Genomic DNA, 144,179 nt, shown 5'->3' with positions numbered 1-144,179 from the left:
TTATAGCATGAGCTTACAAGCAATCAAAACAGTCCTTTCTTCTGGCACAGATGCAGCGTGGGTAAGGATTGCAATCAATCAAACCTCTCTGAACATTGTTTTCAGCAGTGTTTTATCGTGTGTATACTTGGAAGTATATGCTATGCTCATGCTTTGTATGGTTTCTACAGGCCTATATGATTGACTGATGGCTATGGTTAAGTCCCTCTGCATCAAAATGGTGAGTTCCTCCCTGCTAACGCTAACAATGAGATTTTGCACAGTCCTAAGTAGCAGGAAACACACATCTAAAATGTACCCATGTAGTTTCAAAAACTGTCAAGTTCATCCCTAAGGCACACCACCAGCAATCTTAATAACAAATGTTTGTGTTGTTGTCAGTTTATTATTGTCATAAGGGTTTTAACACCCACAAAAAGAAAGAAAAAACTGTGAGTGTGTTTGTAAGTGGATTGTGACAGGACTGATTAGAATGAGTCACTCAGTTGTTCATAGTAAAGTTCACAAGTATGTTCTCTCATTGGATATTTGGAGTGGAGGTTAAATGAATTCTGATTGCACTTCACTGACCGGCAGGAAAATGCCCTCGTCTGTGGGTAAAGTGAAGAAGAGAGATCGTTCAGAATAGATCCACAGAAATCATACGCTGCTGTCACTCAGTGAGAGCTCTTCAGAAGCACCAGGGGAATGTGTTTTGTGCCCTCCTTGTCACTTAGAGTGGATGCTTCTCTACAGCCCATTTACCTCTCATCTTGGTGTGACGGCTTTGAATGCAGACCTAGTTTCAGCAGCAACATCAATTGCTTAGGTTACTCGTGCTGAAGGGTCGATGCTGACTCATATTTGTACTGTCAAAGCTGACGTTGGTAGCGACATACGGACATGTGAAAAAGTAAATACATTCCACAGATGCTGTTGACTTTTTCAACAGATCTGAGAAAACTTTGTCCTCTTGAAATCACTTGAACCTCTTTGAAACAACGCCCAGAGATAAAGGTGGTATCCCTGGTTTGAAAGGCTCAACAGCAGCTTTACTTCCTAAGGACATTGAGGAAAACCAAACATACCTGTGTGGCAGCTTGTGCCCTTTCACTACTGCTCTATGGAGATTGTACTGAAGTACTGTATTACAATGTGGTATGGCAACTGTTCAGCGGCAGACAGGAGAGCTCTCCAGAGAGTCATCAGCACAGCCCAGAAAATAATTGGACTCCCCCTACCCTCTCTGGAAGACACCTTCAGATCACGCTCCCTCCGCAGAGCCAGCAACATTGTTAAGGACGTAATTCTTCCCGATTATCGTCTCTTCTCTCTGCTATTATTTGGAAAGCACTTAAAGACCCCCACGCCCAGGCTCAAAAACAAACAAACAAACAACTAAAGCATGTTGAAACTCCCTCCTGTGTATACTGCATATGTACGTAGTCCATCAATGTCTAGCATGGAGAAAAAATTACATTTTCTCAACGTTTCCATAACATTAACATCAGATGAGTCACACGAATAAGATAAAATAAGAACATTCATCACACCTCCATCAGAATCATGGACTCCAGATTAGATGACATAGATTAGCTCTCTTATCCCTACAGCAAAGGATGTCTGGCCAGGGACTTTTACTAATTAACAATATATATATACGGAATATATCATTGCTCTCTAAGACATATCATCAGCAGTACAAGAAGTGTAGATTTTATTGCAAAAAGAAGTTTCAAAGTCTCAGTTTCACAGAGGATCAAATGTGTGCTTGTACTTATCCTTGTGAGTTGTGTTTGTTGGCCATTGAGCTTTATCTGCCTTAAATTTAAAGTTTCATGTTAAATGTCTCAGCATCATCAGTACTATGTGACAGTTAATTTCCATCTTAATATAATCCAAAACCACTGATTTAAACTGATTGAATGGACAGTAGTGATATTCTTCTCAGATTACTCATTAGTAATGTACTAATTTTAGTCATTAGTAATCTGAGACACCAGTGTCTGTCCACCACTTCATTTTGCTTTTCGCTGTTATTGTTTGTGGGCTGGTGTTAATTTACTTTACTCGCCTGATGGATCCCCTGTGCTTTCCCTAACAATTAGTGAAACCCTTTGGTCCAATCTTCCAGTAAACCAGCACTGACAAATATTGAGTGAGAGATCAATAATGATGATTGTTTGTGAGTGTTCTTCTCTCCATGACATTTCTTTCGTTTGCTTCATTTCATGTATTAGTACTACGGAAGCTTAACTAGGGGACATATTTTGAATCTGCAGCACATTCTTGATGTTCTGTAAAAATGACTATACTACAACTAAGAAATATTCTCAACATTACAACCCTCCACCACTGATTGAACACTTTCTATTGTTAATAAACAAAATCGCTTTAAGGTTTTGGATGATATAATTTCTGAATAAAATTTTTGACTTCATGTGGGTTAAGGTTTGAATGTGGAAACATGCAGCATGCTTCAAACAAAATGTCTTGTATTTCTTGTCTGTCTGTCTTGTGTTTTTCAATTCATTGATAGCTGCATCAGGGGATCCATGACATATGACTGATATCAAAAATATGCCTAATAACCTCTGTATTATGTTTCTCGCTGTTGTAACCTTTCTCTGTAGGTTCCCACTGTGTAACTTTCCATCACAGCGACTCATACGCAAACATTTTCACAGACTTTCCGAGTAGTTGTGTGCATGAAATGTCCCAGTATGAAACTCAGTTTTTGGATTAATAAACCATAATCATTTTTTTGTGGTTCATGCTTAGGTTGAAAACACAGGTATCATTTTGGAATGGGACCTGCCCATCTGTCTCAGTCAAAACTGAATATAATCATTAGGGCCGGGACTTTAACGCGTTAATTAAGATTAATTAATTACACAAAAATAACGCGTTAATTGTTTTTAACGCATTTTAATCACACTTATTTTTGCACCGCGGAACGTTTCTCACTGGATGAGTTTCGGCGGACCGATTATACTGGAGCACCAACTAGCGTTCATTACCAGTGTCCTCAACAAGCAGCGGGTGCTGCCGTGAGCCCCTCTCCCGTCCCAAAGCACTCACAGGCGGTCAGTCTCACAGTAGCCCCGCGCAGCAGCGGTCAGAGCAGAGAGGGAGAACCACGCCACCGCGTCCAGACTGCAAACGAATGACGCATGCGCAAAGCTGCCGCTGATCGCGCCCTGGTTTACAGAGCGGGATGTAAATGTTTCTTCACTGTCACACTAAAATAAATAATAAAATAATAATCCATTTAGATTGTTAATTTTGTCAAGTAAAAACCGTTTATACAAAAAATGTTAAAAATATTCTAGTTATGGCAAAAAATGCTCATGTTCTTCTGTGCCTGTGACTTGTAGGCTAGAAACTAAACCAAACTTAAGAAAACTAAAAAAAAACCAAAAAAAAAAAACTACTGTGCCAGAGTGTCTCTTTAGAGTCATTTTGCCAATACCAAGCCCGGATAAAGGAGGCGCGTTAATAATACAGCGTCCATTACAATTACATCCAAAAGGCAAATTATGCAAATTAGCCGATGACGTCATTTAGCGACTTCTAGCGACTTTTAGGACAGCCAATAGCTACTTTCCTTTCCTGAGGAGTTGGCAACACTGTTCATTACTTCAGACAACAAACCACAGTGAACATCAAAGAAGAAGCTGATGAGACCGCTTTGGTTGGCCCCGTGGATGGGAAATTTAGTCATTATTCAATGGTATACTAAAAATCCATATGAAAAAAATTACTTCTCACCGTTCTCAGGTCAGATATTTATATGCGATTAAAATGCGATTAATTTCGATTAATTAATTACAAAGCCTCTAATTAATTAGATTAATTTTTTTAATCGAGTCCCGGCCCTAATAATCATAGTGAAGGACTGGACTTGTGTTCTACCTGAAATATATATATATCTTCATCTCTATTCTTCAGATTGTAAGCAAACTTTTTCTATTTGTTTTAAGTCTTGTTAGAATTATAAAACTACTTATAAGTAGATATTGACTAGACAATTGATATGTTTAGTTGGATTAAATTTCTTTGCAAAGTGGGCATCATATTAGTGGATAGTAAAAGTTTGTACAACCCATGATTGTGATAAATGACCCAGGGGCTACCCCACCCCCACTTTTCTATTTGAGAATGTTGGTCATGTGTAGTTTAAGGCACAGCTGCTTGGGAAAGGCAAGAACTGCTGATTACAGAATGATTTTATGATTTTATGATTTTCTACTAACTACTAATACTGTTGTTCCAGAGCAAACTAATTAATTAGTTGACAAAGCTGTTTTGATCTCACCCAGCGTATCTGATAAACATACACTAGACATGGTCATCTCAACCAATTTCCAGTGACATCTGTGTTTGGTGTAAGATTATATGTGAAGTGTTTTGCATATTTGGGTCAGTTTGTTGTCACAGGGATATTTTTCTGATTCTCATGTGTAAATATTGACTGATATTTTTTAATCCGAGGGACTTTAGTTCATGATGCACTGCTCAAAAAAATTAAAGGAACTCTTTGAAAACACATCGCGGGAAATCATGCTGGATATCTATACTGATATGGACTGGGATGTGTTAGGGATGAAAGGATGCCACATCATTTGATGGAAATTAAAGTGATCAACCTACAGAGGGCTGAATTCAAAGACAATCTGAAAATCTAATTGAAAAAATGATGCAGCAGGCTAGTCCGTTTTGTTGAAAATTCACTCCAGCAACTCAAACACACCAGTGGCCTGCTGGAGGTCATGGTGTAGGGCTCTGGCAGTGCTCATCCTGTTCCTCCATGCACAAAGGGTTGAGGACCTTCTATGGCTCTGTCCAGCTATCCGAGAGTAACTGCCTGTCTCCTGGAATCACCTCCATGCTCTTGAGACTGGGCTGGGAGACACAGCAAACCTTCTGGCAGTGGCCAACCTGGAGGAGTTGGACTGCCTGTGCAACCTCTGTAGGGTCCAGGTATCACCTCATGCTACCAGTAGTGACACTGACTCTCGCCAAATGGGGTTGTCTCATTGTTGCCCCTCTCGTTCACCTGTTGTTAATTTCATTAACACCAAAGCAGCGGACACTGATTAACAGCCACCTCTGCTACTTAACTAACGAGATCAATATCCCAGAGGTTTGACTGACTTGATGCTATACTCTGATTGATGATAGTAGTAATAGCTTGCATGATAAAATCATAGACGAAAGGACATTTATAAACGTACTGCATCAGTGTTGCAGGCATCAATGAAATCCATTGTAGAATGGAAGGAGATGCCTCCAGAATAAAATGCTTCCACAAGACATTTCAAATAAATAACGTTTTCCAATCTCCAACTCCTTGCTTTCCTCATCTAAAGCAGTCATAAGAAGACCGCAATACCGGATCTGAAAAAGTTAATCTGTGTTTTGCTGATTGTTGGTTATGTGTGACCAGTAATCATTTCCAGAAAATCTCCTCCTGGTGGCTTTATTGGTTTGATTTGCTCACTATAGATGTTGGGGCAAAGCAGTCAAGTCAATGAATCCCTAACAGCATTGCTGATGTCTTCCTGCTGTAAATTTTCTGCTGTTAGTTGCTTGGTGACAGTTTGTCTTTCCACTTTCTACTCGGCTTCACTGTGCTGCAGACACACAAATGGTTCTGTGGACAAAGATACTAGATGATGGAGGTCAGAGTCAGGCTGGACTAAACAGATCGACTGATTCACACTTTGTTAATGTTAATGTAGATTCCCAAGGCAGCTTTCACAGAAGGGAATGTCTCTTCCTTAAATATGAACTTAAAACATGGAGCATTATTTTTGGCAACCCAGATATGGTCTATTGTCCAATAACTTACTAGAGTGGACATACATTGTGGCCAAAAAGAGAAACAAGTCTACTAGGTAAACCATTGTGATCACAAAACTTTGCATGTCAGTAATCAGGGATTAAATGTTTTAAAAATATATATATTTTTTTCTGCTGGGGTCTTTCTTTATGGAGTTTGCATGTTCTCCCTGTGCCTGTCTAGGCTTTCTCCAGATGCTCCCTGGACTTCCTCCAAAAGTCCAAACACATGCTTGTTTGGTTAATTGGTGATTCTAAATTTTCTAAAGCCAAACAGTCATCCATACTCACATGCCATAGACAGGTGACTAGTCCAGGGTAATTTTTTTAAATTCATTCAGTATAAAAACTGAATGAGCTTTTGTTGTATCAGTGAAAACCCTTTACAAAGCTGAATAATTTAGATCATATATATATAGCTAATATACCCGTGTATTCTTGCCTCTGAATATGTATGCTTGAAGGAAAGAAAAGCTCATGGATGAACCAAGGCAACACATTATGTATGATGTAAACCATCTACATCAGTAACAACACTGAATAGAACTGATCAGTACACGTTGGTTCATCTCTAAATACAATGACTGTACAACGTGTAGAATACATTAAATCTTTCTTAAATTAGATATTTATATGTCGACCTTCAATTAATCACTGATAGTAAACTCTGTCCATATGCCTTGATACCAAGAGTGAGGCTATACACTTGTTAGCTTTTTAATCGTGCTCCTTGTCAATTAATTAGTTGTGAGTAGTTTTGACCCTCACGCCTCAAACGATTGATGCAAGACCATAAAGAGGGAGACAACTGTCTCTAGGTATGCGCCCTCGAAAGATGGAGATGCCAGAGGTTGGAACATTACATTGCTTGACTCGATGGTCAAACACTTTGAATTTGAATTGATTGTACGTATTGTATGTAGCACTCGATTGATTCTCACTTGTTCTGAGAGTTACTTTGAAGAAAGGAGAAGCATTGAAATTGCTGAGCTTGAATGAAGCTGTCTGTTAACTCCTGGACTGCAGCTATACACTGCACTGAGTCAGCTGCAATTAAATGGCTGTCTGCCTACAGTAGTCTGCTTAGTGGGGTTTAAACTGATCTGTGAAATAACTGCACAATTCAAAGTTATTGAAATAAGACAATAAAGTGTCAGCAGATTTGTTATTTCCTATTGCTTTTATACATTTCCACTGTGGAACTGCTCAGATGCTGTTAGATGGCAAAAGATGCCAGTTTGCTCTTGTTGAATTAAACGTGCGCTCTGCTCTACCTCCACCAGTTACAAGGAAATGTTGGATTACAGACTTATTATTTTTTTTAACAATTCTCGCGCTCCCACGGGACCACTTTATGGAGCGGTTGGCAGGGCAACTGGTGGTCGCCATTATGTCACATCCTGTTTATATAGCGTTGAATACCTAACTAAAATGAAACTTGTCCAAAAAATTGACACTTGTACATTTTAGTTTGGCCCGAGTCCCATCCACTACCATGGAGGAGGTGGAGCTTATGACCTATACTGCAGTCAGTCATCAGGGGGAGCTCTACTTGCTTTGGCTTCACTTTTGAGGAGCAGTTCTGCCATCCATATTTATACAGTCCATGGCTGTTACACACAGTTAATGTGTTCTGACTCCAATTCTGTCAGGAGAATGTCCATGAATGTCCAGAATGTCCAACGTCCATCCCTCATCTGGATGATCTGATTTAGTAAATTAACTTTCTCATGGAATAATCCCTTTTCTTTTTTATAAATGTAATGTATTATAGAGGGAAAACTTGCCCTAGCTGTTGATGTTTGATATAATGTTAACACAGTAGATTCTGAAGAGAAATTGCTCCAGACATCCCTGGTAGTAGACATGAAAAGATTTACGTTTCTGTAATCCCAAACAAAGTTACTGCATTCTTGGTAATGCTAGTCAAGATTTCTTCTTTTTGTGTTTTATAAACGACTATCTTGTTTTACCATGTTAATTCCCACTACTCAATGCAAGATAAATGTGCTGTTATGGAGAAGTGCCAAAAAACAAACAAAATAAATCAAATTAAACACATTTCCTTTCCTCGGCATTAAATCAAATAGTCCCTCCTCAGTGGAGGATAGGAAAGAGCTGCCTCTCAAAATATAGTAATGGGAAGAATAAATGCTGAGGAGGGCAGAGAGTTCAGTCAGTGATGGTTTCTGTGATTCACGGCTCTAGACTATAAACCTTGGAAGGCCTTACAAAGTAAACATACCTGAGAGAAAAGTAACAATGTTTAACACTGTCAGAACCACAGTAGGCAGGATAAAAAAATGTAGAAAAGCCCTGTTTAAGTGCTTGTCTCAAACATGGCATTTATATTATGACGAGAGCTCAGTGTTGATGGGCTGAAATATTGATTACAGGTGAACTTTGAGCTTAGGTTTTATTTAGAGCTTCACAGTAATGACGCAGCCACTTAACTGCTTGGATTGATTTGATCGACAATGAGTCTATATCATCAGCTTCCTAAAATAACGGCCTTTTTGACAAAATATTTTTGTTTTGATAAAATCATCAATCCACATAATGCTTTCCAACCCAGGTAAAATCCTCATGACATTCTACCCCTGTAGTATGATGTGTTAAATATCATTAATCATATTCAACATTCGGTTCATTTGTTTGTATTTTCTAAAAAAAAAAAAATAAATGAAAAAAAGACCTGGGCCATTATTTTAATAGCGTGTAATATCACCTAGACCAAACCAGGCACCTCCACTCCATTCCATTGACACTCCTTGATGGCAGTGCAAGGTGTTGATCAGTTTGGGATCTAGTGAATTTGGAGGCCAGGTCAAGTATCTGTGGGATGCACTGCAACAAGCCTGATCCACAGAGGTCCCTCCCCTCAACCCAGAGGACACAAAGACCTCTACTAACAACATTCTGTTGCCGGACACCACACGACACCCTCAGAAGGCCCATGTCCATTCTCTGATGAGTCAAAACTGTTTTGGCGGTACAAGGGAGACCTACACAATGTTAGGAAGGTGGTCATAATTTAATGCCGATGTACATCATGTGAAAGACTGCATGGGCAGTTCAATATTTAACACAACATTTCTCAAATAACCTTGCAAAGAATTTTGGGATCCTTTTAGCATTAAAAACAGTTGTGATTCCCTTTGTCGCTGATTCAGGAACACTTGTAATAAACCACTGATGTGAACACAGGTTGTTGCTGCATCCAACTTAAAACTCATGCAAGTTTGAGAAACCCTGTCGTCTTCCCCGGAGCCTGAGCTCATTTAAGATGACAAGGTGAAGTCGAAAACTGTCCTGTTGTCTGACACATTAATATTTTGAGTACTTTTTAAAAGAGGTGATGCAGCACAGTGGTAAACATCCCTGTCCCACTGTTTTTGAAACATGTACGGTTATATTTATTTATTTAGTAAAACAATGTATTATGTTAATAGACAAAGTGTATACCTTGCTATACATGTTAGACTTCATTCAACCTATGAACAAAGACACAGTATGTGATATCAACTGAGCTTTCAAATAATTCAGAACTTATGCAGAGTTCCTCTCAAAGTAAAGTGGTAGCACGTGTAATTTCTAGCTGTGCAAACATGTTGTATTCCCAGTCTGACAGATATTTTCTGTTCTATCAGCTGAACTCTTAAGTACCCTACATACATAATTCAAATTCGGCGTAATGACACACATGAATTAACTATCACTCTCTTACATTACTGCTGCAGACACAGTATATGAGTACAACACAGTAGTTCATGAGCAGACCTTTAGCAAGGTCTTTGGTCTTATGACTTTCTGTGGCACTGGCTTCATAAGGCAGATCTAACGACTTGTTCGTGTTGATCAAAGTGGTGCACTGTTGAGCTCATTTAAGATGCTTATTTAATAGGCAATTTGGCATGGCCTACTTATATGTGTTTTGCTGCTGAATGCAATAAAGGGTAGGGTGATTAAAAACTTTAAACCTCAAAGCAAAAATCCTATTTTGTGTTATGCAATGTGTTTACAGGTCCCACATATGATATAGCTCTGTGGCCCCAGTGGTTTTGCTGTTATCACTGTTATTTTTAGGAAGCTAGAAGGTAGCCTGTTTTCTTCTCATCATTATAATCATCATTATAATATAAGAGTGACTCAATATTGGGGCGGCACAGTGGCGCACTGATGCCTCACAGCGAGAAGGTCCTGGGTTTGAATCCATGCTCCGACTGGGCCCTTCTGTGTGGAGCTTGCATGTGTCTGCGTGGGTACTCTGGCTTCCTCCCACTGTATTAGGTTAATTACAATACACTGTCTAATATATATATATTTCTGTTTCTATTTGTAGAGCTTCCGTTGCAATGTGATATTCAATATCAAATCAAGTGCAGGAAGTCCTCCTGTGTGTTTTTCTAAATAGATAGATTTACAGAGACCTGGAGCAGATGGTTTATAGCTAAACAGAAATGTCACAGCATAAATATACAACCATTTTATTGGGACTGCAGAAATTATATCCAGGTAGATGTGAGCTGCATTGTTCACCCACATAGGCCAGAGGAGTGGAAGTCCAGCGAGCCAGTTTTTCATCCTGTCTCGTGGCACTGTGCACCAGCAGGTTCATAATAGCTCTGCTTAATGAGGGCTATGATATACCTCTGTCACTTTATTTGGCAGAACCTGGATTCTTTCCCTGTGCAGAAAACCATTATTCACTATAAAAGAAGCCTGGCTCCAAACAAGCCTAATGCACTGCCTCTGTAAGGACAAAAAAATAAATAAATAAAAATGTACATGGAAATAGAACCACAGAATTACATTACCTGCCCCTGCTTATATACTGTACAAAGAATGAGGACTTGTACTATGAAATACGTTATGAGTGAGTTACTTGGCTCAGTAGAAGTACTAAGTGTAAATTTTGTAGTAAAATGCGAATTAGCAGCAAAATGGAGAATGGCTACATGTGCCTGACAAACATTATCTTTTCCTACAATTCACTCAAGCTCTAGCTTATAATTTAATCTTTTTAACTGAAAAATAAACAAAGGTCATTTGTAATCAAATACGCAGGAATCAATTAACGCCACAGACAATAAGCAATTAAAATTTTATTTTAGATTAATGTGTTAGATTGTGATCACTCCAATTAGCTATGTTTATCAAGATACAAGTCTATTATCTTCAGATTTTGCAGTGGATCTTCTGTTCCTGTATATTTAGCTTTAGGCGGCATGAGTGTCTCAATTTCTTTGCGGTGCTGTCTTATGCCCAAGTGGGAATTCTCTTGTTTGCCATTGTGGGTTGTATTTGATTTTGCAACATGTGGTGAGACATTTCATCTTCTCATCTTTCCTGGAGTTCGTGGCCAAGACAGGCTTTGCAAACACACGCTAATCCACCACCAGCTACACAATGGAGTCCAAAGCTTCCTGATCCCTCGTATATCCTTTTGAACAACAACAAATATATATATATATATATATATATATTTCTGTATGAGACACGGACTTCTGGAAAAGACTGTAACCCACTCTCTAATTGTTTTTCACTTTCTTTTTCTTTAAAATGAGTTCAGTGCTAATTAACATGACATCTGAGTTGAGGCAACAAAACTTCTCTCTCCTCATTACTGTTACATAATGGATTTAAGGTGACAAAATATCTGCTGCGTGGATAATAAAGATTTAATATTTTGTCGCATTAAATATAACTTGCTTTACATAAGAAATGAAAATCACAGGTCCAAATAAATTTGTGAAATGAAATACAGAAAAATGCAACAATACTTTTATAACCTGTGGCCGCCCCCGGTATTAGAGTGGTGGTATTAGGAGGCTAAGATAACGCATTCGGTTTCACATGGATTAATTACATGGATATTACCCTCTAATTAAACTGTGCAATATCTTTATCTTACATTTTAAGTTTTTTATATGTATATTTATTCTATTTTTGTATATACTGTTTCTGTCAGTATTCCTCCTGTGCTCTGAGCCTTTGCACCGAAACTTCATTTTGATGTAATTCTAAATGACAAAGTCTAAGTAATGAAACAATACTGACTTTTTAATCTGGGTGGACTTGGGAATGAGGATGTGTAAGGTTGATTAGTAGTTTGCATTAAGATGTAGTAGCTTGAAGAATTAAAAAAGAGTTGTGTGTCAATTATTGAGAGACATAGATAGATAGATAGATAGATAGATAGATACTTTATTTATCCCGTGGGAAATTCAGTGTCCAGTAGTATTACATAGACACAGATATGAAAGATATTTAAGTTGTATAATAATACAAATCAGTAATGCTGTGTAAAAAAATATACGGTAGTGCCAGCAGTAGGGACCACAGTCCAGTTGGTTCCTCACAGGGAGGCGTTGTAGAGCCTTATGGCCTGAGAGACAAATGACCTCCTCAACCTGTCCATGGAGCAGGACAGAGACAGCAGCCTGTCACTGTATGTGCAAATTTATTGCAATTTTGTTTATTTGAACAACTTGAATGTCTCATTTTCTGTACATGCAGTAGGTTATGATGCTGTGAGCAATAATTTCCTCTGCTTCTAACAACTGTTTAAAAGGATTAGGTAGTAGCGTATCAGTCTGAAATTGGAGATAGAATCAGATCTGTTTCTCAAGGTTCGCTTTTGTCACTGTGTATAATTTCACTGCACAGAGTTACCACACATTACTCTCTGGCAGACTGTATCATGCTGAGAAGCATCAGAATATTGTCACTTTCTCCCTCCTGCTGGTAAATCCTGTGGAGAAGGTGACTATTTTCAAATGCCTCTAATAGATGCACTAAAAATAAATGCATCATCATCACATCCTGTAGGTTTTCTTTGTCAGTGAACAGTACCTACTTTGAAGCTACTCTTGACTGACACGAACCTGGTAATTCTACAGTGGTTCTTTGTCACTAAAAGAACTCCACACTGCTTCAGCATCTCTTAAAATAATCAAAGAACAACCGGCAGCAAAGGTGTCTGGAAAAAAAAAAGTTCCTCTTGAGCACACTGCAAAGACAACAGCCTAAGGGCCAGCTGGCACATGTGTTCTGCACCTGCCTGAAAGAAAATGCATGAAAAATACTTTGTACCTGCAGGTGGCAATATGAAAATATTTGTGCATTTTAATGTTCAGATGAGGGGCAGATGAAAAACGAGAAAAGCCACGTCATTTTACTTTCTTTCGTCATCTCCGTTTCTCTTTTCATTAGAATGATCTCTTTCACAAGTCAACATGGTGAAACTTCTGAAAAGCTGCCAACGGGGATCCAAGTAGTCTCAACAATTTGGAACATATCAGTGGCTTTTTGTGTCATGGCTTTAATTATGCTGAATAACTGGTATGTACGTGGTCCAAGGTTTTTCTCATACACCTCTACTTCAGAGGTGTTGCTCTAGACACAATGTCAGTGATCTGTGACAAATGTCTCCTCTTTTAGTCTTTTGAAGATTTGTAATTGTGTCTGGAATTACTTTCTAGAGGATACCAGAGGTGCTTGGTCTGTGGAAATGATTTCCATTTATTGAAAGTGAAGATTGCCTCATTACATTTTTTTCAGAGCTGTAAATCTAATGAAGCACCATACAAAAAAAGGTCACGACTGAATGATTTGCAGGAGCAATATCAAAACCTATTAAAGAATAATAAATAAAGCAAAATATTTTCACCAGAATATGGGCCTATCACAATGAACTGTATACCTACACGCTTTGCTCATCAAAGCACCTCTTTAGAAGCTGAACACAGTATCATTAATTTATTATACCTCCCCAAACGTGATGTTTTTTTGATGACCTAGCTTATTTATGTGTTAGGGAAAATGACCTTTGACAGAACGAGCCATGGTGATCGTTAAACGTACAGGGCCATTTTAAATTGTGTAACCCTGGTACACCTGGTTTATTGTGCCAAATTACACCAGTGTCATCTTTAACATTTCACAAAATCTTTTTAACCATTTTAAAGTGACAAGATCCGCAATTAGAAAATGTTTCTTGATGACATTCTGATCAAATGTGGCTTACACTGATCAGCCACAACATTCTGACCACCTTCCTAATATTGTGTAGACCTTCCTTGTGCCTCGGAAACATTTGTGACTCATTAGAGAATGGACATGGGCCTTCTGAGGGTGTCCTGTGGTGTCTGGCAACAAAATGTTGTTAGTGGGGGCCTTTGGATCCTATGGGTTGAGGAGAGAGGCCTCTGTGGATCAGACTTGTCCCAGTGCATCCCACAGATACTTGATCAGTTTGGGATCTAATGTATCTGGAGGCCAGGTCAACACCTTGTGCTGTTTTCCATGTTTTTTTAGTTGTTCCTAAACCGTTTTTGTGTGTGTGTCTGTGTCAGGCTGCATCCTGCTGGGGACGGCTGCTGCCATCAAGGAGTGTCATTGCTATGGGGTGGGGGTGCCTGGTCTGGTATAGGTGGGTGGTACATGTCTAAGAAACATCCACATGAATACCAGGTCCAAAAGTTTCCCAGCAGAACTTTGCATTGTCAGTTTTATTCACTTCACCTATAATGTTGTAATGTCCCTTTTAATGTTGTGGCTGATTGGTGTATTTTGCCAATCCAGTCCACTGAGATTCTAGTCATGGTCGTTTTTGTCTGCTGAAAAAAGACCAGTCAGTGCATTGTCTGAGTTGACACAGCATGGGAATCACTGCAGTTTCACTCTGACTACAGATGGCAAAATGCATCGAGGAATAATCTTAGGGGCAAACTCATATTCTTCTAATAGACATGTCAGCATAGCACTGACAGGACAGGTGGTAGACAGGAATGCAAACTGTTCCACTGGATGGTGGCCACACACACTACTTACATGCAAGCTGTTGCATGCTGACAGTGAATAACTGCTCCATACACAAAATCATCATTGTGGCATACAGCAACACTCCATGAGGAATTTATTGTGGTTGGCCATAAGGAGATTTTATTTATTTATTTTTGTTTGTTTCATTTTTATTTCTTGGCTCATTCATTTCTTGTGTTCATTTCATTTACTCTCAAATGAAAAACCACACTCCTGCTGATGAGACTTTCGGTTGTACACCTATCCCTTCGGTAAGTGAATTACTAACCAAAAAGACAAATGACCAGCTGTGGCAGCAGATGCTCTGCTGAGGAATGGCATAGTATTATTGGATGTTTATTGGAACAAGAGAAAGAGAAGGGGAGATTGAAAGGGCAGGGCAGTTTAGAGTAATTCTGCACAGTACTGCTCTTTAATCTTCATTTCAAAGCAATTCACCAACCGGTGGTGATCAATAGATGATTTCCCTCTACAATGGCTTCATACCAAAGCTTTGTTTGAAGCTGACACATCATAAAGGCATCAATGGGGGAAATCTGCTGTTCCTTCAGCAGTATTTCACAGCCAATAATAAAATTGATTTAACAGCAACAACTGAAAACCTCAACAGAGAATTCTGTGATGGTTACGCTTAGGCAAGAAGAAGATGGGAGAGGACATAGATCTAAAGAAATGTGAGTTTGTGTTTGCCTCTATTAAAAGCTTTGTTACATTTATGTAGTATTGTTTTTTCAGTTTATTTCTGCAAACTCCAAACTACCAGAGAAAAGGAGGAATGATAAATATCCAGTAATACTTTAATCTACTTTCCTGTTACTGTATAGCTAGTGATAAATGTATGTATGTGTTTAGTTTTTCCAGATCAAGCGGTGGAAGCAAGAAAAGTGAGGTAGCTAAGTATTTAGACAGATAAGAGAGGAAGCTAATTCCACACTAGTCTCATCTCATGAAAAATATCATCTACTTTCCAGAAGTAATTACTTGGATCTGAATCTGCTTGAACAAAACAGGCCTCATATTTATAGATCCTCAGTATTCGTACCATCCCTCGACTGTTGCAGAATTGATGGCGCTGGACGTGCACATTAGTTATACAAATGAAATCAAACTCATTTCTGCTCTGTGGAGGAAAACGGCAGACATCCCACCTCTCATAAACGATTCAAAGTGAGTACAGATAAAAAGTAAATTGATCTCTGAGTGCAGTTAACTTCCTGCCACTTGACTGTGACTGAACAATTCAGTGGGCAGGGGGGCTCTTTGTGCTTCACAAGTTTGACAAGTTACAAATGTTTCAGCAGATTTCAGCAGAAGATGAGCTCTGCATCTAAGAACAACTGTTGAGGACATAGTGTGCTGTTTTGCAAACCAAAAGAGGCAGCGTGTCAATAAACTATTTAATATTTGGGACAATGTCAGGAAGTCCATGTAATAAAATGACAACATTGGACACAGTTTTTATGTTCACTAAAGTTCAGCAGTTGTATTTTCTAAACCAAGGAGACAAGTGATCACCACTTCCAATAAATTAGGTCCAGCTATGATGCTCAGATCAGGAAATGCGTCATCAATTATTTATTTATTAATTTTTTTTGGGGGGGCAACAAACTAATAGGTGCTCAGTTACTGCAGATTTTCCCACATAGTTGTGACAGTAAACTAAACTTTTATTCAGGCCGTTCACAAACCGGATAGCAATAAACCCTTTATATGAAGGATAGATTGTATAGGAGAAGATCTGTAACATCAGATGAAAGCAGAAGATGCTGAAGTGATTTCCACTTTAAACAGACTAATTTTCACACTCTATCCATCTTTCACATACTCTGCTTGAGCTTGTTTGGTGAAGGCGGCCTTTCTACGACACCTCAAGCATGATGGAGGGACCGCAGCCTTCACGCGGTGATCCAAATGGTCGGAGGCTGCTCATTAATATAGATGGGGTTTTTATAGGAATGGCTGTTAGGCTAAATTATTCAGAGGGTTCAGGGAGACGTATGGGCCGGCCTCTTCAGTATCACAGTTAACTGAACACGTAAATACCTACTGTGGGGCGGGTAAAGCCGAGGAACGAGCGGAGAAACTGGTGCGTATGAGAAGAGGAATGGCAGAGAGTCATGACAGCCCTAAATCACCAGCTGTAATAGTGTCACCAGTGTAGCAGCATCCATATACAAAAACACACACGCCAGGGTAGTCGCATTTGTAATTTAAAGAAGACAGGCAGCGTATGTATATGTACATGTCACACACTAATAATTTTAGTGCTGAATGTGCATTGTTTGGCCTAATTCTAATTTATGTGCATGATCCAGTTAGATTTTGATTACGTGAAACGGGACAGAGAGAGAGAGAGCGAGAGAGCACAACCAGCTGTGGAGCCTGGGTAAAAATAGCAGTGAGAATATTACTAAATTCCTGTCTGGGCATGTACAAGTTTGACTGACATCTCCTCATCGTCGACAGACTGCTGCGGCTCTGCAGACACAGACCCAACAGTGTCGTTAAATCAGGGCTTTTTTTATCCACCTGGCACGAACAAAAGTTACTTTTCCAAAGATTTAAATAAAAATGTGTGAATGAGGAGACTCATTCTTTGATCTGGTCGATTAATTCATCCTTCTAGTGTGGACATGCTGCCATTATTGTGCATAAATGATGGTAATATACACGTGTTTTGTCCATTGTAGTAAACAGGGATGTTTTACTGTGGTGTTATATGGTTTTATGGTTACATAACAACTGTATAGGAAAATCTGCAAAATATATCTAAATTATGAGAAGTAAAAGTACTCATCAGAGTTGTACTATATATCATTTAATTTTGTAATAGGTTGAAGTAGTTTGACCTTTCATCTGAAGAACAGATGAGCTTTTTTTTTTTGTTGTTGTTGTTTGATGGATCAACTTGTGTGCAGTGTCTGTCTGCTCTTTTCAAAGAGGGAACCAAGTGTGTAGCTGATGGAATATTTGTCTTTCTTCAATAGGGCTCCATTATGCTGTCATGCAGTTTAAGATTATTTGAGGTCCAGGAAAAGGCCTCTATTATGCATAATGGGTTTCTTCCTGGGTGATTTAAATGTTTGTTGTAGATATGTGCTCATTTGAATTTCAATTATCAGATTCCAGTGTAGAGACTTTCTCCATCTGAATATTTGATGGAGTATGTCTATAAACTGCTCAACTTGTAATCACAGTAAAGTTGTGGATGCACACCGCACGCTAAAATACTGCATGTCTTCTTAAGATACACAAGCCCTTTAATCATTTATGAAGAAGCAGACGGATGCTCTGGTTCACACAAATTGAACAAGAGATTGCGTGCTACACGATGACTCCCTGTAATGAGTCTAGCACGGTGCCGATTACAGATCTAGCTACTGATCTGTCACATGTAGTGTTGTGTGTGTCCTTTTGCCTTCAGGTGCCTATAGCAATTTAAATACAAGAACTGTGCACATATATATGACATCATTATTCTATATGTTGAAGCATAGAAGAGAGTGTAATACTATGGTTCTTTTACAATCACAACAAATATTTGTTCGATTATGATCGACAGTGAATGCATCAAATCAGTTTTTCATTTTTACAGAATTACTCAGATGTCAGAAAACAAACCCCTTGGCTGACCCCCAGGTCCCACAGAATCATTTAAGACCAATTCATGCTTTCCATCACTGCATGTCCACAAGGGTCTGCGTGACATAAATTTTATCATTTGCCAAAGTCCTCATAGGTCCTTGGAGCCGAAGATTTCTGACCGTGCAGACTGTGCACATTGCCCATACGCATATTGTTTTCAGGAGAGTCTGTGAGGAGATATGCTGTCTGCATTCATATCCTCAGTGGTTCAAGCATGCAGATGTGGAAGACATAAATTGGAGTGCTGGCTTTATGGTGAGGTATAATTATGCAGCAAGGTTAGGGTTAACTTGTTATAAATCCTGTTAAATCTCACAATTCAACACTTCTTTCCCATCAGAAAATTGTCACCCTTACTGTTGAGAGGCCATTCATGCATCAAAATAAATAAACTAGAGAAACATTATTTCATAGTAATTATTAAATCTTTTGGACTCAAATCAAGGTAGGTTCAAATTAAATCCCTGCTACAGACTTGCTGTAATAAGCCACAAACCAGTGTATAGGTTGTCATTATGATTTATTGTACAACTCAGGAAATGTCCCTCCTTCCTTATTTTTCCTTTTGTAAAAAAAAAAAATGGTAAATACGGGTTCCAGCTGGATATGTGCAGTTGCATTAACATTTCAGAATTCAATTACATTTTATTTATATAGCAACGCAAACAGCAAAGATTGTCTCAAGATACTTTACAGAACCAAGTTTCTGAAAGTGTGGACCCATCTGAGTGAGCCCAGCCAGGCAGAGAGACAGAAAAGAAGGGAGGAGAAGCAGATCCATGCATCAAAATAAAGTATATTCACTTACATGCTGCATAAATACAGTACATCATTCATATATGATTACATGACCCATGATTATGTAAAAGAAATACAAAACAGTTTTTTTATGTCAGAATACAGGCATTATATATTATTCATGTCATGATAAAATATAGTCTCACATAGCAAGGAGGTAGCTCCAAGTGGCCTAGTTCATTCCCATTGTCATTAGAGCTTCGCTGCTTTCTAGCTTCATCACTCACAGTAAACCCCTGTCTAGTGCCAGCATTAGTTGACAGAAGCTGCATCAGTCACACAGAGTGAGACACATGTGCACGGAGTTAAGATTAATGGAACACCACATACAGCTATGGGGGCAGCCCGAGAATATTTGAGCAAAAAGGGGGGCAGCCATAAAGTGTCTGTCCACAAAGAGACATGAAAAAAGTGTTTCTGACCTAATTCATTCAGCACTGCGCCAGAATACAGCAAGGGTGAACGTGGCCTAGACTTACCACAGCCTTCCCATCTGGCTTTGTGTCTTCACCACATTCAGCGAGTAACAAGCACCTTAGACACATTTAATGCTTTTCTCCTGGGGATAAAATAGAATACCCACTAGCTGGTCAGAGCAGCAGAGTGGAAATATTAAAGTGATATTTCAAATGAAGAAAACCTTTTTACTTCCAGCATGTGTTCCCTAAATGATCTCATGAGCAGTACTTATTAACGTACGCAATGGGGAATTGGAAGTGCAAATATTCAAAAGAGGATGCTTTGTTGGTAATATGCAGGAAATGTGAAAGGAATATGGAGGACAATGCATCCTTGGCTGATACAGCATTCAAGAAGAATTCATCGGAAGAATCCAGTTCAGCATCTCATAGCTTACTTTGTGACAGCTATGATGAAAAGATTTCAGCAGCGCCTAGCATTTAAGATAGAATTATATTACATATAACAAGAAAACACACGTCTTACTAAGCCCTGACATTTAGGGCTTAGTAAGACGTGTGTTTTCTTTCATTACTATCAAACAATGATCACATTGCAACCAGCCTGTTTTGTCTTCAATTAATTATTATTATTGTCAATGCAGTTTAACATCTAACAAAAAGTTCAAATAGCAGCAAGTGCAAATAGGGTTTAGCCTATAACTGTTGTACAGACTTTGACTGTTATACAACCTGTAGTTATTGTAGAAGTATTTTACAACAATAATTTGGTCACTGCTAGCATGAAAGCACCATTAGTCCCACAGTCATGGAGCATAGTGATCCCTTCTTTCTTTAAGGTCGGTGTCTTGGACCAAGTGGTACACAGCAGCGATTATCATTGTCAAAATGGCAACCACTGAGTTCCTTCATCTTGAATGTAGCAGCCCACCCACTTCTTCACCATGCTGTAACGAGGGGCACCCTCTACCGGTGTCGCCACCATGTCCTCATAAACCTCCTTGAGTGACAAAGTCCAGGGCGGCAGGTAACAAACCTGGGTTTTGTTCCCAGGATTTGACTTTGAATTTTCAATAACTCAGAGATACCACAGAAGTTATTCATTTTAAAGTCTCTTCATAATTGCACAGACAAGAGGTATTTCATCAGTTTTCATCCCATTTGTTTTATTTTTTCATATTCTTTCCCATTATTGATCATTTTAGTCCATTTTAAATGTTCAAACTCATCTTAGTGTTTTGTACACATGAGTCACAGTCACAAGTAAGACAAGAAAGTCAATGAGACTGTTGGCAGCAAACACGTACTGGTTGTTTGCCTGATTCATCATATTCAGAGCTCCCCAATGTTAAGAGAATAATGTCAGAACGGTGAGTCAGAATGAGGAAGTTTCAGCAGAGGAGTCAGTACACAACCTTGATTTCTGTGGGCGTCTGGTTTTAAGCATTTTCTGATGCCATTAATATTAGTGTCTGTATTCTATGCCAAAGCTGTCTGGGAGGAACAAACTTCCCACTGTAGCATCAAAGAACATCAGGTTATGCCACTCATGCGTGTACTCATTTGTTTAATTTGTTATGACTGATGACAAATTATGTCATAGCAGTTCCTAATAGATGTGCAGTGTGTCTCCAAAGGCAAGTGGTTATCAGGCCGCATGCAGAAGAGCTAAGAGTTGCATTCACATTGTGGGCTACCTCTTTCTAAGCCTGTCTTGCATCATCAACCCTTGGGGGTGGGCGCTTCTTGCATTCACAGTAACTCTGCACCTGCTTGACAAGTAAATCAGTTTCCTGTGGTGCGAATTTTCTACGGTGAAGCTGTTCATGCTCAGCCATGACAAACATGACAATATGCTGCGGCTATGATGTAGGTTATTAAGCTGGCTGGACATGGCGTGGCGAATTTTGGCCCACATTAACCAAATATGGTTCTACAACAAAAATGTTCACAGCAGACATTCTGTCTGAACTGTCATATGAGGGAAATCACTGGTGTATTTAACAACATTAATTAAAGCAGCATTACTCTCAGGAGTTTAAGTGTCAGGTCCTCAGTGTTGTACATGCATGCCATGTCTCATCGCTTATTGGGACACCTACACAGAGTGAAGGCATCAAATAATATATCCTGTGGGTTTTCAGCTATGACAAAATGTCTAGTGAAAGAAACGAACATCTTTTTAGTTATAGTTTGACATTTAACTCATTTTAACAAAGTTATTAGATTTCATGTGGATTCATAAAATGACAGCTTGTGGTAAAACCTATTGTGGTTGTAGTGGGGTTTCATATTACCTTTATTTCTATATTTAAGTGTTCCTAGTTTTCTACAGAGAAGCTGCCTTAACTAATCTGCTAATCTACAAATGAATGCTATTTATTTGATTATTAAATAGTTAATTAAAAAATGTTAGCATTGTAGTTAACAGCTGGAACCGATTGATTACCTCCAGCAGATGCCAAAGGGGCAACTGAACAGCTGTTAATATTGGCTGTTGGTATGAATGTGTGGCTAAGGCAGCGCAAATTCAAAAACTGAAACCAAATTCACTGCAGATTTAGGAGTTGTGTAGTTGTTATGTAGTTGTGTTTTTCATTAATCTTTTCTCATATTAGTAAAACAGATTTGCTTGCAAGACGAGTGAGTAAGAACATTCACCATTTTGCCTCCACCGACTAAAACAGCAACAACTCAGAAATACTTTGCAGCAGTCTGGAGACTACAGCAGCAGGAAGGAGACAACTTGAAAAATGTACATTTCCTCCTTGGGCAGTCTGCTATATATCAAAGAAAAATAGAATACACTTTTTTTGTATATACCGCTGTTACGCTAATCGTGCAGGGCAGGGGGATTCACTTAGAACACAGAGGGCTAATGATAGTGACATATCGGTGATCACAGGTATCAGGTAGCAATTTCAGCCCTGCAATAAATCTACTATAAATATAGTTTCGCTAGGTCTATTCTTCATTCAGAAGGGCTCATAATTCTGTCAGCTTTTATAGATACTATGATATTTTCTCAATTTGTTCAAGGCTCATGCTCCAGGTGTAGCTGACCATATTGATCCATCATTAAACCGAGGTTAAGGCTGTGGCTTGCCTGATTTCTGATGAAGCACACACAAAAAATAAAAAATAAACATGGCACATTGTAATTATATGCTGTGTGAGACCCGTGTTCATGTTTTGTGACAGTTTCTGCAAAGCTGACTACATATATATTGATACTGGAGCATACCAGAGAAGAAGCTCAGCCTTGAGATCTTCTCTCATTTGTTACTTTCTAACTTAGTATTTTTGACTGATGGTGAAACATATTTTTCTTTCCAGCCCCTGGTCAGCTCCTCCAGGTAAATCATCTGACTTTAAGATTTAGTAGTTCAAATTATGGAGCTGAAAATCCTGACTCTTTCATACGAGTACCAGCCTTAGCTGTGGGCCATGCCGTGTATGAGATACTGTGTGTGATCAGATTTGTCTGGTTTGTCTTGATACATTTGTATATGAATATTGTTTGCATATGTCATGCAACTACACAGCTATAGTTGTCATGGTTGATTGTTCCTGTTGTTCTCTTGATCAAGTGATTACCTATCCATCTATTTTCTTCCGCATGTCCGAGGTTGGGTTGTGGTGGCAGCAGTCTGAGCATAATATTTCGGACGTCCCGCTCCCTAGCAACACATTCTAGTTCCCCATGAGGAATCTTAAGGCTTGCTCAGGCCAGTCAAGATGTACAATCCCTCCAGCCAATTTTGGGTTTACCCTGTGGTCTCCTCCCAGCTTGCTGTGCCCAGTAAATCTCTAAGGTAAAGCGCCCTAGAAGCATCCTTACCGGATGCCTGAACCACCTCAGTTGGCCCCTTTCAAAGTGAAGCAGCCACAGCTCTACTCAGAGCTCCCTCCGGATGTCCGGGCTCCACACCTTCTCTAAGGCTGTGCCCTACCACCCTATGGGGGGATCTAATTTCACCCACTTATATCCATGATGCCATCCTTTCAGTCACAACTCAAAGTTCCTGGCCATAGGTGAAGATTGGAATATAGATCGATGTACGACTCAGCAGCTCAGCAGTGAGGCCAATTTACCGTCACTTGTGAACAACACGGCTCGATACTTTTTTTTCCCTTCGCTTGAGGTAGAAACTAACCCCAATCTTGGAGAGAGCAATCCACAGTTTTTCAGTGGTTATTTATTCTATACAATACAGAAAAAATATAAGTTTCATAAACTGACATACTTAAATGTTTTATTTGCTCAAATATTGTTTCCAGGTTTAATATCACAACCCGAAAATATTCAGTTTACAGTGATTATAAAACCAAGGCCCAGTGGGAGGCTTGATAAACAAATTAGAAACAATTAGCTGCTTATCAGAACTGTTGTTTTCCATTGATCGACTAATTGGTTCAGCTCTATACATGTTTTTTAAAATCCATGAATGAATTTAGGATGGGTTTGAAGAATACCTTAATAAAGATTGTTGGTAATGATGATAATGTTTGTCCACTGAAACACTTTTCTTCTTTCCACTAATACACGTGAAATATAGCTTACTATTTCATTTGTGATTTAAGACGATCTAACCAAAAAAGAAGCAGCAACACAGCATTAGCAAAACAGTCTTTTATTAGAAATATCTTGTATAAAAATGAACATGCTCTACACATTTGTATTTTTTCTATCGATAATTCATAAATATCCAGGCACTGTAACTCTTTTTTAATCTTTCTTTTTTTTTTTTTTAAATAATTCAGTACATAAAGCAGACATGATCAATCCATTTTAATAACGTACATTAACTTGCCATTTAATTTCAGTCAGCACTTACATAGTCTATCTTGTAACACGGACAAAGTGTTTTAGAAAAATAAAAGGGGGAGAGGGGACTTGTGACAAAAAAACAAACAAGAAATTTTCATATTCACAAACACAAACAATCCCACAAACAATACTTTATCAAATGATGAAAAAACAACATTTGCGGCAACACCTTCGTTGAAGCTGAGAGAATCATTGATAAAACCAAAATATTTATTTATAACCCTCTGCAGTAGTTTTCCCTCTGGACATTATGCCTTTCTCTCAAATAGTTCACGTGACTTGTTGTGGGTTCTGACATGCAACATACAGATTTTTGCATCGCTGAGGATAACATTTAATGAGACAAATACTTCAGAGACTGGAGACAGAAATGGAGTTAACACTTAATTATAAAATGTACATTGAGTCCTTACTTTGTAATATCTGAACAAAATGCACTGGGTAGATAATGGATGCAACGCAAACAACATGAAGGATCCATGGAGAGGATGGCAGGAGTAGTTTAATAGGTATGAGGCACAGAATGAAGGCGCTGGCCCTTATTTATCAAGCAGCTATTCTTTTTTGATCTAAAAACGAATATTGATGTGAAAATCAATGTATGTGTGGAGCATTATCAGCTCTGAAACAAACACAAACGCAAACCTGAGATGCCATGGGCTGATCAACATGTAAAAAGCTGCTGGTTAAATTGGCTTTCAGCTCAGTTTTTGTGTCAGACTACTTTTTTTTATATATATATATATATATTGTTTTAGCCAAGTTTAACTTGGCAATGTTCAATTAGTCATTATTTCCTTCCAGAAGGTGGGGTGCAGTCACTGGGTACATTTACAAGGACACTAGTATTCTGCCAATAATCAAAATAATAGCATAGTCAGAACAAAAATACCTTATGTAACCACAGAACCGGTTGGAAAGAACGTTCATATTGATTGAGAAAACCACTGATGATACGCTGAGTACGGAAATATTAGCACTTGATCACCAGCACTTGAGCCTATCGTCTCTTTTTGAGGTGAAATAATTCGCTTCTTTCTGCACGTGTGCCTCCATGCGGGGTGAATTTATTTAAAGTTATTCAGTGGTTTGGAAAGATTGAGCAAGATGCAATCAATGTGGGCAATGCAAAAAAAAAAACTTATCCCTCTTGGTTGTGTTTCTCTATTGAATGAATTGAGTGTTGTTAATAATAAAGTTACATTTCTATGAGATTCAACTCTCCACAGCGGGTAGAGCCTCACTGCACAGTCTGAAGAGTTTGATCATTTTATTTAGAGTTGGAATCTCTCATCAGAATGATTTCAGTCAGGTTGAAGAAATATTGCACACGTAGCCAGTGAGTTTGCTAGAATGTAGTTAAATTCAGTGTTTAAATGTAATCTAACAAAACGCAGGGGACTCCAGAAAGATAACCTAACCTTATTATTCTCATTCTTATTCTTTACTTTTCGGCCATTTATTGGGACTTATAAGCGGTTTAGCCCTCTGTGTCAATTTGACGCCGTAACTACGGTGACAACACAGAGTATATGCAGACCCTAACACCGTAGCCTGATGTGTACCTTCCCAGAAATGTGCCGCGGCTATGCAGACCACAAGAGCTGTGATTGGTCCGCTTGGTAGTAGCGTGTTTTTGCTTTAGTATTTCTGGCTGCTTCTCCATCTCCGCAATTTTCAAATTGATTGTTTTGGATTCATAAAGATGGAGCACATTATGGAAAGGTAAACTGAGGAGATTCAGAGATACAGACATTTGTATGACTCATCTTCGTCAGTCGCCATTGTTGAAAGTGAAGCAGGAAATGGAAGGCAAGTATAAATGTCTAACACCGGCGTACGCTATGTGCGTTTCGGCGTCTATGTCCCACAGTAGCTAGATGAGCTTCATTTTGCATCAAAAAATAGTATTAAAACCCATATTTATCATTGCAGCCTCAAAATCCATGACCCAGAAGAAGAAAAAAAATGAGAACCATAAATCTCCTGCAGGAAACAGATTATCCAAGCATCTACCACATACTATGTAATTGGGGTGAAATGCATAGCTGCTGTCCTATTTATCATATACCATGAGGCTCTCATCATAATGTGTCTGCCATAACAACAGGCTGATAAGTTTTTTTTGTTTTTTTTAACTGCCTTCTTAAATACTGAGCATTTCATCAACTGCATTTACTGTCTCAACTGAATTACTCGCCCCGCAGCTAACATTAAGTATGTCTTCTTAAATGCTGGGCCAAATTCAAACATAGAATTACACAAAATAACCACGAGAAATTTCAACAATTATATGACTACCCTACTTTACAGAGACTTTAACAAGTGCGTGATAAATAAGGGCCAGTGAATCTGGGATGTTTAAAGTATCCATTGTCAAGTCTCCAAGTCCTGTCTGATATACACATATGGAGTGAGATGTAAACCATAAAGTTATTCCAAAGCGGTTTGTGTCAAGCTTGGCTCCTTTTGAGTTTGATTACTCTTTATTCAGCAGAGGGTAACCCAGCGGGTAGTGGTCCAAAATGACATCTCCACTGTGAATGACAACCATGACAAATGTTGCATTCCATAGACGTCGACAACACAGCACAGTACACGTGATGCTCCCATAAGCATGCTCTGGGACTGTACACTAGGTTTGCCAAGATGACGGTGTCATCATCATTATTATGAAACATTTAGAAACAACTGGGGTGACCCACTGCTTTATTTTTCAGGTGTTTCAGATATGGTTAGTTCACATAGGAATACTGAATGTACGGTAGTAAGGCATGTACAGTTTGAAGAGTACTGCAGCTTTCGACTCCAATGATACCTGTAACCAAAAATAATTACTATATTTTTATACTGTTTCATCTCGTCAACTGCATTTGACAAAAACCGAACACTTTTTCCCTGTTTTTTTTTTTTGTTGAAATGAGACGAACAGTTCAGCCTCAGAGAGGACTGCAGTTATGTGCTATACACTTCAGAGAAAAAGAAAAAAAAACACACTGTAGGCTCCAGGTGGTTCACTCAGCCTGCATCTGGACACGTCACTGATCAAGACTCATACATGTCTCAGAAAGGGTGGGAAGAGGAAAATTAACTGTCCAAGCTCCTTTACATCTCCCATCTCTACTGCAATCTATTAGTTCCCCATAAATTTGGCATCCAAGCCTTTACCTGATTCCCTAGAAAAATATGACATCCTTAAGAGTGACAAATTCCCATCTTTCCACCCCAGTCCTCTCTGCTGCTGCAGCTTGACAGTTCTCCAGTATTTTCCCAGTATGCCCCAGAATCAGGTGATTTCTCCTCAGCCGGGCCTTTGCTCCCCCTTCCACGGTTCATCTCTGTCTTAGATGGCATGGTTACTGTAGCTTATGTATGTTTGCTTGGAGGCCAACGCTGCAAGTGAAGGTGTAGGAGAAAGAAGAAAAGGGTTTAAAATGAGTGACATTCAAATAGACACAGAATGGTAATCTTTAAGAGCCCAGATTGTTGGTAAGTCCTATTTATGGGGGACGTCATTAAACTGGCACAGGTGGAACTGATCATAATAGTAAGGCGCTGGTGTAAAAGTCTATTTACAGGAATCTCATTCCGTTGCACTCAAATTGCAGTGTGCCAGCGGTGAAGGTGAAGACAGCTCAAATGGGACTAAAATTCAGTTTATACAATTAAGAAATGTGTGGAGTGTTTTAATAATGTAAAACTCTACGCTCTTTTCAAAGGGTCAATGCGTATATCTTTGTGTTTCTCAGTTTGTCTTTCAGAGTTCAAGTTTGCTCAAGAAATTGTCAATTTTTCTCTGTGTTGCTCTTTCAAAGAGATGGAGAGGGTGTTTTGGTTTCTGAAGAGAAAGTCCCATTCATGTTTCTCATAGATACGTTTACGAGACTCACAATTGGAGTCTTCTGGGCCTGATTCAGCATTATACTCTCCCGATTCAGTCAGTAGTCCAAATGCTCAACAACTGCCTTACACAATTCCTGGTTCTCTGATAAAATGTGGAAGGTGTGTCAAAGTACAGGTGGGAAAATCGGCTGTGACTTCCAAGACAAAATTCTGTCACAGCTGACACAGTTTCCCACAATGTAACATGAAAAAATAGATTTTTGTAAAAAATGTAATATATTTAAGGGTTAGGTTTTGATTTGTTTTGTCAAATATCTTAATCTATTCAGATCTAACTATCCCTGGGTGACTGAGAACCTTCACAGTCATATTTAGATCTAAGATAAATGTCTGCTGCTGTAAATGAATCACTGCTTTTTATAGTATATGATAGGACCGCAGATATTTTGACAACATAGCACCATGACATTTTGACAGTTATAGTCCAATCAGTCTTGTTGTTTTTTCTCACAGCCTACATTAAATTTGATCCTAAATGCATTAGAGTCACCAAGCAGATCATAACAGGGTCTTAAAATGCAGTAGTAACCATTCGCATGCAAAGACCTGAGAACTTCTCTGTGCACAAGCAAAACATGCAACAGTCAGTGTGATACGGTTTGGATCGTAAATTGTGTTTGCTGTAAATTACTTTTAAGGCAATATGACTTGGCATTGTAAGTGTTGTCATCAATATTTGATAATACTTCTCATTTTTCTTTCACATTCTTTTCATGTTTCATGGAATTTTATATTAGCTGTGAATAAAACATATAAGACAGATGACCAGAGGGCAGACCACGGTGACCATAACAAGCCCAAACTGCTGGTTAGATGTGGCTGTCATCCATTCAGTGTCCGTGTGCATGTGTGCCACCATGCTTGTGTGCACACACACGGTGCGTCTGTGTGCAGGTGTCAGCGCATGTGTAATTTTTCTTTAAATAAAACTGTCCTCAGCGAGCATGCTCGTGGTGGTAATCAAACTACCAATCTGCCAATCTGCCCACTGCAGCCTTGGCTGATTGAATATGTCAGAGGGGATGAATCCAATCAGAAGACAGCTGAAAGCCACAGTCGGGGCAAAAGTGCTGCAGCGGAGAGATGTGTAATGGTAAACGCTTCTGTAGATTTGTCAGTGCCATGTTGGGTGTGTGAATGAGGGCGGTATTCTTGCCATTTCATCCAAAGCATCTCTTCCAAGAGAAGCATTGATAAATGAACCTTATTTGAATATTTATGTGCTGCGAGGCCCAGATAAAGAATAGATGGTCCAGAAAGAATTGGAGCTGGCAGACCCATCTGTCTTTTCCTGTTCACTCTTATTGTTGTTGTTGTCCCATTACCACAAATTCCTTCTTTTGTCAACAGGGAAACAAATTACAGGGGACACATGGCTATCGCTTGTCTCCTGCACTCAGGCAGAGTGGTGTCATCTTCCCACATTAACGGGCCTTTCCATGCTGATTGGTCATTTTACAGCACCGCGCACCAATATCGTCTATCCAAAGAAATTTCTGTTGGTCAAGAGTGGGTTTGTCCGTGCGTCTTTACTCCTTTGTGTCATTCAGGGTGCTGTGTTCTAGCCAGGGGCAGCCGGGATGCTTTGTGCATGGTATAGGCAGGCACAGGGGTTGTGGTGAACATTAGCATTCATTAACAGGAAGAATGTGGTCACAGATAATAAAAGGGCAAAGCCATTTTCTAGTCAGGTTACCTGAGTGTCTAAAGTCCCTCACAAGGCTCCCCTCCCTCAACACAGTCTGATATATAAGCACAAAGAGCAGTTGTTAGATTCACAGTTCAAACCAGAGGGTGAGAATAAGCACCTATAAATGGGCTCTATAATTGGATAAGATATAACAACTCCATTCAAAGGCACAAAAAAAGGCTTACATGCAAGTGTGGGTGCAGCTTTTTACTCCTAATACGCATCGTTGTATACTGTTCAGCTTGTCAGGGTATAAAATCAGAACCTTCAGTAATCAGAGCATGTGGGGTTGCCTGATTGGATTTAAGCCTGCCCCCACACAGGGACTGCCTACTCATACACTTTATCTTGGTGATTGAAATATCCTCTTTTCCATCCCTGAGCTACCCTCCTTTCAGTCACTTTCAAAATCAGAATAGTGTGGGCACCCTGTCACACCTCCTGATTCACAAATCCAGTGTGCTGAGAGTGAGTGAGAATAGAACTATTTTGCTGCTCCACGTGTCCCAAATGCAAGATATTCCTGCTAAATCAGAAAACTTTCTACCTTTGTCCAACATTTTTTGTGTTTCTTCTATTCCTCTAAGCACAGCCTGTTATCAGTGCAGCTCTCTGGAGTGTGGAATATACAAAACTTGCTTGTTATTCTATAAACATCTTATTCTGTCTTGTCTAGCAAGTAATCAACTAAAACCTGTTTGCATTACTACAGCATTATTATGTATTCAAAAAGAAGCCACGGTATAATTCTGCTTGAAATAACAACCTAATTTCTTGAATCCTCATGCAATGCTTTCTAATTTCCCAAACTGCTGAAGTACAAAATCAATTATGTTCACCTAAAAGGAGTTCATTATTTCAAGTAGACACATGTATTCCATAACTGCCATACTTGTACAAGTGTATCCACTCCTGGTTGCCTCTCTTTTAGTATTTTCATCCTCTTTATTGTGACATCAGATGAGACACCAACCTTGTGTTTCGAGGCTTTCGCAGAGTTCAGACTTGGCCTCTCCATTGGGCCTTAAGCCGCCTTTGGGGTTGAACTTGTTGGACATGGTGGCTGCGGTGACCACAGCCTTCAGGCTGCGCTTGCGCTTGGGTACGTTCTGCTCTGGATGGAAGAGAACCACGTAGACCTTAGGCATGTAGAGCATTCCCAGGGAGACGGATGCGCTGAGACTGACAGAGATGGTCAGGGTTGTTGTCTGGATGTACATCTGTATTATGGAAGAGACAGGGGGAACAAAAGAAAGTTAGATTGAATAAATAATGATTAGATTGTGTCACTCAGGGCCTGCAAAACTACAAAACACAGTGGGTCAGCATTAGATGCAGAAAAAGTTTGCCCAATAGAAGTTTTCCATTCAATACACTGATTACCTTACTGTGTGCTTATATAAGACTTTTATTTAAATCATATGTGGGAAAAAAATAATAAAAATCAACAGCACATTTCTATTTTTCTGCTGCATATTTGACACTTTGGACATGGTTATGGCATACTGTATTTACTTGTATTCTTCTAAATCTCATCCCTTAACGTCTGTGTTTGTTTATTTATGATATAGATCTAATAGAAATACCCCCCTAATGGGTGTCTGTGAGGTCTGTGTATCAGCATTTTTACTCCAAGGTTTTAGACGACAACATATGGATTGTGTGTTCTCTGAAGCCTGTGACAGCTGCACCTCACAGCTGGGTTGTAGATATATAGCCAGAGGCAACAACCAGGGAGCGGAGAGAAACATACTACAGCATGTTAAAAGAGCTTGCAAGTGATTTTTCATTTTTGATAATCATCCTCCCAGAATTCATACACAGTCCACCTCTGGTTTGTGTCTGTAGAGAGTGTGACGAGTCAGGACAAGGAGTGTAAAAACATAATAGGTATCTCAGATTAGACACTAACACATGTATATGTAACGCTTAGCTTATCACAAAATCAAGTGCAGGCAAAAAAAAACATGAAAATGTGCTTTGGTGAATTTAAAATTGTTGTTTCATGAATAAACAAAACTCAAAGGAACTTAAAGGCTTGATTCACTGTGATCACACTCCATCTTTCTACCACACTGCGGTGTGAAAAACATTTATAAAACAAATAGGGATGAGAAGAGAACAGCTGACTTTGCCTCTTCTCTGAAGTTTGATGAATACAGGGGGGGTAAAGTAAAACACAGCAGAGAAACATCCTTCAAACTGATTTGCCTGAGGTTTTGTCCTGACATTAAATTTGCAGGCATTGCCAATGAATGAGTTGTTTGACATGGGAATAGCCAACAGGGCTCTGAGCCACATGTCAGCGGTTATAGATGGGTTTTCCAACATGTAGTTACAACATACAGTATGTTGTCCGCATGTGGGCTTGAACAACATTTGTACAACATTGTCAGTGTATTTTTTTTTGTTACATCATGGCATTCAGTAAGTACAGGTGGGAAAGCAAAGGTGAAATGAATACTGTGACCTATGTCCATGTAAAACAACTCCAGAAGCTACAAAGAAGCTGATGCAGAAATGAAGCCCCCTAAAGCCATGTCAATGTAAGGGGGGGAAAAAGATGTCAGTAGAAAATGTCAGTAGACGAGCCGTGCTCCATCATACTGGAAATGGCACATGAGCCTTCCCTGGTGATAGAGGGGGAGTGGTGTAATCCCCTGAGAAGATTACACATGGCCTGGGGTGAGTTCTGAACAATATTGCTAGCCCTCTGGAGTACAGAGTGGAGTCACTCTGTGAGAGGAGCCAAGACCCTTGTCCACTTGCATCGGCCTTGGTGACATAAATTTTCCCTGACATGTCGAAATGATTGCCAATCTGCTCCATCGGCAGAGTGAAGGAACAGGACTGGGTACAGAAACCATCGTGAAGTTTCTTTAAAGCGGGATTGCTCCCCTTTGGTATTCCTTGTTCAGAGAGGGTTGTTTCTACTTAAACACGCTTCCAAAGAGCTTCCAAGATCTTGTATGTTGTACGATTTTAGATGTTTGAAATAATCTGACAAAATATTTTTGCATATATTGAGGCTGGGTTTGTACTATGACAAGGTCTACATTGAGGGAAAAAAAAGCACAAATGAAAGGCTCTAATCATACAACATATACAGCCATGCTTTGAATTATTAATAAGAATAAGAATAAGAAAAACCTTTATTTGTCCCACAATGGGGAAATAAAACAAATACTGATAAGAATGTATTAATATTTAATGGTGTATATCAGATAGTAATTAATAAATAAACTGGACATCAGGGGAAATAAAAATGAATTGCTTTTATAAAAACATTTTTTTAGGGTGTTATCAGCCTGATAGTTTGTGATGGTTTAAATTAACATGACTTTCTGTCTGTCCTAACAGCGTAACAAGTCAATGATTAGTGTAAGTGTCTGTAATACGAAGAATGATTTACAAGAGTTAAAATGAAGGAGAGAACTTATTATTATTTTTTTTTTTTATCTTGGCTGGCTCTCACAGGCCTGTTGTTAAAGGGCTGCCATCAAAAAAAGTAAACTGTAGTTTCGAAAAATGATAGGGTCCTGAAAACATTAGTATCACTGTATTACTACAAAGGTATTTATTTCAAACTGGAGAGAACAAAGAGTGAGTCCCTCTCTAAAAGCTTTTGCATTATGTCCACAAAATGTACATCTGTCATCATCCACTGCCTTCGTTTTAACACACTCCTTTGTGTTGTTGACCATCTAAAGACTGCATTTAAGTTTGTTATTGTGCAGCGCCGTAGCGTTCCCATACTGATGCTTCTATTGAAATTGCTACTTTTTCACTCTCTGCGTTTTTTATTTTTTTATTTTTTTATTTTAAATGTAGGACTGTGTTGTGTAGCCTCAGAAGTAGCACTTGTGTCGGGTAATTTGTGATTCGCTTTCAACTGACAAGAAACATCAACAGCCGCAGTAATTCTATGCTACTTCACAAACACACATTATCTATTTTTGTGTGCATGAATGTGCAGTGATTGACTACTCGGTATTCCCTCCTAGTGAAGTTGAATTAAACACACACACACATACATGGAAACACAATTAAAGAAAACACATCCGAGCAAAGTTGAGGTGAATGATTCATCCTCACGAGCCGACTCTAAGAGCCTTGTAATCCCCACAGCGGAGCACGAAACCCATCAGCTCATGATGAATAGTGGCAGCATCCACAAACACAAGTGGTTGAGGCTACACAACACACATAATTTGAGTGGCCATTTTCTTAACAATGAGACGCACAGGAAATATAAAAGGACTCTAAATGGAAAACCGACATCTGACGTACACAAGTGAATTTAATTGACTTGCTGCCATTGTAGTCTTTGTCAATACAGAACAATTGGTGTAAGCTTAGAGACTGCATTGGCACCTGTGTGTGTGACTGTGTATAAATATAAGTGGAGCAAACTGGATCATCACTTCGTAATTCCACCACATGTCAAATGGAATTTACCTTTTCTGCTGACTGTGAGGTCCCGAAGAAGATGGGGATGAAGGCCAGCCATACAATGCAGGTGGTGTACATGGTGAAGCCGATGGGCTTGGCCTCGTTGAACGTCTCGGGAACCCCTCTAGTCTTGATGGCGTAAACTGTGCAGGTGACCATCAGCAGCATGCTGTAGCCCAGCAGACAGATAAGAGACAGGTCTGATATATCGCATTTCAAAACACCACGGGCCGTTACAGGATTTGCTGTGCGCTGGTCCACATAGTCGATGATGGCTTGTGATGGGTCAACACCAAACCAGATGCACACTCCGAGGAGCTGCACTGATATCAGGCTGAACGTGATCACCAGCTGGGAGGCAGGGGAGATGAATCGAGGGGCGCTGACTGACATCTTTCCTTGCTCAAAAATCCTGTAGATCCGATTTGTCTTGGTAAGCAGGGCCGCATAGCTTATACTCATACCCAGGCCCAGGAAAATCCTTCGCAGTGAGCATATGACCACATCAGGAGTGGAGATCATTAGGAACGTTGTAGCGTAGCACAGAAAGATGCCCGTCAGCAACACGTAACTCAGTTCTCGACCCGATGCCTTAACAATGGGTGTGTCATTGTAGCGAACAAAGGTGGCAACCACTAACAGAGTGGCCATGATGCCGAAGACAGCAATGAGGACAGGGATGACTGCCCAAGGGGAGCTCCACTCCAGCTTGACAATAGGAATGGGAACACAGCCAGTGTGGTTCACATTGGGGCGCAAATCAAAGCGGCACATCTTGCAGGTGTACGTGTCTGCCTGATACTGGTAGCCATCACAGTTCTCGCAGTGCCAACAACATGGAATTCCCTTCACTGTCTTCTTGCGCTGCCCAGGACGGCATGGTTGGCTGCATATAGAGGAGGGGACCTCTTGTGATCCACCAGGCCACTGCATCTCATCGGTCTAGGGGGAAAAGTATAAGAAAGAAGTTTATTCTGTGGCTGTGTCTGCACAGAAAGTTTGTATGCCTCATGACTAATATTTTTATCCTTGAAGACTTTTTTCCTGAATGTGAACAGCTCTTTTAAAACGCAGTTGACCTACAGCTTAAGACTGCGCCCAGACACTTGAGGAGACAAAGATGTTGTTATGCTACTCATGCTACGCCTTCTTTATTGACATAATAAATCCTATTTACAAAATTTTATTCTCATGTTCACATCTACTGTGTACTTCTTTAACATGTTACATTTGGGCAGTGTCATAATGCGAATTAAAGAGCCTATTTAAAATAGGATTATACCAGAATTCAAGGGTTCAATTCAAGCGATAACATTTACCTAGCTAACTAAATATTGTTTCACTAATTAGACACTAAACAACACGCTATATTATGCACGAGAATACAATTCAATTAACACTTGGTAGATTAGTTTACATATACAGAAGTGCATGATAGGATGAACAAACAGTAAATAAGATATTCATTACAAGTCATTGCATTTAAACTTAACTAGAAATTAATTTGCCGCTTAATTATTCCCAAGGGATGTTGCACTGAACACGTAATAAGAGTCGAGCTGCTTGGTGCTGCAGTCTTAGCAGAGAGCTGTGCAGCATCCTGTCCCTGTGTCACTGCATTGACATTATTTATTTTTAGCACAAGAGTTCTTATTAAGTGAAGTAGGGTTCAGAAATGGATAGGCAAAATTTGATTATTCGAGTAAACATCTGGATAGTTTACATGATTGGTTTTGAGCACAAAAAAAAAAAAAAAAAAAATCCATATGGTACTCCTGATTTTCCTCTGAGGTCTCTCCCACGCAAGCAATGCTGGTAAATGTCTGCGTGCAGCAGTAACTCAGGTCCTTGATGTCTACAATAATCCAATACCATACCTGCTCCTGAAACTGAGAACACCTGGGGCTCCTGTATGATGCATAACAACGCATTTATTTCTCTACCTAAGTTTGGCATTTAAAACAAAGCAGTTTTGATGTTAATGTATGCCACTCAGCAGACTCTGTGCCCCATGCATATGTTGTGTAAGTTGAAACTGGTATTAAAAGGATTAAAAATGATGCAAATGTCAAAATAAGTTCACAACGAAAATATACTTTTTGCTCTATTATAAACCGAGTGGAAATGTTGTGTGCTCCACACTGTGTATTGACCTACAACATCTGTCTGCCTCCATTTCTATAAATTCTGTATCCAACCAGGAAATGGATGATTTATTATTAATATTATTCTGTTGACAATTGCCCTATTAAGTCCGACATAAGCGAGATGCATTCAACATAATATTTAATAACACTCGGCTATGTGTGGCGATATCGGAGTTGCTGTAAATGTAAATTAACGTTTCTTCTGCGCTTGATTTACTTCGTTACGGTTATTTTTTCTTCTAAATAATTGTCATAATTATTCCCTTGTCCAGTTCCTCCATTCAGTATCTTTCTACTCTGCTCAGCAACAACATTTATGTAGTTTATGTAGTTTGTTTTTATGGTTAAACCCAAACCAAAAAGTAATAAATTTCTAAATACTGGATCTCTGATGAAGTGTTCTGGCTTTTTGTCAATCTCTAATTTCTCACTCTTATTATTATAAAACTCTAGCATACACATATGTCTTATCTAATATTAAAAATATTCCTACGTCTAAGTGGAGCTGATCTGTCCAGTGACCAATGATCTTGTATTCCGTGGTGTTATTTGTGATCTGATATTGGTAGATTTCGTAGCGACCAGGAGCATCTCCATTCACGTTGAAGATCACCGGAGTGCCAGCAATTCCTAGGGAAGATAAAGGAGAAAAAAAACCTTGTTACTTTGTTTTGAGGGTAGATTGCAACTTGATTCGAAACTCCAGTGTTGAGCGGTGCAGTGAAAAACCCTTGGACTTATTCTCATGCTCACAGGAGATGAAATGAGGTTGCGAGGGGCCTTCAAGTCAGTACTGTTATAGTGTTAATGATGGGAGCAGAATAGATTTTGACAGGCGTGTTGTCCTGGTCCTTTGAGGAGGGCCAGGGCTGCTGTCTGTTCATGTTCCCATATCATTTCACACTCCTCCCTTCTGCTTATTGCCCCATTGCCTGTTATCCACGAGGTCCCCACTCAGAGTGCTAACGAACGACAGCACTGATTTTGATTACCACTCTGAGGTCTCTCTCGTGTCTCTGCTTCCTGTTTCTGCCTGTTTCTGCGCCAGCCTACAATCCCCTCTCGAGCTTTCACAACTCGTGATAAAATTGTGCTGCGAGGGAACGAATATTCACAGATTTAGAGATGAGAAGCGTCTCTGAGGAAGAACACCCCAATCTCTGTTTATTTGGTCTTGCAGAATTTGCTTTCCGACTTTTGATGCTAATCTCCTAATACTCAGCAGTTCTGTAGCGTGTTGAAATGGGGGCGGTAATCTTGTTGATTTGCAGCGTTTTGGACTGTACTTGCAACTTTTTGCAGGAAAAAAAGGGATGTATTTTATTTTCCAGTTTTTGGGGAAGGAGTTGACTATGTTCCACACTTATTGGTCATACTGTCTTCTGTCTTAAAAAGGGAATTGTTTATTCGAGTGGTTTAATAGGTCACTGTATTGATTGTTGAATGTTTTTTGACCCTGCGAGTCAGAGAAGAAAACCTGTAAGCTTTGAGTTGTGATATTTTTATTCCTCCTACAGATTTGTGTTTGTCAGAAGTCTCATCAAAACCCATAGGATTTAATTGCATTAGTATCATCCTGCTGCATTAACCAGAGGGCATGTCTAAGACAACAGGAGGCAGTCATTGCAATTATGAAGATTTTCTTGCCCATCTCAGCAAGAGAAGGAATCGAGTGGGATGTACGTTCCTACTAATTTGATTGCCTGAATCGATTAGTTTCACCTCTTAACTTGGAAAAAGACACTGCAGTTTTCATGCGCAGCCAGCAAATATAAGCAAACAGCTTGTTTAATAACCATTTCAGATTTTATATTTTTTTTTGGCAAATGGAAGACTTAATACCAATGCTTTGAGAGCTAAATTAACACCACTCTGTGCAATACCACAGGAGGTGTATGCAGGGCAATGTAGACACTGTTGCAGTTTCAAATCAGATGTCTATAAATACATAGATTACTGAAATTTAAATTAGATTATACCTGATCCACATATATATTCATTTGAAATCTTTTTATAAGTTGTTTTTTAAGTTTTAGCTCAAATGTCCACGCTCCATTCTCACACATATCCACAGCATAACCTTTATAACAGTGCTTAATTGCTGTTAGTAATATCTGAGCAATTCACTGTACCATATAGTGATATATGATCTTGTAACCGACCTCAAATCGACCTCAAATCGAAAACAAATTAACTTAGTAATAAGCCTTCATGAAATCAGGCAGCATTAAATGACTGCGTTGAAACCCTGAAGTAATAGCCAATCTTTAATCACAGCGTGTTTAACACCTCTTTACTCTCAGGTTTATGTCTCGCAGAGTTGCTTTGTAAAACAAGATGTCCTCAGGAAAAATAGCGCCTCAGAGCGAGGAGTTATTCCTGAAAGTAACTGACAGCGGTTTCCTTCAGTGCTGTAGTGATTTCAGTCTTAATACGATGCATCAATAAGTATCAACTTCTACAATATCTTTAATGCTTGGGTTTCCTCTTTCATTTAGTCAGCAGGGATGCCTATAGATAATTCCCAGAATACACTGGGATCATATGGACATCCCTGTTGTTTTCCTACAGACCTTTTAAATTCCCTGTTCCTGTGTGCAAAAGACTCTTAAAAGCAAAGCAAGCCAGGCAATATTCCGGTAATGTGTAACATTGATTTTCTGGCCATGCTTGTTGTAAACCCAATGGCTTCAGTGCTGACAAGCCTTCCAGTAATGTAACACCATGAATGAAGGGATTCATAAAGAACTGAAGTTTAATTCTATAGCTCATGCCTGTTAAACTGCACTTTAGATTAAAGCTTTACTCCAGTGCTGTGAGAATTGATCTATTCTGTAGAACTAAACAAATATGACTTAAGGATACCAACCCACACAATTTGTTTTTTTCTTTTTCTTTCACACAAATGAGGACTTGACCTGCTTACATAGTAATAAGCACACTCAGGAACAGGTGAACAGTGCTTTGACTTTGAAGATGCGGCCTATGGTAAAACATTGCTGAGTGCTGCAGAGTTTCCTTTCAGTATCCATTAGGGGAGAAAACTAAATGCTACATGGATCCGTGCCGAGTTTAACTTTCTTATCCCTCGCAATAAAGGTTATGTTGACTACATTATTGCGAAAAAATATCCACCCACACTCAATTCCTATTCTTGTTCTTATATACTTTATAACTCCTCTATAAATCAAGCCACCTTTGAGGAAGTAAATGCCACAGTTTAGTCATGCATTTTGCCCAGTTCGCTTTTAATTTAGCTATTTATTCACTGACTGCCTAAACTTGCAGTTATCCTGGTTGTAGGCCAACATGTAGATTGAATAAATAACATAATCAGCTATCTTTATCAGATGGAAAATGTGACTATACTTTTGCATATTGTGACGGTCTGCCACAAATGAGACCCTGGCATTTTTTTTGTTTGTTTTGTTTTTCTTTTGGGGAGGATACATCTTAATAAAAAACCCTAATTATGTTGCTATCCCAACTATTAAAAACTATTTATACACTGTATAGCGTGCTTTTTTTATCGGTCTGTTTTTAAATTACCGTTATAACGCATTTAACGACAAATAGCAGCCTGCGCAGTTCATGTCCATTAATGCTAAACATTAGCTGTTGAAACATGTTATTCTATGGACAAATGTATCTAAGATTAAATAAAGTATGAGCGAATAAAACGTATTTTAAGAAAACTGTCGGACTTTGCTATCTTGCTCAGTCTTCAGATGAAGCTGAAGTAAAAACATCATTTTCAAAACTCACACTTGCCTGGTGATAAGGATTTCGAGACTTACTGTACGCCACAGAGGCGAATGCTGTTTGTTTTGACCTAAAAGTTAGCAGCTGAATGTAGGAGTCTTCATTTTTTTTTTTTTTTTTTTTTTTTTTTTTTTTTTAAAAACAGCCTATATGTCAAGAACAGGGATCCCTGTTGTGTTTAAAAATTACTAGAAGGTTTAGATTAAGAAAAGACTATAGTTAAAAGAAGCTGCTGGTTCTCGGTAGGAAATGGGAAACAAAGGTTTCCAGTGTTGCCCTAATTCTGCCTTTGTTCCTCACAGACAAGAGTCACGATGGTGACTGTAAGCATTCCTTGTGAGAGGAATTCTAGCAAGTAACAGATAGTGTCATTTTTTTTTTAGGACAACAGTCTCTGGAGTCACTGCTGGCTTAACTTGTCTGACAGTGACAACTTTCTCCAGGAGAGGTTCGTTAAGGTTTATTTTTAAAAAGTAAGGGTGTGACTTCCTGGTGCAGGACATCGTCTCTCGCCTCCCACATGCGAACACTGACAGTTGTGTTCTTTGGAGTGCCTGGCCAAGCTGTAGCCATGCCAGCAACGAGACTCTGAAGTGTTTTCTTTTCTGTCCATTCCTTTATCATTGTAATTTAAACTGTAAATTATTCCTGTCACGTACTTGGCTGGGAAATAACTACCCTTTGCCCAAAGATCCTACTCTGTAATTGTCTTAGAAATAAACGTATCCGTTACTCTATAATCATCCGTGAGGGTGGAGCAGCTTTGAAGTGGTGTCAGACCACTCATCTCGCATTCTTCTTGATTGCATGACCCTCTACTCATCTGTCGTATAATTAACTTAAGCTGTTATAACTACTAATGCTGACCTAACTTGGACCTAATTTTGAATACATTTTTATTGTAGCTTCACAAGTCAGCAGGTTATATTCATACACGCTCTGATTATGTATGTACATTTTTTTGTACATCATTCTATAATTAATTGTTAAAGCACATCTTACTTGTTACTACATACATTATACTATAAGTGTACTTTTATAGAATTTGAATGCAAACTTTCTAACTTCTGATTAGTACACTCAACATATTGTGTTCATCCTCTTTGATCCTATAGTCCTATAATAATTTCCAAGGCCAGTTATTGGGAATAAAAGCTGAATAGCTCAAGACAGACTATGAGGGTTTTTGAAACATTATGTAAATCATGTAGGAACTTTATGCATGTACTGAAAAAGAGTTAAAAAAAAAAAAATTAACCAGCAAATGCAGTTCTTGGTCAACTGGTGACTGGTCCAAGTAGAAGTATTACTGTTTAATAAGTCAAAGTGAAGCAGAAATTCTGGATACTAAAACTGCCTCCTCAATATCTGTGTTTTTGGCAACCTTTAAGAAACACTTTTTCCCATAAGCCTTAGGCTATCACAGCTCAAAAAAAAAAAAAAAAAAATAGACGTACACCCGCAGGAGATTGAGGTAACAATAGCAGGACTAAGATGACTGAACAGCGTATTTTTGTGATTTAAGCAGTGGCTTAAAAATGATCAGTGTGGGATTAGCTCAAGTTGCAGAACAAGAGGATAAACAGAACTTTGATTCCCTGTTACACTGAGGTTGTTCATCTAATTGTTGTATATTTTTAGTGTTGGTGGGTTTTTGTCATTTTTGCCTTTTATTCATTGGTGATAGACAGGAAATGTGGGTTGAACTGGAGCATTTTAGTCCATGTGGTCTGCACCCTAACTATTCAGATATCGATACCCGAAGGTTAAATGAGGAGAAAGAATTCCCATAAGCCATCAATAAAGGAACATTTTTAAGTAATAATTAAATAATAACACTTTTACGTGTGTTTAACTCATACATCCTGTCTGAAGTCTGTCTCCATTGATAGCTGCATGCTCTATTTGACAGGAACATTAAAAACCTGAATTTAAATTTGCATAGGACAACCTCTGTGAAATTCGTGATCTCTGTTTCTGTTGTGCTATCTGTTAACTGTCTTCCCACTCTCATTTATGAACAATTGTAACTCAGCAGCCAGTGCACTTCCATTCAAGCAGATCTCTTGCGTGGGTAATTCAGTGCTGACAAGATAAGGCAGGAAATCACACAAAGCACAGTTCCTGTGCATCACCAACTATGATAAAACATGCTGTTCTTCGGGTGATTGTCAGCCCTCCTACAGATCTCTGCCTCTTATACTTGCTGGGAATAAATTACATTCAGTATCCTGATAATTGGAGACCACTGCACACCGACAAAGACTCTGCATGAGCATGTTGGCGAACCCAAAAATAGGACATAGAATTCACTTTAGCTGCCACCACACAAATGTGTCACTGAATACTTATGATACTTATACATTAGATGTCACTGACTATTTGGTGGTGCTTTGTTTCCTGAACTCATCCGTTCTTCTTGTTTTCGAATGTAATAGAAAAATGAGTTGGTGATAATACCATGGGCTTTATGTACAGTGTGTTTTCATGCAGATTTGAGGTGGAAGTAGGATCACACACCTGTGAAGTTGACATTGCGGATGTACTTGAGCAGCAGTGTTCCATTGATGGTCTCCATCTTGGAGCAGAGGCCAACCTTTCCAGGGCAGAGGTCTTTGTGCATGTTGTGTAGAGCATGAGCCATGGCATATACGGCATCTATCACAAACTGCACCTTCCCCTCCTGCTCGTACGATGAATCTTTGCCGATCCGCTCATGATCTAAAAGAGAACATTTGAAAACACAAACATTTCTGTTGTTATACATGGAACTGCCTTGATGAGTATACTAAATATACTGAGTGCTGACAAGATAAGGCAGGAAATATACTAAAACGACTACTGCTTCATGAATTAGTATCACTAATTAACGTTATATGTTTTATATGTGTTTGCCATCTTGACAGTTATGACCAGATTTAATATGAATGGAATAATACTCATAACAAAGAAGCCGCAAAGAAGAGCTGAACTATGATTGCTAGCTGTGTAAAATCAAGAAAATGATAACCTTTCACGGGGCCTGATTACTCGATTGTGAAACCGTCTTTTTTTCCACCACGTTTAATTTACGTGGAGACTAGCATTGAATTGTTCCTGTTAACCAGTAATTGTATGCCATATCTTCAAGACATCAATCACCGAATATCTCTCCACAAATACCAAAATGCTCACTTGTGCAGCCTTTCTCATTATGGTCCGTCGATCACTGATTGGACTACTTCAAATTATTCAGAACGACTCTTTCGGCTTCACGTATTCTAATAGACGTTGCGGTGCTTGTGCGGCATCATTCAGCAGTGCTAATGAGAAATGGGCTTTAAACAAACACACATTTGAAATGTGGATTAATAAGCCAGGGAATTATCTCCTCTCACTCTTAGCTTCTGTTAACATGATCTCTGTGTTTATCCTCACAAAGTCACGTGCCTTCTCACATCTATTAATCACGGGCGCAGAGTATGATGGAGTGGCGGAGGAGGAGTGGAAGACACAGCAAGACAGGCCTAATCATTTTTCAGTATTAACGTAATTAGTTATGACAGGTGTATATTAATCACTGCTGGAGTAGTTCTAATGCTTTGAGAATATGTTAATCGCCAAGCAAGGTTTCGATTACCAGCTTGATCCGTTGTATTAACCAATGCCCTGCTAGATAGGTTAACGGTGACAGTAGTACTGTATGACTGGAACATTTTAAACTTATTTTATATTTGAATCTGCAGCAGAATAGCATGTGTGCAAAATAGGAATTGTAAAAACTAGAAGTAGAACTCTAGGTATAATTGTATGTAATTTCCCTTGTATAATGTGTCTTTGTTATGTGTTAAAAGTAAATAGAGATGAAAATAACCTTTAATTTACCTGCGAATACAGCTAAATATGCCCTCCATCCAAGCTTCACTTCTGACTTTTATTTTTAAAGCTCAACATAACAAAATGGTGAGATATTTGGCAGAACAGGAACATGACAAGCTCTTACGGATCTTACACTTTGTTCCAACACATAGTTTTGTGCTACAGGTACAGGGTGAACACAGACATTATGTTTTATTTAAAACCCACTTGAACGCTGTTATTCTTTCCTTGTAGTGACGAGTCGTGCTCCTCCTTCTCTATAAATGCTCAGGGGTTACTCTCTGTCTCTTTTATTATGGCATTAATTGTCTGCAGGGTAATAGCCCTGAATGTGAGAGAAATATCTTTTTGAGAGCCATTCAACGTTTGAAAGCATGTGAATCCCAGTAAATACGAAGGGGGAAGATGAGAAGATAGTGGAAAGTACAGATAACGTTTGACACAAGTTCATTCTTTGCGACAGTGCCTTAGGAGCTTTTTAAAGTCAACCCAGAACACTCTGATGTAGTAGAGGCTCATTTGCATCTGCTCAGTAGATGGTCAATGTCCGTGTGTTTCTTTGTGCTTTGAAGGTTAATGCGTTATTAGAATAATTAAAGGCCCTGGTTTTGATGTGTACTAGGCTGGAGAAGAAAACATATTTGAAAATTGAGTGATTTGTATTACAGCACCTCATTTCATCTCTACTTAAAAAAAAAAAAAACGAAGACTTCAAAGAGTATTTCTGAATAATAGTTCACGTCAATAAGACATAATGTGCAAAAGTAGCGAGAGTGACCATAATCAGTTTGGTGTGATAATGGGTTTGTCCTGCTTAAAATTGAGCCCATGTGCTTTTGCAAACAGTTTCCTAATTACCCATGGGTTGTTTTTGCTCTGACATTTGTTAACAATTATGCGCAAATATATAATTTAAATGATCTGCTTGCTGTCATCGAGGGAGCAAGTGTTGAAGTTCTTTCTTTCAATTACGGTGAACCTCTGTGGTTTGTTGCTCAGCAAAAGCTTGGCCTTTTTCTTTGTCTCATTTGTGACAATACAAGCACAGCACAAGACAATGTAAACAGAGCATCATGATCAGGACACTGATCAACAAACAAACAAACAAAAAAACGACATGGAGCAGTTAGAAGTGGAATCATGTTTTGTTTGCAGGCCTTGTAATATCTCTGTGGCAGCCAGTTCTTATCTCAGCAGAGACTCTTCATTTTAACAGGCCCCACCTTTGAGCAGAAATGTCTTTTTTGTTTGTCTTGGTATTTTTATTATACACACCTTAATTCAGTTTTGACATCAGTGACAAAGCTCTGAAACTTTAAATGCCCCCTCCAGTCAGACAATAAGAAATGTAAAATTACTCAAAGCAATGAACTATAAATTCTCATGGCTGACAGATATTTTTTATTAAGAATATCTTAAAACACATCTTTTTCCTCCTTTTGTTGGTCAAAGCAGGACCTTTGAATGTCTAAATCATGACTAATACCATAGTCTGAAGGTGAGCCCAAACTTTCCACCGTATGCAAAACTTTTGTAGAGTAAAGTTAGCCTGGAGCCACTCCATTGAGAACTGATTATGCCCTGGTAAAGATCTGCTGAACCTAACAAATTGTTTGGGCAGGCTTTATGATGGGACATGAAGTAATGGATGGAATAGTAAAAAATGTCACGTGAACTCAGTTTAACCTGTTTTTGTTTACAACACGATGACTCTGATTGGTTGTAGGACTATCCAATTGCGTGCATCCAAGTTTTTTTTTTTTCTTTTGTTTCTCTCTATCAATTGAAACTTGCCCCATAATGAAATCCCAATGGTGTGTTACCAGACAGCGGGCTAAAGTTTATCTACTCTAAACAAACTTTCTCACTCCACTCTCAGTGGAAATGTGCTCTAAGCATGCATACCACACTTCTTTAAGTTGATTTTGTTTCAAATTGGCTTCTATCTTAAAATATTAGATGTACAAATTGCATACCTAAGTTAACGAATAAGTCAATTGGCAATCAACCCCAGACATTAAGAATGTGTGGGCAGGTGGGGCAGTATAAAAAGTGACACAGGGTCAGTGGAGTCTTAAGTCAACTGGCGGTCATTAAGCTATGAGACTGGTAATTACGTTGTGTTTTGGACCCCTGCTTTTTCAGACAGACTATTATAATTATATTTTTAGATTATACCTTTTGTTTTTGTTTATTGCTGCTTGGCTAGCTTCAGGCGACTAAACGCCTCAGTCAGGTCTATAAAATGATCATTGTTTGGGTTAAAGATGTTACCAGACAAACTTGTCCATTCTGCAAAAAGCTTATCTGCTGTTTTCTTGGCTGCCAAGGTGACAAGTCCTCCACCAGCCGTCTCAGTCACCTTAGAGATTCAATAGCTTTCTAGTGTCACACTCATAAACAGAAGAATGCACATTATTGCTCAAGTGAAGCTGTCACAGAGAAAGTTTGTCTCTTTATCTCTGTTACAGCTTTTCTCATTTTAACGTCTTTGTCACTTTTTGAACTATGACTGCTACTTTTATTTTTTTGTTCACGAAAATACGAAGTTTCCACATTCCCTAATGCTCCGGGTTTCAAAAGGACGTGCACGTCAGGCAAATAGTAGTCTCTGGCTTTTGACCAATTAAAATTAAGCAATATGAAGTTGGTTTTATTGACATAAAACTGTGAGAGAAATTATCATGTGATGACGTGAGCCAAGATTTCAGGTTTGGAACCACTGAGGTATGGCTAAAGATTGTAATTTACAAGTGGAGGGGTGTTGTTGTTTTGTTTTGTTTTGTTTTTTTATTAACCAGTCACTTGTTTTCTCATTAACAGTCCTCTCATGTGTGGTAGAATACAGTGAAGGAACGAAATAGATTTTAAAGTACTCCCATCGTATACTGTATTTTACTTAGATTTGGTCCAGTTTTATTCTCTGTATTCTTGGCAGGGCCACAGTGAGATCAGATTATTTAAATATTTAATACATGACCAAGAAGTGTTGTCTGTCCTGCTGTCATCTGTTGGGACACTAACTGAATAAATTAATCATTTTTACCATATTATTATTTACGTACGTAAAAACTATTATCTAAATAAGATCATATATTCTAATTTCAAACATATTTTGGACGGGTGTCTAATTTTCATCGTCTCTGCCATAAACCTCTTTCCACAAAACCTTAAGAAACAGAGATTCCGAAAGAACACGATGATCCAGAAAGCCCCAGGTCATACTGTATGCTCTTCCTTTGAATGGAGGTAAATGGATTTTTTTTGTGTCTCCCTTTCATGTCAGGTAAAGGAGCCTAAAAAAAGTGTAACGTTATTACTTGTGCACTCTGTGATTTCTTTTTTTTGTGTCGTTGAAAATGACATGCCATTTGTCCAACTAATGTGTCTAGATGATAGAGCAGACTGGATGGTTCTTTCCGAGTGAATGCAGTTTATTTTATCTACCATGTCACGCTAAAGCATGTTCAGAATAATTTACAGTATAGTGTTCTCTTTACATTATGTTTAACAAAGGCTTTTAACATCTGACAGCTGCATAATGGCCAAAAGTATTATATTTAGACTATATAGGAGGCAGCTTCATTGCTGCGTTGGTGTCTGTAAGATGGATTCAAGTGCTTCTTGGAGGTTTTGGTCATACATGTTTTGGCTGTCCTCAGTCCAAAAAAACAATCAAGTATTGTTACCTGTAGAAAACAGAGGGAGATATATTTTAAGTCTAAAAATGTTCTTGTCCCCACATTTACGAGCTTCTAGCATAAACTAAAGCGCTTGCCAAGTGTAGACTGTTAGATGGATTGATTAGCATTTCAGACACATGAGACTCAGGAAAAATGCCTCTGAAATGTCTCGTCTTGCAGATACTGTTCAAAATAGTTTATTTGCCCATATTTTTCTGCAGAACGCAAAAAACTGCCTCCTGAATAAATAAATCAGGGTCTTATGTAACAGGACAGCTTTAAATAGCATAAGCATTAATCAAAGGCTTTAAGCAGCACAGGTATGTGTGTGTGTTGGCTGTATATTCCGTTTGACTTGGCTGATTCTGATCTCATACAGACTGACTGCCTTTGACACTTACTGTGCATACCGGACTGCAGGAACATACAGAGCAGACCACTTTGGAGCTTTAGGGGTTGTCAGATTTGTTTATGTACCAGCGTGAGATGGAAAACTCAGAGCTTTTTAGCTGGTTAGCCTGTTAGCCTGTGGATGTTACTCGTGTTCTCACCGCCTGCACATTTAGAAGACTTTAGAAACACGTTGTCTCAATTTACACAAAGTTACACAACTTTTATTGCCTGTGAGTGTAAAACATGGCCGACAATAATCTTTGTCTTTTAATATGTATACATGTATATATTTGTCACTGTCATCTTATTTCTGCAGTAGATTACTGCAAACAATAGCATATTTTTTATTTATGGTAACCAAAATGTTTAAGAAAAATAATATTATAATAAGTGCCATGGTTTGTGGCTGGTTCGGGTGACGTCTGTCTTGGATCATGTGAATTTTTATTGCATTAAAGTTTCTTAGTGGCTAAAATGATCTCCTAATGTGGCCTTAGTGAACAGTATGACAGACCTCAGTTGACAACCATTACAGACCCCTCCCATTTTCTTGTTCTAATTAAAAGATTGGACATTGTCTCCTAAGAGGATAAAAATAGATTGCAGTGTCTGACAGGGCTTGTCATCATTGCTCCCAAAGACACGGTCGGTCAGAAGTGAACTCTGTGCCGCAGCTGCTAGATTCAGATATTAAATGTGGTTTTCTTGTTCTAGCTGCCTTTAAAAAGGAGGAGTTGAAGGAAATACCTCTGTATAAAAACACAATGAAATCTGATGGCTTTTTAAATTGGTTAGCACCACATTGTTATATTTCTGAGCCAATGCAGGTGACTGATAATCTCTCCACAATAGGAAAAAAAAAAACAACGGTAGCAAACCTTGACATTTGTATGTATCTCCAGAGAATCATACAGCTGTTGAACACTGCTCAGTGGCGTCCTCGATGTTTTCAATGAGAAATGGAATTCCAACAATTGAGCAGGCAGGCAGGCGTGTATTTGTATATTGCGGCCTTGATGACTCATGTCTACAGGAATGCAAAGCAACAGAGTGACTCAAGCCACTCATACTGTGACCCTCAGTGTGTGCTATAATGATGTAAATAAGAAGCATCACACCTGCGGAGGGCAGACGTCTTTGCCATCAGCACAGTAAGAGAGAAAACTTTAATTACTGAAAATGCTGCGTGAAATCACTAGACATTTGGCAAATTGCTGCACTCAGTACTACTACTATTGACTACGTTTCATATACACTGCCTAGACAAAAAAAAGGTGTTGCATTCATTTTTCACCAAGATCTTGTATTGATGATTGGGAGAGTCTGATCACTGCACAAAGCCTTCTCCAGCACATCCCAAAGATTCTCAATGGGGTCAAAGGACTGGACTCTGTGGTGACCAATCCACACACAATTTCAGCCCAATGAATCCTGGCATTGCCATCTATGCCCGTGCCGTCAGGGAAGAAAAAATCTATTGATGGAATAACCTGGTCATTCAGTATATTCAGGTAGTCAGCTGACCTCATTCTTTGGGCACATAATGTTGCTGAACCTAGACCTGAGCAACTGCAGCAACCCCAGATCATAGCACTGCCCCCACAGGCTTGTACAGTAGACACTAGGCATGATGGGTGCATCACTTCATCTGCCTCTCTTCTTACCCTGATGCCCCCATCACTCTGGAACAGGGTAAATCTGGACTCATCAGACCACATGACCTTCTTCCATTGCTCCAGAATCCAATCTTTATGCTGCCTATCAAATTGAAGCTTTTTTTTCTGATTAGCCTTGCTGATCAGTGGTTTTCTTAAGGCTACACAGCTGTTCAGTCCCAATCCCTTGAGTTCCCTTCACATTGTACGTGCGGCAGTGCTCTTACTTTCACCATTAAACATAGCCCTCAGTTCTACTGTTGTTTTACTTCGATGTGATTTCACCGAACGTTTAAGTGATCGCCGATCACGATCAATCAGGATTTCTTTCTGACCATATTTCTTCCTCAAAGACGATGGTTCCCCACTATCCTTCCAGTTTTTAATAATACGTTGGACAGTTCTTAACCCAGTTTTAGTAGTCTCTACAATCTCCTTAGATGTTTTCTCTGCTCGATGCACGCCAATGATTTGACCCTTCTCAAACAGACTAACAGCTTTTCCACAACCAGGGGATGTGTCTTTAGACATGGTTGTTTAAGAAGGGAACTACGTCACTTGGGGTTAAACAACTTGTTGCCAGCTGAAAGATAATCGTCCATGCAGTAATTATACAATAGGAGACCTGTGCCTATTTGCTTAGTTAAATCCAGGTGGCGACTTTTTTTTTTGGCCAGGCAGTGTATGAGGATGCAAAAATCTGAAATGCTGCTTTTTGAAAAGTTTGTGATGGACACGGAAAGCAGTGAAGTCTCCTCTCATGCTTTCATGTAGCAAGCCGTTTTGAGGGCGAGAGTTTCTGTTCACCCTAAAGTAATTCTGATTGACGTGTCAGCCCTGCTCATTACAGATCAGTAAAGATGTGTCATGCACTGATAGTGTGCAGTGTCGTTCTATTACTACCAATTTGTCTCCTCTCACAAGTTCAGGCCTTATAGCAACCATTTCTTGTTCATTCTGCTCCGCAAAACGGGATCACATTTTATGGTTCACTAGCGTGAAATACTGTGACCGTTAACAGTACGGTGATGGTGAGCAGATCAGATAGTAAAGTTGAAAACTGCTGAATTCTACTCAGCTATCATTTCACATTTGAATTGGAGACACGGTGAACTTCTGATTGAATTTTCTATGAATCTACAAGATCTAATTAGTTCCTGTGACTGGGAGTTTCTTAGATCCTAATTTATTTTCCCGTCAAAATCAAAGCTAGGCTGTATTTATGATACTGATAAAAAAGAATGTCCTTGGGTCCTTAATAGTGTCTATCTTTCTAAAAACTGGATAGTGCAGTTCTCAATTTTAAAACACTAAAAAGTTAACTTCTTCACATGTCTTAACGTTAAGATTGAAAGCTTAACTTTGTGTGTTTAATATATATTTGTATCATGTATCTTATTAGAGAAATACAGTCAGGTTAAATAGTATCATTGACTTGACTGTTTAATATTAACCCTTCAATTTAGACAGATCCAATCATAGCTTAGCAAATATAAGTAGACACAGCATCACTCAGCTTGCAGATCTGTGGTTCATTTTATTGGGGAACTAGCTGCGGCTGAAAAGATCAGCCAGCACGTTGTCATTTCAGCAAAACAGTGACCAGCTAAATATGAAAAGGCTGCTTTACCAACAGCTGTGTGACTTCAATGATTTCCACTCTTTCAAATATCAAATATTCCTGAAAATTTCCAGTGGTAAAGTCCGTAGTTGCAGGTAGTCCTGACAGGGTTTTGATGTAGTTTGGGAATACAGCGGTAAATGACCTGTGGCTTGGAGGGGACGATATAGATCTGAAACTACAAAGTAAACCTTGCCCTCTGGGGCAACAGATACAAGAGCTCTGGGAAAGAGAGCAGCAGCAGAATGTGGATTATACATCTGCTCTTCGTGTTGTTTACCCTCCTGCACACTAAGTCAGATTCACTTTAATGCCTGCAAGATGACCTGTTACTGCCCTGTTGTTATGGTACATGAATCACTCGCCAGCGACTTGTACTGTGCCATTAACAGCGCTGATATCACACTAATAGAATAATTACATGCCCATCTAATCATGTTAGGACTTCGAGAATATCATTTTCCAGATACATATCTTTCCCAGAGAAGAATTTACTCTTTCTTTCTAAAGAAGTTTATTATTTATCTGTTGTTTGTTTAGAAATAAAGTCAGAGGAGAAACAGGATTTTAAGGGTTACAGCCTGTCCTACAATTTTATATTTATTACATAGTGGCTAAGAAATGCCAGAAGTGGTAACTGGATATGTGCGTGCCTACAAAAGGAACAGTGGGGTGTGTAGTGATAGTACTTGCAAAAAGGCTCTGAATGAAAAGACTGTACCTCTTGTCTGTAAAAATGTACTGTGCCCTGGAGGCTACTCAACAGAAGACAAGAGGTAGCAGCAATTTGACTCAAGAGCTGCCACTATGACACCTGATGAATACAACGATCAATTACGTGTTCTCCTGAATGTGTGGATGGTTTGCAGTATTTTGCTGTTCTGCTATTATACACAGTGTCGACAATCAAGTCTCTACTAAATTGTTTAGCTTTGCCAGTTTATTTGCTGTACTCCTTTAGTGCGTCTCCTATCTGGTTTCTTTGTTTTTCATTTTCAGTATGCACCAGGGCTCTTCCTGCATAGAAGGGTTTTTGGCAGCCCTAAAGAGGTTTTAGCCCACACCAAAGGGAAACTACTACAAATTACATGCTGACAGTATGATTTTAATAGCAATAACATATGATATACGGATGAAATTATTATCAAAAAAAAACAACAACTATGTTTTGCCTCAGATATTCATTTATGAAGTCGAGGTCCAAAGACACCAGTCATGAGGGGGCTATGCCACAAATAATAATGATTTGGGAGAAGAGAGTTTTTGAGAAAAGCTCTTGGTGTCTCTGGTGGTGTTGGCTGATTTTGCAGAATATGATATACAACAAGATCAACTATGTCCTTGAGAGACAAAACAAGATGCCAGGCCTGTTCATCGTCTGGAACGTGAGAAGAAGGTGAAATACTCGGAAGCAGGAGGCCAACCGTGCAAATGGCTGCCTCCCGTCTGCCACAAAAAAGTATTTCCTTAAGCAGTTATGTTAATTGGGTCTCTTTTTCTTAAGCATGATTGAAATCTCTGGTTTATATAATTATCTGAAATGACGGAGAAAATTGTTAAATTTGTATAAAACTGCCCTTACTGTAAACGGGCCAGTCATGCATAGTCTCTCTTGTCTTCAGCAAGAAACAACTGTTTGTTTTTTCACCACGCAGGCGATAAGTAATTTTTCCATAAGCCACAGAGGGACTGTTTGGCCTGCGAAAGGCTGACAGTCACCATTTTATTTTGTGCCACTGAAAGTTATTTTGGAAACTGACCAAGAAAGAATAATTGTGAATGCAGAGGCAAATTTGCCAGAATAATATCAGATAGAGTTTTCTGCACATGCCCAAAGACAGTGAAATAAGCTCACCTTTTCTGAACTACATTTTACACATTCGTTTGAGTTGTTACTGTTAACCTGATGCAGGAAAGAAGGGGTAATGTATGTCTGCATCTTGTACTCCTGGTTTGGGTCTGAGCATCCATGCAACTCTTATCAATGAAGTCAGTCACCCAGCTGTACCAAAGAAAATAAGGAAACTGGAGCACTGTGGTATCAGGAGCTACAACATCAGGCTCAGTTGTTATACATGAATCTGGTCTAGATCTTTTTCAGCATATTGTTGGGGTGTTAAATGTGAAGAATTGTAGTAGTAATTATTTCTTCACCTGGGACCACTGAAACAATGACAAGGTCTCTTATTCTAGTTTAGTCTTTATTCCCGTATGTGAAACTTACGGAGAAATTGTTTCAGTGTTCACAATACAAAATATTTGACTAGTTTGTAAATGTTTTGTGCCCTCCTTTTTGCCTTTATACTTCGCCAGAAAACTTTAGGGTAAAACAATGTTTGTTTGTTTGTTTTTTTTTTAAATAAAAACCTTTATGTTTGTCCTCAAAGTTAAAAAACTTTGAGGGAAAAGTCATCACTACCATTCAAGCAATGGAACTGTAATTGTTGAATATGAGCTCAACGTGAACAGAGGAGAGATATTTCTCCATGAAAATAGCTATCTTTATTTTTAACTTTCTTGTGGTGCACACTGGAGCTTAGAGAAAGACATCAGCCTTTTTCTTCTTTATCATTGGCATTTGACTGCTTCCATGTCAACTACTACTTCCACTGAAAATCTCATTGCGTCGGGTTGAATTCTCTGTTAAGGGAATTTATAGGAACCATGATTATATCAAGGCTGCTTCCCATCGCTTGTCAACGGGTTTTCAGCTCTAGAGGATTCAGAACTGGAAGCTAGTGTGTAGTATAGTTTCTACCATGAGCAGCATTAAAACTAAGTTGTGCTAAAAAAATAATGTTGATTGACTGTATCAGATGGCAAAAATGGTTTATAGTTGTTCCAAGCAGCTACATTTTAAGGTGGACTAAAAAAAATGCGATTATCTGTTGAATATTAAGCGATGGTCTTCAGTTTCACTCTCGATATTTTGAGGTCAGTATAGACAGCTACATGAAGAATGGATTGGCTAGAAACATTACAGGTGCCAGCTCTAAACCAGTCGGCCTGGGTTACTTGAGATGCAGTGTTGCAGCACACAGTGTTGGGATGCAGGCTAGGAGGGCCTTCTGATTTTAATGACCTGAGAGCTTGTATCTAATGGGCTGATTGGATTTACTATTGATTACGTCTTCAGTGCGTGCAGTGGCATAAGTTTGAGATTGCCGTTGTCGCACACTGCAAATTGAGCAAACCGATGCTCAAATGTTCAAATGGGAACATTAACTCGTCTTACTAAATTAGAGAATCCCATTCACTTATCTTCACTTATTAGATTTAGCCTAAATTAAAGGAGTGGGACTGGGTTTTCCCTTTTGACAAATAAATGTATCTGCACACACACCCAGGCACACACACACAACACACACTCACACAATAAAATGAACCTGATCATTGATCTCTACGTTGACCTTCTCTGCTATTAAACACAGACTCACTTGTACACTTTTTGATGCCGGATCCTTTCTTGACCGCGTGCCGACTCAGCTTGCATTGGAAGTTATTCTCCCAAAACTCTGCAAACCAGATGTTCCTTCTGTTGTTCTCAAGTGTCCGGCTGATGAAGTAGCGATCAAAACCTAAAAGAAATAGATGTTAGAATTTATTTTCTCATGTTTTTACATTTCAATGTACTCCGGTGTCTGTGTCCCGTTAAGGTCATTTTAAAAAGCATCTTAATACCATGTACACGTTAAATGCGTACTCTGCAATCAAACAAAAAAAAGCACAAACTATTTGATTCTATTGTCTTGGCTTGACTTGTATGAAGAAAAAGTCTACTTTGTTGGATCATTTTACATATGCCATACATGATATTTAAAAACATTTATACATCCAGTCTGCCAAATATTGAAGCTGTCAAGTAATATTAAATGATTCATTGCCATGGAAACATTAGCAACTCTACATGCAGTAGTAAAACAATAAAATGTACTTGATATGGTAGAGTATTGATTCAATCGAGGTGAACTACAGCAATGACACAACACTTCATGTCAAATCTGGCTGCAGTGCAGCAAAAAAATGTGAGGCACTCTCATTAAATATCATTTATATATTGAATGTAGAAATGAGACGTGTTTAGCGGAGGCAAACACACATGAACAATTCATAATAAAGCAGCAAAACATCAACATCATTGAATTTAATTTTCTTTCAAGAAAACTGTGACTGTGTAAGAACAGTGATCATTCTGTAAGTCTGAGTACCTTTGATGGATTGACGTTTGGGTAGGATGGTAACGGCGCCTTCTGCCATTTCTTCTTGGTTCAGTATTGGTGCAATTTTGGAGCCCCAGCTGTCTGAACCCACCCAGATGAAATGGCCTGTTTGATTGGCCTTCTTAGCCGCTTGAAGGAGCCTCCTTTGGAACAGAGAAGGAGAGCAACAGATAATGTCACTATATAATGTCATTTTCTGATATATTTCATAGTGATACTTTGTGTTACCAGTGAACCCATGTTGCTGTTTAAATGCGCCCTAAAGGCAGAGTGCAGCTGCCATGCATGTGGTTACCTGACTAGAATATTCTATTTTGAATCTGGACAAAGTTGCTCAAAGGCACTTTAATGAAATGAGAAGCCACCACAGGCTCCCTATCCGTTCCCTGTGCAGCAGAGTTCTTCTTGGCTGTAGCAGAGTGACACCCGTGCCACATTTGTCTAGGCTTAATGCCAATGGACGTAAGTTTGGGGAGTCATAAAAAAACTGCCAACAAGCTCTGCCTTAGCATCAGAGTTACATCAAGAAAGCTTGAGCACAGCAACATAAAATTTAAACACAGCCATCTGGCATGTGAAGCATTATATTGCCCCAAAGATGCTCAGACAAAAATAAACATAGAGCGTCATATTGTTTTGTGAACGACATCAATTTTTACATGACACATGCTCTTTTAACATCTCAGAAGACTCTGATTTTGATGATAAAACCGTAAAATAATTACTTTTATAAAATAAAGTGGAGTGGGCGAGCAGTGACTCATCCAACTTTATGTCTCTTTACTGTAGTTTTATAACTTAAATGATTTATGTTTCATCAGTAATGATTTTTTTTTTCCTAGAGTCTGGTCTCCAGAAATTTAGTGAAATGAGTCTTAAGATGCAATTATGTGCTCCATGTAGGAAAATGAGAGAAATAGATTTTCTCAGTGTCAGGAGATGGAGACATGACTAGACAGGCTGAGAAGTTTGATGTGAAAATAACATGGTGAGAGGTAAAGGTGTTGTTTCTGTGATCGTAGAGGAGCGTCTGCAATTCCCACTTCCCCAACTTTGACACCCCAGGTTCGATTCCCAACACATATCAAGTCCTCATTACTGTAAGACATAATTGGTTCATTTATTTATTTATTTTTCTTTCACATTACATATAGTCATATGATAGACTATATGATAGCACATAGGAATTATATACATACACTACCGGTCAAAAGTTTTAGAACACCCTAATTTTTCCAGTTATTTATTGCAATTCAAGTCGTGCAAGTCCAATGAATAGCTTGAAATGGTACAAAGGTAAGTACTGAACAGCCAGAGGTTAAAAAAAAAGGTTTGATTACCCAAAACTGAAAAATAATGTGCATTTCAGAATTATACAAAAAGGCCTCTTTCAGGGAACACGAAGTGGGTTAACAATTTAAAGCTGTTCTGCAGCAATGAAGGTTGAATCAGCCTTGAAAGCTGGTGCTACTAATTCCTACAGGTGTTCCAACTTTTCTTGGTTACTTACAACCCCCTCTGTCTGCATAAAAGCAGTGTTGGAACACACTGTGGTACCAGACCCTCATGAGCATCAGGTGAACAGTATTGTACTACAGAAAGTAGTAAAATGGCGAGAAAAAGGCAATTAACAATGGAAGAGAGACAGACCATCATAACACTTAAAAATGTAGGTCTTTCCTACAGGGAAATTGCAAAGAAAGTCAAGGTGTCAGTGAGTACAGTTCTCTTCACCATCAAAAGGCACTCAGAAACTGGGGGAAACTCTGACAGGAAGAGGTCTGGCAGACCCAAAGCCACAACTGAATCAGAGGACAAGTTTCTGAGAGTTAACAGCTTGCGTGATAGGCGGCTCACAGGACAACAGCTTCAAGCACAGCTAAATAGTAGTCGTAGTAAGCAAGTCTCAGTTTCAACTGTGAAGAGAAGACTTCGAGCTGCAGGTTTGACAGGACGAGTTGCAGCAAGAAAGCCATTGCTAAGATGTCAGAATAAGACAACGAGGCTCGCCTGGGCCATGAAACACCGCCATTGGACTACTGAAGACTGGAAGAAGGTATTATAGACTGATGAATCAAAATTTCAAATCTTCGGTTCATCACGCAGGATCTTTGTACGCCATCGAGTAGGCGAGAGGATGGTTCCACAGTGTGTGACATCAACTGTCAAACATGGAGGAGGAAGTGTGATGGTCTGGGGCTGTTTTGCTGGATCCAGGGTCGGTGACTTGTACAGAGTGAGAGGCACCCTGGACCAAAACGGCTACCACAGCATTCTGCAGCGCCATGCAATACCCTCTGGTATGCGCCTAGTTGGTCAGAGGTTCATCCTACAGCAAGATAATGACCCAAAACACAAGTCCAAGCTATGCCAGAACCACCTCAGGAAAAAAGAACAAGGTGGTAGGCTTGAAAACATGGAGTGGCCAGCACAGTCTCCAGACATAAACCCCATCGAGCTGGTTTGGGATGAACTGGACAGAAGAGTGAAAACCAAGCAACCTACAAGTTCCACACATTTATGGGAACTTCTGCAACAGACTTCTGAAGAAAATTTGATTTCTATTGTAGAAAGAATGCCACGAGTGTGTTCAGCTGTTATATCTGCCAAAGGTGGCTACTTTGATGAGTCAAAAGTTTAGAATACATTTTGGTCTATAAATTGATTCCATGATTTCTTTTTCAATTCAAATTGCTTATTTGTTCTATGCTTTCATTTCAGAGTGCAATGAGACACTAAACTGAATAATGTTCAGTAAAAAACTGGAAAAAGTGTGGTGTTCTAAAACGTTTGACCGGTAGTGTACATATACATATACATACATACCTATAACATAGTCATTTGATCTTGGGCTGCAACAAGCAGTTTCTCTCCAATTAATGTAGCCTATCAACTACTTTATTAGCAATCAGTTCACTACTAAAATATAACAGAACGTATCCCAATAAATGTTATTCAAACACAATGGCGTATTTAAACACAATATCTATAAAGGAAGAATCCATTTCAAATAATACTGTTCAGCAAAGTTCACATTATTAGGAGAGACGTTTTTATATATTCTGCCAGTAATTACCGACATAGTGTTGAGAATGGTGTAACTTTAATGATTTGTGCTGATTGTAATTGGAAATGCATAATCATCCTGTAGAGGGTAACCATTCATACACACATACATACATGTCTACGGTGGGAGGAAACGCAGCAATCACGAGAAGAATATGTTAACTCCACATAGAAAGACGCCAGCCGACCAGCAGGTTAGAGCCCAGAACCTAGGTTCAACACGACAGGCTGCTTACACCCACTCAGAGCGGAATGTTGATTGAAATGTACGTCTTTTAATTTTCTGTAATTTCCAGCTTACAACTTGTGAACACAGTGGAAAAGCAGCGCTGCCATGCTGCAAATTGCAATTAGCATCTGCTCTTGAGACTCTTCCTTTCTCAAACACAACTGATTAGGCCACAACGGCGACTCCCATGCTCGGACACCAGCCAAGCTAAATTCACTGTAATAGTCCAAATAGTTAGCGGCTCTGCTACATGTTGGGAGTAGTTTCAACTTTAGTAAATGGGTTGCCACTTTGCCTTCTCCTTCTGGGGTTATGTTAGTTCTGAGTTACTGGTCGTATTATTGCCCTCTGCAGGATAAAGTACTAACAATGACAAGCGTGTCTCAAGCATCTGGGTCTCTGCTTAATGATTCCTCTCTTGACATTTTGGCTTTTTTTAGTAAACATTACAACGTATCAACATATTTTATGCAAATGGCCATATTAACATCATCGTCATTGATGCCGTTGATGTGTCATTGCAGCCTTAACTTGATCCAGTGTTGGTGCAAATATATTGCTACTTCTGCTTGAACTCACCCATTAAACATTTCCAGAAAAAAAAATCAAACTCACTTGAAAAGCATATATTTTTATTGTATCATTGTCAATAAGCCAAGTGAAGTAATCTTCTTATTACCTGGTCAGATTATGAAAGCCTATCCCACAAATATTATTTCTTGTACTCCTATGACTCTGAGATGAGGTAATATATTTCTGTAATTCTATCACTTTACAGGGTGTCTTTCTCTGTAGGCAGGTTTGGGTTCTTATTAAGCCGCTGCAGGCTCATACCGACTGAGTTCAAGGATAGAGCAACCAAGCAGTGCTGAAATCCCCCTGGCTTTCTGTAATTACTATATATCCAGACTATTACCCGTTATCAGGACCGGATTAAGTCAATGAGCACCGGGACTTCTGCCCCGGTCATCAACACAAGACCTCCCCAAATCACTGCCCACTTCCTCCAGGAATAAAGCGGCCTACTACCTGGTTGCTGGGAAAGATTCTCCCACACAAAGCCGCACCAGTGTTGTGTGTGTTGATCCAACGTGGAACTAATTAATTCATTGTTAATTCAGACTTATCATCTTAATGATAGATAATGAATTTCTACTGATGCATTTATGTCTCTAAAAGGAATCAGGGAGACTGTTAACTTTACTCTGTGCTTTAATAAAGATTATAATCAGTGGGGGCAGTAGAGTAGGTGCCAGTCTGGATTGCAATGCTGTCAGTGGAATAGGACAAAATACGAGGCAGTCTTGTGATAATCCCCATATGATACAAATTCTATTTATATTACTGAGTTACTATTCTTACTGCAGTAACATTACAACATGTAATATCGCACCTGTCTGAAAGTAGAGCCTTAAAACAAATTATTTGTTGGTCACAGGTTTGTATGAAAACTACAAATCTACAAAATGTGTAAATAATGCTGTCAGTTAGTAAGTTGTTGAAGTAATCAGTAGGATATAAAAATATAATACATTATTTATAACTTGAGCATTTTGATACTCAGCTGTGCACACTACATTGCTGCTCGTCATTTAACAGTTCAGATGTTTGCTGAATTTGAAAACTCATAAATGGCTTTACATCATCAAAGGTTTCACGAAAGTGAAAACAAAACTGACAAGTAAATTCTGTGCAGAAAGTTTCCAACAGTGTTTGGGATGTAGCGGGATCATCGTTCGGTTAATTGACAGCACTCAGGATTCCACTGCACTCACCTGATGTCATCCTCGTTGGCAAAGATAATGACTACTCGAGCGTTAGGGTTCTCACTCAGTCTGCGAATGATCTTGTCAAACTCTCCAGCTCTGGGTTCACGTGGTATTTTCACCGACTGTGAAATGCACAGGCCACCTAGTTGCAAGACAAAAGAGAAAAGTTTCTCAATTAAAATGGGTTAATAAGCAGAGTTCTCAACATCATATTAATGCTTTCATTTCATCGTTTCACTCTTGAAGATCTCGGTTGCCCAGAAATGTTTTGGGGCCTTTTTCTTCTTTTAACTCACACAAATCTTTTTCAATACTCTGGACTTTTTTATGATAGAGGCACTATTAAATGTGTACAGGTGCAGTATTTCACAGCTTGAGGAATGTAAGGTATTAAAAAAAATCTTTCTTTGGACCACAAGGGGCAACTTGGAGACATGGCTACCCATCAATTCAGGTTATGGTCCTGCCAGTGAGACCGGGGGAATTTGGTAGCATTTGGAGGTACATAAATTTTGTAATTGGAAAAACTGGTTCCATTTGTTCAGAGTCATTTTTCTTATTACACTACACTGATTGTTTAATTGCAACGTAAAAACTACAGTTTACTAAGTTCTTCTAAATTCTGCTTTTTGCTGTGAGGATTGATTCGTGTTTGAAAGACAGACGGTTAAATAAAACATGAAACAAAAGCTTTTACATTTCCTTTTTAATTAGTTTATTGCTTGCTGGTAAACCTATAGTATTGATTAGTGACATTGATTACTTTATCACGTTAGGCACTCTCCAGCACAAGAAATACGACTAAGGTAATTCTCCACAGATTAGTCTAAAGAGTGTCCTCACTTTTAGAAAGGTTCTGCTATTGAACGCAAGTCTAAAGTCAGCAGGGGACATCCCCTGGTTACCAACAAGCTAAGGCCTTTTAATTCCCAATGCAACATAGCACGATAACAGTTTTGTCACCCTGCCAAAATGCCACAGAGAGTAGGTGCATGCTAATGATTTTCCCTTTCGTGAGCCAGTACAAAGCCTGCGCAGTGAACAATCAGTGCTGGAATAATACCCTCTAGTCCAGTTCATGGCAGCCAGACTCACACCATAAAACAAAGCCTGGCCCCAGCTCAGATACTAATAGGTTGTGAAACTGGAAATATGAGTAAAAAAATAGGGGATGCCATTAAATTAACGGTGATTTTGAGCTGCTTCGCTCATGGGTACAAAAAGTCACTTCCGGTTCAATCAGTGAGAGGCTTCAGTCAAATGGCCTGCACTATTGTTCTGATTGCCCACTTTTGGATGAATTTAATGATGTTTCCTTTTTTCTCTTCAAACTGCTGGTTCCTCTGTCCCACTGTGGGTGTTTTTAAGCAAGACTGTGTGTATGGGTTTCCTGTGGTCATGCAGGCCACAAGTAGAGCACGACAGTGCTGCCTTATACGCACATTCACTTGGCTGGTTAATGAATTAGCTGTTCCTTCACTGGAGGAATGTATTCATTTCTTTGTGTGTAGTGGCCAGAGTCTTGTTGTTGGGGGTTGTCGGGGGTCGTTACATCTGTAGTCAAGCATGCTTTTTCATCAGTACAGACGCACCGAATCGCTAATTTAGCCCTTTTCTACTACTGAACATCACAGTTAATATATTTGTCAATACATATTTCCCAAGCAGATAAAGTGCTGAATGCCCAGGTGCCAGAGGTGTACACAAGTGTGCACAGTTATAAGAGGTACACACAAAAGTCACTTACACTTTTAGTTTATTTTGGAGACATCACTTTATATCCATGTGTGCATGATCTTTTCATTTTAACCATTTCTTTTGCGACTGATATTGGTTTAAATATCACTTGTCCATGATGTTAGCAGACAAGGACGCCTGCTCTGGTGTTGCTGAAGAACTAGCAATGTTACAGTTTATTACACAACAACAAGCGTTACCATGACTTAGTCAAACACTAGTATTGATATGCGAATGGTTGAAGGATGGATGTGTACTTTTAGGACCTGTTGTTCTTAAAGACATGAACCTTGTACATGTGTTCCACAATGATTGATTGTTTACATACTCTAGTGGAAGTCTGTGGACCTGCACAGAGTTTTAATAATCTGGACTCAAATATGTAAATAAATACTATGCAAAAACAAAAGCAGGTAAAGCGTTTCATAGTTAGCAATATTTGTCTACAATCTATGTGCTATCTATGTGTGATTGTTGATTCTTTGATTATACTAAAGCTGAGGTTTCTCTGTCTACCTCTCTGTGTCATTACACTTACACCACATGGGAAATTTAGCAGCAGCACAGCCGCAACTCTGCTCTCAGAGACTCAATCAATCATTAGATTCTAGCGTCTTTGCCTCACTGGTACTTTAGTCCCCCATTCCCCCAACATCTGCTATATGGAAGCAAAGCACTCATCCCTTCCTTTTCTTCTCATTTTGTGTCACGGCAGCATTGCTTAACTTCCAGAGAGAATACCGGGGACGACTAGGGCATATGAAGCCAGCCTGTGGCTGCTGAAGCACATTGAAACGAGCCCTCCGCAGGGCCAGTGTCGTAACTCTGATAGCTGTAGTGTAGACACGGTCATTTGTTTTAGTACTGACACCATCCATTCGTCCATGCATCTGTCCATCCTTTCCTAAGTAACAGGATAGTTAAAGGCACGGCCCTTACAGACCCCAGTACAAATCCCAAGACCCAAAGCAACCACTGAACGAGAACCATCTATCTTCCAGGGTTAAACAAACAAACAAACAAGAAAAACATATATCGTTTTTAGTCAGTCTAGTGTTTACATGCGGAAATACCTTTAGCACAAAGATTCAGCTATGCCATGCTTCTACAAAATGACAATTTCACACAACCTAAGTGGCTTTTAATTGGGCTAACTATAGGTCTTGCTCATTGCATATTTTATATTAATGTTATCTAATGAAACAAGCCTCTTTATAGAAATAAAAATTTCAATAAAACATTTGGCTTTATTACATTTTGCCATCGGACAGGATGTAATTAGGGAGATCTACTTTAGGGCTCCCCCTCTTCTTGTCTATACAAACCACTTCTCATCACGTTTACTTAAACTGAACCAGACCACCTCAGTTACCTTGTGAACACAGCAATGTACAAAGACCGTTATAAATCAGTTAATTACAAATGTGAGCATCCCCGAATGCCTTAACTTTGTTATTTATGTCTTCAGATACACAGGATCGTCTGCCCAATGTATTATGATGACCTGTTGCAGTTTGCTGAAAACCTCAATCGACAAGCTGGTCATAAAATTACAGCGTCAAGTGCAGCTCCCTTTATGCTGCTACTACTGCAGAAAACTTTATGAGCAGTGTATTTCTCTCCTAACGCTCATCCTATACAACTCTTAACTTCTGAGCCACATTTAAAGACCACTTCTAAAAATATCTGTTGCTCAGGAGACTGCAGGGCCTTCTCTCTTGTGTCTTCCATTGTCAGCATCAGTCTCTGCTCTCCTAATAGCTCAGAACACTAATATTCCTTCTCATTTGACACCAGTGGGAGAGACAGTGCTGCCATAGACATTACATATTCCCCAGTATCAAGGCTGATTGCAGCTCATGTGCCTGGTAAACAGTTGTGCAGAAGCGCACAAAATACACCCAAGTGTGTTGTGTCGTGAATGTGCAGGTCTATATATACATATTTGTACCAATCAGCCACAACATTAAAACCACTGACAGGAGAAGTGAATAACAGTTTTAGGAACAACTCAACAAACGTGGAACAGCACTAGATCCCAAAACTGATCAAGTATCTGTGGGATAATCCACAGACGCCACTGCCCTCAACCCATAGGACCCAAAGCTCCCCACTAACAACATCCTGTATCCAGACACCACAGGACACCCTCAGAAGACCCATGTCCATTCTCTGATGAGTCACAACTGTGTTGGAGGCACAAGGGAGACCTACACAATATTAGGAAGGTGGTCATAATGTTATGTATGATCGATGAATATAACATATTTTTTGGGATGCCCTTAGTCAAAATACCTATATAAACAGACTTAATTTGCATCTGGACATCATTAACAGCATCGCAAATCCAGAAAAAAATAAATAAAAATAAACTAATGTTGGTACCACAGTACCAATGGTCAGTTGGTTTCCGTTACAGGAGACCTGTAAGAAATAGCCACATTCTTCGATGTTAAATGAAAACATCAATACGCTAGGAGCTAACTCTGTTGCATAGCAGCCAATGATTTATTAGGCTACAGACACAATCAGTTAATAATTACCAAGACAGTTTGAGTTGCACAGAGCTTGAAATTCCCATCTGCTTTGAAACACCAGTGCTAGTCCATCAATCAATTGATAGTTCTCTCTACACGGTCTTGCTGCTGATCAGTAAGTCAGCGATGCTCAGCCTCTGTGGTCTGATCGCAGTGGCTGATATTGTACAGATACTGTCTGATGAGATCAAAGCAAGAAAAGTGTCAGGAAGCAAAACAAGGTGATACGGACGGTGCTAAACAGTGATAAATACCACCCCCAATGATTTAGTGAGTTGTACAACAACTAATTTGTGCAAATCAGTTGATCAGAAGCTTGTGAGGAACTGGCAACCTGCCCAATGTTTGGCAGCCTCTCATCCAGTGCATGCTGGGACACTCTGAGGCCCCTGAGAGGGAAAGAAAATGAATGGAATTAGTGACTGTTTTACCGCTAGCAAAATGTTACCCCAGACGAACTGCAGAAAATGTGCTTTTCTTTCATATTAGTACATAATCTGTTTTTACAGATTGTGTTTTGCCTTCCTTATCAGAACAGAGTGAGAAGGAGTGAAACGGCGGAACTGAAATCATTAGTGAAACTGACCCTGAACTGAAAACACCCAGGTTCAGTCCCCCTCTACTGCAACCACCCTGCTAAAAAAGTCTCCCAGAGCAAGACACTAAATCTCCCCCCCAGTGTCCCTGAAGCTCTGGTCTGTTGCCGATGCTGTGTGCTCACCTCAGTGTGTAGGACTGAGGGTATAAAAAGAAATGAATTTCTCCTCAGGGGATCAATTACTGTATAATATCCCATTATAATTATTACAGACTGCTGAGCCACAAGGATGCCCCAAACTACTCGTTTCTGTTTTTTCTGCAACATTAAGAGCATAGCTTAGATGAGTTAAAGGCTGTAAATGGCTTCCTCCTGCCTGCATCATGTAGGAGACAACACAAATGAACAAGCTGCTGTATGAAAGAAGCACTTGGTAGAGACTGCACACTATTTGAACCACATGAATGGCTTTCATATGAGAAGAGAGAAGATGAATGGCCCCGATTCCACCTATGTATCAGTGCAATTTGTCCTTATTATAGCAAGCATCTGTGCCATTTTTCACATCTATAACCTTTATATACCCCGTTCAATCAAATAAGTCATCCTATAGCAACTGTGTGTCTGTGCTGTATGTGTGTCCATGCAATGCATCTCCATCTAAAATTAATTTCAAACACAATGATGTGTGTGTGAAAGCATTTTCTGCACGGCCAGGACAACTCATCAAGGAGTTGCTGAGTCTACAGGTTAATATCAGACAGCAGCTCTGGGCTCGAACACGTGATGAGCTCTGGGTTCACCACTGTGTACTGCTGGGAAAATGAGGCTGACCTGTGTTTAGTGTGAGGCTGGCAAGAGTCAAGTTTCTCCTCTCAGGTATCACTGAGCTGCACACAAACACAGGCTCCCTGTCTGGCTTTGCTCTGTCAGGTGTAAATAAACATCTATACCGTAGAGCAGTCCAGACATATACAGACAGCGCACAGAAATAGTCAGACCTCGATTATATTATAAAATGAATTAGGGTACCGTTGCAGTAAATGGGGCCGTGTTCAAAATGGTTTTTGGAAATGTGTTTTCTGAATCTGCTCTGTTGAATTGGTCTTTATTATAGTGAGAGGTGCCAGGCCACTTAATTTATAAGCAAACAAAGCACAAATATAGAGCCACGACCAAATAAACAATCCAGAAAAGACCACTTGAATCAGTTCAGCCGTAAAATAGCCATAAAATACCTTTGCAGAATGAACGTTGTGAATTTGTACAATGCTGCGTGGCTTAATTTATTCCTGGTCTGTTTATTCACACAGACTATGACTTTAGCACAACTCAGAATTTAACTCAAGCCTAAATTTTTCATTTAACCTTTATCTAAGTCTGGAGAAGTCATTGATCAGTGATGTCAAGAGTACAATACAACACAATACATATACACAAATGGTAAAATAAACAAGCAGACAACAGTATAAACAAAAGTGAATTAGTTTCTTATCATGGTTTTAATGATCGTAGGCGTTCCAAGGATGTGCAGCACAAAACCTTAATGCAGTTTCCCCCAGTTTAATCTTTGCATCTGAGCATTAGACAGTCACTTGAAAGAGACATGACTATTGGACCAGTTAAACTAGGAAGTGATATGCTGTATGATGGGCTAAGTAGAGACTGATGTGTCTTATTGTTTCAATGATGAGTAGAATTACTGTTAATAATAATAAAACTGTTAAGTAATGAAACATGAACTTGAGTAAAATGTAGGTTTGTCCAGTATTACTTGGATTGACGTAACAGCTCAAGCTTTACCAGTGCTCCCCAGCCACGATGTCCAGGGTTAAAATAATGTTAAAACAACCTTGCTATAAAGCTCTGCGATAGACTGGCGACCTGTCCAGGGTGTACCCTGCCCAATGACAGCTGGGATAGGCTCCCCCCGCGACCCTTCACAGGACAAAGTGATTACAGAAGATGAATGAATGAATCTTGCTATACCCTAAAATAATTTAAAATTTATATAATTTGACAGCTTACCCCATGAGCTAAACTAAATCAGAGGTATCAATCCAAGAATATTATTCAAGTATGGTAACTAGTGAATATAGTGCTTATTCATTGTACTGATTTTGGGTTACACTGTCCAAGCACAAGACACTACTATGCTTTTATTTATTTTTCTTTTACATGAATAAGCACAAAAACCGTACGGTTTTCTGTAACCTATAGATTTGTTGTATAAAGTGGTTTCTCTGATTTTTTTTTTATGTATCCAAGAAGCATAAGATGAAACAAAATAAGAGGAAGCAATTTTACCAGAAATATACTCATGGGGAAAGGCTCTGATGTTGATGAGAGACATCTGCATGGTGCTGTGTGATCAGAATGGATTAAAGGAGGTATTAAGGGAGGTGTTAAGGTACAACCATTACTATAAAAGATACCACAACTAAAATAAAAAATAGTTCTATAATCACGTTATTGAATTGTTGTGTCAACTACTGTGTTCAACATTAAGGATAAATGTTTAGTCTAATCTTTTAAACCATGAAAGACAAAGATTCTTTAAGTGCTTAGAAAAAATGAAATGGGGAAATTCACGGTGCTCTGAGAACTGGGCATCATCCGTTTGTTGAAGGAGACTAAGTTGATGCAGATGAAACCTCCAGAGACTAAATCAAATCAAGTAAGCTTTATTTGCAAGGTATATATGTTCTCAAGGTATCTGTTCTTTGCATTTAACCAATCCAGGCACATTTGGAGCAGTGGTCAGCCATGCAAGGTATCGGGAGTCGTTTGCTTGCTCAAGGCACATCAGGCATGGACATAAAGACCATCAGTGACCTCAAGGTCCCAAAGCTGCTTCTCCAGTTACGATAACACAGCCCTCCAGGACCACTGGATGAGATTGTTTCTCAGCTGTCTTCCATTTTTATTCAGATTGCATCATCCTCATGTTTGACATGATGGAAAATCCTTTGGACCAATAGCCAAGTCAATTAAATTTGAGGCCTTTATTATAATAACCATAGAGACATGGGAAAACTACAGGTGCTCTAGTCTAGACTTATTGCTAAATTGACTCTTATGAACTGCAAGGGCCAAATCTTTGGTCTCTGGAAGAAAAACATTATCCACTCAAGCCTGTATTGATGACTCCGCTAACAGTCTGTGAAAGTATATGTGAGAACACGGAGGAGTAGAACTGTAGTTACACTCTGGCCTCAAAGTTGATGGATCAACTGAAACTATTTGTTGGCATGGCTATTTTCTTAAGCCAAATGGCAAGGAGTCCTGGTATTACATCTGTCAGCAACTCTGTTCTTATATCAGCACGCGGTAAGTCCCTGAGGGAAATGGACCCACACTCTATTTATCTCCACAGTGCAGGGAAAGCTCATGGAGGGCGAGAGGGTAGCAATGACAGACCATGCTATTTTGTACATATTATTCATCCCCCACTGATCCTTCAGTGAGGTACATATTGTAAACACGTAGGTCCTCCACTGCAGAGTATTTTTTACTGAAAGCACATTATAGTCCTTTTTAATGTGCCACAGTCTGAATAGATACCATCTTCTGTGTTAGTGGTTACTGTCAATATTAGATTGGTTGCAGTTCCATATTCCATTATTAACTTTACTCTCTTCATAAGAACACTTGTTTCTGTGTGTTCAAAAATAAACTTTGAAACACTGTCACTGATACGGCCAGGGTGAGCGCGGCTTATTAGCTGCCATGACACCCATTAAAAACGATTATTTTAACTCAGTGGTGTAAGCACAAACGATTTGTCTGCGTCGGCATGGGCTTGAGAAATCCAACACTGCCCTATTTTTCACACAAGAGTGAAGTTCTTAACCGTATTAATAGCAAAGTTTTGTCCACATGTACCATAGGATACACACACTGTGTCTGTCTCATTCTTGAACGTTCATTTGTTTTGTTGGAGAGTATGTCGTCTACTCCGTTCCTGAATAAAATAGCCGTATGACTGGGGAAACTCCAAGTTAGATTTCAGAATGACTGAATGGCATTTCTGAGTGCAAATGATTTATAAATCAAAGGCAGGCCCCTAAGCAGTGTGAAATGAGATTTTCTGTACTGTGGTAAACTGATTTACCTGACAACCATTGGACCTTCCTCTTACACATAGATATTACTTGAAAATGTTGTTTAACCATAGTTTAAAGGATACACAGCTTCCTCTAGTGATGCAAAGACGTGCTGTCTAATCAGGCATGGGGGCGCTGGTGAAGAGCTGTAGCAGGCCTTGAGGAGCACATACTCACACTGCCATGAGCTGCTGAAACATTTCCTGCACCAGCATTTGATGCTAGACTATCTATCATGTGATTTGGTATACTTTTAGTAGCTAGAATTCACCCTGACAACATACGAGGGAAACAGTGGTTCTGAACTGAAATCTCTTCTGGCGCATCACAGTAGTTTTTTTTTTTTTTTTATCAGTGCTTCAGATGTGATAAATGGCTCTGTTGGTTTGCTGGCATTCTTCAATGTAACCTGCTGATGCCTGCCAGCAGCAGGTTGTGTGTTGCCACAGTCAAAGAGCTGCAGCTTTATACGTGGCCAGCGGTGTTCTTTTGTTTATATAATTATGGTTACTATACCACTTACTATTTTCCACCAGGGTGTGTCTGAATTTTCTGTGACCAATTCTAAAATGTTGTTGTTACTTACAAAATGATAAGTCTGCATGCTCTGAATCTGTATTCCCCTATATCACTTAAATTTCAAAATTTGGGCCATTCACTTGCAAAAATAATGGAGATTTGCAGCTTCCAGCTTCTCAGTTTTAAAGATTTGACTGTTGTTCTTTGTGATATGTGATATTTTACTGTAAATCTGTTGGATCAGTGCCGGCTTGAAATAAGCAACGTAAACATATACCTCTTTGGAGTACAGAAAGCTATGACAGACTTGTTCCTAGAGCTGGACCCGATGTTATGTACCAAATGGTGGTATAGATGATAGTGTAGGAGCTGTATTACTACCACCTCGCAAAATGTTCAATTTGCCGAAGGCTGTTGGACTGCTTTCCAATTTAAAATGTTTCCACACTGCTGACATTTTAGCAACATCTTGTCACAAGTTGCATTCTCTGCTTACGAGGCCTGTGTGACGGATGACTTAAAGGGACGGCTTGGGTTTAGGTTTGTGCTCACAAAAATCACAAAGCACTGATAAGTTACAAATGCCTTGAATAGTGCAATACGCAATTTATGAGGCTGGATCAGGATATCCCAAGAATTAAAAGCTAAAAAGACAAGATCAGATACTTCACTTTATAGACCTGTTATATGCTACAGCTCTTAATAAATAGGAAACATTTCCGATATGACATTATTCTGTCTTTGAGCACGAGTACGAATGATATTCTGGGATGGTACTGTGGCCATTTGCAAACCAATATTGTTTTCAGAATCAGTGCTAGTTTCAGAATATGCAACAGAAAATACTAACTGACCTTGTTTCTTTACAAAATGTGCAGCACCATCAGACTGCGCCTACGCTCGTAAGTGTCCCTTAAGATGCAGCATGATCCAACAACCTGAAGGTCCATCCATTTTGTGACAAAGTGTCTTCACCTTTAATATTGCCTCTGCAGGCCCCAGGACAGGCAGGGGCCAGACCTGTCTTCCAGGGCATATGGCATCTCCAAGACACAGTAATCCTCGGATGAACTCCCTTCTGTTGAATCGTTTCAAAATATTAATTTCAATCCTTCTGGCCTCACAGTGACAAAGACGAGACTGACTTTTCTGGAACGACTGATACTCGTTCATTAACTCACAAATTATGTGTATTAATTAACTACAAATACAACATGTCTTCTTTGTCCATTTTCCACTCTAACTTCATTTACGGGGCTGAAATGAGTTGACATTTTCACTAGTCTGAAAGAAAGCCAGGAAAATGTCAACCCATACTTGGTGCAAACAAAGTATTAGATGGGATAACTGGGGAACTTTAAGCAGATGAAGTAAACCCACAGATTACAGTTTTGTGGAAGTTTGGGGTGTTGGCAAGAGTCTGGTACATGATGGAGATAAAGCACATTATGCAAATAGAAGATCTGTGGCAAAGTCTTGACAATCGTTCTCTTCACACCTGCAGCTAAAACCCTTCACTGCTTTTCCAACTGCCTGCAGAGCCGAGTTCCAGGTGGTTGAAGGAAACATAAAGCGGTCTTTGGAAACGTAGTTGTGACAGTTTTAAAGACGGGAAACCATTTGCCGAGTGCTGTAAACCGCTAATCAAACAAGGCAATGAACAGTGGAAAATAGAGAAGCGCTAAATGGCCAGAGCAGCATAACAATGTAACTGAAGTGAAGTTAGTTTTTCTAAATGTTCCGTTTCTTAAATTACTGTGTCAGTGTCTTAAAATAAAAACGCAATGCTAGTGTGAGATGTTTTATCCTGTGCTCTCATCAATAACATGTAGTGGTTGAATATGTGAAGTCAAGCTGGATACCCATGAGGTAGTTTAAATAATCTCAGCAGGTGAACCAGTGAGGCTCAGTCACGACTTAAAAACTAAGGATCCACTTGAATGCACAGTAAATTCCTTAATGTCTCTCCTAACCCTCAGAAGCCTAACGCGGCACTCATCAGTACCCAACGAGGCCTGAAGCAGGAGGAGCAGCTGTTTAAGCCTTGACAGGGATTTCCTGTGTTTGACATGTTGAGTCAAGGGGACATGAACCCCTTCTTACCTATCTCTCATCTGTCCTCTGTTCCGTTATCCATCTTTTACACAAAGAATAAGAAACTAAATCATTCAGGAAATGCTATCGATGCTGCACATTTACATAATCCTAACACCTTATTTAGGGAATTGTTTATCCGGTCTGATTAAGACTTTAAACATGAAATGAATTTATTACACAGACTATAGTGTTTTGTCTTGGTCGCTGTTGTAGCTTATCTTGAGGTGCATTTACATAATAAGCAATATCCTGTTTGTGTTTCCCAAACAAAACATTTCAAAATATTACTGCAAACTCTTTTTCAGACAACATTTTTCTCAAGCCTTTCCAAGCTAATGAGTATTCAAATCATTCCTCTTGACATTTCCCTCATGACAAAGGGTGCAGTACACAACCCTCATTTCTAACATTTGCATAATCTCCCTGTCATCCCGGTGAGGCTGCTGTGTGCTGTCTTTGCCCTCCTCCTCCTCTTCTTCTGCTTCAGCTGTCATTTTAAAATATAAATCAGATTAATTGCAATTTCAAATTATCTGTCCACTTAATCATAGATGGCGGCATTAGTATCAGTGTCCAAATGAAGGAGAAGGGAAGCCCGCCAAGAGAAACGAACACAAACTCATACAGGATATTTATGAGATTCCTTTTTATAGATATGCTTCAAATTAATAATCTGTTCATTTCAAAGAGTGTCACCATCTTATTTGGTAAAACGCTCTAAATGTGATCACATAAGTGATATAATAGGAACGTGTACAGTATCCACTGAAAGAAAATCACACTAGTTTTCACAAGGTGAGAATAAAATGACAGAGTGTCGGCCTCCATTACTGCAGAGGACCGTGCACTCTCTAATAAGGACACTGGAGGCAAAGCAGCTTTTCAGAGAGAAGCACAAACTGAAAGAAACCTACTGAGGGACAAAAGAGTGGTGCATCAAGGCCGGCCTTGCATTTCATTGGTGACAACTGCAAGACACTGTACTGAAAAACAGTTTTACTCCTCTTTTCTTGTAATCATCTTCCATAATGACACTCCAGCAGTAATCCCCGGGGGTGGTTAGAGGGATGGGAAAAACCCAAATGAAAACACTGCTTCCTGGAGATGGCTGTGTTTTGATGGAGGGTTTCGGTGACAGTCCAGCAGATGAAATGCTCGTTTGACATACTGCCACCTGATAAACTGTCCGGATGGTGACGCTATTCAGCATGTTAAAAAGCAGGGACTGATATAATCGTGAGCGCCACAAAAACAGATTCTGTGTGTGAAGCTTGCACGACATAGAATTAATCATTTATGCCTCTCCTTCCTCTCCTGCATCCTCACGGCTGAGAATTCTTTACTAGATCTGGTGTGTCCCTGGAGGGGGTTGTGGAGTTTTGTCGATGCACTGTAGGGCCGACATAGGTTTAAGAGGTTTAGAGTTGTCATTGTGAGACTTGCCAAAATGTACCCATCTGGGGGCCCTGCTCTGATGGTTTTCATTCAGAAATGATGAATGAATCACCACTTTTGGGCAGCTTGCCATGTAATTTAGAATGGATATTTAGCAATCACATTGAAGTCCTGTCTCCTGACTTTTTCATATCACTACTGCTTGATGCAGCAAGAGACCACGTAATGTTAAGGAAATTCAATGAGTTTTAGTAATGATGGGTATAAAAAAAAAAAACATTGGCAATGCCAAGTGGGTGCCAAGTAGAAAGAAGTAGATCTGATATTTGAGATGATTTAGGTGATGACTTATGGGAGTGACTGCTACAGTTGATTGACAAAGTTCCCCAAACATTTACAATGGAGCATTGCGTCCCAGATGGGGCATGCCATTGTTGATGGTATTTTCTTTTCAAATGGAGTGAAAAAACAGCTAGCTCCGTCCATACACTAGCATTATATTTATATTCTGAGCCTGCATCGTTCACTAGCATCAGCTGTCAGACACCTTTTTTTGTTTATTTTTTCAAAATGCACTCCTACTCAATCTACTACTAATAACAATACTTGTCAGAACACAAAAAGATCAACAGTGTTCCCACCCTTTTGAAATCTGTTCTTGTTGCGATATTGCACATCTCATGTGCTTAAAATGTTTAAAAGTACAGTTCCTTCTTCATTTGTAAGAAATAAGATAATTTCCTATTATTTCCTATGATTTCCCTTCAGAGTGGCATATGTTGACGCCAATGCATCTGAGGATTGTTTTCCTGATTTGCATCAGCTGAAGAACAAATAGTGTTCACTTCACCTGGAAAAAAAAAACTTTTCAATCTATATTACAAACCTGCAGTATTTGGAGAGCACAACCTGTAATTCATGGCTTTCACGGCCTTGATTATTTAAGGAGATATTTTATCTTAACTCAGGTTACTGCACAAAGGACAAAGAGTATGTCAGTCCCAGTCGGTTGTCTTAATTGTCCTCACCGCTTTCCTTTTGAGTTCACGCTTGCTTTCACAGAAGCACCGAAGGTTATTTTGCAACATCCTCTGAGATATTGACTGCCCCAGTGTCAAACCGTTTCCGCTCCACACTACCGACACTCAGGTCCACTACGGTCTGATCAAATACTGGGTGAGTTTCCAGTTTAATTCGGTTTCCACTTGAAAGCCCAGTGAGCTGGGATCAAATGATATCAGATTCTTTTTCCAGCCAGAGACCTTGTGTTATCTAACGCAACACTTCAACACTTACACCGCTGCCCCAGCCCCCAAGACTACCTCCATACCCACACACACAGATTTGTTAAACAATACTTTGTGAACATAGATCGGTCTGTGAGTGCTTGTACTCAGGGGAATGCCAGATACAATTATTAACATATTTTCTTCTCTTCCCTTTTGCCAGGAAGCAAACATATATACAGTAAAACTAAGAGCCTATATGACTGGCTGGACTACCTTCGACTTTAGGATCTTTTGGGATTTTGTTTTCCCACATTATGTGTGAAATTTTTACATCCCCTCCGGGGAGACTTAGACAGAAATATTAAACTGCAGCATATTGTGTGGGGAAAATTAAAAATGTCATATCCATTTATGAGGTTGAGACCTGCTCTGAGCTCACCAGAGATTTAACTGAATCTCACCACGGAAACACCAGCTGCAGACTGTTGACGAAAGCTCCCCACAAGCATATGGTCTGAGGGGCAACACGGCAGTCTGTGTCTACCCAGTGCTAGCATCTCGACTAAAATATCCTTGAGAACAAATAAAGGGCTAATCTCGAAGATTAAGTCCTTTGAGTTGAGCAGAAATATGAAATTTAAAATTTTATGCCAGAGCATATACAGTAGTTGTTGTTTAATTTTCCTCTTAAACGATTCTATGGATTGTTGTGGAAGCATCATATAAAGCTTAGTCCTCTGGATTACCTCTCACATGAAACATATGGGATTCTGTCAATTCAGGGCTGAGCTGCTACCTGAAAAATATCTGTAAAGACTACTAACATTGAAATAAAAAGAGGCCTTTTCTTTTCCAACCTACATAGTGTTGCCAGTAGTAAGATTCGTCTCTTTAGAAAATTCATACTGTCGGGTTTGTATGCAGCCAGAACTGTAAAAGATGGATATCCAAGTAACTTGCTTCAGGTTTGAAAGTATGGGTTAGCTTGCTGACATTAGCACCATTATTGTTGTTTTCAACACTTCTGTGCCAATAGATGTCTCTGTTGTATCTCTTTCATACGTCTAAATGTGGAGACCTGTAACTTTGTGATTTGCATCATGATGTGGATAATTATGGACACAGCCACTTTCATATTTCAAATGGTTGTCGGGCAAACTGTGAAGGGAAGGGAACTGCTGAAAATGACAGTAAGGCATGTTTATGTCAACTGCTTTGTAGTGAATAAACTAGGCTGCATAGTGTTGATAGGAAGGTGTGGTATAGACTATGTTACACATGGCTAACAGCTAGTATTGAGCTAGTATTGACCATTTCTGTATTTCCGTACGGAGACACAGAGAAAGAAATATAATTGTGATGATTGGAACAAAAACAATGGCGGTCACTATACACATTGGAGAGACTTTTTCATGTCATGTGAGTTCAGTGTTTGCTACAGTACTTCAGAACATATTTGGAATACGGTGTAATGGCAAAAACCCATATTAAATGAGAGGAAAAACTTACATCTTTAGTTTGAGAATTTCTTTTTCTGTTTTCATCAACCATTTTTTATGTGACACTTAAGAATACCTTCATTGAAACATGGCTACTGTCTAATACAGAAAGCCCTCAATTCATTCCTGCTTTTAACAAACCCAAAACTAGGGCAACTGGACTTGTTGAGAAAGTCCTGCAGATATACCATGGCCTGGGTAACAGAGAGTCTTCACAGATAGTCGTTGTGTCTATTGCAGCATTGAGTGATATTTGGAAAATGTCTGGTGGTTACCCATACAGATACTGGACCAATCACATAGTGGTACCAAAATGAAGTCTGAACTAAAAGCTGATGTTTCCTCGTTCACACAAATGTAAGGGGTGACGTATTTCAGACAAATGAGTCAGACAATTCTTCTTTACTTTTTGTTAATTGCAATGGTAATTGACAAACAAAACATTTGCTTATTCCTAACTAATTTAATTTCAATTTGACTTTCAGTCCGTTTCAATCCCTTGTAAAGGCTTATTACACAATTACACATAATCATGCATACAACAAATGGATGTGTAATGAGTTTTTTGTTTGTTTGAATGGATTAACAAAACTTGACTCTAATTAATAAAGCTGAATGGTTCCAGTGACTGTAGCAAGCAGTTTCCACAATAACAACAAAAATAAACCTGTATTTTTATTTTATAATGCAAGGGACTCCACCTTATTTTAACCTGCTTCCACACAGAGTGCTGAAATGAGGTTTTCTCTACACTAAACAGCACAGTGAAGGGCTGCTGTGGCGATAGGCGGGTGCTGCTCAGTGTAGCCTTTGGCTGTTTAATGAGATAGAACATTTGGCCGGTTCTGATCTGGCTGTTTTATTATCTGAGCAGACAACTGCAGAACCCATTAAGCAGCCAAATACCTGTGGCTTTGATTTTGACAGAGCTGCCTGTTAGTCCTCCATCTCTCTCTTGCATAATCAATCAAAGTCTGAACTGGAGGTAAGTACACAGGAATCTGAAAATACTTTAGTGTGTGGAAAAGCAGACGTGTGAAGGTTTCGCTCCAGTTGTCACATTTGAAGGAGGTGCAGACGCACGGACTTGACTGATATTTTGTCTAAATTCTTGTTTACAGTTGCGAGGCAATGAAAAAGCACAGTGTGCCTCTACACAGTGATTTTGTTTGCGTGGTTGACAGTGTTTGCCTGGCAAACCGTCTTTTACTGTCAGGTGAGTGAAGTGACACTGAACTTGTGTTCAAAACACAAGTCAAAACTCAAAGTCAGGCCCCTCTTGTTTCCTGAGCAAATACACTTGTACAAATAGTTTTTAGGAGCCACATCAAATGTCTGCAAAGACAGATGTTTGACCTTCTGCGCCGAGACATTGAAAACTAGAAGCCTCGTGTTTTTGTACTTTATCTTTGTCTTGACATCTCTTTAGCGCTGTTGGTGACATTTTGGACATCAAACTAGGCAGGGATGAGACGAGATTTAATTTACATACTTCAGGCTTCAGTCAAACCCTGGAGCCTTGCTGCTACTCCTCCACATGTGAGTGACGTTGGATTACTGTCTTTTCACATCACTGCATAATAAATAGGTAGTTCAGGTTATTGCTTTAAAGTATGCATTGGAAATTTTTACCGGCATTATAATGTATGAAACGCTGAAGAAACAATGGACTATATTTCTTCAACTATTATGATTCCAACTCTGTACATGGGCACTAAACCCATGCACAAAGCTGAGATGCTTCCACATTCACACTAATGTCACCTATGGTAAAGAAAACAGCAAACCAGTGACCAAAATAACTTAACTCCACATGACTGCTTTGCATACATCAACATGATCACATCTCTTAATAATCACATGCCCATACATTTTTTTCTTTTGACAGAATTACACACAGCCTTCTCATCTTCCATCATTCACTGTATTAAGTCTTTATTATTTTAGTTAGTTAACAGCTACAAGGCCAATATGTGAAAGGCTCTCATTACTGATGAATTTGACATGACTTGCAGTGCTTTTTCCTTTTCATTTATAATAGCAGTTCTGTTTTGTGTGTTTTTTTTCTGAATGAATGAGGCAGAACTCAAGAGCACCCTTGCAGAGTGGGCAGCTGTTATCGTGTCCCAGGACTCATTGTGTTTCCACACTGCTGCGGCCCAGACCACCTCCAAATGTGGTCTGAGCGATGGGATCTCAAATGCATCGTCAGCGCGTCCGGGGTGTGTTTGCTCCTGTACTGTAAGCTGGTCGTTGGTGATCAGATTACCCAAATAACCATATCTGAGCAGGGCCTCAGAGGGACCTTCAGATTCATCTGAGATTAGGCAAAGCATCTGTTCCAAAAACGTTTGTCTACCTTTGAGTTCAACCTGAATCACATTTACCCCCTGTGAAAAAGCAAACATTTGTTTACCTCTGAAATGCATTGTATACACACTTCTCTGAAGGACCAGTGAACATGTTGAACACCTTTCCCATTCCAAAAAAGCATTTTATCGTAACTTGAATCTCTCACTGTGGCTTGAGCTCAAAATTTTGTCAAACTAATATTATCACAGCAATTTGTTGGTGAAGGAATGATTCCGTCCTTAACGTGATTACAGACGTCTTTGCTGCTGTTGAATACCCAGAGGGCTTCTCCTTTTTATGTTTGTCTTTTTATGGGAATTTGGGGCTTTTAAAACCTCAAACAGAAATAAAAAAAAAATGTGTATGAAAAGTTATGGTGCAGTAAACATATATTAAGAAATATTAAATTATACTTTAACTGTATTGTGGGCAGTTTAGTCCCATTTGTAAGGACTGTAACTGGAACAGAAACACTGGGGGGGCTCTGCTGATGGTGCCTCTCCAGAATGACTAATGATGGGCAGCAGCTTTGAGCTGGCAGGAACGGAAAGGAAGCAGTGCCACGGAGAGTACTGGACACGTCTGTAGTGATTACATTCTGTTACAGAAAAGGTCAGAGGTCACACCGAGTGTGTGTCGATAGCCTCCTGCACCACACTCCCCACAGTCTCAGCCCTGTACAGTACCCTCTCCTTAAGATGTTCAACCTTTCACTCTGGCACTGCCTCCATATATTTAAAAATTCACTTGCCTCACTGCATCTACTGTACATGCCTACAGCACAGAGCTGATAGTATACCCTGGATGCGTCAGGAAATTAATTCAGACTCCAGCAGCCATCTCTGTATTAGAGATTCAGCCTTTAGTCAATAGTAACGAATTATATTGGGTTTTAGACCTCTGGTTGTTGGCCAAAACAAGAACTTTCAAGACACAACTTTGAAAATGGAAAATGCAGGTAACAGGTGACTTTTTTGTACCTGAAGAAATTAATCAGTGAAATCCAATTAACTGAAAAATATTGCTAGTTGCAGCCCTTGTCTTTTGTAATAAAGCCATAATAAACATATTAAATGCAAACTATTACTTGTTCTGCATTGGTCAACAAGACCTCAGGAAAAGTTTCAGTGAAGTGAAGCATCTGGATTAATTTAGTAACGCTGTATAAAGCTGCCCTTAATGTCAGACTGACCAGGGCTGTAATCTCTGGAAGTTATTCCTTTTAAATAATTGATTACTAAGCATTATTTTTGTGGCATGAGAAGACAGCTGTCTGCTTTTCCACTATTTCTTTTAACTATTTCTATTTATGCTTCATTCACTACTATGTTTGTACACTAACGGCATCAGAAACTTCTTCCTGTTGTACATTCTGACATTTTAGCTCATGATGCTTTAGCTTTAGCAGTAAGCCTTGCTGCTTTCTAAACAGCAACTCCCACCTTCTCATTTTTACAGTTCTTTTTCTTTTTATTTATTTATTTTATTTCTTTTTCCACATATTTGAGAAACTGAATAGTTCGCCCACTCGCAGTGGTTCGCAAAACAAGATTCAGATAGCGAGAACCACTTTTTAATCAGTTTAAATAAACTCTGGGATGCTTGTCGAAGTGTTTGAACAAAGACTCACCGTCCTCTCGGGACTTTTGAATAAACGCATCGACGCCGCTTTCTCCGTAGTTTCCCTCTGAAGCTACAGTGGAGACGTAGTTCCAGCGCATGGCTTTGACAATGTCCACCATGGCCTGTGCCTGGTAGGTGTCTGGGGGGACGACGCGGGAGAAAAAGTCATAGCGGGTGTTGTCACTCAGCTCCGGAGCCGTGGAAGCGTAGCTCACCTGAGGGATCTATGAGAGAGGAATAAAGAAGTAAAGAGGGTTACGCATTGTGAAATATATAAATAATACACGCCAATTAAATATATATGCAGCAAGGAGGATCCTTGCAGTTTGGTGTACAAAAAACATGATTATAATATGACACCTAACATCTGCTGAAGTCTTTCTACAGCTCCTTGGTGGTTTTCTCCCCCCACAGTTTGCTTTAAATAGTCGTGATGATCACGGGCTTAGCTACAATACTTTCAGTATTTTCCCCACGAGTCAAACAACACTAATCCGTTCATGAATTCGCACTCGTCTCTGACAAAATGTGAGATTAATTTGGTGTTGAAAAACATATAAAAGCTTGTGTTTGTGTCACAATTGGTATTATTGTTTCTTGGAAAAGCTGTTTAAATAAATTAGAAAGGAAGTGTTAAAGAATAGCTCGACAGATGGAAGATGATCAAAAGCAAGTCAGAATTGACCTTGGATAATTATAAAATAGCAGTTTAAAGGAAGTGCTGTTTTTCCTTTGATGTATCTGTTCTTTGACATATAATAACAGATTAAGCTCGAAAGTGCAATTTTCTGCTTGACTCCATGTGCGTCTGTTCTAAAAGGTTTAACTCCCTCTGTTCTGTTTCTTTACAGAAGTCTTTTCGCTGCCTCTCGCAGGAAACTCTTGAGTCTCAACTTTTGCTTGGTCCAGTTATTTCGGAGTTATGGCTGTCATAGCTTCTCTGATCTTCCTATGGCTTCTGTGCAGCACAGTTTGGAAGTTAACTGACCATATTTTATGACACTCAATAATGTGTTTCACGGTTTAGCTTCAATATGGCTTTTTGTGCTGATGCCTTTTTTCTTCCTTCCATTTGTCATTGTACCACAAAACACTGCAAAAAGTACACTGTAAGTAATACACAATAATGTCGACAAATCAGTGAGAAAAGGTAACTAGGGAATGTGTCTTAGATTTTTTTTCCCATACATATAATGAATAATGATATACACCAATGAGCCACAACATTATGACCACTGACAGGAGAATAAATTACATTGACCATCTTGTGACAATACAATGTTCTGCTGAGAAACTTTTGGACCTGTACCAAACTTAGACATGTACCACCCACCTAAACCAGACCAGGCACCCCCACCCCATAGTAATGACACTCTTTGATGGCAGCAGCCATCCCCAGCAGGATGCAGCCTGACACAGGCACACACACATAAACGGTTTAGAAACAACTCAGAACATATGAAAGAAAAAAACAGCACAAGGTGTTGACCTGGCCTCCAAATTCACTAGATCCCAAATTGATCAAGTATCTGTGGGATGTACTGGAACAAGCCTGATCCACAGAGAACCCTCCCCTCAACCCATAGGACCCAAAGGCCCCTACTGACAACATTGTGTTGCCACACACCACAGGACACCCTCAGAAGACCCATGTCCGTTCTCTGATTAGTCACAACTGTTTTGGAGGCACAAAGGAGACCTACACAATATTAGGATAATCTTTCTGTGTGGAGTTTGCATGTTTCCCCTGTGTCTGTGTGGGTTTTCTCTGGGTTCTCCGGCTTCCTTCCACCATCGAAGGACATGGTTGTTAGGTTCATTGGTGATTCTAAATTGGCCGTAGGTGTGAGTGTGAATGGTTGTCTGTCTCTCTGTGTTAGCCCTGCGCTAGACTGGTGACGTGTCCGGGGTGTACCCCGCCTCTCGCCCAATGACAGCAGGGGATAGGCTCCAGACCCCCGCAACCCTCCAGAGGATAAACAGTTACAGAAAATGAATGACTGGTGTATAATGAATTGATCAGAATTCAGAAACTCTAAATAGCCAGGTCTATTGTGTGCTCTAAGTTATGTGTTTTTATTTTTCTGACTTATTTTAATACAGTTAAATTCCATTTCCTTTATACAATAAAAGAGAACAAAAACCTGAATGACATGTCATCCTGTCCATAGTTTGTCTGTAGCTCTGGGGATTTTGACAAATAGTGTCACCTTTGAGCATCCTTACTGAGATGGATGGATGTGTGGATGGAGTGATAAGCTCAGTGTGACACTGAACAGCAGTTAGAAGCTTGCAGTATGTTAAAATATTCATTTGTAACTGCCTTTAAGATTCACAACCATGTGTGTCTGCTCTATATAAATCAAGTATTGATAGTGAGCATAACATGGTTTCCATCATATCTTTTTTACCTGTGCCATCCACTTACAGTGCTTACATTCAGCCGTGCTACGGTGCGGCTAAAAGTCCTGCTCGGCCAACATTAGCCCCACAAACTTCAGACAGACTGCTGAGGGAAATATACCTTGCCTTCCTCTCTCCCTCGCTTCACACAGCGGAGGCCTTTGATGTGGTCAGCTGCAGCCCCGCACTGATCCTGCTTCCACTGTGTTCCCTGCTTGTTGCTGTAGCCTGTGTTAGGAGCACAGCTGTTCCGTCTGTGCCCGTGACCTACAGCTCCTAACAGCTCATGCAACTCTACACTGACTTTCATTTTGCCGCAAGGATGACGCCAGGGTGAAGCCAGAGCAGGGGGTGGAAGGATCAGACCTTGTAATGAATTAAGACATGTTAAATATATATACTTTTGTGTAGTATTTCTGCTTTTCAGAATGATATCAGCTACACAGAAGGAGAGAAGAGGCAGGAAATGGACATCTGTGTGTGTGCTAATTAATATGTGCTAGCAATGGAGCATGTTCATGTTGCATGTCAGCCTCCTGGAATTCCTTGCATTTCAGGCCATCACACAGTGCCTTGTCCACATAGCATTTTTGCATCAGTTGCCTTGTGTGTTGGGCTGCGATTGCCTGGCTCTGGATGACGTAGGTGTTAGATACCGACATGCTTCATGCATTCCTCTGGGATACCTCGACAGGGTCTGTGGCATGTGTTGATTCTGCACCCGGCAGACCTCCAGCAGTCAGCTGACTTTATTGATATAACACCAGCAGGCCATGGTAGACCGCGTCTATTCCCTGTCTGCTTTAATGGTACACAAAACTTTTTTTTCTTTTGCATCTGCTGTTTCTCTCGACTCTCGGAAGCTATAAAAGCGTGAACAGTTTTTTTTTGTTGTTTTTTTTCTCGCCCTCCTTTGACGTCATAAGGCGGAATCCAACAGGATGGAAGTGAAGTGTTGCACAAAGGTGTTTGGAAGGTGTTAATGACATCTCATTGGAGATATTTCAGTGCTCTCGCGTACAGGGAAGATGGGCCTTTTCGCCATTTGCACCTACAGCACACTCCTCGAGTTCTGAGTCAGAGGGAAAGATGTTTATATATCTGTTAATTCTGCAAATACAATATGTCAGATTTGGATAAAATATAAGGTGATAACACGTGTATAAGTCTGTCCCTGGCATCTCACTTATGGTCTCCTTCCAGAGGTTTCTCTTAAAACATACAACATATAATTAGGATTCCTGCATTCGTTAATGACTGCACCTGCTACTGTATACCATACTGCATGCTATTACATGCTGCAGAATTGAGAGGCATGTACGTGAAGGTGGGATTTAAATAAATGTTCGTTATTCAATCCAGCAAAGAGAATGTGCAAATGTTTTTTCGAAGTTTTTAAATATCTTACTTCTTTTCTTTGCGTTTATAATTCTGCTCCTGTCACGTATTGTGGTGCTGTCGTGACATGTCTAGTCCCATATCTGCCAAATAAGTGGGAGCTGTGCTTTATGTTTCACCTGAGGGATTTTCACCGCTGCAGCAATCACACAATTTCAGCATTCTGTCAGGAAGCGGTGCAGGGAGAGCTTATCGTGTTTGTCTTGGCGAGATTTCTTCCTCACTGGACTACAGCGATGCTCCTGAACAGCGTGCTTCCTCTACGAGAACACAGTCACTTCTTCGCATTGACTCAAGAAATTAAATTCTTCTATAAAGGCCTTGTGTGCTCTGCCTCTAGAGAATCAAAAGAATCAGGGATTGGGAGGAAAAATAAAGACGTGATGTGTCTTGGCAGGGTTGTGTTGTATGACAGCTGAGCTGAACAACTGAAATGAGGATGGCCAACTATACTCCCAGCCAGACTGAATGATAAAGATCTCAGTAGGCTGTTCAAAAAAAAAAAAAAAAAGACTCCATTTTAGTGACTCTGTGTACACTTACCATCTGTTCAGACTGACTCTAAAGCAGCTGAGCTTCCTGTCCTCTCATGTGAGGGTTCCGTGACGCTGTCACTTACAAACATAGAATACCAATACATTATGCCCCCTCCCCAAGTTTAGAGAACTCCTTTAATCTCCTCACACCAACGTCCCTAAACCTGAGCACCATCCATTTAATTTCTAATGGGCTCGGGAAATATGCTTAATTGCTGTGATGTGAGTCTCAAGCAGATATTTGATGCCGATCTAATGTTCAAATCACTTGCTTTAAATAACTGTGCCTTTTTAAAAATTCAATGAGCTCATTTGGCACTGCATCAATGCAGGAGTAATGATGCTCATTAGAACTGTACAGACATATTATACATCTGCACTGTTTGCCGGGGAAGAAAAATCAAAAGCTTTAGTCTGGCTTTGAAAATGTTTCAGCAAAAACTTCCTGCATTAATGGAAGTTAGCAGAATATTTTTAATCTAGGAAAACAGAAAAAGTTTTAATGTGAACTAACTTGTGTGGTGGTCTTACTTGCAGTTAAACAGGGCGGCTGTTACCTTGCGTGAGGTATTGGCATGTTTGGCATGTCACGGTCATAAATTGTGGTGTAAACAAAATATTGAAAATGTTCTGCACAACAGTTAACTGTTTTTGTTCCTAAACCTCTCTCATGCAACCATAATTGTGAACAACACACTTGTCTCTACATCACTGCATATAACCAGCATGCCACATCAAGCACCTTCCTTGCATCATGGCAATACATTTTAAAGGCCTTGGCTAAGGAATAGTGTAGGTAGTCCATCAGAAAAAAATATGGCATGGAATAACGCTAATAACACGTGATATGATTTGGTGTGTTATTCCTACATTGTTATGATACCAGACTGCTAGGAGATGTGATGACTTGAAAATCAAAAACATGAGGACAATAGTGAGGAATTTAGTGAAACTGTGTGTCTTCTGTAACACTGATTATAAACCTTGCTGTAGTATGCGTCACTTTCGATGCTAAGGAGACTTGTCATTATCGAACTATAATGAAGCAGCTCAAAATAGAAAGCATACATCAGGACCAGCACATCTGGTAATAATTGGTTTAGGAAAGTTTACACTCCCATAGGCGTAACTGAAAATCTTTACCTGAGATGGCGTTTTGTTTGCAAAGGTTAATTGTAGTCCTCGCCGTCAAAAACTTTCTCTATTTCTCTTTCTATAGTCTTACTTTTTTCGCCTCCGAATATACCCTCATTTTGATTCAGTGTATTGTGTATAGTATGTAGCTGTCACATTCATATCAGCCAGACACCGTTGGAGTTTTCAACTAACTCACAGAGTTAGCCATTATTAGCTTGCAGGCTGCAGCTGTTAAAATCTTATAGCAGTTGTCATTTCAGCAGACAAAATGTGCAGTCCATGGAGCCAACTTTTGTTTAGTGAGAAATGGACGATCCACTGCTTAAAATGATACAGATTTTAGCCATAAACACTGATCAAACACACTGTATGTGCACTGCCAGACTGCAAAGATTGGCTGGTGGTAACTAAGAATTAGCCAAGGGTCGAATCAGCCTGACCTCTGTGCATGCCGATCCTTGAGGGGAATCATGCAAGTTAAATCAATAATGCTGCTAATTTACATGTTTTTTTGGAGCTGCTGCCTTCCTTCACCTGGAGAGCCAAATTACCTTCAGGCACACGTGTTCAGTTAAGAACCAGCTGAATATAACGCTGGATGTCCTCCAAGGTGAAGCCTCCTGTCACTGAGTCCCTGCAGTGTAGCTTTCCATTCTTAACCCGTGGTTAAGTTGATAAGGCTATTGTGTTGTTGTTTTTTTTATGTGCTTTCTTATTTTCCGCTACTCAACAGTTTCCTCGTTGGTCATTAAGACACCTCGCGTCTGCCAAGTAACAAAGGTTGCTTTCTCTACAGCTTCATTTGACCCTGTGACTAACTGAAGAATGAATCTGCTGAGTCAAAGCCAACTGAGATCTTTCCACCCATTGTTACTGAGATCAATATAGTGAGAATAAAGTGAACAATTCAAGCTCCACACGGATGCTTGTGCCAAGGATCAAATTCCAATCTGGTAGCACAATTGTTTATTGAGTACTTTTTGGCATTCCCTGTTTACAAGTCACTGCAAGAAGAGTATTTCCTCAACAACAGATCAACAGCCTCTTAATTGCCATTTACCTGTCACGTGACCCTTGTTTAGTATAAAAGTTTAACTGTAAAGTTGTTGTGTGCTCAAGAAGTGCAGGAAACCGTCATCCTTTTTTCCATATAGCTTCATTGCCGAATGGCACGATGGCAACAGAAAACAGCAGTCCTCCACCCAACCGTGTGAACAGTGCGATAAAATAATAACATTTACAGACAGCAGGCAGACAGAAACTGTCAGATATTTCTGTCAACTAATGTATTTATTGTTCTCAATAGGTGAAAGCAAAACAAGAGAGACTAGACGCTGTGGTAAAGCACTCAGGCACCACTCCAAACTTCAGTTCAGTGGGTGCAAGTCCACTGTTGCCTGGAAGCCAGACAAACTTCTCTGCCCGCTAATTTTTTTGTGGCTGAAAGTTGGTTTGGAAATGCTCCATTGGCAACTGAAAATGCACCGGGAAAGATCCAATCAAACTGGCTTTATGTAGTAATGGACAGAAGAGTAACAGCGATGTCGTCATGTCATACAGGCCATCTGAGCGCCGTGGAGATGAATTAGTTTGCAACAAAATGACTGATTTCTTTGAGTACAATCCGTTTCCTTCTTTTTCTGTATCGGTTGAAACGTGCCACATGATGAAATCCAAATGATGTGTTACAGTACTCATATTCTGATAAGAATTGAATCTATGCCCGCTGGCCACTCACAACGCTTCACATTCAAATGTTTTACCTGCACCAAAGTTTGTCGAAAAGTGTGTCTAAAATCCCTCTTAATTTACTCCATCTTACATTATACTAACACATAACTATTAACCATTAACAGTTCATTGATGTATCCTGTTCAGTATATGATTATTTCATGACACACACAGTGATTTGAAACTACAAAAACACATTATTGAAGTATTCTGTGATAACAATCCCACAACGTCTCATGTTTGATACAGTAGATGTAAATCTACACGTGTTACAGTTACGTTTTCTCCTTGCGTGCTCTAAAAATTATTTTGATGACTTGTTCACATCACATTTTTTACATCCTTACATACTTTGATACAATCAAGTCTCTCTGAAGGATTTGTAGTTGTACGTGTTCAATATTCAACCTGTGTCTTATTGATGGGGTTCAGAGGAACTCAGATGCAGGAGATTCACATCAGAAACAGGATTCATGGACGTGCTCCTGACTCCATCCACACATTAACATAACCAACCAGCCAATAAAAATGGCATTCATTGCAATAAACTATTCTTGGAGGAAGTGTTATGTGTTTCACAAAGCGCTTAAAATAATGTGGTACGTCACAACAACTCCCCACTGAGATCTTGGCACGTATGTTGTTTAGATCCATAAGTGTGACAGTCATGTTTACAGCACTTGTTAATGGCAGATGTTCCTTGATGCTGTTTGTTAAATAAGGGTCTGATTTAAGACCAATTGATGAGTATTCTTTCATTCTGAACTCAGGGAAAATAACTAAGAAATAAAAACATCAGCATTTTAAGATTAAATAAACCTTCAAATTTGTGCCGAGGTTTATCTGTAGGTTTCAATTTATGATTTAAAACAATCTTAGTGACTAGTTCCCAGCTTCATTTTTGAGAAAAAATGTAAGTGAGTATCGAGTATTACTTATGTTTTTGTCATGATAATGTTTTTCTGACGTTTTACGCTGATCTACAGCAAACGAGCCACAGGCAAAGATTTAAAACCAACATGTTTATTGTGAATTTAACAACCGTCTTAAATAACACTGCGTTGCTGCAAATCTCTGGATCATTCATTAAATTCGTTTATACTAGGGAGAGATCCACACATGGTTCTGCTTCTGCGGAGGTGGAGAAATGAAGGTGGAAGGTGGAGCAACATCTCTGCACATTGGAGGTCTAATTGATTGATTGGGTGATTCGGTGTGAACTCCACTTTATTTTCACGGTTTGCATTTTGTAACCAAACATCCTCAGGTTTCTTCCACTCGACTGTTCCTGACCTGATTTTTTTTTTTGCAGTTGTGTGAAAGCCCTGGGTGTGACACGACGTACACACTAATCTACACAAATGTTTTTGTCATTGTTCATTTGTTCGGTTCAACACACACGCACAAACATACCAAGCCCTGTGCAAAGGAGTAGCCAGCAGCCATGTCTGCGTTGTTATAGTTTGCATAAATCTCTGTATCTGTGGAAAAAGAGCAGGCAGGCAATACTAGAAAACATATATCTTCGTTTCTAGCTGGGGTGGACTGTTCCATTTCATTTTCAACACTTTGTCACAAATAGGTAGCTCATTTTTGGTACTTGCATAAAACCATGCAGCTGAATTAAATATTTGATGGACCCCAGCTCTTATTATTTACCTCATATTTTGAGAGCCACTCTGTTCCTGGGCTGTTCCCACACAGTTTTTTATTATTATTATTATTATTATTCTATTTGCTAAGAAGTAGCAATCATTAATTTGAGCAGTGGCAACTATGATTAATTATCTCATTACAAATTGAATTATTACTTGTGTTAAACATGCAAATGATTTCGACGAAAGGTTGAGAACGCTGTGAGATTTTAACTAAATGACATCTGAGATTAATGACTCGAATAAACAATAAAGCACTTGTTTATCGCAAAATTTCAAAGTCCAATTATTGCACACTGGTCTCTGTCTCGTTACACAGAATAAGCATTAGAACCGTAGCATTAACAACACGCAGACAAAAAAAAAAAAAGAAAAGGTGAATGTGTGATTCGAGTATCGCTCAGCTGTAACAATTCCAGACTATTTTAGCCCCAGGAGATCCACACCAGATGATTAATAAACATGAAAAAAACATTTCATATAATGAAATGTCTGGATGTATTTGCAGTTAACACAATGAATGTCCCTTTTGTATTCAACAATCCTGCACTGGTGCCCTCCTCTTTCCCCTGTCCCCAGGCAACAGGCATTTCCTACCGCAGTAGTTCAAAAGACATCAGCGAAGGAAAAGAGGGAAATTCTCAGCACTGCCTTGGGATATAAATGGGTTTAATATTTCGGAGAAGATTCAGAACAAGTCTTGAACATGATGTCGGGTTCATGGTTTATTCATTGGCCTATCTCCAAAGTGTCTTAAACTTCATGAGGTGGTCCACAAACCGCCAACAGTATATTACCTGTTGTTTCTGCTTAACTCCAACCATTATCTTTAACAGCGTATGCTGCAGCGGGTCGGGCTGCTGGAGCCCCATTGGGCAAAGAAACAAACAACCACAAATGCATGTGTATGGCTAATTTAGAATCACAGATTATCCTGACATGTGGGAGGAAGCCTGATAAAAACCCTCCCATGCGCAAGGAGAACATGCTAAATCCACATCAAAGAGCAGGTTCTGATACTAAATTTTCTTCCTGTGAGACAACGGTGCCTACCATCACCGTGCCTCCCACAGCCGCCTCCCCACAGATCTTTTTTTTTTTTTTTTTCACATTAAAATAAATAACATTTATGTAAAAATATAATGTTTCACAACAGGGGGTACCACCAGAAGACTGAACCAGTGATTGTTTATTTCCTCTGGCCCTGTTCTCAACTTCTTTGTATAATGATAATGTCACACGCGGTCTTCCGTAGCCACTCCATTATTGTTAGGGCCTGTAAACATCATCAGCAGGCACAAGTCTGACAGACAGCGGCGTTTCAAACTAAGGAGATGGAGCTAACTAAAAATAATGAGTTCACAACAAATCACATTTCCCTGACCTTATGGGAAATATAATCTTCATTAACTATAATTCATTTCATTTTTATTTTAATTTTTTTATCCAGTTCAATTCCCTCATGTATAATAATCGTGAAATGTATTCTGTATTATATGGCTTTGTCGACAGGATAGCCTCAGATTTATATTTTAAAAATTGCATAGTTGTTTTTTGTTTGTTTGTTTTAAACATCAGTAACCTTTAGCCTTTATTTCCCACTATACAATGAAGACTATAAAATCCTGTTGATTCCACTAAAGTAATGACTGGGAGGCGATATGAAACTGATCAAATACAAGTACTGTGGATCAGGCTTGTTCCAGTGCATCCCACAGATACTTGATCAGTTTGGGATCTAGTGAATGTAGAGGCCAGGTCAACACCTTGTGCTGTTTTTTGTGTTTTTTTGAGTTGTTCCTAAACCATTTTTGTGTGTGTGTCTGTGTCAGGCTGCATCCTGCTGGGGATGGCTGCTGCCATCAAGGAGTGTCACTGCTATGGGGTGGGGGTGCCTGATCTGGTCTAGGTGGGTGGTAACTTTTACACCAGGGATTCCCAAAGTGTGGCACCCTGGGGGTGCGTGAGCTGCCTCGAGGGCGTGTGTGAGAGATGAAAAATGTAATGGTGGAGAAGAAGTTCCTCAGACGGATCCTCTTTTATTAATCTGTTCCTCAGCCTGTGCTCTTTGTTATTTATGTTGTGGCTTTGTAACTTTATTGCAACTTGATTCAAATTACTGGCGTTCTGATTTTATTTCCTTACCCGCTGTTATGATGAAGGGGTTGTGTTAGCTCCACGGTCATTTAAAGTTGCTGCAATTTTTGTTTAACACGGCTGAAAATATTATAACATTTCCCCCAATTTATCTGCTTTCTGCCTCTGATCCCGAGCCTGTCATCCATCCTCTTTGCTCTTAAAAGTGGAAGCTTGTGCGTAAGTTTGTTGCATTATATTGAAAATATTACAGTGTTTTGTTGTTGTGATCATGAGTATTTTGTGTGTTTTGGTCATTTGAGCGTGATTAAACATGCCACCTTTAATATGGCAATAAAAGGGGCCATATTAATCCAAAAATATGGCCCCCAAAAAGTTTGGGAACTGCTGATCTACACGAATGCCAGGTTCAAATGTTTCTCAGCAGAACATGGCATTGGCATAAGATGGTCAATGTTATTACTTTCTGTTATAACTTCACCTGTCAGTAGTTTTAATGGTGTGGCTTATTGATGTATGTAGCATCACTGAATGAAATCATAATCTAAAGTCATTGGTAACTCATATAAGTAGTCCACACTGATTCACCCCACTTCCAGAATTAGGCATCAGCTCCATTCACACATGCCCCAAATCTTTCCACATCTGCTCCTTCTTTCTTTCCCTCACCACAACTTCTTATTCTGCTTCGGGATCCAAGTTGGGGGACACATAGTCAAGCGGGATAGAAGAAACCAAAAGAGAAACTGTGTTTAGCTTTAGCATGAAAGTCGAGACATCAAGTTAAGATGATTGTGCTTCTAAGAAGCCTCTAAAAAAACATTTTATCCGGTGTATATTAAGGTGAGCTAGCATCAGCTTTGAAGCTTCTCAACCTTGAAAGTTTTTGTGGAAACTCTTAACTTAAGAGAGTGTTATTGAGGCATGATAAGCCACAAGGAAATGCATTTGAAATACAAATCCAAGTCATGCAGGAACTAAAAAGCCACATGGATGAATAGTGGACCGTTCTCAAGACTACTGTAACAAGTCAAGCTGCCTATGTTTTAGCTTTGTTCTTAGCTATACCAAAACCTGAGAATCTGGTGCTCTAAACTATCTTCTGTTTATCTATATCAGCGTTGCCAGAGAAGCTCAGAATAACCCATTGTCATAGTATGTGTTGATCTTTTTGTATGAGCTTTTTCATCTCCCTCTATTTTTCATGTCCATAGTGAGGAACTTAGCCAGGCTATGCTAGGAGCAGTAGGCGAATACATACTGAATAGGATCTATTACAGCTATAAAATTTTCACTAGAGGTGCAAAGCTTTCATTCTGTCAATTAAAATGAGTTTAATTTAATATAAATATAAATAGTGCACATATGCAGATTTCAGCTCTATCTTACCCCTTCACAGTGGTTGGTATATGTACACAGTGTCTATTAAAATGCCTGTGTTTTACCTTCCTCGCAAATGATCTGAAAGTATGCCCATTGAAGTAACTCCTGTCTGACAGCATATTCTACTTATCAAGCGCACTTTGATCAGTTTTCACGTTCACGGGTAAACATGTAAAATGTGTCAGTGAGGCACTTCCATCAAGGAACGAGGAACCCAGCAGGGATAGAAGCGTGGGTTTCAGAGTGAGCACTAGACATAAATAGAGGTCGGAGAGAGCGCCGGTGCCCAGCTGTTTCGTCCACTAAGTCAAAATTTAAGCCAAGCTAAATTGAATCCTGCGTGTAACGTGAAGACCTGTCCCGAGTGAATAAGATAAACAACTGTTACTGATGTGGAGAGCAGAAACTGGAGCTCATTTCCATCAAGGAGCAAGCCTAACCAGCAAAGCTTTAGCATCTCTTAATAAAACTAGATCACCGGGGAGATGTAAAACCCAAGAGAAAACCAAAGGAGACAAAAAAAAAATAGATATGGCATTGACTTAATTACTAGCCTCAGTGGAGAACCAGAATATGTCCATCATTTCCCTCCTACACGTCAAACAAAAATCAAAAATCACCCACCACAGAATTCTAACATCTTGGCAAGTTTGTGACTATAAACCCTTGTTCACTTATAAAGGGTTTCGCTCATTGCACACTGCCTGTGGTTGCCACGGTAACCCTCTTATACGTTTCCCTCCCCAAATGTTTCCGTAAGAAACAAGAAGAACATTAACACACTGCTCTTGTATCAACTGAAGTAGTTTTTCTTGCTGTCACCACACTCTTTCTTTACAAGAGGACTCTGCCAACACAACCCCTGATCCATCTGGATTCACTCAATGCTCTCAGTTTTATGTCACTCAACTGTATCTGTTGCTCCAGTTGGTTGTCTCCTCAACTATGTTGCCCACTTCATGTCGCCAAATGTTTTTTTTTTACCTTCATCTCGACAACTCGGCCACGGTCTTGTGTCACCGCATTGCTGCTATTTCCTTCCTATGTGCACGCCGTTTGACAGGATAAGATCAAATACAAGAGATGAGGCAGTCTACTGGGTTTTCTCTGTTATTCTCAGTTGAGATTAACGTAACGTGCCGCATGCTGCAGTGTTTGAATCCGTAAGGGAGCAAGCAGCATAGTTTTGATCTAATTTAGTCCCATAAATATGAGAACACTTACTCCAGGCAACTTCCTGCTCCTTTAAGCATTACATTAATTGTGTTTGTTTTGCACGGCAGTAACCTAAAACCTTCTGCAATTTGGGAGTTTGCTCAAGAGAGGCTATTTCTTTCTGCTTAGTGTGTTGGTGTTTATATTTCATTGTTTTGGATGTAGCTTTAAAGTAACCTTGACTTATTGTAGTGCTGGAAAGATTAAGTAATCCCAGAACGTATTGATTTTTATATGAAAAGTACTTTTATGTCCTTTTCCTGATTGTAAAAATAGAAATATGTCTATAATAGTATTCCACTTGTTTCCCTTTAGTGCCCACTTATAAAACTCAGATGTTATTTGCAGGTCTCAGTCTTCAGCATGGTAGTCTAGGTAGATGTGCCATACATTCAAGCACTGCCCTGATAGCCTCACCTTTACTTTTTACTCCATTTCCTGCGTACATACACTACTACATAAAATCCACAGCACTGTGTGAGATGCAGAATAGATCAGTATGGACGACTACAAGTCACAGGACCTTCAGCTAAGGAGACTGGGATTTGTGTCCTTTGTCTGACCATTGTTTTTGGTAAGGTTTAGGATCAATATGTAGGCATACCAGGTTAGGTTAGGTCATTTACGTATCATGATTTGGGATAAGACAGACACCTTGATAATATTATGAAAATGTTACAAAGCAAAATTCTCCCATCTGCAACAATCTTCTCTGCCATTTTCTGGACTATAGTCGTGACAAGTCCCACCATGGCCAGGAGAGACTTTCATTCACATGGCTCCACTTGTTTTAATCACCTTAAAAAACAGCCAATACAGCCCGTCGACGGGCTGTTGAGTTCCATCTGTGGGTTAGAGGTTTGTGCAATATCCCAAACTGTTCTACATGATAGGAGAATCTTGACAAAATCGCCTAAAAAGCCTTGAACTGAATTCTCTTAAGCATTTTGGCATCATGTTTATTACAACCACGCATAAAGATCCCACCACTGCCGGGCTTTTAGGGGGAGCTGTGGCCTAGTTGATAGAGGAGTAACTTTGAGACCATGAGGGATTCAATCCCTTCTATGTCCATGACGTTTGAGTTGCCTTGAGCAAGCAACTAAACCCTCTCAAACTGCTCCCGGGGTGCCTTCTCTAACCTAGTGGTTAGAAAGGCAGCTTTGGGACCATGAGGTCTGTGTTTCGATCTGCTCTGTCTCTGACTGAGGTGCCTAGAGCAAACACCTAAAACCCCACAAACTGCTCCCAGGGCACTTTGCATAGCTGCCCATGGCTCCAAGTCTGCTGGATGGGTTAAATGTGGAGAACAAATTCCTTGTGTGTGTACATACTGTATATACTGTGCACGGTAAAAAAAAATAAGACTGCAAATGTGCAAAGAATGTTGTCTAATCAAAAGCAATAGCGCAGACTTGATCTCTGTGAGTTTTTTTTTTTTTTTAAAGAAATCATTAATTGTGAATTGTATAAGCAATATGCAATCATTCCAAAATGTACATGTGAAACCCTTTCAGTCTATTTTAAGATTTCTATTCATGTGCAGACTGATCAATATTGAATAGATCAGCAATGAATGTGATCTAATACACTCCCAGCTGTTTCCAACAAAGAACCATTGACCAGTGGCTGGTTTTGTAGACACAATTACATGGTGCACCCAAAATATTTTTAGGTATTATGTTCAGTTTAGCTTTCAGGCCCAACAAACCATTTTCTGTACCTCAGATATGACTCATTGTGTGCATTGACAAATTCATTGTATCAGCAGGATGTTAGTATCAGGGATCACTGCTGTCTTCCTGTGAAATACTTTTTTGTGTTCGTCACACACTCTGTTACATGCAAATCCCAACAAATGATACATCTTTCTACGGAGCAACTGTTCACACCTCCGAGGCTTTTTCAATTCGAGAGAAACGCCATAGCTCAGCAAAAAGCAGCCGAGATATGGCTGTAAATAAAAACAGTGATGCAGAAACAGGGAGGAGGGATGATGGGCAAGCACAGCCCTCTCCTTACAAGACAGTTCATTAAACACCTCTCACGGGCGCCGTGGCAGTACGCCTGGAATGAGAAGCACGATATAAGCTCATGCAGGTCATGGGGTCGACTTGCTATAGAAGTTCACTGATAAATGCTGAGACAGGAGCAGGGAGTGAACAGACGCACACGCATCACCACGAGGTTATCAGTGACACACAATGTATTACATTTATCTAGAGACCACTATATCTCAACTGGAAAACATCTGGTCCACCTTGTTCAGTCTCACGTCACATCACTGTGCAATTAAATGAAACAACGGCAATGAAGAAGAGTGCTGGTTTTTGTTGTATTTTCCAAGGCTTTCAGGTTTAAAATATTATTTTACAGATAAAACTACAATTAAATTTAGTCTAAACCCACAACACAAGAAACAAAAATAAGAGGGTCATCTGTCTTATGACTTTCTCGCAGAGTTTGTCGGGACGCGGTAATTAAACAGCCTCTCTAATGAGAATCCTTACAAATATAATTTCTCGTGTAGCTAATGCAGCCATATAGATAAGGAGTCTGCAGGTTTTGATGGACTTTTTGTGGGGCACACCACTGACAGAGAGGCAAATTAATGACCTCCCTGGAGAGTGGTACTGGTGTATGGGGAGGCTTATAAATAGAGCAATGGTATGATGGAAAGTCTGTGATATCAGTGTGTGACTCCAACTGATTCTAGACGACCCAGCAAGACTGTTAAAAAAAAAAAAAAAAACTCCTCTTGGCCTTAAGCAGGTGTTGGTTGTTTCTTCTGAGCTGCTCACTACTCTGTACTACTACAGAAACCGCTTCAAGAACCTTGAACTATAATAAGAGCTTCTAATCTCAGAGTGGACACATTTACTAGACCTATAAAATATGTACCTGTACATTATATCAAATATCAAAAAGTTTTGGAGAAAATTAATTTTGCGATAATTCTGCAGAGTCTGCTGATCTGCTCTTAAATCTCCTGAACTGCTCGCAGACTGAACATCAAACATGTTTGATATTTAGGATTTAAAATCTGGATGATTGTATCAGTACTTTCTCAACAGCCAGTGAGAGGAAACAAGCCTAAAAGGGCACGGCACAGCTGACGATGTTGTCAAGCACTGGTAAACATTTCAACACACGAGGATAACGTTTGCTACCATACTCTTGTTGACAGATATGAAAAAAAATCTCACCTCCAGGCGCCTCTGAATAATAGACACCCGATCACTCTCTGGAGGACAGCTTGCAGGTGCATTACCGGCACTTGCTGGACTGAAAGTGTGAATCAGTAGATTTTCAAAAAGTTGTTGCACCACAGGCTGTTATGTTTAAATCTGCTTCCCCATGAGATAATGTGGGGTGATTCGTTCAGTTCTCTCTGATCTGGTACAACAGTCTATATAATATCCTGTCGTGTGGTATTTTCAAATATTATAGCCTGTGCAAGTCTGAGATTATAGAGAAGAATACATGTAAAGGTTCTCGATAAGTGTGTAATGGAACCTGATTTAAACATCTGGTACGATTTAAAAATTTCTGTAATCTGAGTCCACCTGACTATCTCAAAGAGGTTTTGCATCCTTAATAAATTAATTGAGGTACAATTTCAAGAACAAAATGTCAGATTGGAGTAAAAGGTCACCACATACACAGATCAAGCATAACATTATGACCACATTCCTACTATTGTGTAGGTCTCCCTTGTGCCTCTAAAACAATTTTGACTCATCAGAGAATGGATATGGTCCTTCTGAGGGTGTCCTGTGGTGTCTGGAAGCAGGATGTTGTTAGTGGGGGCCTTTGGGTCCTATGGGTTGAGGGCACGGGACCTCTGTGGATCAGGCTTGGTCCAGTGCATCCCATAGATACTTGGTCAGTTTGGGATCTAGTGAATCTGGAGGCCAGGTCAGCATCTGTTTTTCATGTTTTTCTGAGTTGTTCCTAAACCGTCTTTGTGTGTGTGCCTGTGTCATGCTGCATCCTGTTGGGGATGGCTGCTGCCATCAAGGAGTGAATCATTGCTATAGAGTACCTGGTCCGGTCTAGGTGGGTGGTACATGTCTAAGTATTGTCCACACGAACGCCAGGTCCAAAAGTTTCCTAGCAGAACATTGTATTGTCACAAGATGGTCAATGTTATTTACTTCACCTGTCAGTGGTTTTAATGTTGTGGCTGATCGGTGTATATAAGACTGTATAGGCAAAAAAAAAACTACAGCACTATATATGTCGTTGGCTAGCCAGTTCTGCTCTGTTGTAATATATAAAGCATGTTTTGATTGCATGCTTCACATCACAAAGAAGAACACTTAACACTCCCTTCTAGTATTGGATTCAATTCCCAAAAGTCCAAAAGAGTCTAAACCAATCTTAGTCTGGGGGCCAGACTCTTGTGACGAGTCAATATGCCTGAGGCTGGAGGACAGAGATGAGGGAAGTGGTGGTTAATAGGAAAGCAAAATGAGAGTCTCTTTAAGTACCTCTGTGCCTTGTGTGCACAACAGGACTAAAGTGGTCCCTGAAGATAATTTATCACATCAACTTTTTTTGTGCCTTCTTTGACAGCTCAAGTGATTTTAATGATTATACTCTAGTCATCATTAACTTGTGGTAGTAATTCAAGGTTCTGTGTTCCAGACAGAAACAATCAAACTGTACTTCTGTGTTTTATAACGTGACCTTGTGACCTTTTCACTGTCTGTATTTGAAAGACATTTTTTACAGTTAGATATGCATCTCACTAGAATCTGTTTGGCTTAAAATATTACATCTGTTTGATCAAATATAATTGTAATAATATATATGTATTCAAGTTGTAATGCTAAACTTTAGCTTTTCTTTTTTTCCTGTTTGAATTTGATTATTTTGCCAAATGTTCAGATTAAACTAAAAACTAGTCAGCCCTTGTTAAAATCAAGATGGCTGAGTGGAAATTAGAGTCATGTTAGAGCAAGCACTGATGACTGATGTGAAATTGGTGTTGTTTCTTTCATTTCTGGGTGTCAGATAGCTCCCAGAAATGTTATTTGCATGTTTAGTTGTGCCTGGAGAAAATTTGTGGTTGTTTTCAGTGTAAGAAATTAACTGCTAGGTCTAACATGCAAAGAAACCAGGCACGGATGATAGGGCCTATGCCTTGAGTAGAATATCTGAAGGAAAAAAAAAACAAAACAACTCTAATTAAATCTTTGTTCACTTTGATTAAACAGGGTCCTATTGGATATTTACTCGCCTAATATTTGAATGGATCAAGGCACTTGCAAGTCATTAAACATGACCTTTTCTTCAAACCAAAATCAATCACCTCAAAGTCACAGCCCTGTTTATCAATACTCAGGCCAAATGAAACGTGCCGTCCAATACAGAGCCTGGGCAATTTTCAATGGACCCCAAAGAGTCGTTTTAAGTAATGCATTTCATTTTTCTGCTGCTGATGACGGATGTTGTTGTAGTTCAGTATAAAGAACAAGCAAGTCCCATGACTGATCAGTGAGTGTGAGAGAGATGGTTCTCCATCGACCTGAGCTTTTTGTCCATGTTAACATTTAAGGTAGAAGTAGGCAGCCTAACATAGAGAACACGAGAAGGATTGCAAAACCGAAACGGCTCCAGTGTGTTGTTTGCTTTAATGATTTTGGTTAAGGATGCACATAATCATGTGGTGTGCCACCTACACTTGATAATCACCGCCATGAAATGCGAGGAACTGGAGGCAGACGCAATCTTTCATCTGTAATTTCAGAAGCAGGGCTATTAACTATAAATCGTTTAGTAAAAGCTCAGCCAATCATTGTATTGAGATTATTTCTGCTTCTGACACGTTTCCATCAGTAAACAAAAAAAATCCGCAACAGAAATCAGAACCTATAATCCCCCCCGTCTTTTATAACTGATCCTTAATGGAAGAGACCTTTGTGTGAACCTGTGAACATTTTCCTTTTCTATTCATTCCACACAACTACGCTTCAGCTAGTAATATCCCTTGATATTGTAATTGACCATTGGTAAACATTATTTATCATGCAGCTGCGCAGGGAAATTGCAATTTGAGAAAATCCTTCTCTTAACAATCTGTTTTCATTGCACAGATTGGTTGGTTGAGAAGCACAACCACAGTTCAAAGTCAGAGGACAATGAACATTTTTTTTTCTTTCTTCCCATCCCTCTGTTGGCAGTGTCATCTTCCTGAAGCGCAGTTCTTCCTTGTTTAAGCCTTGCTGATACCTTACAGCTCCCTCCTGTACTAGAAAAGGAAACCTTGGGAAACTAAGCAGGGTTGGTTTGGCACCTTCATAAGAAGAAGAACCTTCTTATTTTACAACAGTGAGTCAGAACAAATATAATGTGGAAATTGAGAGGACCTGGACAATTTCCCTTTTTATTCCATAAAAACCCCTGCTAACGTATAAAAGCAACAACCCTCTACCTTAATGGGACCGTGTCCACCAACACGGAAAGACGTAACATCAAACAGTGTTTAGAACCTACATCAAACCACCGATTACAGTTAGCTGGCTAAATTCTGCAACAATAGACAGATTATAGGATTGCTTGAAGCACATATATAATTATAGTAGACGTCTGGTGAAATAGGATAACATTTAGAGGATTCGATTGTTTTTTGGTCGTTTTATCCGGAAAGATCTTGGCAATATAGCAAATATATATGAACTGACAGCAAAATATGTTTTCACTTGATTTGGGAATAAGAAATTAGTATGTTCTTTCGTGTTGATTTCTGACGATGGTATAGTAGTTAGTAATACTAGTAATAGTTTAAATCCACACAGATGACTATGTAATAGCAAAGAAGTATAGGTCTGTAAAGAAATGTGCCCCTCTGTGCTGCATACCTCTGTCTGCCTAATTCACTGCACTGCATTTCACATTCATGTCGGAAATCTACTCCAAACATGTGGCTGCCTCTTTCTTCACTGATATTACATCCCTGTGATGGAACACACCACTTCCATTTTCGCCTGGCAGCTGTCTATACCAGGTGTGTAATGACTCTCGCTTTAGCTCACTTCCTCAGAGTCTTATTTGTCTTCCACTTACATTCGGCACTCTATTTGAAACCTCAACAACAGCAACTATAGCAGACAAATAATTCTTCCCTGGTTATCCTCAAAGACCGTTTTTTATATCATCCATGATGATCTTTCAAAAGTGACCAAGAGGAAACACATTTCATGAAGAAAAATGTGGTATTGTCGTGGGCTGTAGAAACGTCTCTCCTTTAGACCACGTCCTCCGTGGTATTTTTGTGACTTATTGAGCCCCATTGCCCACACTTACCCTTTGTGGGTTTTCATTACACGTCTACAGCGCCAGTGACAGTGAAACTGAAACTGCAGTGGTTGAAATATGCTTGCTAAGGTTCTACTGGTGTCCAGCAAACCAACACCAGCATTCTGCTCAGCATAGTCATCATATTCAAACCACATCTACAGCAACGGAATAAAAGATTCAGGGGCAATCCAGCAGCTTTACTGGGTAATGTGCATGTCACAAACCTGCAATGACCAACGTGACCTGTCCTTCTGTAGACTGACAAGTAAAGGAAACATCTTAAAAGTTTGCAGCTTTAGGAGTGTCTTAGAAATGGAAAGCCTGTTAATCAATACTTTCCCTTGGCTCTTTGCTCCCCAGAGACGTAATGTGCAGTAATGTATTCTTGTTGCTGAGGAGCTCAAACCTGTGCACGTATAGTAGCTATCGACAGCAGAAGGCTGTCTGGCTCCTGTCAGGCAGCAAATTGATGCTGTCGTTGGCAATGCTGTTATCTCAGCCATATGTTCGGTGCATGCTCTGTAACATGTTAAGAACAAACCCACTTCAGCATATTACAGGTAGTTTGCTGTCGCAATTAAGGCGTAATGCTACTATAATCAATATAAATAAAAACAATGTATGAAATGACAAACCAGATATGTCTTCTGGACGTGTAAATGTTTACCATGTTCACTATATTAACTCAGAACGTGATGACTGCGCTGTGTTTGCTACTTGTGCGCACAACATAATTTATTCCAACTTTAAAGAATAATAGTTGTGTCTGAGAACTGCCCCCTCGTTTCTGCTTAACGTGAGCTTCTGTCAGAAAGATAAAACAGAATTATTTTTGATGAATCTGAAGCTGTAAAGTGCTCTTTCAGTGTAACCTCACGGCTGCCTTAAACTCTCTGACTGCTCATGCCGATGTTTATGGAGTGAAGAAGGGAAGAGCGAGGGAAGGATAGAGAGAAAGAGAGATTACTATACTATGACTCTGTGGTCAGAGAGATCCCTCTACAGCGACAAAGAGCGATGACATGTTTGATTACATTTATGTTTGATTGAGTTTAGTGCTCCCTTAAGCTAGCTTGGAGAAAATGAGATTTCCCCTCCCAAAATATTACCCTGCATCTCTCTTCCAAGTCATCCATCAAGGTCCTATACAGTTTACTACTTTGCCAATTTTACAGAGCCCATAAGGCTCTCCCTGCCTTACCTCCTCTCCCACACTCATCTGACCAAAACATACCACCAAGACCTAATAATGAGGACATTCCTTTAGAGTCAATTAAATCCTTGAAGCAAGCAGCGATGTCAACGCTCCACTTGTCCTTGAACGCAGCGGCACAAACACGGCTCTTTAATTATTTACATAGCAACATAAATTCCGGTTGTAACAAAAGTCTGCGTGCACATATGCATTAGCATAAGAGCAGGCTGCTGGGCTGCTGTAATACATTACACTGCATTACAGTGTCACAGCTTGAATGTGGCATCCCGCTCCCAACTAATGGCAAGAATTACCACATGCCACTCATACTGGCTGTCTGTCATTAAAATGAGGCCGAAACTACCAGATCATATAAGAGAAGGAGCATGGCATCTTTCAGTGCATGTGGTGTATATTTCTGCTCTGTTTGTACATTTCGCCTTTGCCTTTTGAATTGTGAAGAAAGAAGACAAACATACACACGTCTGTTGCCTTTGATTGCATCACGATGTATGTATGTGTTCTCAATCTGTCAACATTACTGTAGACATCACTCTGCCTCTCATCACACGTATGCAGACACCACCGTATAGAACTGCATTGTGAAGGTTTTTTTGTGGGACGATTATTTGTCTGGAAATAAATACCTTCAAATTTTATTGTGTGTTTTTTGTATTGCATGCAATTATCATTGACACAGTCTGAGAGAGAGTCTGTTCGTCTGTATTGCTTTCCCTCCACTGATGCACATTATTATGTGTTTGGAAACATAGTGGCTGTTTTATGGATATGGTATGTCAAGGTGTAGTATTGCTGCATATTTGTATTATTATGCTTCAATACTGAACATTTGGTGTCAATAAAATGATGTACTATCTTCATAGCCATTATTATGGTTACTATCATTTGAGTCTTTTCAGACCTAAGAGACCCCTAAACCCCTTGTCTTTGACATTGTCGTACTTCATTCTTTTGACTTCACTAAAGTGAGTGTTCCGTCAGGTCACAGGCTTTTAAATAAGATGCATATATGCTTGGACCCTGCCACAGTTTCTGTTATTATATCTGTTTACCAAACCATACTAAAGGTACAATTAATATAATGTGGATGGAATTAAAGTGTAGACTCCGCCTTTATTTGAAGGTATTCAAATCCAAAGTGGAGGAAAAGTGTAGGAATGCAACCATTTTCATACACAGCTCCCTATTTTCAGGGGATCTTACGTAATTGAACACTTGTGGGACGGGTGTGGGAGATGCCTTCATTATTTCTTCATCAGTTAAGCCATTGTTATATTTGTTATGAAACTACACTCTGATGTATAATTCATCAATCTGTTTTTGTTTAAAATTTTTTCCTCATCTTCTTCTCCTTGCCTTTGGGCAACTGTCAAACAACGAGCATAATTCGGTTCCCAAGTTACCATCATGAGAAAAAAGGCCAGCTTAAAGATGAGCGCTCAATAATATCCCCCTAGTTTGCATTCTTAGAGCTGTGAGGCTACGTTGTGTTGTCACCCTGACAGCAGTGTTTTTATTTGTGGTAACATGCAGTCAGTGAGTTGATTGATTCTACCGAGTTTTGTAGTTAATTATGGTGCAGTAAAGAAAATTCTGGTGGAACATTTTCTGTTGGAGAGTTGTGGAGTAGCATTATCATTCACTGTAACAGCTCGAAGAGTACATGCAATATTTGTGCATCGTATCAAAGACTTCATAAAGCCCATATGACCTATCCACATCAAAGATGAGGGGGAAAAAAACACAAGCAAGATCAACATGCCCAACATGCTATGAGCATGGGCTCTTTTATTTCCTCCCCGATGCGTCTCTCCCCACCCACCCATAAAGCCGGATGCTGACGGTTACCTTGACATGAAGGACGTACGTAAAAAGCGCATTAGTCTTGGTTATGAGTTTCTGTTCCCGGTGCCACTGCAGGAAGTGTGGAAGTCATTTTGACATGTAGGCTCAAAAGGATTTCTTCATGTGAGTGGAGTCTAAAATAATCTTGGTCAACATCAACTATAACTGAATAAAAGCACCTATTCAACAGTTATGGGACAAACATCTGGATGATGTATCTTTACAAACCTTCTTGATGAAAATGACAGTAAAACCATCAACATATCAGATTTAGGTCGAAAAAAAGAGCAGGGATTTTGTAGTAACTCAGGCTATTGTTGCCACATTTCCATTGTCCTGATAGAAACTACATATTGTGTGACGATAATCTCTCATACTCTCGTCTTTTCGTCACTGTTGACTGGTGTGTTTCTCGTAGTGTTTAGTGCAGCTCCTCTACCTCCCTACAGCAACACACATTGGATCCTTTGATCATGAGGCTCCTTGGCTCTCTGCTAGAGATGCTCGCAGATTGCCATCATATACTAACTCCCTCTGGACTACTTGGGCTGGGGATTTCATTAGCTTATCATCTGTGGGGATGTTGGTGTGATTATGCCACGGTACAGTGACAGCCGTGGGTGACATGAGTGAGGAACAATCAGATGCAACTCAAATCCTACAGTATCATGTTTCCGCTGACGTTGGGTGTTCGAGTCAAGACTTTTGATTAACCTACCTTGATGCTGAAATGACACTGACAATTATCCCAGAAACCCTACAGGAAGTGAGGGGGGGAAACAAACTCCCACACAGATTTTATTTTGCAGGAATCGGCTTTAACATTATAACTCGCCCTATTAATCACATCCGATTCCTGTTCTGTTATTTTACACCTCTGTGCGGGCAAAATAGCACACACACAGAAAGACGGGCTGGGTAAACAAATGACTCTAAATTATGCAATCTATCAATACAAGAGGGAACTGCAAATACCAAGCTGTCAGATCCAAATGAAAGCCATTAGTTTGCAGCGATCAGAGCCTTTGACTGCCTCCAACACAGACAGCCTGCTGTAGTGCAGTCGGCAGCTATTCTATTAATAACAGCTATGATGGCACCTGCCACAAAGAAGCACAATCAAGGTCGTGGCGCATACAGGTGTTCATCTGTTATTCTGTCTGTCTGTCAGATCCACGTACATTTTAATTCCCCTTTTATTGCTGGAAAAGTGATGAAACTAAGTGGACTCAAAAATGTCCTTATGCACGCCAGCTTGGAAGATGGGAGAAGACACAGATTTATGGACGGTGAGGTAGATACAGGAACATTTCAGAAAGGTGTCCTAATTGTTCTTGTAAGATTCAATTCTGACCATCTTCTGACAATACAACGTTCTGCTGGGAACCTTTTGGACCTGGTATTCATGTGAATGTTACTTAGACTTGTACCACCCACCTAGACCAGACCAGGCACCCCCACCCCATAGTAATGACACTCCTTGATGGCAGCAGCCATCCCCAGCAGGATGCACCCTGACACAGGCACACACACACAAAAAGAAGGAACAAAAAAAGATGAAAAACAGCAGAAGGTGTTGACCTGGCCTCCAAATTCCCTCGATCCCAAACTGATCAAGTATCTGTGGGATGATCCACAGAGACCCCTAACCTCAATCCATAGGACCCATAGGCCCCCACTAACAACATTCTGTTGCCAAACACCCCTACACAATATTAAGAAGGTGGTCATAATGTTATGCCTGTTCACTGTGCACGGGCATTGCAAGTTTGATGCTATGCAGCCTTGCTATTCTACAAGCTACTCTTGCCTGTTTTCACAGTTAAAAAAATAAAAATAAAAAGATTTCTGGCACAGTTTGACACTGAAATGCCTTCAAACACCTGATAAGGTTTTCATGTGGGAAAAACATTTGACTCTTTGAACCAGTCTAATTAAGAGAAGATAAACCAGAAGAATGAAGCATGCAATTTTCTTTAGTGAATGAGCATTAATTAAAAATTCTGTATGTCAAACCCACATTTGAATCCCCTCAGAGCATGACATTGAGCACAGGCCACAAAAATAACAATCCAACATCACCCAGAAATCATCCTTATTGCGTGTCTGGAATGTCTCCAGGGCTTTGCTGTTCAGTATCCAGTTCACCATTTTGAGCTCCTCGTCTAACTGAGTTCCGATTTTCTTTCCACATTGTTTGATTTAATTATGTTATCTATATTTGTCTTGTCTGGATTTTTGTGTGTGCGCTGCAAATGATAGATTCTTTGTTAAAGTAGGCCACCTCTCTCATTATAGTCTCCCAGGGAAAAAAAAAAAAAAGGCAAGAGGGTTTTGCACTTCATTATCATTCTTAACAACAAGAAAGTACTCTTCTTTTTCCTAAATGATTAAGCACGTCCTCTCTGGCTCAGCGTATTTAACTGCACCACTTTCAGCTGGTTGTTTTGGAGCCATTAGTGGAGGAGGGGGAGAAAAAGTGGAGCTAACATGTGGACTCGTCGTCTGTCGCCTCCTCTGCTTGGGGTTTTCAGCAATTCTTCATCACTCTCGAACTGCGGCCCCTCATATATGCGGTTTAAAAGAACAAACACGAGTGACACAAGCTGTAACTGCCGTACACAAGATTCCAATTTAATATGTGCTTACTTATTTAATGAGCAAACTGTTTGCATGTACAAAATAAGCAGAGAGCTTCCTGTGAGGGATTCTACGACCTAAAGAATTACACAAAACCATGAGATGGAAAAACCGGAAAGAGAAATGTAATTTGGGGTTATAATTTGACAATTTTGATGTTTTGAAATCATCCAGATTTTTTAATGCAATGTCCTAACCCTCGATGTCCGTTTTCTCTTTGTCATACCAGTATTGAACAGCCTTTGAGGGCTGTAGAACCATTAGGAAGAGGTTTAAGACAACTGGCTTTTAAATTAGATGTACAAAAGACGGTTGAAGTAGTGTATGGTTGCATATGTTTTCTTTAACCTGTGTGACCATTAATCTGTACATATAAAAACTAGGGCCGGGACTTTAACGCGTTAATTAAGATTAATTAATTACACAAAAATAACGCGTTAATTTTTTTTAACGCATTTTAATCACACTTATTTTTGCACCGCGGAACGTTTCTCACTGGATGAGTTTCGGCGGACCGATTACACTGGAGCACCAACTAGCGTTCATTACCAGTGTCCTCAACAAGCAGCGAGTGCTGCCGTGAGCCCCTCTCCCGTCCCAAAGCACTCACAGGCGGTCAGTCTCACAGTAGCCCCGCGCAGCAGCGGTCAGAGCAGAGAGGGAGAACCACGCCACCGCGTCCAGACTGCAAACGAATGACGCACGCATGCGCAAAGCTGCCGCTGATCGAGAGCGGGATGTAAATGTTTCTTCACTGTCACACTAAAATAAATAATAAAATAATAATCCATTTAGATTGTTAATTTTGTCAAGTAAAAACCGTTTGTACAAAAAATGTTAAAAATATTCTAGTTATGGCAAAAAATGCTCATGTTCTTCTGTGCCTGTGACTTGTAGGCTAGAAACTAAACCAAACTTAAGAAAACAAAAAAAAAAACAAAAAAAAAAAACTTAAGTTACTGTGCCAGAGTGTCTCTTTAGAGTCATTTTGCCAATACCAAGCCCTGATAAAGGAGGCGCGTTAATAATATAGCGTCCATCACAATTACATCCAAAAGGTAAATTATGCAAATTAGCCGATGACGTCATTTAGCGACTTCTAGCGACTTTTAGGACAGCCAATAGCTACTTTCCTTTCCTGAAGAGTTGGCAACACTGTTCATTACTTCAGACAACAAACCACAGTGAACATGAAAGAAGAAGCTGATGAGACCGCTTTGGTTGGCCCCATGGATGGGAAATTTAGTCATTATTCAATGGTATACTAAAAATCCATATGAAAAAAATTACTTCTCACTGTTCTCAGGTCAAATATTTATATGCGATTAAAATGCGATTAATTTCGATTAATTAATTACAAAGCCTCTAATTAATTAGATTAATTTTTTTAATCGAGTCCCGGCCCTAATAAAAACATTAAATATATTGTGAAGTTGCTATTGCTATCTTTACCTTTATAATTTTGTGATACAATTATCCACAAAGGATCACATTCTATTTTGAAAAGAAGTTGCCATCAGCTGTATTAATGTTTATTTTATGGATATGAAAGTCATGTGACTAAATTATTGGTTGAAAAGAGTCTAAATGAAATTAGCATCGACTGGAACACTTGGTGTCCCTGACCTTCATGGTATGAGTTAAATGATAAGGTTATTGGCATAGAAACAAATTACAGCTCCCATTAAAAATGAACAAGGAGGTCTGGTGTCCTACCGGTTCAAGCACTGACCATGTCTGGCCTTACCTGTATGTTAATTTAACTTTCAGCTGTAATCATGTAGCCTAAAACATCTACGTCATATGTATGTCCTTCCTTCAAGCTGTTATACGTTTATATAATTTTCACGCTAGCAACCGTCTCAATGAAAACATTCCAACATGCCCATATACTTTCATCAGGCATAACATTATGGTGTCTGCCAAGAGACTGCTGTTACTGGGGGCCTTTGGGTCCTATGGATTGAGGGGAGGGGCCTCTGTGGATCAGACTTGTTCCAGTGCATCCCACAGATACTTGATCAGTTTGGGATCTAGTGAATTTGGAGGCCAGGTCAACACCTTGTGCTGTTTTTCATGTTTTTTGAGTTGTTCCTAAACCGTTTTTGTGTGTGTGTCATTGCTATGGGGTGGGGGTGCTTAGTCTGAACTAGGTAGGTAGTACATCTCTAAGTAACATCCACATGAATGCCACGTCCAAACGTTTCCCAGAAGAACACTATTGTCACAAGATGGTCAATGTTATTAACATCTACTGTTAGTGGTTTTAATGTTGTGGCTGATCAGTGTACATAAATGACAGAATAGGTTGACTGCCAATGACTCCCAAAACTACAAGAATTGTGTTTACAACTTTGTGAGCAGGTGAGGTAGTCTCAGGAGAAACCACTTTGATTAGAGGGTTTAACAGTGTTGTAAATGTATTGCCAGAACTTTAATCCAGGTGACTGGGGTTCCTTTTTAACGTAGCTGTCTTTTTATTCTCTTTTAAATCATTACTTTCATTCTCAGTCTGTTTGGTTTGGGAAACTAAACTACTTGGTGAGGTATATAAAAAGATCATGGTTTGGGTTTCACAAAGTTAAGCACGCTTTACAATTCAACCTTCTCTGACATTTTCTCGTCTCCCATGCTGATACATCCCGCTCAGAACAGTTTTACACCACGTTTGTAGCTACTTCGATTTGACCGTTTTAAAAATCCCACTATTGCTGTCATTGTTCTGGTGAGGTGGAGCAAGGTATTTCAGTGATCTATACTTATTGTGTGTAAATATTAAATAAATATCTAGATAATCTATATGCTGTTAACTCTACAGCGTGTTGAGTAATGCTGGTTTCTGAGTTGTTAAGTGTCCCTCTGAATCAGGTTTTCATATTGTTGGATGGCAGATATTACTGAAGTCAGTGGAATAGCAGCTAGTACAGAGGTAATGCCAGGATTTCAGCTCTCCCAAAATGCAGAAACAATAATTAATCTTTTAAAAAAACAAGGCTGCAATCTGAAAAATCTCAGTAATTAATGCACTTGAGGTTTGAAGAAGCTTCGTTGGGTGTGTTACATTTTGATGGACACTGTGGAATCAATAGTTTGTTGTCCTGTGAAGATTTCTAGCTGAAAAGGGACCACAGGGAGAAGTTCTAGTACTCAATGTGGTACGGATACTTCACACAGCGGCAGCCACAGCTAGAGAGACAGGCCGCTGGATCAGAGCAGCCCTGTGTCAAACTAGGCTCCAGGACATCCATCCCCTAGGCCACACATCCCAGCATATCTGAACTAATGGGACTTCCCAGGAAGAATCATAACACAGTTTGAAAACCTCTAAATGATGAGAGTAGCAGGGCCACTGCACTGCCGTCTGAAAGGTTTACATCTCAGCTCCAACTGAGATTTAAATTCAAGCAACGGCAGCCTGGTGAGTCGACGGAATGCCTTTAGAAGTTATCTGAACTTTGACAATACCCCAGTGGCTGTGACCGAAAATCTATCTTATGTATCTAATTTTTTTCATCATACTGCGAGATCCTGCATATTTTTATATAGGACTATCTCTAGGGCAGACAAAATGAAAAGCACGCATTCATTTCCTTTGATATGCTATCTCTGACACTATCTGAGTGACAGATCCTGTTGTAAGAGGGTAAGTACAGCGGATAGGGGAAATGACACACACAATATATAATAATATCCACTGCGGCAGAGATTTCCATGCAAGCGTCCGGTGCTCTCACTGTGCAGTCTCTCACATTCCTCTAGACACGAACACGAGATACACTTTGCGTGTGTGATTAAATAAGTCCAAGAAGCCTTTAAATACGAGCAATTTGGTGTTAATCTGAATGTAAGAATCCTCTGGGGAGTTTGGGAAAGTTTAAAACTTTGGTCCACGTATTTCAGAGTCTATTAAGAATAGTGCGATAAGCAATACCTGCCTGTTAGCAGCCGTCCTCTGGGTCAGCATGCCTCATTATTTAGAGAGGTCAGGAGAGAGTGGCAAGACCTTTGGTATCAGGAAGGCTATTAAGTATTCAAGCAAGAGCTCAGTACAATAAGCGCACGGAGATTCCAAAAACACAAGCTCAGTACTGCCGGCAATTTTAGATTTCACAACTTGTCAAATCTAGTGGATGTGAGTAATAGTAAACTGTGGTAATGCTGAGATTGAAAATCAGTATGGTATCCCGCTGTTATATTAGCATACCTACCTCCTAATGGTATGTCAGGGTTGGTGCTTAGAATGCCGCTGCTTTCCTCATGGTTTATAGCACATATAAATGGTATGTCACTAGTGCTGCGACGACTCGACATCGATTACATACTACGTCTATGTCGATTTGCTTTGAATACTTTGACAAGATGCAGTGTTTATGTCCTTCCCCTGTTATGGTCACTCCCGCTGCAAGGAATGCCTTTGCTCAGCCCGAACCTAAACGTCATAAGTGTAGTCACTCATTTAACAGAGACCCAGTATGTTGATTCTGCCTACCACCGCAGCACAGCCGCTGTGCTAAAATCTTAACTTACGCCGATCAGCCACACTATTATGACCACTGACAGGTGATTTAAATAACACTGACCATCTTGTCAGGGGCGGCTGTGGTTCAGTAGGTAGAGCGGGTTGTCCACGAAGCAGTTCAGGGTTGTGTGCCACATGCCAAAGTGTCCTTGAGCAAGACACTGAACCCCCAGTGCTCCCAGTGTGGAGGCACAAGGGAGACCTACACAATATTAAGAAGGTGGACATAATGTTATGCCTGATCGATGTATGTCGAATACAATAGGGTAAAAGTTTGAAATAGGATCCTTATTCTTAAATGTCATGTTAAAATATGCTATTTGGATTATGTTTATTATTATTGTTTGTAGCATACCCATATGTCACTCGTAATCCACAGTCGTATAAATCCTTTCATCATCATGCCGATGAGTTAACAGTCTAATCGGTAAGTGGTGTAAACATGTGAAATTTGACAGTGGAATATGAGTGGCATACCGTTTATAACCAGCAGGTGGATGGCGATGGAATACCAGTAACCAGCAGTAACGTACCATCAGCCACATTTCAGTCTTGGAGCCGAGACACAGTGGCCAGTCTCTTCATGGCCACAATCCAAGACTTTTATTGGGATACTTCCAGCAGAATAATGCGCCCTGTCATCAGCAACCCAGAGCTAATGCTTCTCAGTGGTTTTTAACAAGTTAGCTAAACAGTTTGTGTTGACTAATTCATATAGTATGGTATTGAAAACTATTAATTTGTTTTCTCCTCTCAGTCTGTTGATAAATCAGTCTGACTGTACAGAAGAGTCTGCTTGAACGAAGGCTGTGTTAGTAGTTAGTAGACAGTGCAGTTTAGCCGGCACATTAAAACAAAATGTGCTACATTACTATTCAAGGAGATGAGTAGTTAAGTTAATACTAGGCCCACAGAGCCTTCAGCCTATCACCATGGCTGTCTCAGCCACCCCCAAAAAACCTTCAGGAAGCTGTGATGTTTTCCACGATGAGAAGCATTTTGTGTCTTACAAGATATTTCCTTAAAACTCTACACTTGTATTTCCCCCTGAAGCTTCATATTTTACTGCATTACAGTGGTGGTTCTTAATGCTGTATCATCTCAAGATAGATCTATGAACAAGGCCAAAGCAGTCCCCAGACTTCAACACAGCACTTTTACGATAAGGTGAAGCAGGATGTGTGTAAATTTTGTTCTGAAGAATCTGCTGGAGTCAGCACCCACCAGCATCCCCTCGGAGTATTTTCAACACCTTGTTGAATCTATGTCCTGTTTGCTATGGGCTACTTGCCAGTTGGATTCAGGATGTTTCAAATTTTTATATATAGGTGTTGAAATATATAATAAGACATAAACTCATGAACGCTTGCTGTGAAGCGATGACAAGATGCTAAAACACTCCTTCACTCCATATTTATTGGATATTTGATATCTTCACTGAATACTAGGTCAAAGAATACGTGTGATTCAAAGAGAAATACATGGAGGATAGGTCAGTCATGACTGTGTGGTCCTACCATAGAAGAAAATCAGATTACTTCCATCTCTTCTCATGTGCAAATCCATCTATTTTAGGTTACAATATTTAACCTAGACTAATTTGTTTCTCCATTGCATTTGTGTTTGAGTACACCCCTGTGACTAGGAGGACTTTCTTCAGTAAACTGTGGTGTGTTATTTGATTAATTGATTTAGATGAGGAGATTTACTTCCTCCCAGCTGGTAAATAGTGCACAGGGGAGGGGAGAAAAACAAACGATAGCTCTGCTGATATTTCTGCTGAAGGGTAGAGAATATAAATCCTTTCTACGGAAGGCATGACTGCGCATTTATTTCAAATCATAACTCAACACTGTTTACATTTGTTGAACATTGCTTTACACTCATCAATAATGCTAAGGGAAACATGACTTAATGGAAATAAGCTTATTATTTGTGTAGGAACAAGTCATTATTGTGTTCTCCAAACTGAACCTTCTTCAAACTTTGCAGAGAGGCTTTTCTCATTTATCCGCTGACGTTCATTGGATTTGGTGCCTTTGGTAAGTTGCAGGGGCCACGAGAAATATGATTATCTTTTGCACAAAAGCTCATACACCTCTGCAGTTTATGTCCTATTATTCAAACGGCAGTAAACTGTTTTGTCACAGTGTACTGTGTTCACCCGCTTCGCTTCAGCTGTGAGAAACTCGGCTACTCAGAAACTGGGAAAACAAATGTCATTTCTTGTCTCATTAGGCCCTGCAGGTGTGGGATGTCTGCTCATCAGTGTCATTGTTGTAAGTTTTTTCTGGTCTGTTGTTCAAAACAGAAGGGAAATCACGCAACTTATTTCTCAGTGCTTAGGAAAGTTCTGACATGAGTTGAAAATGTGCTTTCATATATAGCTCCACAAAATGCGTAGTACACAAATAAATTATTAATTCTGATAGAGAAATTAGCTAATACGTATCTGTACTGAAGACTAATATCTGGACTTCTCTTGCACATTTAAGAGTCTGACAAAGCCTTTTTCCCAATCTAATATTCTGCATTTTTTTCCATTAGCTTGCTGCTTACTATACGTCTGTTGACTTCTCATTCTGAATCCTAAAGCTCAGCTTTGCCCCAGGTGAGTAAATAGTGATGAAATTGTGTCTACTCTGGTGAAATATATTTGTGCCATGCCCCCAAAGTGTTACACCCTCTGAAATTCTAAGGCCGCCATCTTTAGAGCCTGTTGTATCTGGGAGGCATTTATAGTAGTGGCTGTGAGATGTTCAAAACCTCAGCTCTGCAGCCCGTGAAAGACAGGAAGGCATTTTTGGACAGCACAGACATAGTGACGTGATTTCTCTTACGTTTTGGACAAATGACCCAAAAATGGCCATCGCAGACGTCCAGCATCTGCAGAGATGTGAGATGAGAAATGACCTAAATGACTCAAATACTAATTTCTATTACTAATCCAAACACGTATGTAGTTTATTTGCTGTTGCACACTAAAGATCTCCACAAGTTACACACACGAGCAAAAAACAAGGATAAAGTAGCATAACTGATGAGTTTATTTTCATTAAAATATAATATACTGATGGTGTGTTGCTAATACTCACTATGTGTCTGAGCTTAATGAGCCGTATAGATGCAAACATTAGATCCAGTGTCGTGCCAGTGCAACAGAAGTGGCGTGTGCCCTGCCATGCCAACAGATGAGCAGAGCTAAGGCCAGGTATCATTTAGAGTGATGATAATATAGATGAGGAAGGTGACAAGTAGCATCAAAACATGATAAATTATATCACATCGGTTCATATTCAGTGAAGAGTGTCATTAGTTCAGCAATCTAGACAAATGACTCCAGAGTGGATGAACAGCTGCGGTATGCTTTTACATTTTCTCCATTCCACAAACTGCTCCGAAAAACTACAAAATAATGGTATAAGAGTTCTGAGAAAGAAAACACTGTTAATGTTTAAGCAAATCTTGGAGGTTGGACGTGATTTGTAATGAAAACCATCCCCCACAAGCCATCAGTGCACCGCTGTTACAGATGACCCAATCTATGTGCCTCTAGCTTTTGAAAAATGTCCATTTTTATTTAAGCATTTTTTAAAACGGCTTGCCCTTAAATGTGTGCGTGGGAGTTCTGCACTGACCATGAAAAACAGAACCATAAGACTTGAAGATTGCATTTTCCTGAGCCAAAATTGTGTTGGGGGATTGTCACGTTCTGAATTTACATATGAACGCCAGTGAAAACAGCTGTATAATGTCTTCTTCTCTTGAGGGAGCAGAATCCCATATTTTAGGCTTTTAAAGATGAAGATAAAGATTTTTCCACAGAGAGTTTTTACATATGACAAATAAACTAGTCTCGGCTGCCAGGGGAAAAATACTACCACACATAATGGAAGACACTGTTTCTAACTTATTAGCTGACAGGTACTTTTACTTTTTATTTGAAGCCTGTTTAGGGATGTGCCCTAGTAGCTAAACAAAGGACATGGTGGGATCCCAAAGAAGGAAGTGTACTGCATGTGGTGAGGCCGACACTCTTTTAGTAAAATGTCTCTTTGTGTTGATGCTGATGACGTTTGATAAAGACAGTCATGTTGTTCTCAGGCTGAATTGTAATAATACGCAAGCTATTCCTTAAATTACAACGGGTCAGAATCAAAGTGCTTCCAATATTTTGATTTAGAACCAAATTGCTTCAAATTCAGTGAGGTTACCATGAGTATATGTTGTTGTGTTAACGGTCTCTGGTAAATGTTAGCGTTCTAATGTTGGGAACACGATACGAGCTAAATATCAGCCGGTTAACTTTGTCATTGTGAGCATGTTAGTATTCTGTTGCCAGCATTTTGCTCAAAGCACTGTTGTCCTTGCTGACAGCTTCACAGAGCAGCTATTGTAGCAGTAACCTCTTTCTTCTTATTATTTGTCTGGAAATGCTCCAAACATTTAGTTTCTTAATTAGCTCACTGATATATTGATTAGTTTCTGAGAAGTCGATCAATCCCTTGATTAACTCACCACTAAATAATAACAATAAAGTCAACCATTAATCTTTGAACTTTTTGTTTTCACATTTTCTCATAATTACATATTCTAACATGAAGTATCTGAATATAGAAACCATTTCAAACTTTATCTTGTACCTAATGATACTATTCATCACAAAAGTTAAGATTTATGCAGCGTGGACCTAACTAGGACATGTGTTGTTTACTATATTCTGCCGATAATTAGGGTAAAAAGTGTTGAGTATAATGCCTTGTGCTGATTTAAATGGAAATACACCTGCATTGTTTATCTGCAAAGTTCTGCTCACGGCCACTTCGAGCATAAAGTTAATGGAAATCTAGGTCATTTACTTTCATCGGTCTGTATGTGGAGAAACCAATCTTTCACGGAGTTCTTGTCTGAAGCCCAGCAGACAAATACACGATGACGACTGACCACCAACCGAGCATCAGACTTTACTCACTGTAATAATCCAAACGCTGACACTGCTGTCTCATTTTGAGGCCAGAAAGCCAGCAGATCTTCTCTGTTTAAGGTGCATTGTGGCGATGCTGCTGCGGTGGGCAGTTTGATTTGAACAAACTGTGTCTGTCTAATGAATTCACACCCTTCTGACAACTGGGCTTTTTTGGATAAAGTTTAGTATTCAGCATGCCTGCCAGCAGGAGCCACAATGAATGGGGATGAATGTAAACATATGTCAACATTACTGATGACGATGACACATTGTTGCTGCCCAAAATGTATCATATCCATATCCCAGTTTTGTGGAAGAGAGTATATAATTACTGATGTACCTCTTTATTTAGCGTTTGACTCTTCAACAGTTAGTTCATCCATCACATATGGTCATAATATCTGTCATACCTCTTGATTAAAGCTTATACAAGCATTATAGTTTTAAAACTGTCAAGCTTAACAGTAGCAGCCAAAACTTACCTTACAAGTTAAATAATACATGTTAGACTAGCTGACTATAATGTCAAGTGTACATTTTAGACTTTTTTCCATCTGATGTAGAGTATATCTGGCTGGCGGTCCAGCTGGTTTTATGATACCTTTTTTCTTCATTTCATGAAGGAACGGGTCTTCTAAATAACTCTAAATCGACATTAGCATTTTGAAAGCAAAACACACCAAAATGTCTCCTTCCTGAATTTAAAAACACATTCTGTTTACCGAGCATGAGGGAGAGAGTTGAATTTATTATACTTTCTCTGTGGATAAGCCCATCTGATTCATCCGGATATCCCTTCCTTTTGATTGTATAAACCATCAAGAGTGAGCTATCCATACTCGGCCTCACTGCAGTCTAATCCCCATTCACCTCTGGCTGTCATTCCACTGAATGCAGTTTCATTCGAAATTCAGAAATTAGACCAAAAAATGTCACACTTGGCGTATAACTCTCACTTGGCTCTAAAACCCAGAAAACACATTAGTGAAAGCAGAATATCCTTAAGTGTATGCTCAGCAGATGAATTGAGTTGCACACAGTATTTAAAATAGGGTCTATTATTAATGAACCCACAGTAATTTTAGTTTCCTCTCCAAAACAGACTGCAAGTTTATTAAACCTGTGATTAAAACGTGGCTGAAGTCAATGCCAAAACATTAAGTTCTATTAATTAATAATCAAAGTGTTCTGCCTTAAATATGTGATCTGTCTTACATGAGTGTAAAGCTGTGCCTCTCATTCACAATGAGACACCCAATCTGTCCGCTGTTAGAAGTGCAAGCTGCTGTATTGTTGTTGACAAAGACACCAGTGCTAATTAGGCTAATTATCTCCCAATGTTTACCTTTATGTTGCCAGGCCATCTCATTTCATCCTTGTCCAAAGCAAATCAATTCACAACAAAGTCAAATGCCTACATGTCTCTAGCTGTGAAGTGGCAGTGACTGACAGATTCAAGCTGATTGAATAATAGAATCTAAAGGCTTTCCACAAAGAACTCATTAGAGGCCACACCATGTGTCTAAATGTGAAGAAGTCAATGAATATTAATATGTTGTAAGTTACAATGTATCTGCAAATAGTTTACGATGTTTTCTGTCTTTAGGAAGGTATAACCCAAATAAAAAACGTTAAAATGAATACACATGTGGCTGTGTCGGTGTATGAGCTTGAACAATCAGCGCAGTCAAAAACTGTGCTGTCCGATTATGAAGACGTCTTTGACTTTTTTGAATGTGATTGGTGAGTGTAGCAGCTAATACTGATCGCCTGATGGAGTGCATGATTGCAGTGTTCTGCCTGAACAGATGCCATGCTCCATTTCACCCAGAAACAGTTGAATTGAAAGGCTCTGCTCTCCAAGATACGTCCCCAATGTATCCAGGCAGCTTCTGACGGTTTCTGTACTGAACACAAAGAAAACCCAATAGAAAACAATGTTCTGTCTCCAGATTTTGTTGTGGAGTACCCTGGAAACTAAAGAGCCAACACCGCCGCAGTCATCACAGAAGCAATGGAATAAGCATGGTTTACTTCTTCATTGATGCTTATGAAGTTCATACTCAATGCCCTTGAATGGTCATTATTGCAGCAGGGTGTTTATTTAAGGGAAAGCGTCTGAGAAACTTCTGCACTTAGACATGAGACAACACAGTTGCAAGTTTGAGGCTGAGGTGTTATACAGAATACCATATGGTCTCAGATGCGAAAATTGTAAAGTGCCTAACATTGACGTCAATGAATGTCCAATCCTGTATCACAGTATGGTTCAGCGGCAGCAACTAGCCCATGCGACATTGCATAAAATCTAAAAACTCTGCTGGTCTTGAATGATACCCAGTCTTCAACAAAACTGATGTGGGATTCTTTACGACTCAAAACCGGTACATGTTAGTTGACAGAGTCACATTAAGTACCTTCTAATGCTGTAGGTATAAGTTAAGTGGTGCGGTTGGGGCTGCATTTCCCAGCAGTCTTTTCTGGTAAATAGACATTTCTAAGTTAGAAATGTATTTGTAAATGGGGGTCCTAGTGTCTAATGAGCTGAAGAGAAAGTCCTCTCTTCTGTGAGCGCCAATGTTTAAGACCCAATGCCTCTGTGACTGGCAATTGAAGCTGCAGGATAATGAGCAGTTTCCAAGGCCTGAAGCAGAAATTTCTGACTGAACAAGGCCTTGATGTAATGAAAGGGCACTAGCTTAAAGTAATCCGAGTTTGGACTCTTGGCTTCTTAGCGGGTATCGCAGCACGCTGACAGCAGCTTAATTAGTTACAGTAGCATGTAACAATGTAGCAGTAAGGAGCATAACTAGAAACAGCAGGAAACGTCAGTCAGTGGGTGCCGTCGCATTTTTTTAATTCACCGCATTGATTTATTTAAATTGGATGACTGGTGACTGTTCAAGGAAATTTGACAACCATCGATTGATGCGTGCATAACTTCAGCCTTTTAAGCATCAAGTAGTACAGAGCTGTTTTACGTCTGAGTTAATGCTGGTAGTGATTTCTTACCTTACTTCATTCAATAATGATCCCAGTCAACTATAGAGCAGAGAGCTGCTGTCCTGTCCTGTTAATTAGTTCAGCATTACTGGTAAGCATTCCACTGGCTTAACTTCAGCTCATACAAATGGTCTAGGGGGCCTAGGGATAGCAATATTTTCTATTAAGCTTAGCAAGGCCTGGGATTTACATCACCATGGTCTGAATGTCTATAACCATATATGCCCACATCTTATGTTGAACTACCGTGGAAGCCAGACCAACGATTGGTGGCAGAAGGTTGGTCTAGAACAGGGGTGCCCACACTTTTTTTGCTCGCGAGCTACTTTTACAATGACCAAGTCAAAGTGATCTACCCATATATATATAAGTCATATTAATTGTTGCTAAAGTGTTAAAAGCTCTATCAATCTTTGTTGAAAAATTGGTGCACTGCCACTGCACCTTTAGAAAAATAGCGCTGTCTCTTCAAGAAAGATGGTAGTCTTGTGTTGTTGTTGTGGGTGGCTGTGCATGTGTGCCGCAGAACTGAGGGTATGTTGCAAATATAAAGTAAAAATAAGTAAAGATGAACATTTGTCTTGCTGTTTGTTTTGGAGGTGCAACAGATAAATGTTTTAGACTAACATCTAAAACATTTTTTTTCAATGGCATGCGATCTACCCGCACTACCTTCGCGATCTACCGGTTGATCGCGATCGACGTAATGAGCACCCCTGGTCTAGAAGCACGCCAGTGAGATACGATTATGCTTCTGCAAAGTTCTGCCTTGCCAATCACATCATTTGGACGGGCTTTATGCGTTGATGGACAGAGCAGTAACAGTGGAGTAGCAATACATGTCAAATGAACTCCATTATTTTGAATTTGTTTACAACAAAATGGCTCTGATTGGTTGTAGGAATATCCTACTGCCTGTGGAGCTGAAAACACGTTTTTATATCGTCTAAATCAACATTTTTAATCAACATTTTGCTTCTTCCTTTTACTCAGGAGGCACACAGCTGCCCTCCTTTGTCTATGGGAACCTTCACGCTGGTCAAATTACCTGAGAAGTAAACACACTTGGGGGATGATTATACTCTGTGTTAGACTTGAGCAGCACCTGCACTCTTTGAATCCAAGGTCTGGTTCACGGTTTAAAAGACAAAGCAGAAGTTGACACAGCAGGAATGTGTGCAAGTCGTGCCGGAAGCCAGTACATTTAAAGCTGCAAGAATGCACATTTTCATGCAATCAATGGATCACATGACTGCGTGTATGTTAAAGGGGGCACTCGTAGTGATGAATCCTTGGATTGTCAGTTCCCTTGAGTTGCGATTTCGCTGTCAGCTCCACACAGATACCAAAAGTGTCTCCTTAGATGGGTATAATCATCCAAGCAATCATGCACCAGCTCAATGTGGACTATATGCGTCCACTTAAGGAGGGTATGATTGGGCGAGGTGGGCTGAAAGCAGGATTCATGTGATCACTTAGAATATAATATCAGGATGTCCCTGCTTTAAACCCTAACTCCTATACAGTTATGGGGAGGGATGTTTTGTGCTACCCCACTTTCCTCTCTTCAAACAACTTAATGTTTCAAATGGAGTCTCCTTCAGCTCACTCAACATATGCATGAATGTGAATTTTAAGTGATGCTGCCATACATCTAAGCAGTCCTGTCAACAAAATATAAGAGAGGTGTCTTGAACAAAGCCACATACTCAGAGCTGACAACATCACATATTAGATGCAACTCAGCAACTTTCCACTTGAAACATGGGAACAATCTCTGCATGATTTCAAGGAGCATCAATAAGAATAAGACGTCAGTGGGGATCTGATAACTGTTTCATCTTTATATTTGTTTATTCCATAAGGTCCCATTTTAAACGTGATGGCTGAAAGATGTATCAATGAGTGCTCGTGACAGAATGTGCACTCTGAGAAGAAGTGGAAAATGAGGAGGTTTTAGTGGAAATTTAGCATATTTGTAAAATATGATTCAGGATCTGTCTGTAAACAAATGAGTCGGAGCAGAGATGTAGAAACTGAGGTGTAGATTGTTATTTCTTCCCAGCTGTTGTTCTAGTTTCACTTTCCTATCATCGCTACAGACAGAAACTCACCAAAACAAGTATTTTTTTTACACAGTTTGTACTAAAATCATCAGTGAAATGTTGGCAGACAGTATTTTCAACACCTGCCAGTTTGTATTAAATCCTGCTACACCTGGCTGCATTATGTAAGCAAACTGATCCCATATTCCTCAAGCCACAAACTAAGGCTAATGTTAAATCCTCCCTGGTCCGCTTGTTGCCGATCTTTCACACCCTCGGCTTTGCCACTGTCGCGGCACTAAATTACACTCACACTGGACTGCGATGCCAGGGGGGCATACCAGTAACAGTCACCGGTGAAAGACACAGGCCCCACATGGAGACAAAGAAACTCTAAAATATGCGGTTGTTTCTCAACCATGATATCACTGGCACCAGCAGTCTAATCCATTACCCTAGACGCCTACACTGGAAGGGATCTGTGGATGCCTGATAAACACAAACAGAAACAAAGCCTCAAGCCTCATACATCTAATGTATGTTTTTTTTATCATTACTCAGTAGTTTGGGGTAGGAGGTAAAATACATTCAGTTACATACTGTACACCCTGCTTTTCTTGAAACAATTGGGGGTTATACAACCCCAAGAAGCCATTTCACGGACGGCTTCAGCACAGATTTTCGAGCTTGCACGTGGCTCCATATGAGTATGGCGCCCTTTCTCCCCTGCACCACTGGGGCATCTCTTTTGTGGTATTTCCGTTTTCTCACCAATAGTTCCTTAAAAGTGCCCTCAAGCAACAAACAACTCTGCCCTCCTTCCCTTCTCTATGAAAACTAATTTTCCAACCACTTTATAATTAGTTGAGAGCCATTATAGATAGCTAATAAAAGTGGAAGTTGATAATTGTGGTTCTGCCATGGAGTGTCTGGAAATGAGGAATAGTTGTGGCTTGGAGTTGGGAAAAGAGGGCTGTAAGTTTCCCACTACGAAGTGAAATAATTAGATCCGGTCTCCCAGAGCTCCAGCTGACAGGTCTGAGTGTTTCAGTCCTGGAATAAATGAGAACAGGTGTTGACTTGAAGGGGGCCCGGTACATTTTTGTGTTGTCCACTGCTTTGTCATTATCTCTCATAATCCAAATGGTCACTTGATGCAAGAGATTATTGTCAGTTTGTCCACTGATTGTCAGACTTATCTCACTGCTATCCCCACCACAACACTTGCTGGATGTATCATATTGCAATTAGGCCATGTTGCGCTTTAATCTATTTCCCAGTTACCATGTGATATATAGCAACTTAGTTATGTCTACATTTTATCTTATTTCATTACTGAAAATGGTACTTTTCAGTTATTTAATTGGATTTAATAATATTTATTATTTAATTTTTTGCCTTGCTTCATTCCTGAATTTGACTCTATTCAATACATTTTCTGCATGTTTGTTCATTCACTGTGATAGAAAGCTGGGGTCACACCGAACACTATTGCTGTACTAGATGTACTAGATCCACATCTCATGGGCTAGAAATAGAAGATAAATGAGCTTTTTTTTTTTTTTTTTCTCTCCCTTAACAAACTCTCCTGGCATCAGAAATTGGTAGGAGAGCACATGGTGAACAATCACAAAGTGTATTTTCTGCTGCTTTAATTCACATTTTCAAATGACATGAAAAAAGAACTGCGAGTACACTGGAAACGGACTTAGAGAATGAACTGTGACGTGCATGAGACTTAAAGGTCCATTTGAAGCTCACTCTCTCCCAGAGAGATAAATAAATAGCATTAGACTAAGTAGACCTTCAAAAATTAGTATGTGAAGCAGACAGAGCCGCATCTAAAAAGCACTTTTTGGATCTACCATGACCTGGATGACAGAGAACCTTCACAGACACTAAGAGCCACATTTCCATCATGCTTCCCATTCAGGTGGGCCTGCCACTCTTGTTCAAAACTGTATAACAGCGTAGGCCACTTGTGTAGGCTACAGTGTAAATCTGACGCAGAAGCAAACATCTATAGATTTCTGCAAATGTACTTCCATACGTGTTTTGTTCTGCAATAGGTGTTTCATCCAACCTGTTGTGCATCACGAATCCCTGGTATATCTGAGTAACTTGTGATCCTTTTAGAGAGAAAAGAATATACAGCTCCATGTTACGAGTCTTATTTTTATACATGCCCATCTACGGTTTTATTACCTGTATGTATTTTTATATTTTTTAAAACATAGTATCGACATGGTTAGGGTATCTGTGCATGTTGAGTCCTGCCAAGGCTTCAATGTCCTGACCCCAACAGCATGATTAGCTGCGCTTTCCTTCCATTTCTCCTTTTAATACTATCCTCTCTGCGCTACATTTTCTCCCGTGCTGTCCATTTTTCCGTGCACTCCATACATTAACAGCTCGTTGTGTTGTTGTCTCGAGTGTGTGCACCCACTCCTGTGGGTTGACAGGCAGCGATCGTATCATCAGCTTAAAAGCAGATGGGGTGGCTGGTGGACCACACTTTACCCATATCATGTTGTTGTTTTAACTCTGGCCTGACATTCCACACCAATCTCCCTGGACTGATTATGGCTAATGTTAGTCCGTATTTGTCAAAAACACAGAGGACCTTAGCAACATTGTCTTGCGCCAGCATGCTCCTCCTGCCATATTCAGAAATCTGTCTTGTCAAGAAGAATCCTTGCTTTATGCTGCCCTGTCATGACCTTGACAGCATTCTCAACCTCATTTTAATTCAGACTTGTGGAGCCTTGTGCAGTGCAGACAGCCTAACATGTAGTGTGGTGTGTGGACTTAAAAAATAGGTTGCAACTTGGTAGTCTTTTTTTTTTTTTTCCTGACCCTGCCTCTGCCTCAGTTTCTGATATCATGTATTTCCCTGAATGTAGTCTTTGGCTTTAGCTATAATTTTATCATAGCTGAAGCTATATTTCAATTTATATTCAGTGATGAGTAGATTACTGACGGAAGAAATCACACAAGAGGAAATCTACTCACTTGAGTAGCTCCACTTTAGCATAACACCCATGCGTATTTGTGCGTATTTATATAAGGCTAAGTGCGGTGATGGATGGATGGATGGATGAACAGCCTCGTCCATTACAGTATGTGGAACGTGGCTTCATTCCACTGTCTGCCAAACCGTGTTAGAGCGAAATCCACTTTAAGCATTATTCAAAACATCATCCACTGATGTGTCTGGGTCCGTCCCATTGTTTGGCTGTGTGTCTTGTCATGAGGGGGCCAAATGTGTCAACTGATATCTGTAATAGACCTGAATGCAGTTTAGCCACAGGCATGTTTTTTACACGAGGCGAGAGTCTCACTTCCTCTGTCCGGACAGCTGACACAGCCCTCCTACGTGTTGGCTTTATGTCATTTTTTTGTTGATGTTTTTGATTTTAAAACGATTAGCTTGTCTCCCATCAGAAAAGAATTTCTTAAATGGTGATAAAAGTAATTGTGTAGCAAATGGTTTGTTATTTTCTCTTCTAACTGTTAAAACAGGCAGATGAAATGTTATGAGCGAAGCATGTCGGTTGTATTATTTTACATCTCGGTCCTTGCTCTTTTGAATGTAGCCGTGTAAACAGTCCTGTCAGCGCAAAGGAGACTGACAAATCCACACACCATTGAATAATTCAAAGCACTCTGGCAGCCATTCATCCTGCCAGCTTTTAAAGCTTCTGACTGCTCTATTGATCTGTGTGCTTTGGCTATACCCCCAATGGATGTGGAGCCAGTGACCAAAATAAAAAGAGTGTTAAGATGATTTTTTTTTTAAGTTTTAAACAATGTTATTGTGAACGTACAGTTAATCCCAATGTCAAGTTTCTCAGCTCAAACTTATGTAGAACATGTGTTGTCATTCAGTAACTCTAAACTGAATCTAGGGTAAGTTTTATCTGTCCTTTTAATATTATGGGATTTGAATCCCATCTGAATATCCCTTAAGTACTCAAAGGCAACTGATTAGTACCACTTAATTGTCTATTACAAAGCTATTAAGAACCTATTCCCAAATAAAAGAAAGATTTAATGGGGTTGTAGCTTTCTTTTCTGTGACAGACCATTAAAAACTGTTACACTATACAGTAAAAAAGGACTCCTAAGTTAAACTAGTTTCTGGATGATATATTTAAGGGCCAAGCAAAAACATTTGATTTTAATAGAGGGAGATACGAGATAAAATAAATCACTTGTGCAGCCAACTTAATTAAACAGAAAATAAATAAAAGTTTAAATCTATGTCCAGGTGCTTTGTGAACATTGTGTGTCTCTAGTGTGTGCAGTGCCTTTATCTTTCATATTCCATGACATTTCAATTGCCAACAACTGACTGTGCTGAACTGAGCAAAATGTAATGGAAATTAAATTCTATTTACATAGACTGCTTAATCAAATTAGAAGCCATCCCACAGAGACCAGTTTAATACAATCCTCTGGCAGGGATGTCTCAACCGTCGAAACACGATGTAAACAAGTGGGTGACGGCCCACTCTCACTGGCTCTACTCATGTTACCTTGAACCAGTAAACGCCATCTCAGTCTTAATGCACTCACTCTGTGATTCTTTATCATGAGTTACATCCAACCCAAGGCCAGCCCACACCTACACGTACGACTTCACTGAGACTCGGAGGGAGCGAGAAAGAAATGCACTCCTCTGCAAACCCCAATAGTTGGATTTTAAATATTTCATTACGCCTTTTTCCAGCTTAACTTGCAGAAAAGAGAAGTGGGGCGGTGAAAAGCATTGATAGCACATGCAGTGTGCAGCAGTTATGAGACAACAGAGTGGGCTGAGTGAGTGTGCCTGCAGTCTCTCCTGCTCAAAATCAAGCTCTGCCTAGCTAATGTCTGCAAGCAGTGCAGGCTGATTGCCTGAGTGTTTCAATCTAGTCATTCCTGTGTGTGCTTTGACAGTGATGCCAACAGACAGTTAACTTCTCCACATGTAAGCAAACCAGGCTTTTCACCTACGGCGGATCTTTGAAGTTTAGGACCTGCAAATGGAATTAAAAAGAAACAAGGGCGTAATACTCGTGGTGTGGCTTTTACAAAGACTGATGGCAGCATAAAATATTTAGAACTACAGGTAAATTTGCTGAAAATCATAAAACTCCACAGACTGCTGGAGAACTGTTAAAAAGTTACTACTGATTCAGTCTTTTAAGAAAACTGTCACTGTTAAGTTAACTCCAAACTCCTGGTACTGCTTTTAATAGTAGTACTAGTAGTGACAATAATGCTTTTGGCTAACAGCCACATGCAGGCCCTTGAAAGCCTCATGGTATTTTGATATTTATTAACCACCCCACATCAATACCTCCCCTTAATCTCCTCAACTGATTTCCTTGTCTAAGACTAGAATACAAAGCTGGGTGTAATGTGACCACCACATGCTCAATCATAGTCATATTCACTTCAAGTGTGTAAGTGTAACTCATTCAGTTCCACCTAGATACTGTTGATTTCATCATGTGTGAAGAACAAAAAATGCCGTTGGTGTTGTGTGCCTGTGCCTCAATTTTGCACGTTATTCATATAGTTAATTGTGTAACATTTAACTACCAGGAAATTAATGTGCAGCGCATTTGCAAAAACAAGATTGACTGGCGACCTGTCCAGAGTGTACCCCGCCTATTGCCCAGCAACGGCTGGGATAGGCTCAAGCACCACCCTCCCGTGACCATCTCAAGGACAAGCGTTGTGTTGTTTGGCAACCATTTCTTTATTATTTTTGACAGAGACACAACTTTAACATTATGTTGGCTGACAAAAGTCATCCTTTATGCTTCTATAACACTTAACAAAGGTGAAGACTATCTTTTTTTTTTCTTTTTTTTTTTAAAGGACTGTATGTCAGGATCTGATGTCTCCATTAACCCTGACTAGTTTATTAACTGTGAGAACAGTACACAGGCAGGTAATGTATTCACTGAGTCAATGGTAATGGCTTTTACACAAGCGTGTCACTGTCTGCACAGGTAATCTGTTTTAGACGCGACACATGCTGTTACAAAATGAATGAGTGGCCGGATGTATTCACTTTGCTTTTGCTATTAACACATTTCTCTCCTTGAATGGCTCACACTATAGATAGAGTCATAAACCATTTTCACGGCTTCAAAATAAATTAGATAATGATAAAAACCCTGTTAGCCTCATTATCCACCAATGACCTTTAACTTGTGTTGCTGATCCAGCTGTTAGAAATAGAACAACTATAAATCCTGAAGTTTCCTCAGGGTTTATTTAGTCTGAGCACCACTGAAACTAACTTCTGTTTATTTAAGAATAAGTTTCACACTCATTGGGCATAATTACCTGCTTTATTTAATTGAATATAATCACCAAAAGCTTTTTCTTCTTGACTCATTAATTGCTTATTCAGAGGAATGTTTTCAGCTATGGTGTAAGAACGATTACTCTCATTTACTTGAAATATGTGCTAGTGGAAAGACCTCTCATTTTCTTTTTAGATTTTGCTTTTATATTTTGCACGCACCCAAAGTCCTGTCGTGCACGCAGTATATGTTTCATTCAACCTTTTATCCAGAGTTCATTCAAGAGTTAAAAAAATAAATGAAAGGGAAAGGGTGGTAAGTAAATTAAGGCAAGAGTAGCATTGACTTCTGTTGTCACTGATGCCTTTGCTGCCAGGATCGTCACCTCTTAATGTTTTGCATGCAAACAGAAAAAACAAATACGAAGTGAGTTCATCCTTCTTCTAAAGTACTTAACAGATTCTGTGACATAGTGGAAACTCAACAGTCTAAATCAACAACATCTGTATTCTGAGCGTATCGTTGACAGAATTAATAGAAAGTTTAATTTGTAATGCTTGTTCACACATATTGATTTCTCTGACACAAACTGCACTATCATCTAATGGCACCACATCTTTGGATGACTTTGGAACAAGTCCATCCTCTCACTGTATTCAGCCTCATGTCGATACTGTTCAGGTTTTAAGTAATGGTCACGCTCCAGCAAGGGTCAATGGGATCTTGTGGGTTTACCATCTGTACTGTTGACTTTGCCGTGTCATTGAGACGAATAAGACGGTAAATCTGGGGCCAAACGGAAGACAGTGGGTTGTGACAGTAAGGGTAGTAAATCCTCTTCCACAATTAGAAAGGCATGTATGACAAAATAAGGAATGTGATATGGTTAATGGGATTAAAGTGCAGAGCGGTTGACATTTCATTTACTACGAATCTGCAGTGTGAGGCCACAGCTCATGTCTCAGTTTATGTCTCAAGTTTTATTGAGGAGCCCAACAGGCTAGAGACTTCCACCCTGAGGCACTGGAAGTAGCTTGAGACAGAAAACTGCAGCATCCTTCAGGATGGCCCCAGAGCCCCTGCAGTCAAATATTTGTAACCTGTGGGAATTATGTGTAGCCAGACAGGAAGAATAACAACCCCTTCGATTTAATGCAGCTTTCACCTTTATCATTTATATTATCTATGTATCTATGAACATGTTTAATTTACTTGTAAGCCATCAACAATAGAAATGTATCTTTTTTGTATATTTCTCTAATTTGAGGTCATACCTATCCACAATTAAATTTCTACATTGCAGAAATGCCTTTTAAACATATTGAGAACTTTATTCAGTACATTTAAAGGGACTGATCCTGAGTTTGCGTGGTGAAAGCAAAGGATGAAATACTGTGAAAGAGCCACGAAGTCTGCAGAAGAAGTAGTTGGATGCTTCACTATGGTTGCAGGTTTTGACCTAATTACAAAAAGACGATCCTAGCAGACTTCATACGGCTAATGAACATATCAGTAATATCGTTGTTTAAATGCAGCTGTTTTTTTATTATTGTGTTTTCCACCAGTGAGGGACAGCCTATCTCTTTTTTTTTTTTGTTCTTTTTTTTCCTTCAAAGGTCAGTTTGTGCGTATCCAAAAACTCTGTTGCTATCGAAGTCTTTCATAATGTTTAAAAGTACTTATGTTTTGTCCTTCTAACAAGAAATGTGTGCTTTTCATTTCGGTATGCATGTCTGCTTCATCCTTACACATTGTTGCTAGCTAGATTGAGGTGAGAGTGCGCAGTCAGTATATCCCCCACGTCTTAAATGAAAAAAGCTCCATTCGCAAATAGCCAAATGGGGAGAGATCAGTTATCATCATATTCTGAATAAAGTGTAGCATTAGTGTGCATGCAATGTACTGACTTGGTGTTTTTTTTAACCCAAATGTTTCCTCAGCCTTAACCAATAATTGTGTCAACCAATATATTTCCTTAACCAGATTATTTTTGTACCCAAACATGACTTCTTGGCTACAATCTTATTCGCTTTAATGCTGTTTGGACACAAGCAGAAATGACTGACGCTGTTGTTTTATTTGAGTAAAGTCTCACTTTTTGGCATCTCGTGAACAATTGCCATCAAACATCTTGGAACTATTTCAACCTCAAACAATCAAAGCAATAATCCAGTTTATATTCGTATTAGTCATGCATGACACATGATTAATTTTATCATTCACACTTAAAGTGCTTAAATACTTCAAGGATAGCCCTGAGTGCAAAACCCCCTCATCTATAATGTAGTATATCTATGATTGGGTAAGATGACCTACAAGATGTGTTACATCACGGGGCAAACTGCATGTTTAACTGAAACAAATGGTATTAAATGAGACAGATCAGCAGTGACTAATACAAAGCACCTTAGGATACAAAACAGTGCTTCAGTGGGAAACAGAATATGCTGGTTCGTAAGAACAAGATTTCATAAAGAATCTGTAGCCTCATGAGAGATTCCTTTTTATTATTCTACTTACTTCTGTTAGTGTGAGAACTGCTAAACACAGATACATGGGAAAAGTCTGTGCCACGGGCAGGCGGGTTATACAGAATTTTAAAGCGTTCAATTGCCCACAGTGTTGCAGAATAACTTATTATTGACACACCGTTTCATAACAAAGCCATAGAGTTAAGATAGTGTTCTCAGAGGAGCCAGAGACATTTACAGTTTGCTGTCATTGCATGAGAACGCAAAGGGAGGGTGAGACATGAAGCTGATTGACTGACTGGAAATATTTGGTGCAGAAACTTGACATATTCGTCTATAGTTTAATATCAACATTCTGAGAAAATCGATGGCAATACGGTCAGTTCTGCGCTGAACAAACGGCAACTTTCAGCCGCAAAAGGACAACGTAAACATGTCAGGAAATGAGACATGCTGTCACACGGGCTTGACGGCCGTGGGTCAATATCTAGGTGTCTGCGTGTAATGGAAGGTCTTCAAATCTTGATAGCTTAATGATTGCAGGTTAAAGAAACAAGGTGATGGGGTGGTGACAAACAGACAGCTTGTCTGTGAGTATTTATTGTGTTTTTACAGAGTGAGGAAGCGCTGGAGACAATAATTAGCCTGTAAATGAGAATTGATCCTCTTGTGCCCACTGGTAATGTGTGTGTGTGAAAGCGTGCAAACATTTAGTGGACATGCACGATTGGCTTCGATGTAGAGTCTGTGCGGATACTGGCTTTGTGAGATGGGAGACACTGTAAAGTCATGTAAATACAGCCTTTCTTGAGTTGTAGTGGTGATAAAACGGCAGGCTGGGAGAGCTTGAGGGAATTGAGGAAAATGTTAATATAAAGTCATGACACACAAACTGTAGACATACTGTATACTGGAGCTTTAGAACCCAATGAGCAGGAGGGTCATTTTTTCTAATGTCATGTATGTCTGTTATCATTCATAAATATATCAGCTGTGACTTAACTCATTTAGTTTTGCATCTTTGCGTGTGTTTTGACAGTGAAACAGTTTATTTGTTTGGATTTTTTTGTCTTGTAGCAATGTCCTGATGATCTCATGGATTTATACATATATTTGAGGTAATATAGAACTTCTTGACACCAGTAACACCCTCATTAGATTTTTCTGGTTATGGTGAATTGTGAATTGTGGGAAACGAAGGCTTTGTAGGCTTTCCTACCACAGGGCTATTTGTTCTTGCAGATTTGCTAATAGCAAATATGAGTGTCACTCTTACCATCAGCCAACGGTGGTGAGTTTTGAGTAAGTAAGTGTTTAGTTCATTAAGGCCCTGTTTTAACTAACAAGTGCAAAGTAGTACGTCTTGAGTCTTGTGAGTGTCTCCAGGGCACCTGCTATTTTGGTTGATGTATTTCTGTAGGAGTGCAATGTTCCCAAGTGCTGACAGTGGGTGTGGTGATGAATTAATTCTTAGCCAGTCACATCACTGTTCTCATCACACCAGCCAGAGACGGATTCAACCGTATAACAAAATAACTGTAATTATGGGAATGGACTGATAGAAAAGACCTGCTTCAGCCCGAGCCATTCCCCTTTTTAATTCCTTCTTCATCACAAGTCAAAAATGGTCACTTCGCATGATAGCCATCATAGTGTGACAAGTGTGACTTAACAGCATTTGCACTGTAATGCATTTAAAGGATAAAATATAAAATGTGACTGTTAGTGAAGCAAAAATGAGAAAAGAGGCAGTGATACACAGAATTATTAGTCGGCTCAGTCAAAACTTCCTAACATACACCATGCAGTACTGAGTATTGTTGGGTAATATGGTAAAATGTTCCAACCAGTCACTGTCAGGCCACGACTGGAGATTGTACATGGAGTCAGATGGAGTTAGATGAAGAAGACCTCCTTTTGTAGCATCTCAGTGAACCGACACATCTGACTGACATGTTGTTAATCTAATCTAATCTACTCTAATCTTAACTGTTCTTTAGACACTGCCCTGTCTGGTGAAAGATGGAAATCAGTGCAACAATGTGCAGCTGCCTGTTCTCACTTTGAATTGACATACATATTCATTGTTTACCGAGCTGATTTCTCAATGAAGCAGTAAAATAATCTAAAATATAAAATTGTCCCCCTGATGAAATAAACAAATGACAGTTGCCGATGGCAAATATAGTCACCCAACCCGAGCATTACTTTGTTCTCATGAGTTTGAGCTAGCTGTTTCTCTCTCCATGCTCTAGTGACATGAGGCTCTTCGATCTGCACGCAAAATGCTGTGGAAACTTTTGTTTAGCATTGTCAACGCAGCTGCCATATTTATCATGCAGGAAGAAGACACAGAACAAAAATGAACTGATTGTGGCATGAAAGTCAAATACTTTGACTGTCACTTTGCAATTTGGCCGAGTTTGACGCGAAAGAGAATCAAAACTTGCCTCAGTGCTATTTATTTCAAAATTATAACTTGAATGTTCTGTTTTCATGGTGAAGCCCAACTGCCTCTAACCAGAAAGCGAGTCTTTGTGAGACACAGCAATGACTCATGGTAGGCTCAGTGTTGTCTCATGTGCTAGGAGGCTGGATGATGTCCAAGCTGCTTAGCCTGAAGGCGGCCAAACTTTTTCTCTTTGTCCCTGCTGCGGGGCAGGCTGAGGATATCGCCTGGCATTGGGCTGACAGAACAATTCCTTTAAAATCTCAGGCAACTTTACAAGTGGCCCCATGAAAATTTTATGATACTGACATTTTCTTGCTCATATGTTTTATATTTATTAGTCGGAAAAAGCGCGCAGAGGCTGCCGTGTTGAAATTAATAAATAACTGAGCTCTCATTTCACTCATTTTCCTGCGGCCGACAGTCACTTTGACACCTCAAGTTAAAAAAAAGAAAAAAGAAATCACTCTCCAGCAATCAATAAGTAAGCTGTCATGGCACCATTGATTACTTTTAATTTAAAGCTGTTTGAGCTACTCAAGGATTTCTGTTTCCTCATCTTTGTGGGTTCAATCCTCTGTTAAAGTCTGAGTAAATTTTAAGCAGCCCCACACAGCGGGACAGTGATGGATTGGTGGGTTGATGGTGAGATTATGCAGGTGAGACAGCTCCAAGCTTTTTATCCCACGCTATCTGATAGCTGTGCTCTGTTTGCTGGCTTCTATTGTGAAGATGTGAGGTTCTGCAAAGTTTTACAGAAAATGTAGAGCAGGGAACCCGAGGCACATCTAAATGTTAGAAACTGGCAGATTGCATTTACTGTGGTATAGTGACAGCTCCAACATGGAGAACATTAGCTAAATCTGTTGGTATTTGTTTGCTTCTTGGATTTCTCTGCAGTGCTCAGCAGAATGAAATCATATATTCAAAAAAGAAAAGGCATTTTCCCCTCCTGCCAACATTTCCTCAGTAGGCCTGCTAGTGCGCACTAATTAAATGCCGGTAATTAATTTGAGTGAAACCTAACATATCGTCAGAAAGAATGCACAGAATGAGACAGCGGCACAGTAGCTTTTTGTCCCCGTGCATGGTGATTACCAGCAGTGGTTTGGTTGCCTGCAGAGGGATTTGCAAACAGCAGGAGAAAGAGGATAAAATACTGCCAAGAATAAAAGGCAAGGTTTTGGGCAGCCTTCACTCATGACTGTCCTGGGAATTGACCGCCTGGGTTTGGGTGGGCAAAGTGAGTCGAGTCGAAACTAATCCTGAACTGAAGGAGCTGCTCTTCTGTTGCTGGGGCATGGCACATGAGGGACGTTTGCAATCTGGGGTCGACAAAGACAGCTTCATGGATTTGATCTGCTCAGTTGTAAAAGTCAAGTTGAGGAGCACAAATGAAACCATGGGAATGCCCGCTGGTCTGTGAACACACTGAAAACAATTGCTTGTTTTTAAGGCATTTATTTGATCCAGTCATTGTTTGTTTGTGTCGGTTGGACTTTCTGGATGCTGGGAATTTGGAACATGAGATCTGTTGGACATGGGTGGGTGGGTTTCCGATAGCGGAGTGCATGAATGGACTAATGTCGTGTGCACCAAATCACACCAAACCAGTTCCAGGGTGTTGAAAGTCTGTGAACATTACAGGACACACAGGTGGACTGTCCACGTTTGATAAAGCGCTGAGTCAGACTGGACTGCACACTATGTCTTCCATGAAGTTCGGATGGTTGAAGCTTTGTCATTATAAAACCATCAGACTTCTGAATGTCCATGAAGACAAAAGACATCCGTTTAACTTTCAGTAATGGTTCAAATGACTTTTGGTGAAAGGAGTCGCTCATTGTGACAAACACTCAAAGAATTATCACCAAACTTTGCAGAAAACAAGCTCTGATGAACACAATGTATTTGTTGCCTGAGAAAAAATAGATTTGACAACTAGATGGTGAGCGCAGTGAAGCATTTAGCAGCTAAGGAGCCACATTTTACTCAACAAAACTTGAGCTGAAAGGAAAGTGACAATTGACTTCTTCGCCTTTAGAAATGGCATCAAATTAATGATAATGTTCATCCGTGTCTGGGGGATGTGTACATGTGTAGCGGTTTGCTGACTCATTTACCCTAACTCAACCCCCGTCCTCATATAAAGAGATTTGCTCATTGGCCGTAGCTTTGTAACTGACAAGTTGGTTGCTAGTGGACGTCGTTCCAAGCTTTGGTTTCCTACGTAACCGAGTGAAACGAGTCAAACATAAAACCATTTTAGAGCATGGAGAGAGCTAGCTCTTCTTGCCATCACTGGTTTGTTTTGAAAGAAACTACAGTCAACAACTCTGCTGCTCCACATGGGTTCACCCAACACTCCAATCCCACGCATGGTGAATTAGATGGTAGACATTTGAAGAACTGCTCCCCTTGTTCACCACCTCGATTGGTGATATGAGTTCAGCCCACGGTCTTCGGATCATCTCTGGCCACAAAATTCCGTGCTTTCTGTTGCCACATATTCTTTTAATGCAGCTCTATTTTTATTCATCGCTGACATTGACAAAAAAAGAGATATTTACCATCATGGTCATGTGAACATGGACCATTAGCAAGTGAAAAGCATATGTGTGCATATTTTTTAGAGCCTCAAAAGCTTTCATCTCATCTTCACTGTAGGCTGATCCAATAAGAGCCCCGTCTCAAGACAGTGAGATACTGAGGGGGAGTAAGGTACTGTGCCTCAGGGTCTCTGCCTGTTTCTAATGAGGGAAGAGAGAGGCGGATGCTAGGTCTCAGCTTTACAGACAGCACAACAGGCAACTTGTTAAGTCTCTTTTTTCCTGCTCTGATTATAGCCATCTACCACCTCTGCTCTCTTCCATCCATCAGCTCCAACCTCACTTCTCCACAGAGGAAAGACATGGTCCTGCAGACTGAGTGTGCCTACTTGTACCTAATTTAGAGAGCTGCTGTGTGGAAGTTGCCCAAGCTACCCCCCCTCTTCGCCTGGAAGCTTATGATTGTCTCAGGAAGTCAGCCTCTACACCTGAAACACAGTGCATGCTCCTGCAGTTTCTGACTGCTGCAGTAATATCCCTCAAGCCAGTCAGTGTAGCTGTTTTCAGTGATGTATAAGAGATACAATCAAAAGCCCGGGGCTTTAATTACACTTAGTCTGTCTTGAGTATCATAAGCAACCAACCACTAATTACCTCAAGTGCTTGCTCCACTTTGCTCCTGCTTATATAGCAGTATAAAGATCCAGCTGATGAAAACAGACCAAGAGCTGGACCCAGCGATGAGATGATGCAGAGAGGGAGCTTTCAACCCCAATCCCAGGGCATAAATTACGTAACAATATAGTAAAATATTCATGGCACACCGTTGGGACGGAATCCTGGCTGCTCTGAAGTGCTGAGCAAACACTTTCACCCCTTAGCCACTCTAAGGCTGTGAGGAGGATGAGGAAAGGCCTGTTGGCAAGGAGCTGAAAAACAATTATAGAGATGGCAAACAGAGTTGGTTCCAAAATAATTTTGTAGGTATGATGAAGTTATGTTTTCATATGTGTACCCTATGTGTCGATTAATCATCAAGTACACATGAAAACTTGGTGAAGCTACTGCACCTATAAGAATGGAGAACATAGCAGCATGAACAGATAAAAACAAAAGCAGCTATGGAGTATGAAACTACAGCTCATACACCAGTGAACTGCTTAGGTGGCTAAAAGAAGCTCTCCCTATCTTAATGACGACAGATTGGTGGTCACTGAAACCTTCCTTGTTACTTAAGGGAGTCCTATGTGTCTTTAATGATAGAGAAAAAGTATGAAGGTACAACCCAACCTTAGCTTTACTTTTTGAATTGCATCATAGTGGTTTCTGGTTGGTCTTACTGACTTTTACACTGTGATGTTCCACAATATCAAATTCAAATAGTACAAGCTCAAAAGGACCCGAATGAAAGTTTATAAAGATTGAATTTAAATTGTTTTTTGTTTCAACTTTTTGACTTTATCCGCTCTCCCACAACCTGACTCATCTTCTTCTACTTGCCCTTGGGCAACTGCTAGAGAATGAGCATAATTTGGTTCCCAAGGCACCAGAGCTTTATGCATTTCCATCATCACTGAGAGAAAATGAAATAACATCCCCCTTGTTTGTTGCATTTTAAGGAGCAGTATAGGCTGCATTGCTTTGCAGCATTGTCACCCTGTGGTTTATTTATATAATTGCAATGTATCTGTTGCACTGCCGTTTTGAAAACTGATTGTTTGACTCATGCATGTGCAGCATCAGCTTGTGACCCGTGTTATTCCTTTCACCTGGGGCCTCTTCCGGGGGCCATACAAATTACATTTCCATTAATTCTTAGTTCTCTATCAGCGTGATTCATGAAAAATTATTCCGCCTGTCGAGTGCAAAACGAAAGATAAATTGATTAAAGGCTTTTAAGGGGTTTCCCATTTCTTAACAATGTCCGAATGACTACAGACATAAATAATAAAAACATGCTTTATGTTTGTTATGAAGGTTGCCACTATTGTTGTGACCAAGTTTTCTTTAGATTTTAAGTCTCATCTTAGCTGTATGAACAGATTGAACCAAAGGAATTAGTTGCAGATAGCTTAAGATTGCACAAATCACTCCCTTCCTGTGATCTGTTCTCCCTTCTATAAAGAAGCAGTAGCTTTCATCAGCTGCCCTGCTTATCATCCATTTCCTGTTTTTTGTTGCTTTGCTGCTGCCATGCAATGTAGATTTTTTCATCCTCTTTTTAATCCAAGACTTGCCGACACTTTTTAGATCTGAAATGTGAACTGATCATGTGGGCATAGAACACCCTGTGTTCTTTGCCCACTAGCCAGTGCTAGTCCATTGGAGGTGAATGCATTTACAAATACTCCATTACCTAAAAGCCTGTTCTCCCTTTCTATCTCATCCCACTTCTGTGCAGAGACTTGGACACTCTTGGTTATTCTGCAGCATTGCTGTGATATGCATAACATGCTCAGCTAATGGGTGCTCACACTACCTCTCAGCACATGTATCTTGTCAAGGACAGACATGCGATTCTAGGATTGCTCCTTGGATGGGACATGCTTGCGTGACCTGTCCAAGATAACTTCCCTATGGAAAGTAAAGAAAGAACCAAAACAACTCTTCTGTACGCTGAGAGCTTTTTTTTCTGCACCTGCAATGAAACTTGTTCATCAGTTCCAGATATTGGTGTGTGTCAGCTATCTCTTGTCGTGAGGGGTTTTGATGAGAAGTAGTTTTTCAACAACCATCTCTCAATGTTGGAGTCAAGTCGCAGCATCCTGCAGCATTCTCCCCTGGCCCTCTGTGGGATTTGCCAAGTTGTTCTCAAGGCCCTGTCAATGAGGCTGTTCGAGTCCACTGGACAGATACCTTTAAGGCCTTTGTCCATCAAAAAGGATTGCTGCTTACTCTGACCTGAGCCCAAAGAATGAGTAATTTGTCCACCCTTCGGGTGTCAATCTAAAGCCAGAAATGGAGTTTGACACAAAGCTCATTCTTTTTCCAGAAACACTGGGTCCTGTACAGCACCATGCCCCTTAAAGCAGGAAAAAAGCAAAAGCAAAATAATTTGTTCTCACTGCAGGATTTGGCATTCAATTTGGAACACATAACAACTCACTGGCAAAATCCTGCCCAAACAGAGGCTTGCCAATTAGCTGTGTGAAGATGTCTCACAAGCTTGTGAGTGGACTGGCCCTCCTCTGGCGGTTCATGTGCCCTCCACAAGGAGTCCTGGTAGCACAAACAGGCTTGTTTGGTAGAACATTTGTTATTGGCGCAGTGTGGAGTAGCATGATGTGCAGCAGTCATCCCAAGTTGTTCGGCCTCCTCGGCTGCATTTCTTAGTAGTTCTTAAGAAGATCTGTGGGTGGAGGCCTGCTGTGGTAACCCTTGTGCTCTGCATCGGGTTAAAGACGGCAGCTCAGTTTGTGCTTTGTGCTAAGAAGAGCCTTGAGTAGAAAGGCTGACTTTGGACGGCTACTGATACCAACTCAGTGCATTTACAAAACAGAACCCTGTGCAGGCTGAGAAGATGCTGAGATGCTATGTGTCTGTATTTGATGCTATAGCATATTCAGACAATCAACTAACTAAACTATGTTTGTAGATGAAAAGATTTATTTAATTTTTTTTCTGCAGAGATGTGATGAGTAAGTTCCTGTCATGAGATGTACAATATCACCAACTTCATCTCTACTCAGTGGTTAGGTCTGTGCATCCCCTTGATATGACATCGCTTGTGTGACAGGTCTGAGCATGATACAAAAAAATACTTGTGACATAACAATTTAGCTTCCTCACATGGTGTATTGTACTAGTCACCTTCTTGCTCTTCTGTGCAAACAGAACCAACACTACCTATTGTATTACTTGCATTTCAGCACTAATGAACACTTTAATGGTGTTTTCTCCTCTTCAGTAGTCACTAAATCCTAATGGTTAAGGAGCAAATAACAGACCAGAGCCAGACTGTCGTGCACATGGTTAGTCAGACAGACAGTTTTCATGTCAGAAGTCACGTCATGAATTGTTTTATACTCATTTGCGTATAATATTGGCATCTGTGAGCCAACATAGTGTGGGTGCTCATTTTATACACAATATTCAGTCGTAGTGCAATGAGCTCATGGTGCAATGCATGACTTCCCTGAATTAATTAGAAGAAGGCAAGAATGAGGCCCTTTTTTCAAATTAATATCATTAGTGGAACATGGAAAATAAAAAGGTCAGATGAAAGACAATGAGAACTCGAAGTGTGTATTTGTGTTTTTGTTCTAGTAAAGTGACCCTTGCTGATGTTAATAGATATCTACAATAGTTTACTTCATTGTTTGCTTTTTTTTATGTTACGTTTACAACTAAATGTAGCGCTGGACATGTTGCAGGGAGTTCCATGAATCAAGTCCACTTTGCAGACATAATTAGAAAATATGGATGAAAAGTAAGAAGTGGCTATTGTGGAAGAAACTGACCTTGAAGAGACGCAAAATGTTGGCTACCATGATTGACACGGAGCTCGCAGATGCACCAATCACTCCCACCACTCTCTCCGGCTTTGTGATGATGGGCGGCCCTCCGCTCAGACACTTGACATCAGTCGAGTCTTTCTCAATCAATGCCTGGACAAATGTCAGCGACTGTTCCAGAGCATGGGTGTCCCGGGAGCAGGTGTCCAGGATGCGTGCCCCGAGAGTGATATTAGGCAGCAGCTCATTGTCATTATTGATACGGTCCAAGGCAAATAACATGGCTTCCAGCCTGTGGATCCCTTTCTCCTTCTTCAGCTCTCCACAGGCTTTGCCGTCGTTCCCCCTTGCATGCACTGGGAACAGCCCACCCAGAGATATGTCCCCATCGATGCGTATTGAATTGAGGTGTGTGTGGCCTGGCATTTTGGGTTTGGCTGCCAGGGCGATCAGGAAATAACAAGCCAGCAGCAACCCCCAGTAGCAGACACCTCTGTGGCAGCCAGTCCACGCTCTCTCAAAGCCTGCTTGCAGAGTCATAATGAAAACCTAAATCCGCATCCAAATACAAATTCAGGTCCTTTGAAAATGAAAGACGTGTGCACAAATATACCCCCACACACATACAAATGTCCTGAAGGTTAGCTGCAATATTTTTTCCGAGCACTGTTGTCTTCAGAAGTCTCTTCTCATGGTTTCAAGCTCCGACACAAACTCCGTAATACTAATTATGCAGCGGCGCTCTCTTTATCTCGTACCCTTTCTTCTTTCCTCTTTGTGTTTCACTCTTTTCCTACACCTGAGAGTGGTGGATACATGCAGTAACTAAACAGTACAGAGTGTACTGAGGCAGAGTCCACAGAGAGCGCTCTCATACGGCAAGAACAAAGGTAGGGAGCTTGCGTCTCTTCTCTGGTTCTCGCAGGAGCGTTTAGCCTTCCCCTTGGCGTACCGCAGTCAGAAAGTCGCAGGACGAGCCAGCGGGCTTCACAGCAGTCTCCTGCAAAGAGAGAAGAGAGGTTTGAGACATACTGAAGAAACAGAGCAACTTTTTGAAATTCTGACTCATCTCATTTCAGTAGACATTTGTGTTGGGTTTTGCTTTGCTTTCAGTCTCAGTCATAGTTAATGTCAGTATCCTTTGTAGATAGTTTAACTTAAGTCGGCTCATGTCAGACTAGCTGCATACACGGTTTTAATCGACATTATATTCAGAGCTGCACAGCATGTTTGCATTGGTCAAAGCTATAGTGTCGTGTTTCGATTCCTGAATTTACGCAGAAATAATACCCGGACCAGCATTCTGCGCAGGAAATTTCTTCTGTGTTGCACCCATGCCTCAACTGCTTTCAGAGTTCTGTGATGAATTATTTCTATGTGCCTTGAGCATAACTGATTTGCTGCTGCTTGGCACTGTTCCATAAGCTTCATAACTGCACACTGCTCTCTTCATGTACATTGTCTCCAGAGTGTTTGACCAAAAGGTTATGAAGTGCAGCGTTAAATCAAGAGCACATGATTCTGATAATCAAAGAAAAAATCTCCCTTGCGTTATTATTCAATTCCTCGTAGTCTCCACTACCCCTTGCAGTAACAGTGGTCTCTCTCTGTCTGTCTATATAGATAGATAGTGTGGTACATTCTCCACCCTAGCCACACTAATAGAGCAATGGATCTGGACACAGTGGGAGAGGCCTGAAGCTGTCCCCCTGCTCTTTCTCTCTTTTTCTTTCTCTCAGCTGACCATCACACACACACATATATATATCGGACCTATCAGACCTATCTACATGCTGCTTTTGTATGCTAACATACAGCACCCTGCTGCGGTGTGGCCTGTAACAGAGGACACAAAGGGCAAAAAGTCTTTCAGGATCACTAAGCTGCCCTACGTTGCAGCAGCTGTCGAACCCATCACTTTGGTTCATATTTTGCAATTATTTTAATGGAGGTACAGTGGCTAGGAGTAATGGTTCTTTTTATTGCTGCATTTTTACAGTTTTGAGTACACATTTGGATAATACCTCACCGAAGCATCAAGGTGTCAAGAGGTTTGCCTCGAATCATGAATTATAGACAGCTTTACCGTCTGCTAGTCACGTGAGCGTCTTTGCCTTCTTTAACTCTGGACATCAAATCAAATAATAAAGATGCCCTCCTCTAACACTACACAGTGCCCTGTCTTTCGTTTCTTCTGCCATCCTGCTGGGAACCAAAAGAGATATTTATATCATTCTGCACGGATCATCCTCCTAAAACACAGCATCCATAATGGATGAAAGCGCACCAGTCACTGAAAATATCTCGGTGTAAGGGGAAGCCTGGAAGAACAGGAAGAGGAAAGGGATGCTTACACGGGTGTGGGTTTTGTAAAGGAGTAGAAAATACACACACGGCTTGAAGAGTAAAAACTGACAAACATGTTCAAAGGCGAGTCAAGGCAATGGCGATGGCGTGGAGTGACGCATTCTTTTTAACCACCATTCACCACATATTTTTACAAAAGCCCCATGTAGAAGGAAAATGTCCCATGTACTATGGATGCTAATGATCCTAATGATTCTCTGGAGCACTCGTGCAGCACGTGTGGCGCAAGAAATTGCTTTTTAATTCACGAATTTGATGTTTCTTTGTAGCTGTTGGTAATCATGCCGTATGATACTTTTCCAAGAGATCAGAGAGAATAGAAGCATGAGAATTAGGGACAAAAGCCGGAGGCAATGGAATTCTTATTTCAAATCAACCCATCCTTCATCAATGTGATTACAAACCAATAAAGCCACAATCACGATAATTACAGTGCACCGCTGGATGAAACAACCAGATAAGTGTCTCGAGGGCTGGACAATACTCTGGTAACTGAGTCGGGATTAAAGAATAAGCCTTGACATGTGAAAGATGAAGTCCTCCCTGCCTCTGAAGATCTTTTTGGAAGGGGTGGACAGCAGTGCCCCTTCACTGTCATCACTCTGCGAATCACAGCATACACAGTGGCAGCTCTGCCAGATGTTTAGTCACAAGGCCCAGATGGGCAGAGCAGATAAACATCAGCTGTCTTCTGAGAGTAGGAGTTGGGGGGGGGGAAATTGCAGAATCCACACAGCAAGCGTCTCCCCTCACTGTGACGAGGAGGAGCTTCAGTTTCCTCCGCACTCAGCCGGAGTCCCCTGCTGTTTTGAGCACCGCCACACTGACAGCTGATAGAGCTAAGGTTTTACTCCAGTGAGGGTTTTCACTGAAATGGAATTACACATTGCTATACACTAATAATGTAGACACAGTATTTACTGGAGCGCATCTAGAATTTAGGAGACGAGGAAGCTTTCCTTCATTAACCCATTCTATTAAAGTCTTATTAAAGTTAAATGAATCCCTATTAAATACTGTTTACATTTAACAGAAAATTTATCACATTTGCATCAGTAAATAAACAATTAAGCTATTTCAGCTATTTAACATCTGACAAATGTTGAGTTAATCTACATCTTGTGCACTTTGCATTGGCTTGAAGGAAAGTGAATGTAAATGCGAGGATGATGAGGGATTTTAGAGCATTTTGTTTTCCCATCACATAGCTGCAGGTTCCTTTCAATAAAGTCCTTTTTTTCAGTAGCACACATTTTAACTCAGTGCAATTTACTTTAATTTGTTCCAAGCATGAAAAAGTTTAGTGTCTACAAGGGAAGAGAGTCGCTCTTGAGGATTTAAGTAGGTCTGTTGGAGAGCTGTTATAGGATTAAATGCTGAAATGGAGGGACGAACAAGAAGTCCCTCTGAAATGGTTCAGAAAAGTCCAAATTTTCTCTCTGCCAAATGATCGAAGATTGCCGACAGCAGTTCTAAATTTTGAATCAGTCGTTGGCCACTGGCCAGCCGCCACCTAGCCAGAATGACAAGCAAACTCCCACAAAGCCAGACTGCTTCTGAGGAAGCATTGCCAATAATTAGCCACTGCATCACTATAAAAAGAGTTCTGCTTGTCTCGGTTTTTAAGCCGAGTAAGCCTTTAGTGTTAGCTTGAGTTTTCTCTCACACCGTATATAACATGAAGACAACACGGTGATAGTTCTTCTTCTAATCCACCCACGCTGAACCCTCATTCACAGTTAAGATACAGTTTTCAGATTATGTGAGTATCATTTCAGGGATCATACCAGTAGGAATTTACATAAGCAACAATAAATGCCTTGTATTTGTTTCACAAGATTCTTTCGATGATTACTAGCGTAGTTATTTCCACTTGAACCAAGCAGGGGCAGCATTTAATATCCTTAATGATATTACAGTGTGTAAGATGCAAATATTTTCTGCTCACAAACACTAAATAGAAATCCGTAGAAGGCTATGAGTGCACTGCTTCTTCTTTAAAGGCTTTCATTATATGATGATGCCATGTTTTATTCAGTGTCTCTGAAGATCCTGTAAAGCACCAAAT

At 39.8% G+C, this 144,179-nt stretch overlaps 1 protein-coding gene across 3 annotated transcripts; it reads right to left on the bottom strand.

Annotated features, from left to right (window-relative positions):
* Positions 1 to 27,279: 27,279 nt before the first annotated feature.
* On the bottom strand, positions 27,280 to 140,398 carry LOC311494671 (metabotropic glutamate receptor 4-like; the record flags this gene model as incomplete). 3 transcript variants are annotated; one of them, XM_084553845.1, is made up of 10 exons in its annotated part: positions 139,751 to 140,398; positions 80,430 to 80,646; positions 60,797 to 60,932; positions 55,715 to 55,869; positions 54,944 to 55,084; positions 42,817 to 43,017; positions 37,028 to 37,164; positions 34,394 to 35,329; positions 30,909 to 31,155; positions 27,280 to 27,735 (listed from the first exon to the last, which is right to left on the bottom strand). In XM_084553845.1, the coding sequence occupies exons 1-10, from the start codon at positions 140,282 to 140,284 to the stop codon at positions 27,686 to 27,688; spliced, it is 2,754 nt and encodes a 917-aa protein (XP_084409971.1). In that variant the 5' UTR covers positions 140,285 to 140,398. The 3 variants fall into 3 exon arrangements, with proteins under 3 accessions (XP_084409971.1, XP_084409972.1, XP_084409973.1); XM_084553846.1 differs by lacking the exon at positions 27,280 to 27,735 and adding an exon at positions 29,950 to 29,987; XM_084553847.1 differs by lacking the exons at positions 27,280 to 27,735; positions 54,944 to 55,084 and having other exon boundaries at positions 30,299 to 31,155.
* Between the last annotated feature and the right edge of the window lie 3,781 nt (positions 140,399 to 144,179).

This window comes from Chelon labrosus, assembly GCF_963514085.1.
Source record: "Chelon labrosus genome assembly, chromosome: 10".
NCBI classification, from domain to species: Eukaryota; Metazoa; Chordata; class Actinopteri; order Mugiliformes; family Mugilidae; genus Chelon; species Chelon labrosus.
The sequence above is the reverse complement of the archived record's forward strand: the minus strand, read 5'-3'. Positions and strand labels throughout refer to the sequence as shown.